Source organism: Callospermophilus lateralis, chromosome 18 (genome assembly GCF_048772815.1).
Source record: "Callospermophilus lateralis isolate mCalLat2 chromosome 18, mCalLat2.hap1, whole genome shotgun sequence".
In the NCBI taxonomy this organism is placed as follows: domain Eukaryota; kingdom Metazoa; phylum Chordata; class Mammalia; order Rodentia; family Sciuridae; genus Callospermophilus; species Callospermophilus lateralis.
Genome location: NC_135322.1, coordinates 51,269,933 through 51,391,828, shown reverse-complemented (window position 1 = coordinate 51,391,828; position 121,896 = coordinate 51,269,933). Strand labels below are relative to the sequence as shown.

General features: G+C 35.3%; 1 protein-coding gene and 1 pseudogene across 1 annotated transcript; one reads left to right on the top strand and one right to left on the bottom strand.

The window, feature by feature from the left end:
- Positions 1–1,940: 1,940 nt before the first annotated feature.
- Positions 1,941–108,567, bottom strand: Nfat5 (nuclear factor of activated T cells 5). Its single transcript, XM_076839601.1, has 14 exons — positions 108,437–108,567; positions 61,891–62,016; positions 47,238–47,796; positions 42,095–42,287; positions 39,030–39,220; positions 36,492–36,664; positions 32,915–33,049; positions 32,747–32,799; positions 25,093–25,225; positions 19,953–20,033; positions 15,010–15,158; positions 11,667–14,163; positions 10,543–10,786; positions 1,941–9,753 (listed from the first exon to the last, which is right to left on the bottom strand). Exons 1-13 carry the CDS (start codon positions 108,507–108,509, stop codon positions 10,551–10,553), a joined length of 4,599 nt encoding a protein of 1,532 aa, XP_076695716.1. The 5' UTR covers positions 108,510–108,567; the 3' UTR covers positions 1,941–9,753; positions 10,543–10,550.
- On the top strand, positions 78,523–79,246 carry LOC143383267 (large ribosomal subunit protein uL30 pseudogene; annotated as a pseudogene).
- Positions 108,568–121,896: the final 13,329 nt, after the last annotated feature.

Genomic DNA, 121,896 nt, shown 5'->3' with positions numbered 1-121,896 from the left:
GGCAGGTATTCTATATATACTAAGCTACATCGCCAGCTCCTTTATTTCAAATATTTTTTAGTTGTAGTTGGACACAATACCTCTATCTATCTATCTATCTATCTATCTATCTATCTATCTACGGTGCTGAGGATCAAACCCAGGGCCCTTGCATATGCTAGTCATGTATTCTACCGTTGAGCCACAACTCCAGCCCTCACCAGTCAGCTCCTTTTAAACAAAATTTTATTTTTAGAAAGGTCTTGTTAAGTTACCCAGGCTGACCTTGAATTTGCAATCCTGCCTCAGCCTCCTGAGGCAATTATAAGTATGCATCTAGCTTAAGCTTTTTTACATACTATGTTCATGATATACATGTATCCTCTATAGTACAATTTAATATTTTTCTTATAATCTGGTAGGTATTCTTTTCAGTGATAGGGATAGATTCCAGGGCCCCACACATGCTAAGTACTCTACCTCAGAGCTACATACTCAGCCCATTATTACACATAAATTCTTTTTTTTTTTTGTACTGGGAATGAACTCCGGGGCACTCGACTACTGAGCCAATCCCTAGCCCTATTTTGTACTTTATTTAGAGACAGGATCTCACTGAGTTGCTTAGCGCCTGCCTTTTCTTTTTAATATTTATTTGTTTAGTTTTTTAGGTGGACACAATATCTTTATTTTTATGTGGTGCTGAGGATCAAACCCAGTGCCTCACACATGCCAGGTGAGCGCGCTACCACTTGAGCCACACCTCCAGCCCCAGCGCCTGCCTTTTCTGAGACTTGCTTTGAACTTGGAAAAATCCTCCTGACTCAGCCTCAGGAGCCACTGGGATTACAGGCATGTGCCACCACGCCCAGCATTTTATTTTATTTTTATGTGGTGCTGAGGATCAAACCCAGTGCCTCATGCATGTTAGGTGGGCACTCTACTACTGAGCCACAACCCCAGCCAACATAAATGTTTTTTTTAAAAAAAATTAATTTTTTTTTTTTTTTTTAGTTGTAGATGGACACAATACCTTTATTTTTATGTGGTGCTGAGGATCAAACCCAGTGCCTCACACATGCTAGGTAAGCGCTGTACCACTGAGCTACATACAACTCCAGCCCCCAAAGCTCATTGACTTGTTTCTATTTTTTGGTACTAGGGATTGAACCCAGGGTTGTTCTATGACTGAACTACATCCCTACTTCTTTGTATTTTGAGATTGAGTCTTCAGGTGGGCATAAAATAACTATTCAAGAAAATTTCTATATTTCATATATCTTTCCACATGTATCAGCTTCAGCTTCCCAAGTCACTATGATTACAGGTGTGACACTGGGCCTGGCTGAAATCCTTGAGTACAACTAGTAACAATATGCATCACACTCTGATAAACAATAATTTATATATACGGAAATAACTACCAAAAGAATAAAAAGGGATTACCTCTGGGTATGGGACTGAAGAGTAGGGAAACTTGGTTTTCATCAAAAGTACCTCCATGTGTATGTACTGCTTTATTAAACATAAAACATTTAGCTGGGCATGTGGCTTATGCCTATAATCCCAGCTATTCAGGAGGCTGAGGCAAGAGGATCACAAGTCCAAGACCAGCCTAAACAATTTAGGGACACCCTGTCTACAAATTAAAAAAATACAAGGACTGGGGATATAGCTCAATGATAAAGGAACCCTTGGGTTCAATTTCCAGTACCAGACAAACTAAATATAAAACATTTAAACTAAGAAAAACAAACATAAAAATTCTGTCATACTGTCATTTGTACTCTGCCTAGCAAAATGTATGATAGGCACAAAATAACTACTCAAGAAGATTTTTATATCTCATATACCTTTCCTAATGATTTAATAATTTCAACCACATATTCATGTTCTCAAAATTGACATTCACGCGCACACACTTAACTATGAGGAAAAAAAGAATGTTACCCACTGCAAAATGAAAACTTTCATTTTTTTATTTTTGACTGCAGCTGTTTACAGAAATATAGTTGCGAGTATACAAATGTTCCAATAGAAGCAAAATATCTTTTTAATATTTAACAAGTTATCACAGATAGCTAAAAACGCAGATGCAAATGAAATTCCCCCAGAGAACAAACTGAAAATATCTGGTGTCAGTGCTCTGAAATCCCAACTATGAAAGCCATATACACAAAAATGTAACCTTTATATCATTGCAGGACAATGGAAGAAGGCAGTTCAGTGGTTGATCAGTGTGCTCAAGCAAATACAATTAAAAATTTTAATGGCAGAATGGTAGCTAAACCACTTCAGAACAAATTATTGAAATATTTGTAGTACATTTATTAAGAGACTAAGAAGTGAATGAAACTCAGTAAAAGTTGTGCAAAAAGTAGCAACCACTTGGAGCTTATCATTAGATATAAGGAAATGAGGTGAGCAGATACATTCATTAGATCAAAAGAAATTAGCTCAAGTTCATTTGAATTGGTTTATAACTAGTAAGGTCACAATAACTTCAGTGCAGGACAGTTCTTTATCGGACACAGAAATATGATTCCAAATCCACCTTCAAATATCTGAGATCTGTGTGTGTGCGTGTGTGCGTGTGTGCGTGCATGTGTTGTCCTGAGGTTCATTAGCTAAAGTAAGAAGCAGCAACAAGCAGTCCCTAAAACCAGGCAATGACTTATGCGTGGGTTGTGTGTGTGTGTGTGTGTATGTGTGTGAACTGATGTGAGTGAGCAAGTGGGATGATATGGTTAAATAGAATTTTTAAAGGACGTATCACAAATTGGAGTTGAACAGAATTGTGGTAGAATGCTTTGGGTATAGGAATACATTATGCAATAAGGTGAGGAATAATAAAGGAGGAATGTAACTAGAGCATCTCCCAACAGTTTGCCTATGTATTTGCCAGCACCATGTATAGAGTAAGCCACTTCATTTCCACTGCTACTGTTATGGAAAGATAGCAGTGGCGAATTTTAGAAGTGAATATACATTTAGTTTTATACTGAAAAGTGAATTTTTGTTTCAGGAATTAATTAATTTGGTGATTTGTAAACAGTGAGTTTAGAGTAATTATGGAGGTACTGAATTACACAAGGAAATAAAAATGAATAAATCTATTTATCTTGTGGTTAGTTTATATTTAACATGATTCATACAACTGGGAAGGGAGAAATGCCCAAATTATACAATGTGTTATCTTGTTTAATATTTATCTTAGTAAATAACTCTTACTGAAGCATAAGCTTCTAGAATAGCTGTATCTTTAATGTAATATTCTTATACCAAGCAAGCTACTTTTAAAGAAGTTTTACTTATTACAAGTTACATAAGGTGCTATGTTGATCTGGCCAGCCATCTTACTTACTATCTCAGATACAAATATAATAACAAGGAATGATAATTTTGTTCTGAGAGTTGGTTTAGCCAGAGCAAAATTGTGGTCTGCTGGTAAAAGTAAGAGGCAATGAAAATAAAGTTTGTATTACACTGCCCACAATGTACCCATTTTATGGATAAACAGAAGATTTTAGCACCCATCAATTATTTTAGCTACTTAAATGTCATAACAATTAAAAAGAAATATAGAACACCGCACCTATATATATTTAAATCAGTCATTTAATGTAAACTTTGTGGTAAGTGGTAGGAAAATGCGAAACTAAGTTAACCGAATTATCAATTACTACACTAATTGCATATGTACATAAAATGTGTATTTTATAGGCAACTAAGAATTATCATTGTCAATAAATGATTACAGGTAATCATGTTAGGCTGAATTTACATAAATAATAATAATGTATAACTTTATTAGTGGGAAAATAAACTTTCTTGCTCTCACTAGATATCGTTTTTTCCACTGATTCTCAAACTTTAGTGTGCATCAGAATCATTAGGCAAGCTTGTTACAGACTGCTGGGCTTCGTTCCAGAATTCCTGATTCAGAATGTCTGGGATAACTAGCTTCCAGCTGATACTGATGCTAGCTGGCGGGCTGAGGACTATATTTTGAGAACCACTGGTTTACATAAACTATACTTATAGAAAACTATACACTAAAATGTTCCTATATACATGACACACAGGAAGGGGGTTAGTTTTAGTTTTAATTAACTCTCAAATATATAGATTAAAATGATGTGCTAAAGTGTAGTAATTTCTCCTTATAGTTACATTTCAAAATCTTAAAACCTACTATAAAGTCAATTTAGAAAATATCCACAATACTTATACCAAGTCAGCTATCCAAAATAAAAAGGGACAGAGTATTCTAAATAGTTAAAGATGTATTCATAAAGAAGGAATCATTACTATGTAGCATTCTTGGCTTCTTTGGAATGATTAAAGTGCATTATGTCAGTAGGGCATTAAGAATACTACATAAAGGTTTGCAGTCTTCAGTGCCACTAACAGTCACAAAATTACCTGCATGGGGAAAGCAGCTCTACTCCAAAGGTACTTCTGTCCTGACCTGTTGCTTGTGGCCCTTTCTTCAAGCACCACCCCATGGTAAGGAGCTGAAACAGAAGTAAAATTAACAAAACCAGGACACTCCAAGTGTATCTTATAGGAAGGAAATTATCATCTTAGGTCTGAAGGAACTCAATATATAATTTCTTCTGACATTAGTTTACTTAAGCAAATTAACTGAGGTTCTAATGGGCAAGAAGTAAACTTCTTTGCTGCTTAGTTAAGAAAATTGACATTACTCAACCTCTGTTTTAGTGATTTTATTTCATCATCTAATTAAGATAGGAAAAGATGTTTAAATAGTTCCTTCTTGAAATTTAACTATATATAAAATTTCATTAGTTTTCTGATAAGAACTATCATCAGTTGATTGAGATGAAGAATGAAGATATATATATTTGTTGTTGTTACTGGGGATTGGACGGATCCAGGGGTGCTACAGTTAATTTATATAAGCCTAAAGAGTATAATTCTGTCATCTTTCATTTACTCTCCCTAAAAGATCGATTCTAGTAATGCCATCTTTTCTGCTATTCTTAAGCCAAAGGAATTTATGAAGTTGTTTTCTATGGTGGTCAAAAAATGGAGGAAAGAATGGCTAAATGGAAAAAGTGAAAGTTGGGACCTATTAAAGTCAGGTTTTTACATGGTTGTGGCAAAGCAAAAATACTATTATAAGAAGGGGGCACTCTTAAGGTAAAAAGGCACTTTTCCATAAACATTTAATCTAGATATAAAATATTAATGTAAAAATATCCTGTAATAGTAAGTAAAAACATAATTTTAATCAATAAATAAGGTTTAGAATGGCATGAAATGAAGAGATTCGAAAAAAAACTGGAGTACTGAGACAACTCATGAACGATACATATTATTTTGATAAATACTGTGTTATGAACATTATAATCAATTTAGCTCTAATGTCACAAACAAACAGAAGGGAAAACCTCTTCTGAATATGTTATGAGAGTCTACTATTCCTCTTACTAGGGTATATACTCTGAGTTCTTTTTCTTTTTTCTTTTTTTGGTGATACTGGGGATTAAATCCAGGGTCTCTTACCTGCTACCACTGGGTTACAACCTCAGCTCTGAGTTACTTTCTAATGTATCTGCTGAATTACACACACTTGCTTTTACTGAGTTCTTCCAAATAACCAAAAGCCTACAGATAAGATGGCCATTAGGATAAAACCTATGTTCAAGATACAAAATAAAGGTAACAGGTCTCATGTAATTTTCAACTAGGAAGTAGATATGAAAACAGAATTTTTCACCAGAAAAATACAAATTTCACAGATCACTCCTAGTAAATATTTATAACAATGCTGAATTTAAGAATTTAATTATTAAATCTTGTATTCTGAACTTATATGTTGATGCGTCTAACAGATTTCAGTTTTCCAAAACAAACAATTTATAATGGCTGAAAAAATAAAAAAGAATAATTATAGTAGTTCTGGAGGGACACAGATACAATTTCTTCCTCATTTCCTTTGACAGTATTTTTTCCAAGTTTGATTAGCCAAGGTTCTGATGGGTAAGAAATACACTGTAATGAAACTGTAGACTATATTACAAAAAAGAAAAGAAAGGAAGAAAGGATGGAAGGAGAGAAGGATGATCCCTCTATAATAAACAAAGCCCTTTAAAAACCTGTTCTATGGAGACAATAGACTTGCACTGACTAAATAACATGATACTCTAATCACAAAGGTAATAATGATAAAGCTCAGAAGCAAAGTATAACTATTAACTATTTTTTCCCATTGGTTTGGATATATAATGGAATGGTAATAAGGAATTAAATACACACACAAACACACACATCGAGAGAGAGAGAGAGAGAGAGAGAGAGATAAGCTCCAAGCATTTATGTGAATTGCTAAAAGCAAGAACAATTCAATGTACCAATACAAAGAAATAAAATGTGGTTCACAGTTTATTTAGGTCCTTCTGCCATAAATAAATTTAATAAATTGTTGTTTCCAAGGTCTTAGCTGGCTTACTGAGTCTCCCTCATGTGTAGCTCTAATTTGTAACAGTAATTTGGAAACAGTAATTAGCACACATATCAACCACTGAGCTAACTCTTCAATAAAGACAAATACTCTTTGTAACCAAATCATATATTCAGAATGTTGTACTTAACATTGACCTTTCGGGGTAAGGAACATTTAACAATGTAAAAAACAAAACAAAACAAAACTATCATTATTGATTAAGAATATGGTAGCATAGCACAGCCCTTGTATAAATAACCACAAGATTTATGAGAATAAAAATTGGGGTTTCTGCCTTCATCCAATCAAACCACTACAGTTCAGGTTTATGTTCTGTTCTAAACTTAGATATTACAAAACAGAAAATTGGTCCCAGTGACTTGGCATTGCCAATCAGCATAAGAATAAAACCCCTTGCTAAACCACAGAACAGACTGAAGTCACCACACAAGCCAGTCTTCTTGCCACTACTTTAGCCATGGTACAGTATTAACAACATTCTAATGGGAACTTGGTGAACAAATAGACTTCCAAGTCTCCTATATGATATCAGAAAAAAATTCACAATATTGAGAAGTAAACATTTTGAAAAAATTTCTACTACTACTATTTTTCTATTTATTCTTTTAATACCTCTGGGTTTGTTTTCTCTGACATTATTCTCTAGGGTTAGAGTTTTACATTTTAAAGCAAGCACTGGATTGTGTGGTTGATCCTTCTCACAACCTGAACTATATTTGGTGATTTACTCCTGATAGGGACCTGGGGAAAAGAGATATATTGAGGAAAATACTTTTGGTTCAGAATTTATAAAGTAGCTCTGGATATTACAAGATGGGGAAAATGTTATTAAAATTACAAACATGATTTTTTTAGTGTTTTTATAAATAAAAGGCATAGAATACAGAAAGCCAATTAATAATAACAATAACAACAATAATAAAATATTAAATATATAGTGAGCAAAGACTGAATGGCTCATTCTTATGAAACACCATTTGACACAACTGCCTCAATAGGTTTCCTTACTCTTTAACATTTTGCTGAGATCCAGCAAACACACAGTAAGCTAGCTGCCTTTAGCCCACTAATAACATCAAGGAACTGCCTGATGGAATGGCTACAGATGAACAGGTCATTTGTTTCAAAAGGTACTTAAATATCTCAATAAAGACATAACAAACCCACCCCCCCTCACTGTTATCAGACGCCACGTTGTGGTAGAACATCAGACAAACTCACAAATTTACCACAAAAATGTGTGGCAAAAAAAGAATAGTTTATATATATGTATATATATAAATTTCTATATTTATGCCAATGTACTCACTCAGTACAAATAGCAAAATAGTATACCATTTCCTAAATACAAAATATAGCTTTCCAAAAAAATGAAACACACATTAGATATAAACCATCCAAAACTTGAACGATTGAAAACTGTATTCAAAATTAAATGACCCAGAGTAGGTCTCTTTCTGAAAAGTTCCCTTCATATCGGCAAGAAGCCTGTACTACTGAAAACGTAATTCAATGCCTCTCAATCAGAGAGAAGAGAAAGAAAGAAAGGGTTTGGGGTGGAAGAAAGAATATATGACAATAACAGAAAAAAACAAATTAGAAGAGCACATTCAAAAAACAAAAGAAGACCATCATGAAAAGGGGTTATATTTGGCTGTATAAACAAAACCAAACACCATGATTCCACAGTTCAACTAAATATATAGGATAGAAAAATAACAGAAAAGTAGCCTTTAACAACGATTAACAGGCTATTTTTTTTTTAACACTTAAAAGAAAGGGACAAGGATATCAACACACAGAAGCCACACACACGTTGGCCTTACACTGCATTGACAGCTTTCCACAAGCCAAAAGGGAGACATAAGCACGTGTCCAGACACAGGTGGTAGAAGCAGGCATCCCATGGGTGGCAAGAACACCCAAAACTGTGTAACTAATGCTACAACTGCAAGTTCTGGAGTGTGGTATTTTGCTCTTTATAGATGTAACACAAGTTAATTCTTCATTTTAAGTCAATGATATGACCCTGTAAAGCCTAAGGCTTGTGGGAACCATCAGGTAAGTGACCATTTCAAACTATAAAGCACTGAGGTGACAACTGAATTATACTCACTGCAGCTCAGGGAGAAGTAACGTTTCAAGAAATTTTAGTTTGCCTTTTTTTTTTTTTGTAAATGAAAATTTATTCTGTTTTCTATTAGAAGGAAAATTTTAAAGACTTCAGAACAGCACCGTTCATGAAAAAAAAAAAAAAAATACATTGTTTTCTCAGGAATCAACTTCCAATAATTCCTAAAAGAGGACTCCTTGCCCTGTGCTGCAGGATTGCTAGGTCACCCTGAATCAAAATGGCCTTTTCCTTTAAATTGCTACAGGGTCACAAAGCCAGTAGTGATATTAACAGTTATCTAAAATAAAGTGAAAAATGAGGTGGAAAATAATACAGATGCATATAAAAAGGAAATACCCAGCCAAAGACTGGATTAAGAAGAAACAGACTCAGATGACTCTGTTAGTTTAAACTACTGTAGGAGGATATTAGAATATAATTTACCATGTATTACCCCCTTCATTTCTTACAGAGCAAAATAATGATTTTTCTATACAGTTATGGCTAAACCCCTTAGTGGAAACACAGAGAACTAACAACTCTTTGAAAAATAAAATCAATAGCATTCCAGCTGTCTCCATTTTTGTGTGTTATCTGCCTTTGCATTTAATCAAGTTTGTAGAATTTTTATTATAGCTCACTTGTCAGAATGTTACCCCTTCAGTTTCTCCATAAAAACTGAAAAAGATTTCTTCACTTTGGCCAACAGCTGTGCTTTTTATGGTGAAAAAAATCACAGCCTTTATTATTATTGAATTTTACTTTTTTATAAGCCATTACTTGACTAAAATAATGCAGGAAAGAAAATAATGAAGAATAAAAGTAAACATGACAATTATTATTTCCTAATAGCAATAATAACTGAGTGGTCCAGTCTTGAATTTAAATTGCACTCTTTTAAGAGAAATTACAACTAGGAAAATAACAATTCTGTCAGCTGGAAACTCAAATAGATTCTCAGTCATTATTGTTATCAGGAATAAAAAATAAGATGTTAACATTGATGGCTAATCACTGCAACAGGTAGCACAGGTGTGCTCTTTTGCAGTCAGAGTAAAATCTATCCATTTACTCAAGTACAATTTTTCATATTGTTTTGTTTTAGTAATATTCATAAAACTACAAGTTTGCAGGACATCTTGGAATCACGGTATTCTTCATGGAATTTCTAAAAAAGAAAAAAAAAAGTTTTATTACCTCACTAGCAAAGGAAACATTTATAAAGTGTCACTGGGAATGATTCCAAAGTGAATTACAGTATTATAAATGAATCTTTATCATATTTGTTCTTCAACAAACATCTGTAACTCAGTTTTTGGTTTTTTTTCAATGCTGCAGATTGAACCCAGGGCCTGTGCATGTGAGGAAAGCACTCTATCAACTGAGCTATATCCCCAGCTCTTAATATTTTTTGAAGAAAGGAGAAATGAGACATGACCATATTCAATATATAATAAAAGGGAAATACTATTTTCATTCATTAGATATTCTGTCATCCCAAGGTAAAGAAACTTAGAGATAAAAGGAATGCCTAATATTAACAATATAACCATAAACTACCATTCAAATTGCATGGGTTGCTGTTCTTGATTCACTGGGGCCATATAAAAAAAGTGCCATCAGCCAGGCACAGAAGGTGCACACCTGGAATCACAGCAGCTTGGAAGGCTGAAGCAGAAAGATCACGAGTTCAAAGTCAGCCTCAGCAACTTAGCAAGGTCCTAAGCAACTTGGTGAGACCCTATCTTAAAAAAAAGGGTGTGTGTGTGGGGTGTACTGAGGATTGTTGTTTAGTGCTGGGTTCAATATCTAATACAAAAAAAAAGTACTATCTTGGAAAAGTCATATTTAAAAAAAGATTTCAAGTCTAAGCAGTGCTATTACTTAAATCAAATCTGTTGAGAAAATAAGTTATTAATCAATATTTTTCAGTAAGAAGCCAACATACAATACTTACATATCCAGTTAAAAGGAGCCAGTCAAGTTGTTCCCTTGGTTTTGTAATGAAACAAGCAAATCAATCTTTTCGATGTTCTGGTTGGTGTTCATAGAAGATGCCAGTGGAGAACTCTCTGGCATTTGCTGAGAAAGAAGTGTTGTCACAGGTGACTGTCCCTCATTTTGTGGTTGGCCTGGCTGACTTATGGCCATCAACTGATCGGGCAATGTAGCTGGTCCAGAGGTTAAAAGCTGACTACAGTCTGCAGAAACATTAAAAACGGAAGCTACCTGATTAGTTAAGGTTCATGAGAAAATATTTATTAGTTAAGAGAAATTCATTACTGTGTTCACCCAGTATATTACTAAAAATAAGGCACCTAACAATCTAAAAAAAAGGTTTTTGCAGAATGGTACTGGAATTTTTCTTAGGTTTCCTCTCTGCAGTATAAAAGCTAGATTGCAGGTGGGTCCCACTCTATCTGGCTTGACTGAGATATTATCCATCATTCTTACTTTATTTTCCTTTCAAGGTTATAACTTGAAAAGTCAAACATACATTTTAATATGTTACCACATTTAATTCTCTCAATACCCTTGTCAAGCAAGTAATATGATCACTGTTTTGGATGTGGAAATTAAGGCCCATAAAATTTGTCCACAATCTCACTATCTTTAATTGGTAGAATTTTGTTTTTTACCCCAGTACTGAGGATAAAACCCAGGGGCATTTTTTTTTTTTAATATATATTTTTTTAGTTGTAGTCGGACACAATGCCTTTATTTTATTTATTGTTATGTGGTGCTGAGGATCGATCCCAGCGCTTCACATGTGCTAGGCGATTGCTCTACCGAGGAGCCACAACCCCTGGCGGGGCACTTTATCAGAGTTATATTTTTCTTCTTTTTATTATTTTGAGATACAGTCTTGCTAAGTTGCCAGGGCTGGCCTTGAACTTGCAATTCTCCTGCTTTAGCTTCTAGAGTTGTTGGGATTACAGGCATGCACCATTGTGCCAAGCTAATTGGTAGAATTCTAAGTAAAATCTGTGCTTTTAAAATGACTGCATTTTGCTTCCTTCTAATACTAATAATCATTTGACCATTTCAATTGAATAATAAAAAAGTAGAAAAGTTTCTTACTATTCTGAATGCCAAACAGGAACATTCCTGAAGTCTGCTGAGATGAGCCAGGAGAATTCTGTAGTTGGTTCATTGTACCTCCTGCAGTATTGTGAAATAAAGTAGCTTGTGACTGAGGTGAAGATGTGGCTCCCTGGATTCCAGGCATGTTGTTCTGAGGAGAATAAAGAGGAGACTGTTGCATTTCTTGTTGGTTTATACTGGTCTGTAGTGCAGACATGGATGCTGGAGAGAGGAAGAGTGTTACTTGCTGCTCTTGAGAACTAGGTGACCCTTGTACCAACTGAATCTGAGGAGAGCTATGGAATAAGGAAGTCTGTGATGACTCAGATTGGTTAGGACCTGGGTTCTGAAGTGAGGAAACTGTGGGCTGATTCTGAAATTGCATGGGTTGCTGTTCTTGATTCATTGGGGCCATATTACTTTGTTGGTGAAAAATTGACTGGCTCTGTTGCTCTTGACTAGCCATTGGATTTTGATTTGGGCTGAATATCATGTTTGGTGGTGGTTGCTTTTGAGATGCTATTGTAGCCATAGTATTCTGATTACTGAATAAAATGCTCTGCTGCTGTTGCTGCTGCTGTTGCTGTTGCTGCTGCTGCTGTTGCTGCTGCTGCTCCTGGGATGAAGAGTTATTCTGCATGGCAACTATTGAGTGTTGTGACTGGAAAATTGCTCCTTGTTGATTTTGAGGCATTGGATTAGGTGGAAGGGAGCCCAAGGACACCTGAGGCTGAAATAAACCTTGCTGGGAAGATTGTGCCTGTTCTTGGGATAGCATAGGGGTCTGGATATGTGATATTGAAGTCTGCTGTTGGAAAGCAGCTTGCTGTTCAGTGTTTGACGTTGACTGAAGTGGAGAAATTGAGTTCTGTGCTGCAAAAAATGAAATCTGCTCTTCTTGGGATACTGTGTTAGACTGAAGATTATTCATAGAACTTTGGGAAAGAAATATGTTGGGTGACTGCTGGTCTTGTGCAACTGAAGAACCCTGTAACACAGCGATGGTACTCTGAGAGTGAAACATTGGAGACTGCATTTGTTCAGAGGAAGTTGTAGAAGTTTGACTGTGGACAATAGGATTTGGACTATGAAAAATAGAACCTTGAGTTTCCTGGGAAAGGTTTTGAGCATCAGCAATAGGATTCTGAGGATGAAAAAGTTGAGCCTGTGAATGAGAAGACTGCTGCAGAAAATTCCCAGACTGAAGTGACATCATCTCATTCCCTTGCTGGAATAAACCATTACCTTGTTGCTGGGTACTACTATTCTGAACACTCATCATACTTTTTGTTGATGAAAAAAGGTTAACTTGAGGTTGATTGTCCCCGCTATGTTGCATTTGGACCATGGTCTGAAAGACACTGTTCTGAATCTGTTTTGTTTGTGCTCCAGTTTCTTCACCATCTCCTGAACTTGATGTCTGAAACATGGTAGTGCCAGGGGTTGCAACCTGCTGTGTGGTGGTTGTGGATGTTTCATTTCCAGAAACTGCAGGAGGCGAAGAAAACAATTCACATTGCATTTGCATGTCCTCATTGGTAGGTAGTGCACTCATTATATGAGAAGGCTGCTGGTAAACTGGTGACTGCTGAAGGTTTCCATTTGCTGAAGCTGTTGAAGGGAATAACTCTGACTGAATTTGGGCAGCTGCCTGGCAAATACTCTGCTGCATCTCCATAACCATTGCAGCTGATGATTCCATCACTTGTTGTTGCTGTTGTTGCTGTTGTTGATTTGACAATGTGTTTTCAGTCTGTGGATGAACACTTTCAGCTCTTCCAGGTATTAAATTATCTGGTCTGGTGTGGACTGCGGACTCGGTTGAGGAAAACATGCCAGGGCTTACACTATTTTGAATTTGACTGACTTGTTGAAAAATGTCTGCACTAAGTTGTTCTTGAACATTCTCATTACCATCTGGAGCTGAAAATAAAACTGAAGATAACTGTTGTTGTGCCTCTAAAACTTGTTGGACCAAGTCAACACTTCCACTGCTGCCACTAGTAGTACTTCCTGTAAAACTTCCTGCTTGCAACTGCTGAATAGTATTCTGTAGCTGACTCACACTATTTGGTGATGGAAAAATATTTGATGAAATCTGCTGCTGTAAAGTCTGTGCTTGTTCTTGCAGTGGTGACTGCTGCTGTTGCTGTGACCCCTCAGTAAGTTGTGACAAATTAACTACTGTACCATCTGACTGTAATACTTCTCTAGACTGAGTTTCTCTTGTTTGAAATTGCGTAGCCTGCTGTAGTAGCGCATCACTGCTGGGCAACTGACTAGTTGCAGAAACTGCTGGAAAGGTCCCAGGCTGTGAGATGTCCTGTGTTTGGATAGTTGTCAGGCTCTCTGGGTTGTATGCCTTGGGTTGAAGTTGCTGCTTTTCATTTTCAGAGGGTAAGTGAGAAGATGATGGTGATGAAAAGGACCCATTTCCTGCTATGTTAGAGATGTTTTCTAAAGTTTGCTGAGTTGATCCAACTGTCTTTGTAGTCTAAAAAATAAAAATCCCAAATAATGTTTATATATACATTAAACAAGCATATGATACTTAAAAATAATTACTATTCTAAAAATGTAAGTAGGACCAATTTTCTGAATTACCATTAATAAAACAGGTATAAGACAATGGACTCTCCATGATAACATGGGGTATGATTTTAAAGTACTATAAATAAAGACAGTCAAAGAAGTAGAATAATAATTAGCTGTTGATATGCTCAGACAAATAAAGGATAACAAGGGAACATTAATTCTACGGTTCATAAAGGGTAGACTTCAAAATGCCTCAATATTGTGGATCTTCAGTGACATTACAGTAGGAAAAAACAAGTGAAAAAGGAAAGGGGAGTGCTGGGGTTGTGGCTCAGCGGTAGAGCGCTTGCCCAGCACGTGCGAGGCCCAGGGTTCAATCCTCAGCACCACATAAAAATAAATAAAATAAAGGTATTGTGTCCAATTACAACTAAAAAATAAATATTAAGAAAAAAAAGGAGGGCTGGGGATGTGGCTCAAGCGGTAGCGCGCTCGCCTGGCTTGCGTGCGGCCCGGGTTCGATCCTCAGCACCATATACAAACACAAAGATGTTGTGTCCCCTGAAAAACTAAAAAAAAAAAAAAAATAAATATTAAAATTAAAAAAGAAAAAAAAGGAATGGAGAGTGATGAGAAAAGACTGGAAACAGATTAACATAAAATGTTCCTAATTGTGAAAATGCTTAAAATTAGTTATTTTTATTAATCATATGCAATGCAAAACAAATATGAAAGAAATAGAAAAAAAAGAAATACAGCAGTTTTTATAAGGTTCAGATTTGGAGCACTGGTCAATATAACTTACCTTAAAAATAGGGGAAGATCTTTTTTCTGCTGTTACTTCCATTGGAGTAACATCTTCACTCTTAATCATACTGCTCGATATGAGTGGAGTGATGAGGGCATTGGGAAGAATATTTACCTTATCTAAGTTACATCCAGTAGTTTTCATTGCTGCACCCAAGAGAAAAATGAGAGTTTACTTTTTTTTGCACAAGTGGGCGGGGGTGGAGGTGGGTACCAGGGATTGAACTCAGGGACACTTGGCCACTAAGCTACATCCCCAGACCTATTTTGTATTTTATTTAGAGACAGGGTCTCACTGAATTGCTTAGCACCTTTGCTGGGGCTGGCTTTGAACTTTGATCCTCCTGCCTCAGCCTCTGGAGCTGCTGGGATTACAGGTGTGCGCCACTGCGTCCAGCTATTTATTTGTTTATTTATTTTACATGGTGCTGAGGATTGAACCTAGTGCCTCACACATGCTAAGCAATTGCTTCTACTACTGAGCTACAACCCCAGTACTGAGTTCACTTTTTTGTTGTTGTTGTTGTCATATTGAAGACCGAACTCAAGGGAGCTTTACCACTAGGCTACACCCTTAGTTCCTTTCATTTTTTTTTTTTTTAAATTTTGAGACAGGGTTTCATTAAGTTGCTGTTGCTGGCCTCAAACTTGCAATCCTTCTGCCTCAGCTTCCCAAGTCATTGGGATTAAAGGTGTGTGCCACTGCTCCAGTCCAACATCTGATTTGTGATAGTATTGATATCAGTTGATTTTCTTTTTTCATTCAAGTTATAATTTTCCTGGTTCAGAGTATGACTTTAAATTTTTGTTTCCTGGCCATTTTGGACATTATGTTAGGAGACTCTTTCTTGGTTCTACTTAAGTCTATTTTAGTAGATAGTTACTTATTTAACCTGTGTAGGTTGTCTCTACTTAAGTGTACTGTAGTTTCAATGACAATTGTTTTCTAAGTCTTATTCTGGTCTGTTGTATTATTCTGGCTCTTCTTGACCTAACTAAAATTCTTTATATACAGAGATACAAAAAATGGTGCTCTATATGTGTAATAAGGATTATAATGCATTCCACTATTGTCTGTATTTAAAAAAAATAATAAAATCAATAAAAAAAGATATGTACTTAAAAAAAATAAAATTCTTTTTTTTTAACATGACAGTAGAGTGTATTTTGACATTGCACATACATAGAGTGTAACTTCCCATTCTTGTGGTTGTACATGATGTGGAGTTACACTGGTTGTGTTTTCATATGTGAATTTACAAGAGAGTTATGTCCAATCCATTCTATGTCTTTCCTATCCACCCTTGCCTCCCTCCAGCTGCATTCTTGCTGCTGGTATTGCCTAATGAATGAAAGGTGCTTCCCTGGGCTACCTGATGTCTTTGATGGGAGTGAGAGATGTGGGACTGTAATAACAGAAGGCATTTTTCCTGGATTTTCTCTGATCTTCTAGTGCCAATAGGCTTCCCAGGTTTCCCATTCTATCACTGCTTGTGCTTCTGGGAGTAGAGAAGCAGGCATATAGGCTGTCTTTTGCCATTTGGTAAAGGCTTGGGAGACTCCAGGCCTGGTTCACTTTTTGCCTCTGGGTTTCATTCTGTCACTGAATGGAAGTTTGAGAAATGCTTGGCCTAGATCTTTCTGCTATTTGGGTAAGGATAAGAAAACCCTGGGGGGTGGGGTTGTGGCTCAGACACAGAGTGCTCACCTAGCATGTGTTAGGCACTGGGTTCAATCCTCAGCACCACATAAAAATAAAATAATGATATTGTGTTCACCAATAACTAAAAGATAAATATTAAAAAAAGAAAAGAAAAGAAAACCCTGGGCTTGCTAGCACCCCAAGTGCAGACAGAGGGTCTTATTGTTGCCTGGTGGGAAAAGGGGATGCATTGGCTCCTGGGTTCTGTTGTTGCCATTCCTGCAGACGGACAGACTGATCACTGATGCTAGCATGTGATCTGTAAGTTAGAGGTTAATCTCTGAAATGTAGGAAGGCCCTATTTCAAAATAAAAAGGACTGGAGATATATCTCAGTGGCAAAGAGTCCCTGGATTTAATTGTAAGTACCACAAAAACAAACAAAAGAACCAAAAAAAAAAAGTTTTCTCTTCTACCCATGCCAAATAATTCAATCCCAAGCATCCAAAATAAATAAATAAAAAGAATTGAAATTTATAAGAGAGGAAATAAGAGAGAGACTTTTGAGGGGAAATTGACGTTTCTACCTCTGTCATTTACTAGCTGTGTGATCTTTTTTTTCCCCCCTGTGGTGCTGAGGATGGAACCCAGGGCCTTGTGCATGTGAGGCAAGCATTCTACCAAATAAACTATAACCCAGCCCTAGCTGGGTGATCTTGAACAAATCACTTAACCTCTCTAAGCTTTGGTTTACTGCCTATAAAGTGAGGCTGAACTAGATAATGGTTCCTCAAAACTTCCAAATCTTGCCATACTATTACATCCAGTTAGAGAAAAATAAATACTCTCAAATATTTTTCACATTCATCTAATTAACCACTCCCTACAAAGCTGAAACTCAAAGAATGCATAGAAATATTTTATCTCTAGGTCCTAAATAGGCATAAGAGTGTTTAAGCAATCTACTTGTTTATATTTAATATACCTGAACCCATATAGATATAGGAAACTTTCTAAAATATTCCCAAGAAACTGTTGACAACAGTATGCACTGCATACTTCATTTTACTGACTTAAATTACTTTTGTGATAAGGATATATACACAGGTGGGTAAAATTAACTTTAGAGAGAAAACTTTCAATATCTAGCTGTAATATAATCTTTGGGTATCAAGTTCTAAATCATATTGTAATTGATAGCTATTTATAAGAATGAATCTTCAGGGATTATTACCATAACACAAATTTAAAAGACATTTTCACTGCTCAGCCCTCATCATTAAAGTACAGCTAATTAAATTTTCACACAGCATCTTGACATAATACTAAAGCTCTGATTTCAAGGAATCACCAAAATAAGCTATCTGTGGAAAATAATTCCTTTCTGAAAATGATGGCTTTTTAAAAATCAGAAATCTCTATTTAATATCACTGCATTTAAGATGACAAATTTAAAGTTTAAACTGATTAGACAGTTTAATATTTAATTAAATTATATAAATCCTCATAAAATTATTTTTTATCCTACCTCAACTGATATGGTAATTTTCAAAATAAGAAAGTTTGAATTATTCTGCGTGCAGTGGTACATGCCTACAATTCCCAGCAACTCAGAGGCCGAAGCAGAAGGATCTTAAGTTCCAGGCCAGCTTCAGCAATTTAGTGAGGCTCCCAAGCAACTTCTCAGAATAAAAAAATAAAAAGGCTAGAGGATGGATGGAGCTCAGTGGTATTGCCACAAAGTTCAATCCCTCGTACTAAAAAACAAACAAAAAGTCTGAATTGTAAAAAATACTAATGGGTATAAGTCTGTTTTGTTTTGCTTGCAGTGCTGAGGATCTAAACCAGTGCCTCATGCATGCCAAGCAAACTTTCTACCACTGAGCCACATCCCCAGCCCTATGTCTGTTTCTTGTTCTTTTTTTGGCTAGTAAGATATTGATCAAAGGACTAATTCATTTATTACTAAAAATTAAACATACCTTTTTAACCTTCAATTCTTAATCTCTATTTATTTATTTTTAATGTAGTGCTGAGGATTGAACCCAGGGCATCACGCATGCTAGGTGAGCACTCTATCGTTGAGCCACAACCCCAGCCCTCAATTCTTAATCTTGTATAAGAAATTCTACATTGGATTAGTTATGTTCCATCCAGCCATGAAAGCATCACAAGGAATTTTTAGAGAAAAGACTGGATCTCAAAAATTTACAATGGATAGGCCATAAGTTCCCTGATATTCTTTCCTAATTAATTAATTTTATTATTCAAAATAAACACAATTTCAATGATTTTCGCTCAGATGTATTTACACACTGAAGCTCAATCAATATTTACTCCTAGCTAAGTGACCACGGGCAAGTTATTTAACCTCTCTAGAGCTTTGGATTCTTTACTTACGAAATAGAAACAATAAGTTACCAACCTCACAGAGTTTAGAAGGTTAAATAATACCTATAAAGAGCTTGGCATATTGCCTACCACTTAATATATGTTCAATAAATGTTAGCTAAAGATGTTTATAGATTTGTGAATTTTTCTTCAGCTGAATTTGATAATCCTGGTAGTTAATTTTGTAGGCAATAATTCCCCATTAAAATACTCTGGAAAATGTTTACCATCAATTAAATAATAATCAAATTAATTATAATTTATACTGAACCATTACATATATGAATACTAAACTTTACTACCGAGAATAAAAAAATTTACTGTATTTTATAAAATTGATTTGAGTAAATCATGCTCCTTGAGAATCAAAGACCATTTATTTATCTATCTATCTATTTATTGGTACAGGAGATTGAACCCAAGGGTACTTTACCATGAGCTACATCCCTAGTCCTTTTATATTCTTATTTATTTATTTTATTATTAATTAATTTATTTACATACTGGGGATTGAATGCAGGGACATTTTGTCACTGAGCTACATCCCCAGCCCTTTTTTATTTTTTATTTGAGACAGATTGCAGAGGACTTTGCTAAGTTGCTGAGGCTGGCTTTAAACTTGCAATCCTTCTATCTCAGCCTCCAGAGCCACTGTGATTACAGGCATGTACTACTGCATCCAGCTCCAACATCTATTTGATAAAAAGTTAGGTTTATATGCTGAAAAAAGGACAATATCAAGTTGATAAACAAGTCTCTGCATTTAATAAAATCAAACATTTATTTTATAATGTGGATGATACCCTGCTAAATTTTATAAATACATAAGAGAAAACAAATATTAAAGTTTTCTAGATAAAACAGGTAAGATCACCTAATTATAATTTTTGAAAAGAATCAACTTGGTACCTTTCATGGCCTCTTCAAAAGAGCAAGGTCTTGCTGGACTAGATATTTCTTTCTTCACATTTACATTCAAAGCACCAGCTGCTGCAATTAAAAAAAGAAGTTCATGTATTTAAAGTATATTCAGCTTAACAAATGTGTATCTTAGAATTCTTTAATTGGAATATTTTCTCACAGAGCATCCTAGTGAGGACAGCATATGATCACTTATCAAAACAAAACAGCAATTTTTAAGAACACTTCTTGGAGTGGAAGCAACTCAGGAAGTTGAGACAAAAGGACTGCTAGTTTAAGGCCAGTCTGAGCAATTTAGCAAGATCCTGTCTCAAAATAAAAAATAATAGACATTTAAAACTTACTAAATAATATTAAAATATTAACAAGGAAAAAAACCCAACCATTCACCTAAATAAATTATTTATTAAAAATACTTATTTTCCAGGGACTGGGATTGTGGCTCAGAGGGAGAGCGCTCACCTCGCATGTGTGAGGCACTGGGTTCGATACTCAGCACCATATAAAAATGAAATAAAGACATTGTGTCCATCTATAATTAAAAAAATAAATATTAAAAAGCAGAATGAGGGATGAGGATTGCAAGTTCAAAGCTAGCCTCAGCAACCTAGTGAGGCCTTAACAAACTTAGTAAGATCCTGTCACTAAAAAGGGGGCTGGGGCTGGCATTCAGTGGTAGAGTATTCCACCGCCACACATGAGGCACTGGGTTTGATCCTCAGCACCACATAAAATATAAAATAAAGGTATTGTGTCCATCTATAACTAAAAAAATACATACAAAAAAAACAAAAATAAAAAAGAGCTGGGGATGTGGTTTTGTGGTTAAGCACCCCTGGGTTCAATTGCTAGTAACAAATAGAATAAAAAAAAACTTATTTAAAAAACATTAGTCAATATTTAAGTTTGATTAAAACAACTGAACAAACTAAATTCACAATATTATGATTATTCTTTTTAGTAATATTTCTGACAAAAAAAATCGCTAGTATTAATGAAGAGCTGCTGGGTTACAATTCTTAGTCATATCAATTAATCTACTATCACAACTTTAAATTTAATAAGCCTGAGAATAGAAATCAGTTCTAAATGAGAAAACTAAATAAATACATTCTTCTTCTTTTTTTTTTTTTGTGGTGCTAGGGATTGAACCCAGGGGCCTTGTGCATGTGAGGCAAGCACTCTACCAACTAAGCCATATGCCCAGACCCTAATAAATAGGTTCTTGCTTCAAATAACCATATATTAATTTTATTCAAATATATTTTATTCACTAAATCCAAAATAAGATTTGAGTCAGTTAACTTTTTTTTTTTTTTTTTTTTTTGCTAATGGGGATTGAACTCAGGGGTGTTATACCACTGAGGTACATCCATAGCCCTTTTTATTTTGAGACAAAATCATTTAAGTTGCTTAAATTGCTTAGGGCCTCACTAAATTGCTGAGGCTAGTCTTAAACTTGTGATTCTCCTGCCTCAGCCTCCCAAGTTGCTGAGACTACAAATGTGTACCACCATGCCCAGCTAATGCATATCCTTTTTTAAAAAAAAAAAAAACATTTATTTTAAACATTTATTTATTTATTTTTATTTTTTGGCGGACACAACATCTTTGTTTGTATGTGGTGCTGAGGATCGAACCAGGGTTGCACGCATGCCAGGAGAGTGCACTACCCCCTTGAGCCACATCCCCAACCCCGCTAATGCATATTCTTGACACGACAATGTCAAATGACAGTTAATGAATAAGGAGACAAAATTGCACACATCTAAAAAATTGGAATTTAATAATTTATCTTAGTATGCTGCATAGTAAGTTTAACAAAGTGTAACTGAGCACTTTTAGGCACTCAAAAAGAAATACTACAATTTCTCTGTGTGACACTAATTTTAATAATTAAATTATTTTAATAATTAAAGATTTAAAAACTGGAAAAACTTAAAAAAATTTCTACTTTTAAATTAAGTTATTAGTAACTTAATTAGTATTGTTTTTAGGGCAGCAAAAAAATGAGCTGGGTACAGAGGCACACACCTCTAATCCCAGCAATTCGGCAGGGGCTGAGGCAAGAGGATTGAAAGTTTGAAGCCAGCCCTGGTAATTTAGAAAGGCTCTGTCTCAAAATAAACAATAAAAATAGAGGGTTGGGGATGTAGTTCAGTAATAAAGCACTCTGGATTCAATCCCAGTTTAAAAAAAAAATTATATATATATATATAAATGAGCTAGGCAAGTACTCTACCACTGAGCTAGGGTTAGTGAAATTATGAAAAATTTTAAAATTATATCATAAAGGTAGAAACGGAGGCATTAGATCTCATTACAATGTTTGTGTATCATGTATTGAATAATATTTTCTAAGAGTGACTGCTATCTGTGATGTATAAGATATCCAAAGGGTATAAATTTTTTTAAAAAATTTATTTTTAGTCGTAGATGAACACAACACCTTTATTTTATTTGTTTATTTTTATGTGGTGCCAGGGACTGAACCCAGTGCGTCAGGTATGCTAGGCAAGTGCTCTACCACTGAGCCACAACCCCTATCCCTCAAAGGGTATAAATTTTAAAGAACAAACATATGGTAATGATTACCTAAGTATGGCCAAATATAGGCCATTGGAGCATTTTTTAAAGCAGAAGACATAAAAGCTTATTTGGTAATCTATCAAAGAAAAATTCCTAATAGTCAGCACTCATCACTAAGAAATGAGGATTCTTTTTTTTTTTTTTTTGGTGGTGCTGGGGATTGAACCAAGGCATTGTACATGGGAGGCAAGCACTCTACCAACTGAGCTATATCCCCAGCACCAAAATCAGGATTCTTGAAGGTGATGCTCAATACTTCAAAGTCTTGAAGTTTTTTATAACTAATAAATATAAAAACAATAAATCGGGGCTGGGGATGTGGCTCAAGCGGTAGCAGGCTCACCTGGCATGCGTGGGGCGCTGGGTTCTATCCTCAGCACCACATAAAAATAAAATAAAGATGTTGTGTCCACGAAAAACTAAAAAATAAATTTTTTTTTTGAGAGAGAATTTTAATATTTATTTTTTAGTATTTGGCGGACACAACATCTTTGTCTGTTTGTGGTGCTGAGGATCGAACCCGGGCCACACGCATGCCAGGCAAGCGCGCTACCGCTTGAGCCACATCTCCAGCCCCCTAAAAAATAAATATTAAAAATTCTCTCTCTCTTAAAAAAAAAAAAACAATAAATGACAACAACCAGATTTCAGTGTTTTCAGGATAGCAAAAACCATTAATACTATATATTCTTTTGGCACACACAGCACTTTCTCTTCCCCCATAACTGATGTAGAAGCTCATCAGGAAACAGAACCTAATATGTTAATTATGTCATCTTTTCCCTCATATTTGTGCATTCTTCTGTAAAATATTACATATCAGTATTTCATAACTAGCAGTTACTGAAGTACCTTAACTATATTAATTTTAAATCACATGTTTTGGATTTTTAGGCCTTCTGAGAAAACAAAAACAAATATTTGGACTCTTACTATAAAGCAATCTTCTTTCTCCTCTTATTTTTGTTGAAGCCAAAATATTATTTCCAAACCATGCCTTTTTGGTTCAAAGTTTTTACTTATGACCTTTAGTTCTGAGAAAAATAGCAAGGGGAGTTTCATTAGTGCTATATACTGTGGCATGCCTTTGTAGCAAACCCACTGTAAATAACCAATACTGCAAAATTCAGACATAATTAAAAATAGGGAATTAGATGAATTAATTATATAATTATAACTAATTATAACTCTATTAGCTTCCATTTCCCTCATTTTTCTTTTTCTATTTATTTTTTGAGATGGGAATCTCACTGTGTTGCCCAGGCTGGCCTTGAATTCCTAGATTCAAGCAATCCTTCTGTCTTAGCTCCCAAGTAGGTATATGCACCCCTGCACCTAGATTTGTTTCCCTTATTTTTTGATGCCAGGGCTTTCTTTCCATATCACTTTTCTTCAACTTCTTCTATCTTACTGGGTCCTGAACTATTTTGGGGAAACATATTAATAAACTACCGATACGGAGGGCTGATAATTATTAAGTATGTCTGAGACTGGAATAAACTGAATCAATAGAAGCCATGGTAGAAACCAAGCCTCAGTCAATGGAACACAGGAAGAGTTTTCATTTCTAAAATATTTTCCTTACTTCTAGCAGAAGGCGTTTTGTCTTCTTCAGGCAACTAAATTAATGCAGGCAAACAACTTGTAATTTTTAGCAAAAAACCATCAAACTTTTAACATTTTAATTATTCTTGTCACTGATTTCTTTCTAAACCATCTTATTTTGCCTAAATACTTAAAATCATATTTAAAATATTCACCACCAGTCTCTGAAACTTTTTGACTTTATCACATATTACTTCAAGCATATTCCTCACCTCTCTCAAAAATGTACCTTAAGCTGGGCACAGTGGTGGACACCAGTATCTTGGGGATTTGGGAGGTTGAGACCAGAGGATCACAAGTTTGAGGCCAGCTTTAGCAACTTAGCAAGGCCCTAAGCAACTTAGTAAGATTCTGTCTCAAAAAAAAAAAAAAAAAGACTGGGAATGTAGCTCAGTGGTAAAGCATCAGGTTTAAACCCCAGTACCAAAACAAAACAAGAGAGACTAGGTAAGAGAAAAAAAAAACACACCATAAGAAGGTTGGAGTGTATACCTCAGTGGTAGAGCATGTGCTTAGTATGCAGAAGAATCTAAGATCAATCCTCAGCAAGACACAAACAAACAAACAGAAACCCTATAACTAGCCAACTTAAACTATTAAGTAATTTCCCAAAACTGTCACTTACCTTCCCGCATATAAGAAGTACCAATAAATGGTCATCCTTATTAAGGAGTGACCTGTAAAGTAGCTCAGGAGAATCTGATCTCAGAGCACTCCTGGCTTTTATTATTATAAAAGGTAAAAATGATCCTGCTAACATAGAAGTTGTATTCGATGGCTATCTTTTTAGGAAATAAAGCCATCTCCAAAATAAATTCACATTAATTTGTCACAGAGAACAACTTTTTCTCTTTTCTTGGGTGGTCTTCTTATCTTTTTAAAGAGCTAGAAATTAATTATTCATTTTTATTCGGAATTTTTCTTTTTGACATACCTGGATCTGGAGTGTAGGTGAATGGCTGAACATCATGGGATCTTCCAGCATTGGTCACTACATATATCCCCACCGATACAGGCAAAGTTATATTTTGGTCATGATATGGGGGAACCTTCACAATAAGATGGTTCTAATTTAAAGAAAAATATAATAGTCAGAAAAAAAAATATTTAAATTTAGAAGACTAAATATATTTCCTATTAGCTTTAAAGTTTTAAAAGTCTGATTAGGAAAAAAATGTATTTTTAACCTCAGTTTGATAGGTACTACTAGGTCATTAGTCGAAGATATCCTTAAGGTAGAAATCAAAATGTTTTACAATGGCTTTCAAGGTCTCTGCTCTGTCAACTTCATCTCACTCCCATTTCCCCACTGCCTTACTACAAATTGACTTTCTCAGTCCATTCTTTAACATACTAAACTCAGTTTTATCTTCCAATTGCTGTTCTCATCAACTGTAATATTCTTCCTTCACCTCCTCAAATGGCAAATTCTTCAAAGATTTTCAAATTTGATACAAATGTCACCTCTTAAGTGAAATCTTCCTTTGACTATCCTGTTTAAAGTAGAACCCCTTCCGAACCTGGTCAGATAATTGGCACCGGGCTGGGATTGTGGCTTAGTGGTAGAGCACTCGCCTAGCATGGGCGGGACCTGGGTTCGATCCTCAGCACCACATAAAAAAAAATAAAGGCATTGTTTTGTGTCCATCTACACTTAAAAAAAATAAATTAATTAAAAAAAAAGAATGGCACCATATTCAAAATAGACTCAAATATACTTGTTGAACATTAGAGCAAATTATGAGGAAAAAAGTATGTCCATGAAATGCAAAGTCAGTTATCATGTGTTCTGTACAATCTCAATGAGATGTACTTCATAATGCAGTTCATTCCTCCCTACCACCTACTCATTTAAAATTAAATGGTTCAGTTTATTCAAACTTCAGTAAATAAGATACTTTTAGTTAGAACATATACATCTTTATAAGAAAAGGGCAGGGCTGGGGCTGTAGCTCAGTGGCAGAACACTTGCCTAGCATGTGTGAGGCACTGGGTTCGATCCTCAGCATCACATAAAAATAAACAAATAAAATAAAGGCATGCTATCCATTTACAACCTCAAAAAGAAATTGAAAAAGAAAAAGAAAAGTTCATATGTGTTTCATCAGCATTTACTCAAGGGAGTTACACTTTCCTGGAAGATAATATGAACCACATTTGAATTTTTTCTCTTTTTCCCTAGTAAATTATAGTAATGGGAAGTAACACTAGGAAGGTAGTGATCATGCTTTTACTTATGATCTGACATGGAAGAGGCCAAAGCCAATAGCTGTGGGTGTGGTAAATTTGACATTTCTTTTTTTTGGGGGGGTGGGGAGGTAGCAGGGATTGAACTCAGGGGAACTCAACCACAGAGCCATATCCCTAGGCCTTTTTTTTGGTATTTTAGAGATAGGGTCTCACTGAGTTGCTTAGCACTTTGCTGTTGCTAAGGCTAGCTGCTGGGATTTAGAATATAGCTGATGTTCATTAGAATATGGGACAGCCAGGCACAGGGGCACACCTATAATCTCAGGGACTTGGGAGCCTGAGGCTGAAGGATCAAAAGTTCTAGGCGAGACTTGGTAACTTAGCCAGATCATGTCTCGAATCAAAATAAAAGAGGGCTGAAATGTAGTTCAGTGGTAAAGCATCCCTGGGTTCATTGCCCAGTACCTATTCCCTCCACACACATAAAAGAAAAAAGGACAAATGAGGTCAAGTTTCAATTTCTGAGCACTTAATTTGTATCTTAAAATACTCTCTAAAATAAACTAACATTAAAAGGAATCAGAGAGAACAAATGAAAGGAAGAACAAGCTCCCTTTCTAATAGAATACCTCATAATTTAGCCATCCTGAAAGAAACCACACGTTTTTTAAATCAGGTTGAAAAACATGTAGTGTAAATGTGTATGCATCCTCAACTATTTGGGGAGGAGGATCTGAATGAATGTTTGGTCATCAAAAATATTCCAGTAATGATTCGACTTATAAGAAACAGAAGTCTACTTAGATACTACAATCACATCAAAGAAGCAGCCTACCTACATTTACAAAAAAACTGAGTGGTTGACTTGCCAAGCACTCTTCCACATCTAAATTATATGGCAAACTATATTTCAAATTATCCTTCTGAATAAAAAAACTGTTTCTTAGTAATTAATAATGGGATTAGTATTTAAAATTCAGATGCATATTTTATCAAAATACTTCTACCCTACTTGTTTCAGAGAGCATGTTTAAGCAAACCTAATTTGAAACTTTTAAAACCAAATGAACTTTTTGCTCCCTCAAATGAACTTCTCAACACTAATTCTTCATACTTCCTCAATCTGAATCTAGAAACTCTACAATCCATTTGAAATTGTGAACAGTAATCAAAAGTTGTTTTTTAACACTGCTTTCTTAAATTAGGTTCAATTAACTACCACTGAGCTAAGAATACAATATACACAAAATATCCAAAGGTATGGGAGATTTTATAGCAAGTATAACATTCTCTGGGGAAAAAGAGGGAAATGTTTAAATTTCAGTATCTTAATAAAAATCTGCTTGGATTCAAAATAACTATTTTTCCCACTTACAGAAAATCTTTTTTGAGGTATACAAGCAATGGGGCTATATATTTTTCACTTTCCTGTGAAATAATTTATCATTGCCAAATTCATTTCACAGCTGGGGATATATGTAATTGGATTGGAAGAAAGACACTTTGCAAGATTTCTATTAGAGCCAATTTGAAATACCTATCTTCTAAACACTCAAGTCTTTGTTTAGACTAGTTTTCTTATAAATTCCCCTGAGAATCTTCTTCTAGCATTTCTTTCAAGAATTTCTTATTTATTTTAGTCTTTTGGGTACCTGGGATTGAACTCAGGGTCACTTGACCACTGAGCCACATCCCCAGCCCTATTTTGTATTTTTTTTTTTTAAATATGGGGGGGGGAGAGAGAGAGAGAGAGAGAGAGAGAGAGAGAGAGAGAGAGAGAGAGAGGGAGGGAGGGAGAGAGAATTTTCAATATTTATTTTTTTTTTAGTTATCGGCGTACACAACATCTTTGTTTGTATGTGGTGCTGAGGATCGAACCCGGGCCGCACACACGCCAGGCGAGCGCGCTACCGCTTGAGCCACATCCCCAGCCCCCCTATTTTGTATTTTACTTAGAGACAGACTCTTACTGAGTTGCTTAGTGCCTCGCTTTCGCTGAGGTTGGCTTTGAACTTGCCATCCTCCAGCCTCAGCATCTCCAGTCACTTGGATTACAGGTGAGTGCTGCTGCACCCATCTCTTACTTATTTACTTACTTACTTACTTATTTATTTATTGTCCCGGGCATTGAGCCCAACAGCTCAGGGGCTGAAACAGGAGGATATTTATCTATCTATCTATCTATCTATCTATCTATCTATCTATCTATTGTCCCGGGCATTGAGCCCAACAGCTCAGGGGCTGAAACAGGAGGATCTCGAGTTCAAAGCCAGCCTCAGCAACTTAGTGAGGCCCTAAGCAACTTAGCCAGATACTGTCTCTAAAAACATATAAAAACAAAAGGGCTGGGGATGTGGCTCCTGGTTAAACAATCCTGGGTTCAATCCCTGACACCAAAAAAGAAAATCTGATAATGACAGATCATATTATAGTTTGTTGTTTACATACTTGCTTGCAAAAATCTCAGACCTCCTACATTTAGCCACCAAATAAGTACATAATTCCTTTGCATTCTAGATCACATGTCTTACTTCTATGATTATTTTTCTTTAAATCTATTGTATCTGACCTAAATGCCCTGTTAAAAAAAAAGTATTTTAAAATAACTACCCATGCCCTCAAAGGGAAAGAAAGAAGAAAGGAAAGGAAGGAAAACCAAGGAAGGAAGGAAGGAAAGAAGAGAAAAGAGGGAGAAGGGGGGAAGGACCAGGAAGGAAAGGAAGGTAGAGAGAAATAATGACCTGTTAATATAAAGTTCTACATTAAATAGCAAATTAAGATTAAAATTTATTGGGGGAATGGGAAAGACAGTAGAATGACTGGACTTAATTTTCATATATTCATATATGAATACATGACCACTGTAACACCACATCACATACAACCACAAAAATGGAAAGTTATACTCCATGTATGTATGATATGTCAAAATACATTCTACTGTCATGTATAATTAAAAATAAAAAATAAAAAAAATTTTAAAATTTGTTGGAGCTTTTATCATATAATAATATTTTATCATATAATACCAATGTTTATTAATATTATGTAGCATTTATAAGTCTTTCATTCTCTAGAACTTGTATCTTATTTATAAATCTGTGTCATAGGAATAATTATAATAGAGCATTACAAATAAGGGGAGTTACATTTTTTTTAAATATCTATTTTTTAGTTGCAGTTGGACATAGTATTTTTATTTCACTTATTCATTTTTATGTGGTGCTGAGGATTGAACCCAGGGTCTTGCACGTGCAAGGCGAGTGCTATACCTCTAAGCCACAACCCAGCCCTGGGAATTTACATTTACCTAATCAATTTGTTAAAGCAAAGTGTCACAAGCCTATAATTCCAGCCATTCAGGAGGCTAAAAGCAGGGGGATTCTGAGTATGAACCCAGACTGGGCAATTCAGCAAGACTGTTTAAAAAAAAAAAAAAAAAACTAGCGGGGGAAGGAGGTAGAAATGTTGCTTAGGTAGATGGCCACTGGGTTCAATCCCCAGTATCACAAAAATAAAACAAATCAAAACAAGAACATAGTCACAGCATACAAAATATTCCAGGGATAAATTAATTTTCAGTTAGGATTAAAATTCTAGGTATATAAAAACATGACCGAAATTAGGATTTGAAGTGTCCTCAGAACAAAGAGACCTTAGACCAGAGTCCTCTTTTCATTCAACAGGAATAAAATGAATGGAGAAGTTTTTCAAGAGTATCTTCCCCTCTACCCCAGTCAGTACTGGGGACTGAATCCAGGGGTACTGGATTCAATTTGATATGAGTATCTTTAGGGCTTTGTCTGAGCTCTTTGAAACATGCCATATCAGTTCTGACCTCTGATGGAACTGGAAACTACAGGTCAGGGCACAGTGAGCTACATCCAAAGTCCTTTTTATTTTGACACAGGGTCTCACTAAGTTACCCAGGCTGATCTCCAACTTGAGAACCTCCTGCCTCAGCCTCCTAAGTAGCTGAGATTAAAAACAGATGTCACTGTCTTTGGCTCATGATTGTCCATTAATCGGCTAGTATTATGAGGATCATAGAAAAGCCACACAATATTGCCCCCTAATCTTCAGGAGTACTCTCAAGGAAGCTGCTGCTGGTTTACAGGGAATAGGGATGGTCTGATCAAGAAATATAAGAAATCATAAAAATGTCAGGGTTAGAGCTCAATCTTGTGCAAGAGTTTATCTTGTAGATTAGACAACTGAGGCACAAAAGTGACTTTTCTTTTTTTTTTTGAGAGAGAGAGAGAGAGAAAGAGAGAATTTTTTAATATTTATTTATTTTAGGTTTCGGTGGACACAATATCTTTATTTTATTTTTATGTGGTACTGAGGATTGAACCCAGTGCCCCGCACATGCCAGGCAAGCGCGCTACCACTTGAGCCACACCCCCAACCCTGACTTGTCTTTCTTAAATAACACAGATTGTTCATTACAAAACAGGTACTAGAACTTCAGTTAAGAGTGGTAAAGAACCCTAGGAGATACTGTTCAGTAGCATACGGGACAAAGGAATGACTTAAGTTCTACTTTTGCAAGTAGTATAAAGCTAAAGGAAAGCTTTCCACATGGCATTTGTCTGGTTATGTAGGAAGCTCCAGTTCTTGTAATACTCTGTAATAAAGAATTAACTTTACTCAAAGAAAGATCTGTTTTTTGTCATTGGTTATTGGGAGGTGATCTCTAGGACCCTACAATTTGATAGGAGTATCTTTAGGGCTTTGGCCACTGGACAAACTAACAATTGTGACTTATGATGGGCTCTCTGAAACATGCCGTATCAGTTCTGACCTCTGATGGAACTGGAAACTACAGGTCAGGGCACAGGCAATATATAATCAAGTCCAAATAAAAACTCTGGACACTAAAAGCTTGGGTGAGCCTCCCTGGTTTGGCAGTTCTCTGCAAGTTGTCACTCACCAATGAACTGAGAGGAATACTTCCATAAAGATGACAGAAGCTTGGCTTTTAGCTCCCTCTTGCCCTCTGTGTCTCCCTTCAGTTGGTTCTGATTAGTATCCCTTTGTTGTAACAAATTTATAATCACATGCAATTTCTAGAGTTCTCTGAATTTTAGCAAATTATTCAATCTGAGGAGAAAGTGGGAAAACCTAAATTTTAAGCTAGCTATCCAAAGGGACAGTGACCTGGAGACTTCTCAACTTTTGGCTGATGTGTGAAATGAGAGTAGCCTTGGCTATTCCCTTAGTCTTGAGTTTGGCAATATATTAAATTTAAAATGTTTTATATTTTTATTAGTTTTTTTAAAAAACACAAAGGAATAAAACAATATTTAAAAACCACAAAGAAATTACAAAGTTTTTGGATAAACTGGCTATAGTCTCCAATTCCTGAGTCTTCCACATCTCTGCTTGCTTCCATTTTCTCTTCTCTATTGATATCAGCTCTATACTAAATTCTAAGCTTTGGGTATTTTACACTAATTAGCTTGTCCCTTCCCCTCTGTCCCCAATCTGTACCTATACACACTATTCTTCTGCATGAGCCATCTAACTAACTTGCTCATAGATTTAACCATTTCTTCTGTTAGTTTCAATTTCTATGAATTTGATACTATTTGCTCTACATACTAATTCTTAGGTTTCTGTACTTGTTTTCTAGCTGTTTTTCCTCTAATGAGGAAATAAATAATAAATAATTTTAGAGAGCAATGCATGGAAAGGTCCTACATATATGAATTCTATCCCCCTCAAAGGCTTAAAAAAATTTTTTTTTTAGTTGTAGATTTATTCATTTTTACTTGGTGCTAAGGATTGATTGAACCCAGTGCCTCACAGGTGCTAGGCAAATGCTCTACCACTGAGCCACAACCTCAGCCCCCCAAAGATTGTGATGACTGTGTCCAAATTTAAGGAAATAACTTTAACAAATATAAAGCACCTGACACATAAACAGGTACTTAATAAATATTGGTTTTGGGGGCTGGGGATGTGGCTCAGGCGGTAGCGCGCTCGCCTGGCATGCATGCGGCCCGGGTTCGATCCTCAGCACCACATACAAACAAAGATGTTGTGTCTGACGAAAACTAAAAAAGAAATATTAAAAAAAAATATTGGTTTTCCTGTGATTAAACTATACTATAGGGTAAAATAATCCAAATCCTTAAAGAAAATACATTCCAGGAAAGAAATGCTTTATTTATTAACAATGGCAACCTTTGCTAATGCTCTTAAATTTTGAAAAGAGAGAACGAGTCATGTCTGGCATCAGAGGAATAATTCTATTTCAGTTAAGGAAACTCAAGAAAAAAAAATTTGAGTCACATCAATCCCATATAATGATGAAATTTAATCTGTTCAGAAATTATTTTCAGAACAAAACTGAACAGCTCAGAGTAAAACTTATAAAAAGGCTTAAATTATACCTGATGAAACAATTCCATGTCGATTTCAGCTTCTGATTTCCAAGAGTTTTCATCTGGTTGAAATAAAAACAGTGACTTACTAAATTTTTGAACAACCGTTTTACTCTGTGGCTAAGATTGTATCTTTATAACAAAGTGAAAAATTAACCATAGAATTTGCCTACTTACCAGAAACATTTTCTTGGAAAATAACTTTAGTTCCTTTCAGAAAGTTCTTGCCAATTAAAAACACTTCTTCCTCTCCTTTCACTGAACAGCTATGTAAGCTTTTTTTTAAGATCTCTGGCACTCCTGCTGGTTGAGCTGTGGGTATACATAAACATTCCATGAAAAGAACCATCAACATTTACTTCTTACCTAAAATCAACATGCAATTATATATTGAGTTCTACAAGTTTTCTTTGTTCACCCTGAATTTAATGTCCTTTACTCTACAACTTACAGAGGACAGAGGAAAAAAATTAGAAAATATATAAATTTCTAACAACTATTAGAAGATATTATAGAGCTAGATAAGTTCCTAAGATGAGGTTTTCATTTATTATATATCATCTTTCCTTTCTCATTTCATGAATGATGAACCTGATGATGTTTTTTGTCTTAATATTTTTTAAAAATTATAAGCTTGTCCCAGTCTTAACCTTTAAATGTCAGCTGTACTATACCATTACATTATAGAATCTCTGAGTAACAAGAGGTATGTGGGTGGTACTGAGAGTATATTAAAAGATCTAGGCACAGGACCCAGAGACCCCAAACCAAAAGAAAACCTAAAAACAGACTAAGCCCACTTTTGGATCAATCATTCTACCAGGATGGTTTTCCGAACCAGGAATCTTGAGATGAAAAAGAAAGATGCACTTGTTTTTCAACTACAAAGATGAAATAACCACTATTAAAATTAACAAAGACAAGTACTGAGGAGCTAGAGATAATAAGAAAATTGCAATTAGCCTAAAAAACTTCTTTAGGCCAGGATTTCCCTAAGAAAGCGTGAGAAGTTGAGAGGGGAAATATGGAGTTAAGCAGAGCTAAACAAAAGGATATCTCTAAGCTTTTCATACCGTGATATGCTCTATAAATATCCAAAGGTATCATTACTGACACCCATTAAGGACTAGCTATCCAACCAATAGATACAAATAAGTTTCAAGTACTCAAGAAACTTCAGGTTATCAGAACCTGATTGAAAAAAATCACACCTTCACAGATTACATTACTTGCTGTTTTAGCAAATCTTTACAACACATGTGTTGCAAAGTCAAACAAATATTGCTCGTCTAACTTGTTAATTTATAAATTAATGAGACTTTTCACTATCTTTGGAAAATTCAACTTCAGTTCTTTTAAGATATTTACATATTTTATTAATAGTTAATTTTATTTTTATACTAACATTATGCGCAAAGTTGTGTTATTGTACAAATGTTTACTGTTCCCCAGGCCCTTCTTTGTAGGAAGGTTATAATTCTTGTCCCACTCACATCAAGCTTAGTCATATGACTTGTGTGGATAATAAAATGTGAATTGAAGTAATGTGCCAAATCCAAGAGAAAACTGAAATGGGTTAATAGTGGTATCCTGGCAATTCTATATCCCATAAAATAAAAAATTAACTAATCAATTTACTTAAAAGTAATTTTTTACGGGGGGGACTAATGTGGATTAAACTCAGGGGCACTGGATCAATGAGCCACATCCTAGCCCTATCTTGTATTTTATTTAGAGACAGGGTCTGAGTTGCTTAGCGCCTTGCTGTTGCTGAGCCTGGCTTTGAACTCGCCATCATCCTGCCTCAGCTTCCCAAACCGCTGGGATTATAGGCATGTGCCACCATGCCCAGATTAAAATATATATATATATACATGACTATATTGTCTGCAGAATTCTTTTTTTTTTAATATTTATTTTTTAGTTTAGGTGGACACAATATGCTTATTTTATTTATTTATATGTGGTGCTGAGAATTGCACCCAGGGCCTCACATGTGCTAGGCGAGCGCTCTACCACTGAACCACAACCCCAGCCCTGTCTGCAGAATTCTAAAGATGTTATTAAGAAAACCTATGTACAAGAACCTAAGGGTAGGGCTGGGGATGTGGCTCAAGTGGTAGCGCGCTCGCCTGGCATGCACATGGCACTGGGTTCGATCCTCAACGCCACATACAAATAAAGATGTTGTGTCTGCCGAAAACTAAACAATAAATATTAAAAAAAAAAAAAAAAAAAAAAAAGAACCTAAGGGTAATTTTTATTTCCCTCCAAGTAGTAAGGATTTAACCCAGGACCTCTCACAACATGCTTGGTAAGCACTATACCATTGAGCTATATCCACAGCCCTCCATGGCCATCGTTAAACTAATTCAAAGCACGAAACTGGTTACCATAGAATATAGAAGGCATTTTGTATTGATTTATTATAACATAATAAGAAATATACTCTCAAATCATAATTTTATCAGTAGGATATTGGCATTTAGGCATTTAATTGGTTGTGTGTGAGGGGGTGTATTAGAGATTGGGTGTGGGGGGTGTACTAGAGATTGAACCCACTGGAGATTTTACCACTGACCACATCCCCAGTCCTTTTTTATTTTGAGATGGGGTCTCACTAAGTTGCTGAGAATCTTGCTAAATTTCTAAAGTTAGCTTCACAAATTGCAATCTTCCTAACCTTAGCCTCCCAAATGGACAGGATTATAGGAATATACGCCACCCAGCTTCAAAGCTGGATTTTTTTTTTTTTTTAAAGAGGTCCATTTTTTTTCAGTTGTTGATGAACCTTTATTTTATTTATTTATTTATATATGGTGCTGAGAATTGAACCCAGTGCCTCACATGTGCAAGGCATGCGCTCTACCACTGAGCTACAACTCCAGCCCCAAAGCTGGAATATTTTTTAAGGTCACAATGCATAGCATAAATCCCGGCATTTGTCCTTCTTTCCAATCAAAGTCTCTAAATATAACACCAAGTATGTTTCTCCTCTCCTCCCTTCTACCTTCATTACCTTGAGCCCCTCTTCCTTTTTTACTTTCATCTCCCTGATTCCTTCTATCTCTCATTCCAATTCCAATCTTGCTTAGTAGCCTATTTCCTTTTCACCTCCCCCTCTATTCCAACTGCTCAAACCTGCCCCCAAAGGTTATATTCATGCAAATAAATATAAGCCAGAAACATAATGGAACAAATATTTTTATTTTTTAAATATAAAGATCTTTTGAGTCTTTTGTACCACTGTATTAATTATTTATCCTTCCTCTTCCCTCATTTGCACCCTACCCACACTGCCTAATTTCAAACCTCAAGCTTCCTAAAGTGGTTAGGATAAAATTCAAATTCTTTAGCTCAACATTCAATTGTCTTTATGAAAGAGAGCTTGTTTAGCTCTCTAACCTTAAATCTTATGACTTTTTTATACATATCTTTTTGTTCCAATCTTAATAGTTTTTTTCAATCCCTCCAAAAAAAAAAAAAAAAAAAGAAAATCACATCCTTTTATGAAATATGTTTATATGAGGCTCTTTTTGGGCTCAAGTGATCATCCCGCCTTAGGCTCCCAAGTAGATGGAACTGCAGGTGCATGCCACTGTTCCAACCCTTGACTACAGCTTTTAAAATTTCAAATTTTACATGACCACAAGATGGAGTATATGAAACATCTAAAATTTAGAGATGTCTTAAAGATTAAAAGAAAATTTATAAACTCTCCATATATTTAACAGCTCCATATTTTCTTACTTACTACACAAAATCGGAGAAGAGGGTGTTTGCAATGTCAAAGTAGAGCCATCTTTCCTTGTGATATTAACTCGAAAAACCAATCTGGCACGAGTGCTTTTTTTCTTGGAACCAGCAATTCCTATTCTGGCTTCAACATCAGCATTCCTCAACTTCAAAATTCCTACACAGTCCACACTAACACAGAAAAAAATATATTAATTGACATTTTGTTATAACATAGTACAACATTCTTAATCAAACAAGTTTTCTTTTAAATATTTTTTAGTTGTAATTGGACACAATACCTTTGTTTTATTTATTTTTATGTGGTACAGAGGATCGAACCCAGGGTCTCGCATGCGTGAGACTGAGCCACAATCCCAGCCCCAAGTTTTTTAAAGAGTATTATTTATCTATAAATATTCTCTGAACATGTAATATAGTTCCAAACTCAAAAAACACAGAAGTATAAATTCTGAACATTCATAGTTCCTAATATTCAATATTTTGTTTATAATAATGGAAAAATAGTAGAGATGAAAATCACTATTTTAAAATCTAAACTGAAGTAATCAGTGGCTTATAAGAGCCTATTTCTTTTTCTTTTCCATTTTTTTTTCTCTTTTTTTAGCTTTTTATTATTCTGTGTTCCTATTTTCTTACAATGAATGTTTTCTTTTTTCTTTTTGGTGGTGCTAGGAATCAAAACCATGGCCTCACACTTGTTCAACATTTGCTCTACCACTAAGCAGCATCTCCAGTCCCTGTTTTTATAATCAGTACCTCTCTTACTTTCTTCCTTTACTAAATACATTCACTTTTATAACTTCTAAAAGCTACCAGTCAAAAAAGCAAATCTTAATATTTCTCAATAACTAACCTTTCATCAATCTATTCAAAGCAGCTTTCAAAAGGCAAGTGGTGGAGAGCTTGCCTAGCAAGTATGGGGCAGTAGGTTCAATCCTCACCACCACATAAAAATAAACAAAATAAAGGCATTTGTCCATCTACAACTAAAAAAAAAAAAAAAAAAAAAAGGAAACTGAAAAAAAAGTAGAGAAAAATCTGTAACAGCTATCTATTACAAATAATTACAACCCAGGTTTGCCCCAAATCAATATATTTGCTAGTGGCATGGTTCAATTTTAGGACTAAGGATCTTTTATAAAAAGCTTAAGAAAAAAATAAAAATGTAAATCTTTAATTCTTCAAATATTTTTCAGGCAGTGAAAATGCACAAGCATGACCTTAGGATTTAATTTTTTTTAAATAAAGGAAAATAAAAATAAAAGATGAATTTTAGACCAGCAAAATGCTTTTCATATCAAAATGGGTCAAGACAACGCATGGTTTATGTTGAACTGTTTCTAAAGCAAACATTAAGAGCAGAATTTAGAAAGGCAAATTGAATTGGTTATGATTTTTATTTTCAATTTTAATATTATAAGTCTTTTTTAAAATAACATTATTTATTTTTATGTGGTACTGAGGATTGAACCCAGGGCCTTGCACATGTAAGGCGAGTGCTCTACCGCTGAGCCACAACCTCAGCCCCAATATTATAAGTGTTAATAAGTAAATATGTGTAATTTTCTTAAACTCCAATATTTCACTTAGTTTTCATTTCCCTAGCTTTCACCATAGCAATTTCTCAGCAAATAGCAACAGAATTAAATTTAACTCATTACCATTCTGTAGTGATTTTTAAAATTTGTATTATGGTTTGAATATGAAGTGTCTCCTAAAAGCTCTTATTAATGCAACAACACTCAAAGATGACATGATTAGATCATAAGAACTATAACCTAATCAGTCCATCCTAGTTTGAAAGGGCTGGCTGCATGGTAACTGTAGGCCAATAGGGTGTGGCTGGAGGAAGTGGGTCATTCAGGAGGTACCCTGAAAGGGTGCATTCTTTTCCCTGTATTTCTTAGCTCATTCTTTCACAAGTGTGTGCACTCATGTGTACTCTCTCTTTTTCTGTTTCCTGATCCCACCATGAGTTAAGCAGCTTTCCTCTGCTGGGCTCTTCCCCCATGGTATGCTGCCTGAAAGCAATGCAACTGCTGTTAGTCCAGAGCAATAGAGTAAGCCATCTATAGACTGAAACCTCTGAAACTGTGAGCCCCAAAGAAACATTCTCTAAGTTGTTCTTATTGGATATTTTGGACACAGCAACATAAAAGTTAACTAAAGCAATTTATAATATTTAAAATACTTCAAGAAAATACTTGAAATCTTCATTTATACACTAGAAACTAAAACCTTGCCCTAAAATGAAAGTGTAACATACAATGAAAACTTTTTTTTTAAGTTGTTGATGGACCTTTATTTTACTTATTTATATGTGGTGCTGAGAATCGAATCCACTGCCTCATTCATGCTAGACAAGCACTCTACCACTGAGCTACAACCCCAGCCCTGAAAACATTCTTATTTTTTTTATTTTTATTTTTTTGTGGTGCCAGGGATTGAACCCAGAGCCTTGTGCATGCAAGGCAAGCACTCTACCAACTGAGCTATATCCCCAGTCCTGAAAACATTCTTATTAAGTACTTACGCAAGTGTCATGTTGTTGCTAGGATCAAGGCCAACTTCTATAACAGTGGTGCCTTCAATGTCCACTTCTTTGCAGGGAGTTGTATTTCGTCCAGTTACCCTGCAGGCCTGATAAAATCCATGTGGTTTCACTCGGCCAGAGTCATTGCCCACAAACACCTGCAACACTACTGGTTCATTATGGCCTTCCAGCTGAAACCAGATAACATGTAGCAGAAACACTAATTAACATTTCAAGTAAGGTAATTATAAAATATAATATTTAAGCCCAAATTCTGTATTTGTAACTGGATTAAAGAAATAATTTAAATCCTCAAGAAAAACAGAGGTAAAATATTTTTATAATGGAGAGTTGGCTAAGTTTCTGCAGAAAACTGTAGTTTTAATTCACAATAAGCACATTTTAATTAAAAAATTTAGATGGTAGAAGACCTAAATTATCATTTGAAACTTACTTGTACCAGCAGATTAAAATGAACACACACTCCTTTTGATAGCATATAGTTACTCAGGACATACCACCATCATTCATAGAAAACTGTATTATGGGGCTGGCTTTGTAGCTCAGTGGTATAGCACTTGCCTAGACCACGTGAGGTACTGGGTTTGATTCTCAGCACCACATAAAAATAAATAAAATAAGGTTTCTGAATCTATCTACAACTAAAAAATTAGAAAACTTTATTATGTTAGTGGCATCATTTTCATTATCAAATGAGTATATGTACTAATTTTTACTAAATCCGGAAAAAAAAAAAAAAGTGTTTCAAGTGCAGCTGAATAAATAATATGGAAATGAAGCCCATTTTCAAAGACGAGGTATACATATACACGCATGCATATGTGCATGCACACACACACATACACACACACACACCATCATGAAATTCTGGGACAAAACACATTCAGAAAAACTAGCTAGTTCAAACTAGAATTCATAGATCATTATAGGTCTCTAGAAAAAGCTTTAATAAATTATAATAAATATTTAAAATCAGAATATTTAAAATCATTTGAGAGCAAATATTTCCAATCTCAATTCTTGATAAGGCTTTTAGTTAAACACTAAAGCTGATGATACAGAACACAGAAAATCACAAAGTAATTTGTACTACATACACTAAAGTACTTTAAAAAACTTGTACATTTTTCTGTCCCAGTATAGTGGTATATTTGTGAAATTATGGTCATATGAGGCAAATAATCAATCAAATAATAAATTACTCAAATTGATAGTAAGTGCTAACATGTAAAAAGATGTAATATTTGTTGAATGAATAAATAAATAAACTTTTAAGGTCAGTCTATTCATTCTCTATCATAGACAACAGGACTAACATCTAACTAGCTAAGTACTTAGAAAAGCATAACTTAAAGGTCAAGGCAAACAGGTTTTTAAAACCATTGACCAAACTATTGAACTGCTGAACTGTCTAACCACACAAATATTTATCCAATGAATAACTCAAATTTATCATTTGCCTGTTACTTGTTCTTGGTTTGAGGACTGAGGGATGAGTTAGGGAGGAGCCAAGATTAAGTAAAGATGATATTGTACATGTGACTATTAATCAACCTTATAAAATGGTCACAGGCAAATTTCCTAATTCTGAGTATCGACCATAATTTCTTTCAAGCATAAAATGAAAGATAACCCAACTCTACTCTAATCTTGAAGTAGAGTTCACCTAACATGTTCATACAAATGGTGTTTAATAACACTTTTCATGTAACTAGCCAAATTTCCCCTCAGTACAGTATTTTGCAAGGGATAGGGACAATTGTTAAAACATCCCTCATCTCCCCCACCTATTTATTTTTTGCTTATTTTATGTTCAAAGAGACTTTCTTCTTTCTCTATTTTTTTTTTGTTGTTGTTGTTGCCAACATTGTAGGAGTTTTGAGCCTGGGTGAGCTATTTCCACTGCACCTTCTCTTTCTTCTTCTTCTTCTTTTTTTTTTTAATTTTGAGACGGTCTCACTCAAACTTGTCTCAGTCTCCCAAAGCATTGGGATTACAGGCAGGCACGACAGTGCTCAGCTAGAACTATTCTTTATATCAAGATATCCCAGTCAGGCCTGTAGTACACGCCTGTAATCCCAGTGGCTCTGGAGGCTGAGGCAGGAGGATGGCAAGTTCAAGGCCAGCCTCAGCAAAAGTGAAGTGCTAACCAACTCAGTGAGACCCTGACTCTGAATAAAATACAAAATAGGGCTGGGGATGTGGCTGAGTGGTTGAATGCTCCAATTCCCAGTACCAAAACAAAAACAAAAAACAACACACAACCCAGGTGCTGACTTTAAACCTTTTTTTTACTTTTAATCTGAGTTCTGAAAGAAAAAAAAAAAGAAAAAATATATAAATATATATATTTCTTTTTTTTTTTTTTCCTTTTTGGTACTAGGGATTTAACTCGGGGACACTCAACCATTAAGCCATATCCCCAGCCCTATTTTTGTATTTTATTTAGAGACAGGATCTCATTGAGTTGCTCAGCACCTCACTTTTTTGTTGAGGCTGGCTTTGAACTCACAATCCTCCCGCCAAGGACTCTGGAGCCACTGAGATTATGGGCTTGCGCCACCATGCCCAGCCGAAAAATTATCAATATTTAATTTACAACCTATTTTTTAAATTAAGACTTGTTACATATAACCAACTCTTCTAGGTTGAACAGTTCTGATTACTTTAGCCATCTCAAAAGTCTTATTTTCCAAGTCTTTAATAATACCCACTATATCTTTGCATTCACTTTAAAATTTCTGCTTTAATATAAAATTTGGGATGAATTTAAATCCAGTGTAAATTTTAAGAGAAAGATAATTCATGATTTATAGATATTTTACTTTTGAGAACACAGTCTCACCTTTCATTCAGACTAACACTCAAATGTTATCAATGTGATATTTGGTTTAAGGTCCAATTAGCCTTTTACTCTGTTTTCAATTATATATATAGATAATAATTCTAATCTTCTATTTTAGACAGCTTTTGCTGGGGTTAAAAACAAAAAAATTTGTAAAACTGGAGAAAATTCTTCATATATTACTAAATAAAATAAACACCTTTACTGTAGGAAAGCCTTGCTGGGTTCTATCTTTTACTGAGCCACGACTTCCCTCAGTCAGGTATCGAGCTCGGTGCTGGGTCTCAGGTTGTACAACTATCTTCAGCTCCTTTCCCTCACTTTTAACTGGATACTGTCCACACAACATAGGGCTCTTCTTCACTCCAGTTCCTTTTTGGTTGTCCAATGTTCTGAGAAATCGAAGCACAACATGAAGAACATATCAAAAACGGTTTTCTATAAAACTAAGATAAAGGAAGAAATAGAACAGGCAATAACACTTAAAACAACTGCTGAGCTTACTGACAAAGTACAGCCTAAAAGAAGGTACATTACATAACCAAAGTATCTTCAAAAAAGTTTCAACAAAATTTAACTGTGATGTAAAAAAGAAAGTTGGACAAGAAAAAGAAAGAATGCATGTGACCAGCTGGAAGAAGGAGGAAGATTGCATACAATAAACTATGATCTATACTTACACACTTCAGTCAAAATAAAAATTTTAAAAATTATACATATATGTGAGTTCCTACATATAGTTAAAAGTAACTATTACTCTCTTATCAGACTTCCAAAGGGGGGAAAAAAGAAAAATAAACAGGAGCAGCAAAAGACAAAACTAAACCAAACCTCCAACAAACATACACATACAGAGCCCAAAACAACAATGACAGTATATATAGCATATTCTTTTGACTCTCTTTCTCAGTAAGTCAAAATGATAAAATTATAATTTAAAAAATCAGTGATTAAATTTTTAATGGGAAATTACTTTGCTCTAAATAGCATTTCCTAGAAGTATGGTTTTTCAGAGTATTTTTATTTACTTAAAATGATTAAAGCTCTCAATAAAAATGTTATAATCTGGGCTTTATAGCATCAACAATATAACTTCATAAAATTGTGCTTTAAAAAATTTTTGTTAATAATGCATTTGTTATGTGTAACCATGTTAAAAAAAATAGCAAATAGTGGTTAGGCTAGCATATATAATCTGTAAAGTTGCTAAATCACTGCAAATATGTAATGAAAATAAGAAGAAAACAATACTGTTAGATATTTTTTTTCTTTTGAGCAACATAAAATGAATTTAAAATAATCCATGTATATTTTTAAATAGTCAGGGTGTAAAATACTTTTTGACTCGCATTGAAGGTTCAGAAACCAGAAGACAGAGGACAACATCTCCTCCAAAAGTAACCAGATCCCAGGAGGAATATTAGGACTTCAAACACAGAAGAACTAAACAGCCTTAAAACTCTTTTAATGTCTACCCAGAGGTCGTAACCAAGTTGTTGTCTCAATCATTGAGAACAAAGGAAAGAAAGGCAGTACCCTCAATAGAAATGAGGACAGGGTTGACAAGCCCCTTGGCTAGGAAATGGGCAGAAGAATGAAGAAAGCAGCAATGGAACTGATACAGAAATGCAGTAAAAGGAAGAGTTCTCAGGGCAAGTGCTGTGCTTAATTGTTAGGTTCAGGAACTGAACAAATGTTTGTTGATAAAGGCAAATAGGAAGAAGAAATGCACAAAGAAAGGAAAGCAGAGGATCCTAACTGGACAAGGAATGCCATTCATGTAAGTTTGACATAATGAACTTGAAGATTACCTGTGTAAGTCATTTTAAAAGGCCCTGGAAGAATACATTCTATGAACAAGAGGATCAAGTTGAAGCTGGAACAATGCGCAATAAACCCTGCTTTTCTTTTCATCATTCTGGATAGAAATTCAAACATTTGGTCTGAATAGTATAAAATTCCTTGCAAATGAAATTCTATAATAATACTGTTTTATATTCATCTTACTATTAAATAAAAAATTCATTTATTAAAATATGTAAAACATCCCCCACATATACACACAGAGGGACTAAAGAATAATAAAGCTGATTTACTAGATTATTGACTATTTTCTTGTATTTTCAAACATTTGTAATTTATATCTAGCAATTCTATAATAAAAAAGGGAAAATTTTAGTTGGAAATATAAAGAAAATGAGTATGATGTTAATTAATTTGTCCAGTATAGGATTTTATGTTTACTTAAGCTAGTCAAGTTTGAAACGTAAGGATAAATAAATGGAAATAAGTGTTACTAGTCTAGAAAAAGAAAATACCTTATTTGGGATGCAGACTGTTGAGTGAGTTAACAAAATATATATAATAAGGCTTGAAGACAAATAGCAGGCACTCATAGTGGTGCATGCTTGTAATCCCTGCTACTCTGGAGGCTGAGGCAAGAAGATCAAGTTTGAGGTCAGCTTCAAAAATTTAGCAAGACAATGTCTCAAATAAAAATAAAAAGTGCTAAGGTTGTAGCACAGTGCTTAGAGTGTCCTTGAGTTCAATCCCTAGTAGGTTGTTTGGGTGGTTAGTTGTATAGCCCTTGGCTAGCATGTGTGAGGCTCTAGGTTCCATCCCCAGTACCATAAAAGGGGAAAAAAATGTAAGCACATTGAATTAAGCAATTTCTGAAATGACAGTTTTTCTCAAAACTTTTTATATTCTCTTAAGTTTAAACAAAAAAAATGCATATTTAAACAAAAATAAGAAAGTAGCAATAGTTATATAAAATTTTACCTACTCCCCACCCCCACATTTGGTGATGCTGGGGATTGCATCTAGGGCCTCTCCCATACTAGAAGAGCACTATGATTCTTGGACTACACTCTAGATTGATATTTTACTTCAAAAAAACAACTAAAAAAAGAAAATCCACTGTTCTGACTATTGTTGCATATTCTATTCAGGAATTTTAAAATGACATTCTTTTTCCCTTGTGCCAGACAATCTTTTTTTGTTATCTTTGACACAAAAAATAATTTCCACTGTAAAATGCCTAAAATAGGTTTCATAATACACGGTATCATATCTTAAACTTCTCAGGAATAGTTAGAAGAGATACGGACTACTGATTCTCAAAACATTTAGTTGAATTTCAGCATGATATGGCTGGCAATATTTAAATACTGAAGAGCTTTTTAATAAGTTTGTTTTTACAAACTCTTTAACATTTTAGTTATAAAAAATGGTATTTCCATTTTTATCAAAATTTCTGTCTTGAAGATCAATAAGCTACAATGTAGTTCAAAGTACATTTTTTAAATACTTAGCATTATATAAATTGCAAATTATAGCACATTAATTCTAAGGCTATATAATTTACCTCTCAAAACATTTTAAAATTTCATGTTTTTAACATTTTTTTTGTTATTGAAGAATATGGGTTACCAGCTTGGGATGCTCTGAAAAATTGTTTTCAAGGCCCATTTTTCCATACATTTTATATATGGCTTCATCCTTTCCTCCTATAGTTCTTATAAATTCAAATTTTAAACTTCTTCATCATTTCCATATGCTAGTGTCAAATAATTTTCCATTACCTAAGAAGCTGGACATTTCTTCTTCTGCTTGATGGAGTTTCTGCTCCATGAATTATTTCATGAAAGATTTTGTCTTGACCAATGTCATTACACTTTCCCTGGGTAACCTCAAATCATTTCTAAGATATATCTATCATACAAAAGCAGAAGCAAAAAAGATGTAGGTCAAGTTCTCTTTAATTAGCAACTGCAAATCACTATGTTGACTATCCCTAAGTCAAATTTTTATTTTCTCTTAATGTGGAACTTTAACATCTCTTCTAGTATAAATATGAAAATCTCTCACTGGAACTTTATGAGACCTTCTCCATTGAAGCCCAAATAAATGTATGTCCATATATTTAATGATTTTCATGAACCTTTTAGATCTGTGCTACTACTCACTTAAATGACCTGTGATATTCATTGTTTTAGTGCCTTATTCTCTATGTAATATTTCTACAGTTATTATGTTCTGAAATTCTTGAATCTGTTAAACGGCAACATTTTAGGAAAGGATACACCTTGCTTCTTTTAGGAAATTCCCTAAACTATACTTTTTCTAAAATGGAAAAGCATTTTTATTAAACTATATCACTCCATAGGAATACTAAATTAAAAAAGTGTAAAAGAAATCAATATATTAATTCTTGCTTAAATGATGGATATTATTTTTTAAATGTACAAAGGGAATATTTAAGGAAAAGTCTAAACATATCAAGAATATTCTCTATAATAGTCAAATAGATTTTTAATATGAGATCAATGATATCATCATGTAGGAAACCAATCTAATGTTTCTGGGCAGCTATTTGTGACAAACTGAAATTGTAAGGGATTATAGGTCAATGAAAGGATCATAATCATGTCTCTGCCTCCCAAAAAATGTAATTCTTAAAATCCAATGAGTTAAATTTTACTAAACTATATTGAATAAATTGTAGGAAAATTTAATTTTAAAAATCTAGCAGCTAAATTTTATAAATTAAAGTACTAAAAAAAAATTTTAAAATAAGCCATACTAGTCTGTATTATAGCAGCGAGTACCCTGTAATGTAGCTATTGAAACATATTTATTTAGTGAGTAGTATGAACTGGCATGAATAAACAAAGACTCAGAATGTGTACCATGATCCTGTTACAGTATCTTCTAATAAGTTATCCAGAATCACAGAAAAAGTAGTAGTGATTTTCTTAAAAAAAAAATAAATAAATAATAATCCTGAATTGACATAACGTATCCAAGAAAAAAAGTTTAAAACATATGAACCTCAATGCCTAGAATCAAATCATCGATTTAGTTTTTTCTAATTTTCATCAAGTAAAAAAGGGGGAGAAAAAGATAAAATCTAAATCCTCTCAAAAATGTAATGGAGTGAACCATATGAAGATACAATCTCAAAGAGAACACAAATTATCTTTTGGAGAATGTTTTTGTGTTGGTTTAGTTAGAGTCATTACATTGCTACTTATGTCAGTAAGTAAAAATATTTTAAAATTCTTTTAAAATACAAATTCATTTGAAAGAAGTTATTTCAAAACAGATTATTGGTATTTTCTACTACCTATCCTCATACTAATATACCTAAGGCTATACTGTTATTTTATTTTTTCTCTAGTAAAACTTTATAAGTTTAAGTTAAAATTTTCATGTATTTCAATGATAAAATTAGCACCTCTGCTTTATATGCAAACTTGAGCTGAGCAATTAAGTTGGGAATGATTTATTTTTTTGTTTTGCATAATGGTGATAGAACTTTAAAAAATGTGAATACCAACCCATTTCCAGCTTTTGAGTTGCCTTTGTTGTCCGTGGTAAGCTGAGAAAGCACATAGTGAGGTGCTTTGGCACTGTCGGCATCAAATATATCCATATTAGATTCTTCACAATCTCGTCGTTTGACCCCCGGCCTCTGCTTTGGATTTCGTTTTCGTGATTTACGAGGTACCTCAGTGTTATCATTGTAGGAACTGGTGCTCATGTTACTGAAGTTGGAGGGGGAATCCTCCATCCACATACTGCAGCTCTGCTCAGATTCCAATCCACACCCCTCATCCTGGCAGGACATCCGACTGTTATCCAGCAAGTCCTCGGGTGGTGGTGAGATGTACAAAACTGTGTGCCTCTTCGGGGTTGATGGATGCTGCTGAACTGTGTTACTGGTTAACTGCTTTTCACTTACCCCTCTGTTACTTACCCCCACGGCTGAGGAGCAGCTCTCCACTTGCATAGCCTTGCTGTCGGTGACTGAGGTAGAATAAATGGTAGGGCTGGAAGAGGTGGTAAAGGAGCTGCAAGCACCGCCCATGGAGGAAGAGGAGGGAGCTGAAGAAGCATCTGCAGTGTATAATTCAAGAGTAAATACACTATACATGTTTTCACCTATGCTGGCTAGCAGTCCCATTGAATATGTGATTTGTGAACTGATTGTTTTTCCCCAAAATGAATGATTGGAATTTGGTAACATTTTAGAATATAAATGCTTCAAGCAATACAAAGCCTAAGAAATGAATTTTTTAAAATGTCCAAATAGCATTATTTTACTTGTGTTATAATTGATAAAATTTTTAAATCTAATTTAATGTTTTAAGCTGTAAAGCAAGAATAAATTTTTTTTTTTATTGCCTCAGCTGGTCGTTCTGTTGAATTTTAATCAGTTAAGGTAATAAGGAAAACCCCAACATGAAATATATGTTTGTGGTCCACATTCAATGCCAATTAAATAATTCATTATAGAATTTGAAAAGTGGGACTGTGCTTAGCCACAAAATATTAAAATAAGTTTCTAACCTATGAAGCAGAGAACTACAGGTCATTTTTAATGCAGACACTCCCTGCTTCAGAGGCAAATCCTGGAATAAAAATATGAGAAAATAAATGAGAAGAGCTGCTGATTATTCCAGATATCAATAATAAAATGAAAAATAAATAGAAAAAAATATATAATCAACTGAATTGGAGACAAAATGGAACTGGTACCATCACTATCATTGGATGTAAAAATCTAGAAAAATAAAGTGAAAAAGGTTTGATTTGGAACATGCCAGGTTGTATAAGAAAAATCAGTTAACCATTGAGAGTCTACAGAAGATGGAAGTGACAGTTCAAAACCATGAGCTCTAAAAGAGATCCATCACTTAAGATGCATGAAAAGCCTAGTAAGTAAGGGCTGATTAGTAGATGGATTTCTTGTACAAAGTACTTGATTATGTGCTCAAAAATTGGTTAACACTGTCCATTTCCTTACCCCTTCCCTTTAACGGTCCTGCTTAATTGGAACTATTAGAAAAATTCCTAATAAAAATGAACAATCGGCTGAAGTCTTAATAAAAAAGGGTAAAGTATAAAAATCTCTGGAGAGCATCAGAATTAATTCCTATAAAAAAGTTTTTTTAATTAAACTGTTTATCAATTCACCTAGCAAAAAAGGTGATTTAATAGATATTTTCAGACTGTGAGACAACTGGCAGTCATACTGAAAAGATACTACAACTGTAGCTTTTAAAAAGCATAACCTTAGAGTCACACTAATAATGTTAGGTTGGCAGGTGTTACTGGTAAAATTTTACAAATACCAATTTATCTTGTACAAGATATAGAAAGGTTTATAACTGTGCACCTCAAAAATAAAAACAGGTCATGTGATGGACAACTTAAAGATGTTTAAATCTAAAATTAATTTGTGTCCGTAGTCATCAATGTCACAGTTTTAAAGTATACTTTAAAATTCAAAACTGTGATGTATCATTAATGAAATTATAATATTCATATCAATTATAAAGAGTAAAATGTAAGAATGCCAATATTTGGATACTCAAAGATCCATTTTTTTTCACTTCAAAATCTCTTTTTTTATTGAAAACATGTTTCAAGCCAAGCATGGTAGTACACCCTTGCAATTCCAGCTACTTGAGAGGTAGGAGGATGGATGCCAGTGTGGGCAACTTAATGAGACCCTGTCTCAAAACAAAAAAAATAAAATAAAAAGGATAAGGATATAGCTCAGTGGTAGAGCACCCCTGGGTTCATTCCCCAGTAATACTTCCCCCACCAAAAAAAGAGAAAGAAAATATGTATCAAAAACACTTAAATTATTTAAAAGAAGTTCAACCACCCAGAATTTTTCATTGTTGTCAAGACTGAAGTGCACAGTAATTAATATTGGCCACAGAATGTGATCTATAATTCTACATTGAAATACTTTACCCAACTACAATTGCGCCAAAAAACCTAAGTAACTAGACGATACCAGTTCCATTTTCCTGTTTGTATCCTTGTCAAATGCAGTAGCTGAAATTAGAAAATTCAGTCACTTTTAAACTGCATTCCAATTTAAAGAAAAATTTGTCAATTTTGTATCATGCATTAATGCAATGTTTTCTTAGTAAATAAATATTTTAAGATTTGTAAAAACTACAAAATCTAGATGCTAATGTCAGTGACAGTTTAGGAGCTGATTTGTAGCCACTTTGGGTTTAAATATAAAGTTTTTCCATTGCTTTTTGAAAAATATTACAAAACTCGTTTTAGAAAAAAAATAGAAAAAATATGTCTAACATTGCTCCATCTGTTCCAACTATTGGCAAAAATTATTTTTTGTGTGTATGGCCTATATTCTTAATGCTCAGAAAAATACAAGTAGGCAGCATGCAGTATTTGCAGTAGAAGACACAAAGCATGCAGCATGAATGTGGTGAACCTGCATTTCTATAAAATGGCTTTACCCCACCCATTCTTTTTTAATATGTCATGCACATTAGAGGGCAGAATATGAACATCACAGGATCCCTGTCCACAAGTGGAAAGCCTTTGTGAAAAACAATGAATTCAAAAGCAAGTTATGTAGCTGTGATATTTTGTGTGTGTGTGTGTGTGTGTGTGTGTGTGTGTTTTCATCCATAGTTCCTGACTTATGGCTCCTATAATTCCTGTAATTTCCTAAGTGGTAGAATAATAAAAAGTACCTTAGGTTAAAGTTACAGTCTTTTGTTTGAGAGTGATAAAAATGAAAGGTAGTGCTATGTTATTTATACCAAGCTCCATTCTGCCACTCCTGAGTTTTTATTAATAAGGTGATTTTTTTCAAAGTTTCTAGATAAACACAGGATTGGGGCAGAGCGGACAGCTGCCTAGAGAACCCACCAAACGCTTATAGGGTGGCGGAAGAACTCAACAATTTCATTCTCCTGTCACCAGTGAGGAGAGGGGAGGGGACTGAAGTTTTCATGAATAGTCAATTACTTAATCACGTCTACATAATAAAACTTCCATAAAAATCTAAAAAGACTGCTCCAGGGGTTTCCAGGAAGGTGAAGAATACATCCTTGAACCAGGAGAGGCGCACCTAAACTCCACAAGAGCCAAAGCTTTTTTTTAGTTCAATACTCTGCCAAACATTACCCTATGTATTTCTTCATCTGCTACTCATTTATGTCCTTTAAAATATCCTTTATAATACACCAGAAACACAAGTGTATGCACAAGTTCTGTGAGCCACTATAGCAAATTAATTGAACTCAAGGAGGGAATCATTAGAATATTGATCTACAGTCAGAAGCCAAAATTTTATTTTTTTATATATAATTATTAAGTTAAATTGACAAATAAATGTAAATTAAAGAAAAAAAGATTTACTAGTCAAAGCCCTTCAAGCATATAATATTACAACAGCATTATCTGATATGGTAAAAAGACTAAGACTTTAAAGGCAATCGCTATTTCTACAGAGTGTTCCAACAATTTTCTTCTTTCAAACTACATATAAGCCAAATTACCTACTTGTATATTAACCCATAAATTTACCATGAATAAAAATATCTTTAATTTTATCCTATTTAAAATATATAGTAGGATGCAGTGGTGCCTGCCTTACTGTAACCCTGGCAGCTCTGGAGTCTGAGGCAGGAGGATCAGCAACTTATCGAGGCCCTGAGCAACTAAGCAAGATCCTGTCTCTAAATAAAACATAAAAAAGGACTGGGGAATGTGGCTCAGTGATTAAGCTCTCCAGAGTTCAATACCCAATACAAAAAAAAAAAAAAAAAAAAAGTTTTTCAAGGCCAATCTCAGCAATTTAGAGAGACCCTGTCTCAAAAATAAAAAAATAAAATAGTGTAAAGCACCCCTGGGTTCAATCCCAGTATTTACTAAATTAATATATAAATGAATAAATGGAAAAGTTACAGAATTATATCAAGAACATTTTAGATTTCTAAACAATAATTGTAAATTTACTTAAAATATTGCCAGCCTCAGCAACTTAGTGAGCCTTTGTCTCAAAATAAAAAGTAAAAAGGGCTAGGGATGTAGCTCAGTGGTAGAGTGTCACTGGCTTCAATCACCAATAGAAAAAAAAAAAAAAACCCACAATCAAAAGCTATCTATCTATAAAGAGCTTTCACTAATTATATTACTAAATAAAATAGCAAGAACCAGCTTACTGGCATTCTATGGAACTAAAAACTAATATAATCCTGCCCCATCTATATATTCTTTATTTGTAAGTTCCTATAAACAAAAATCTAATTACTTCTTCCCCTTTCATCTTTTTGGTGCTGGTCTTTATATCTGTTAAGAATGTGGAGTCTACATTTAATTGATGCATATTAAAAATATAATTCCAACATAAAAATGTTTTAATAATTGTTTTTATTTCCTCATTGAGCAGAATAATTACAGTTTATTTCTGCTTCATAACTTCATAATTTCATTTGTTTCATTTGCCAATCCTTTATAAACCTAAGAGTTTTTCTTGACGTTTTTCTTAAAATTATTTTCTCATTTAAGTAACATGTGAATGTTTACTTTTTTCTTTTGAAAAATAATTTCTTTTGAGAAATAATTATCTTTGAAATAATTTACATAGAATAATTTTATTTTTCCACAGCATTTTCTGCAACCCAGGAAGATACCATGAACCAAAAGGAATACTGACAGACCAATCTATAATTTACTAATAAAAAATTATAACCTCAGAAGAATAGATTAATGCTTAAATTTAAAAGGGAAGGGAAGCATTATACCTACAGTATCCTATATTTAAGTCTAACAATTTCAATATTAGCAGTAGCCAATTATCACACCAAATCCTAGTAATAATGGTGATCTTGAATTAAAAACATAGCTTCTTTTCAGAAGTTGTAGAGCTACACTATCCAGTGTAGCTCAATGGTAAAGTGCTTTCCCAGCATGTATGAGGCCCCAGGTTCTATTCCTAGCACCAAGGAAGGAAGGGTTCCAGGGATGGAGATAAACTGATGAAATCACTAAGGTTCACTTTGAATACTGAAAGTAGCTGGAGGGGGATATACAGATTATATCTACATGGACTACATGGATATCCCAGGATTTGCAAATATTATTAATTAATTTGATGAGAAAGATAAAATATTTTAAATGGTATCACATATAGGAACCTATACATATTTTATATATCCCTTGCTTAAACTATATTTAAAAATTAACAACTATTAGTTCTAGATGTGTCAACTATAAGTTACTTTACCACAATATTTTAGTGCTTAAAATGCAATGAGATTATATTTTATATAGAACTAACCATACTTTTTACAGAAAGTTCTGAAATTAGAAACATTTTTTTAAAGTTCTCAAAAGAAGTAAATACCTTTCATTCATTTAAAATATATGAAAAAAATGACATTTAACTAAGCTTCCAAAATCAAAGCTGTTCTCTAGCATTTAAAAATAATTATGCAGGCTGGGGATGTGGCTCAAGTGGTAGCGCGCTCGCCTGGCATGCGTGCGGCCCAGGTTCGATTCTCAGCACCAAGTACAAACAAAGATGTCGTGTCCGCCGATAACTAAAAAATAGATATTAAAAAAATTCTCTCTCTCTCTCTCTCTCTCTCTCTTTCCTCTCTCACTCTCTCTTTAAAAAAAATAATTATGCATGTATATTTTATAACTTTTCAACATCTGTGTAAAATCAACTGAGTGTTCTAAAAAAAAAAAAAAAAACCTTAAAATAAAAGCCATAAAATTTTTTAAGTGTGTTAGGTGAACCAATAGTGGAACGGAGAAGGAGTAAACTATTGACTATTCACAAAAACCCAATACAGAATATTTGGAAACAATTTCTGATATAAAACACATTGTTGAATCAGTTATTCTTCGTAAGGATTATATTTTTCTTACTGGTAACAACGACTTCAAATCTAAACATCTTGTCTGATAAAAGTCACCAGATATAAGGACATATTTCCAGATTAAAGAAGAAAGATATTCAGAGAAAAAATTATAAGGCCAACATTCATCTTTTCAAGAGATTAAAATATCTAGAACACACAAAGTGGCTGCAAACCTGCTTTGTCAACACCTTACATGCCAACCTTCATTTTCTACTTTTTTTCTTCTTATTATAATATTAATGTAAAGTTCAAAACTTTACAAAAAGGTTTAGTTTCAATCAGTATCAATCCACTATTTAGAAACAAACAAAAATAAATAAATGAAACAAAAACCAAAACAAAAAAAGGAAGGAAGAAAGAAAGAAGAAAAGACTTATGAAGAAGTCTGAAAACGAGACCGACCTATACCCTGGGTGAGATTGGATGGGTTAAGTGTCTCTGGCACTATTTGTCTTCACTATTGACAGACACTGTCACACAACCCACCACACGATGCCTGTCTCTGAATGGCGAAGCTAGAATGCAAGTTAAGTGTATTAATAGAAAAAACAACTAGCATCCCAGCATATAAAATAAGCAATCCAGATTAATTAACAAAAAAAACTGTAGGATTGATCATTTAATTTACATGTTTAAAGCAATTTCAATTTCCCATTTATACTGTTCCCACCCAACATAAGTTTACATGCTACAATAAGCAATGTTTTAAAATAAATTTTAAAAAACTAAATCATTAATATCCAAATAAATGCATATGGGAAAATTTCCTACCCAAATTTTTTGTTAACTCATATTCACCAATTTGTTCTTCTGTTTAAAAATGCAAACTAATCCATAAGTCAGAATGCTCTCTCTCTCTCTCTTTCATGTGTTTTTTAGGCTATGCTCGTACCCAAACTCTCTTAGAGAAAGAAGATATATTCTGAATAATATACTCAAGCTGTAAGAGATACTGTATTTTAGCAGCAAAAGAATCTTTTCCTTTCTTAGGCGTACTGATTCCCACATAATTCCTTTTCCTTCCATCAAAAAAGATACCAATTTGTAATTTTAAATTAGATATGCTACTATGCATAAAACGTGTGATTCAAAAGCTCTAGTTTAAAGAACAATTACATTACTATTGAAGCTGAATAGTTTGCTAATGATTTACTGGAGACCATCTTTTTATTTCCCAGTCCATCAAACTGTAATTCAAGGTTCTAATGCTCTAAAATAATTATTTTTCTGGTTTTTAGTATAAACTCTCCTAATGTAGTCATGTACCGTGAAACATGAATTTTCAATTACCAAAAGACTGAATAGTCAATAGTGGTCCAAATACATTACATCATCCAATGACATAGCTGTCTTAGTATGTGTTAAATACATGCTAATGTTTGCACAATGATGAAACTGCCTTATGATGCATTTCCCAAAACTTATCCCCACTGTTAAGTGACCCATGACTGTAAGGTTTTTTTTTGTTGTTGTTGTTGTTTTGATTTTTGGGTTTTTTTCTTAGTGCTAAGAATAGAACCCAGGGCTTCACACATGCTAGGCAAGCATTCTACATATAAGCCATATTCCCAGTCCATGACTGTAATTGCCAGAATGCAATATATACATAGATATTAATTAAAGAATGATTCCTGGAAAATAAAATTGTTTTTTTTCTGACATTTAGGGAAATGTTTTAAATGAACCTGTTGTGCCACCACACAAAAGAATTTAAGCACAGTATAAAACATATACTAGGTATACATTAAATTACATGTTATTTGTTTTTTTGTAGCACTGGAGATGGAACCCAGAGCCTCACACATACTAGGCAAGTGCTCTAGCTGCAGCTACATTCCCAGCCCAATAATTTGATTTTCAGTACTTTTCAAGCTCTTTCCTATTGAAACAGAAAGATGTTTTCTATTATCCAGTGACTAAAGTACTACTGGGAGCACTGCTGGTCAAAAGTTGGTCAAGAGACTAAATACCAGAAGTAACTCTCTACCTCAAATAACTTCAAAAAAAGAAGAAGAAGAAGAAAGAAATTACACTAATTGGCAAATACATTTATTATACTGCCAATGACCCAGGTGTAAGTAAAAAATTAGACAGCCAACTTTAGAATTATCTTCCTTCAGAAACTGTCTGTCCTTCCTATGACTTATCATCCTTTATCAATGTTCTTTTTATATACAAGGGTTTCTATTGACTCTGTACAAAAAAAAAAAAAAACTTACATAGTAAAAATAATGGCATTTATAAATCTAGTTTTTGCTTTTTTAAGTATTAGAGATTAAATTCAGGGTCTGGCATATGCTAGGCAAGTGCTCTACCGCTGAGCTACTTTCCCAGGATTTTTTTCCCCCTTAGTGGTACTAAGGCACGAACCCAGGGTTACTTATCAATGAGCTACATCCCCAGCCCTTTCTATTTAATTTTGAGGTAGGGTCTCACTAAGTTGCTGAGGCTGGCCTCAAACTTGATATCCTCCTGCCTCAGCCTCCCAAGAAGCTGAGATTACAGCCATGTACCACCATGCCCAGCTTAATGGTATCATTTGTTAAAAAGAAAACATATCAAACAAGTAAAGCTCTTTTGTTATATGAGTTATGTCAATGTTATGTTATTGGTGAGATAAAAAAATTAGCTCACTTCTGTGCATTAATTTTTTCTTCTTTTCCAGTACTGGGCATCGAGTACCCTGGGCCTTGCACATTCTAGGCAAGTCCTCTACCACTGACACTGAACTACAACCCCACCCTAGTGTGTTAACTTCTTAAGTGCAATTGTACAGAGCACATAAAAAGCGTCTATTTTATGTAAATATTTGTCTTTTAAATGGTTAAGAATCTGACCAGTTTTCAAATGCAGTTCTAAGTGTTGGGATATAGCTCAGTGACAGAATTCTTGCAAGCATGTGTAAGGCCCTGGGTTCAATCCCAGGCAAAAAAAAAAAAAAAAAAGTGTGTGTGTGTGTGTGTGTGTGTGCGCGCACACACACACACACACATTAACTAATTAAAATAAAACACTGTTCTACAAACTCAGGTAACATATAAATGTGTATTCTTTAATCAGAAACTGAATAAATAACAAGTATTTATAAAAATTACTGCTAAACAGTCAGGCATGGTGGCACACACCTATAATCCCAGCTACTTGGGAAACTTGAGTTAAAAGGATCACAAGCTTGAGGCCAGCCCAGAAAACTTAGTGAGTCCCTATCTCAAAACAAAATAAGAAGGACTAGGAATGTAACTTATCAGTAGAAGACCTGAAATTGCATAGCAAGTACAAGGCCATGGGTTCCACCTCCAACACAGAGAGGAGAAAAAAAAAGTTGATGCTAAAAATTAAAAGGACAATAAAAGGGAAATATTTAGAGAACACAGCAATAACAATCAAGATTACTTTCTAATAATTATAATGTGGATAGCCACCTGAATAAGCAGCTGTTTCTAAACTAACGGTTATGGCTCCAAGTTTGCTTATACTTTTCATTCTAATAAATCTGTATATACACACAAGCTATTTTTACATGTAAGTATGTATATTTACATTTACTATGGAATTTCAGAATATTAAGATCAAGGCAGAGTAGAGATTTTTGAATCTACTTGTGAAACGTATCTGTAACTAGGATCTCATTTCCTTCTTAAGTGGTCCAATTTTCTAAGCAAAGTAAGAGTGTCCATATGACATCAACTCACAACATTTTAGCTTACAACATCAATAATTAATTATCTTTCTTATTAATGTCTTTATTTACAAATAACATAATAAGTGGTGAAAATTCTGAAATATATTAACCCAGCAGGCAAATTTACTCTTCAAATATAGTCAATTCAAGAATGAAATTCAAAACACACAGCATCAAGTACTTTCTAGTACAAGGAAATAAGTTATAATAAATTCAACAGGATATATAATTCTGTTGCTATTAATTAGTTTTTTAAAAACAATATTCTTCAAAAAATCATATTTCCAATTTTCAAGTCCTAACACTTCTAAGAAAAGGGCATGGCTTTTTCAACTTAATCCTACAGACTTCTTCATCTAGGATATTTATGTTCCCCTAAACCAAATGATAGCACACAATGTTAAATTCCCTCAAGAAAATGGCATGGAGTAAAGAACTAAGACCTCAGCAATAAAGAAGAGGTATACCTTTGGCTAGAATGACTGAGATATGATTATATACAATGATATGCAAATTATCTAGCACAATTCCAATAACAAAATGGAAACTCGAAAAAAATAACATTTTCTTTACCCCAATTTTTGTATGTTTTTGTTGTTATGGATGATTTAGAAACTCCTTTGAGGTTAATTTAAATGATTGAGAGGTCTAAAATGAAAAATGGCTGTTCTTTGGATACCAGACATTAATTTAATTGTCAAGTATTCTCTTTTACAGTGTAAACGGTACTCAATTAGGTTCTTTCAACATAGAAAACACAGATTATACACTTGAGATTTAATAATTGCTACGGCACAGAATTCAAAGCTCTTTAATAGAAGTTTATTATATGGATCACTTTGTGTAAAGTTATAAACTTAAATTTTAGCCTTAAAAACCTACAGTGATCCAATTATTAGAGATATTCAACAAAGATTTCTATTATACATGCTTTGACTGGGTACACCATACATCTTAAAAACTGGAAGTATACTTCTAAAAAGAGCAATAATATATAATTTTGGAAATAAAACACCAAATTTATGAAAATAAAAAATTATAAGCTAGTTATGAATATTCTCTGAATCATAAAACTATAGTTTATTTAATTCATTACTTAGCTCAAAAATTTGAATAAAAAAATTTTTAAAGATGTGAAAGTCACCTTAGCACAATATCATATTTTGTTATAAATCTGTACATATAGTATGATATACCCAAATGAAGACAGTCTGGGATAGAAATAATTTGATTTTTTAAAATTTCTTAAAATGAACTAACAGTTACTGTTGACTTCTGTGAAAGAATTCCTATTACAAATAAATTAAGTAAACCCAAGGATAAAAACTTGAAAGACAATACATTAAAAGTAATACTTAATTGTATGGCATGTGAATTGTATCTTAATAAAGCTGTTTTATTTTGTTAACAAAAACCTGCCACACCTCATTTCAAAACCACAAATTCTGGTACATAACTGTTTCAATTCTCCTAAATATTACCTCAATTTTAGTTCTTCTTAATCTATATCACAATAGGATTCTCAAAAAAAAATAACAATAATGTCTTTTTCTCTTGGTCAGCTCCTTATATTGCCCACCCCCCCAAAAAACCCCAAAATACATCAATTCATTTGGATATGCTTTTTATTTAAGAAAAATGGCCCCAGTTTTAACTACCAAGAATCTACAATAGTGTTCAAAAAAAAGTTTTAGTTCTAAAGTTTTTATTCACTAATATACTGAACCTTAAACTCTCTACTACTTTTACATGAGATAAAGGGGGGGGCAAACAAATTTTGGACTGATGGCTACATCATCCCTATTCTGAAACTTAGCTCCACTGAAAGGAAAGAAATTTCCCCTGGGATTCATAGGATCAAAAAGATGTTATTGTTGAGAGCATGTAAAGGTGTAAATAGTATAGAAGCAAAAAAAAAGTTGAGAGACACTCCATTACTCAGTATTCTGGATTGTGGATTAGCAGCATATTTATTCATGCACTCAGTAATATGTGCAAGGGGGAAAAAAATCTACATTGGTGAATCTGAGAAACATGTTTGCAATAATTAAATAACAAAGAATGTCCATGAACACCCATATGCCCAGCCTCCATATTTTAAAATTTAAATTGATTTAAAACTCGTGAAACACAAACCTTTATGGCAGAACTAGAAGTCTGTTCCCACCAGGCCCTCATACCTGATAGCAGCCAATCCGGCTCCTTCAAAATTCTGAAGAATTAACTATATAAGAGTCATCATTTTTATGCATTTCATATTTAAACAGCAAAAGCTACATTGTTTTTAAATTCACAGAAATTTAAATTAATGTGCATTTCCCTAGACATCTAGTCTTTTGGCCAGGAAAACATTGAATAACTTGGTAATATACTCCAAATCTCTCTTTTTTATATCACCAAGGGCATTAATATGTCAAATAAAAATGTGACTCTAATGATTTATATAACAGGTTTCCCTATAATAATTATTTTGTAATTTAAACCCCTTTAATCTCTAACAGTATAAAATACAGAAATCATTCTACCAATATGACATTAGAATACCAGAATGAACTATATTGGTTACTAAAATTAAATTATATTTAATAAAAGATTACAAATGATAGTTTTATAGATCACCAAAGCTTTGTATGAATAAAATAAAACTACCAAGGTGACCTCTATACTCTCTTCACCATCTTTATTATGTCAATAATTTCAAGATGATAAGAATTTATTACTTCGGAATACTTCCTTTGGTCAAATCTCTTATTTTCATGATTTCTCAACTCAAAATTTCAATCTAACTTTATCTGAAGATAATTTTCTCAACTATATTGGGAGTGAGGGTAACATTTCATTAGTGACTTAAAATTTAAGAACTTGTAATATTTACATATAGGAATTTTTGAAATTTAGTTTGGTATTATTTAAAAAGAAGAGTTGTTCTTTTCCCAAACCTAGCTAACATTTTTTCAGTTTTTAAAAGGAACTGGATCTACTATAAACAGATGTTAAAAAGCACAGAAGAAACAGACTTTTAGTTCTATACAGATTCAACATGTCTTTAAAAAACAATCTCAAAAAATACAAAAGAAATCAGTTAGTCAATTTCTACATGTGGATTTAAAGTGAAATACTTTATAGAAATATTTTATTTCACATTTTATAATTTGATGTAAGTTTTAAAACTAGATTTAAACTCATCAAAAATATTTAGAGCCATTTTATAACCCAGTGGATATAATGTGAACCAGGTCATTTTCTCAATTTGATTACTAAAAAGTTAACAAATTCACAATTAAATCCACAGAAACTGTTAGAAAAAGTCTGGCAACACATGAACAGTGAGCAGGGCTGATAAGTTTGTTTATCATATTTAAAGTTTTCCTGCCCTCAATCAGGAAGGTGTCATACTGCACTATACAGTTTGGGAAACATTTAAACCACTACCTTCCACTTCACTGTTCTATTTTTGAAACAAAAAGAATTAACTGAAAACAATGGTCTGATGGACTTAAGATAAGAGGTATCCTATTAGGTAAGAAACCTCTAATTAGAAGGACAGATAAAACTTCAGATTATATAATTTTTTTTTTAGAACTTCAGATTATATAATTTTTTTTCATTTTTCATATATACTTAGCAATGTATAAAATCCCAACTTAAAATTAGTTGGGCAAGCTAATATTATGGAAAGCATTCATACTAATTTATCATTAATTAAGACTTTTTTTCTAGTAGCTTATCTGTCAATCTTTTATTGCAATTCAAAATAAAATTTGGAACCAATCTTACATAGTTATAAAGTGTATGATTTGAGAGCTGAGTAAAAATAAAACTTGAACAATTTCAAACATTACTTTCTATAAGCTTTCATTGATAGAAGAAATGTCTTTACATAAATATTATATTTATATTCAAATCTTTGATAATTTTAGATGAATTAAAATAGAAAAACCACATATATTTTTTAATGTAGAGAAAGATTAAAGTAAAGTGAACAAAAAAGAGACTTGAGAGACTTGAGTCCGTTTTCAGAATCTATAAAATATTTTTCTCTTTAAGCAGGTGTTTAAAAATAATAACAGCTGAGTGAGGTGGCCCAAACCTATTTTCTCAGTGACTTGGGAAGCTGAGTTATGAGGACCACAAGTTTAAGATCAGACTCAGCAACTTAGCAAGATCCTCAACAATTTAGTGAGACACCGTCTCAAAATAAAAAGTAAAAAGGGCTGGGAACACTAGCACAGTGGTAGAGCAACTCTGGGTTCAATCCCCAGTATCACACACACAAAAAAAGGTTAAATAGAAATTCAAATATAATTTTCTATCCATAGCTTAGTATTTGATCTATTTATGTGAAGCCAACAAAAATTTTAAACTAGTTCTCATATTTGAAAATAAGATCCATTTTAAAAGATGGTACTTATTATTTTCTGAAGTAATAATTATATTAAGAAAATTATATTGAAAAAATTTAAGTTTAAAGGTATACACTTTAAAACCTCCTAAAACAAACCCTCAAATCACACTCTTTTTGATATGAACTTTGCCAGCACTGTTCATGTTGGCCAGATAGTATCCTAGATTTCTTTTAAGAAAGTAAAATGAAATGCATACCAGCAGCAACTACAGCTGGAGGAGGCGAGCCTGCCTCACCACCACTTGTCTGACTCATTGATGCTACAGATGTTTCGCTAGATGGAGGTAACTGTAACTCCTTTGGGAGAAGATCATAGACAGATTCTGTGGAGAGAAATGAAAGGAGAAAAACAGTTTTAAAGAGTCATTTAACAACCTAATTATATTTGAATGAAATGAATATCATTTCTCTCACAACAATGTTATTCACAAAAAAACAATACCATATCATGAATACTATAAAGAATTATTAGCATTTTTTTTCTTTTAGTATAATTTTCCTTTCATTCTGCTTCCTGACTTTTTGGCTTTATTCCTTGGGTTCAAGAGAATCTCTAGAAAGTTATTAAATTTTTAAAGTAATTAAAACTAGACAGAGAAAATATGTTAAACAAACTAAGATTGTCCAATTATTCCTTTGTAATAGTACAAGTGTAACTTGCTATTCTTTACATATAAGATGGAATATAGCATATATCAGTTTTAAATTGGCTTTTCTAATTAGTCCATTAGTCTGGATCTTTTACTGAATACCCATTAGCAAACAGTATTTTAATCCAACACCATCATAATTCATTTTTCATGTCTGAAAAAAAAATAAAAAAGGAATGTCATGCCCAAGGAAATACTTCCTATTTTCTGAGGCGTCTCTGACTCTGGAAAGGCACAGGTATGCAATGCTTTTAAATCAGGGAGCTTATAAATACCTATTTAAGATTATGATTATTTTTGTATCCCTGATCAGAGTACTCTATAGAAAGTATTTGATAATAATTTAATTGTCCATAAAATTAAATTTGTATCTGCTACTTTAAAATTGTTTTCTTGGGGCTGGGGATGTGGCTCAAGTGGTAGCGTGCTCGCCTGGCATGCATGGGGCACTGGATTCAATCCTCGGCACCACATAAAAAAAAATAAAAAATAAAGATGTTGTGTCCACCGAAACCTAAAAAATAAATATTAAAAAATTCTCTCTCTCTCTCTCTCAAAAAATTTGTTTTCTGATTATCATTATATATTTTTCAGCTTGTTATATGTTGTTATGTGGAAATAATTTTTAAGATATTGTCTAAAGGTACTAAAATCAAAGTTGGAAGGAACTTTTGAAAAAGCAGTTAGAAGCATATGGCTATTTTCAAAAGAACTAAGGCACAAAGGCCCAATATTCCAAGAAACCCAACACTCCAATAATTAAAGATTATTATCTGCATGAGTGACAAAAAAAAGTTAGCACTACTAGACAGCTTATCCTTGATAACACTTTTAGTTAAATTCATAAATACTTTGGTCATCACAGATAAACACTAAAGGATGTACCCTAACATTGATATGGATAGGGATAAGGAAAAAAGTCAAGAAGGGAAGCTAAAATCAGAAGTTGCATAGTTAAATGATCTACATTTACAATAGAGAATAAACTTTAAAAACCCTATTACCTAACATTTGAAATGTTCATCTTCACAGCATTTGGATATTCAGCATCTGTCTGACTGAATATAACATGCCTGGTTGCAACTTTTCAGCTTATTATATGTTGCTAAACACCTTAAGGAAATTACTTCTAGCTTTCAAATAATACAGGAGAAGGGGAGATAGAATCTCATTAAATGACATTATCAACAAATATTCATTTTAATATAGTTGTCTTTCTTACTCCTTGAAAACAAAAAGTTCTTTAGATATGCCAGGCATGGTATAGTATAGATATAATCCCAAATACTAGGGAGGTTGAGGTAGGAGGATTACAAATTTAAAGCCAGCCTGGGCTATTTAGAGAGACTCTGTCTCAAAGTAAAAAAGGCAGAAGATATAGCTCAGTGCTATCACATCTGGCTATGGAATTTCCTCAGAGTACCACTGGGTTTATCCCCATGTCTCTGGGGACTGAACCCAGGGACACTTACTCACTTAACCACATCCGCAGCCCTTTTTATTTTTATCTTGAGACAAGGTCTTCTTAAATTGCTGAGGTTAGCCTTGAATTTGTAATCCTCCTGCCTCAGCCTTCAAAGTAGCTGGGATAACAGGCATGTGCCATCACACCTGTCTATGGAAATTTCTTTTAAATCTGCTTCCATCGATACCAAAATATTAAAGAAATATAAATTATGCTGTAAACACTATTGTCTTGTGGTCCTAAATTCAAATAATCTTTACTAGTTAATGAAAAGAACTCCTGAACAAAAGAACACAGGTTCTTTAATTCTATGAAAATGACAGTCTTAAGTAAGCACTAGTCATTTCATGTTACATCACAATATCTATTTTTGCTATGTTATCTTTTAAATTAGCTTAGAAAGATAAGGGAACAATGAAGGTTTATAAAAAACAAAATATTTAGAAACAGAATGGGAAATCCATAATGAAAAGACAGCTTCTGAGAAAAGATTTCTTTTACAAAAGTCAGTAGTAAAATCAGTTGGGGGACATGGAGGGCGAAAAAATAAGATTTCTTTCTGGAGTGATAAAAATGTTCCAAATTAGATTACTCTGCAAATATACTAACAACTACTAAGTGTATTCCTTTAAATGGATAAATTTTTTAAAAAATTTTTTTTAGTTATAGATGGACACAATACCTTTATTTTATTTATAAGTTTTTATGTGGTACTGAGGATCAAACCCAGTGCCTCACAGGTGCTAGGCAAGCCCTCTACTACTGAGCCATAACCCCAGCCCTATATGGGTAAACTTTTATATGTAAAGCATGAATCAATAAAGCTGGCTGTTTTAACAAAAAAAGGAGAGAAAGCACAAATGAGAATTACCTAAGAGCAAGCAGTATCTGATAAACTTCATGGACATTTGTAAAAAGCAAAATTGTGAAGAAGGCCAGATTACAAACCAATATGTCCTTTAAGGCTATTCTACTGAGGGCAAAGAAAATGCTATATGCAGAGCTATACTAAATTCACTAAATTAAGTGATGAAAATCTCAAAAAGTTTTTAAACAAGATGAAGAAGTGTCAACTTAATAAAATAGATGAGTTTTAACAAACAGCACTCAAAAAGTAAAAGTTCAACCTGAGGGAGGTTGGTTATTATACTAACAACTTGAACAAAGATTTCAAACCTGGAAATGACAGAGGTTTAAGAAGGATATATTGTATATTTCATAATTCATCACAAATAATGATTAACTAAAATACATACCCCTAAAAAAATAAGGTAAAATTTAATGAAGATTATATAGCTGATCAATGGGGCTGAGGTTGTGGCTCAGTGGTACAGTACTCGCCTAGCATGTGCAAGGCCCATGAAAATAAATAAATAAAATAAAGGTATATTTAAAAAATTATATATATATATATACATATATATATATATATATGTATATATATATATATATATATATATAATGGCTGATCAAAAAGTTCACAGCAGGGCACACAGTGGTGCATGTCTGTAATCCCAGTAACTCGGGAAGCTGAGACAGAAGAATCGAATATTCAAGTCCAGCCTGGGCAATTTATCAAGACCCTATCTCAAAATTAAAAATAAAAAGGACCCTATCTCAAAATTAAAAATAAAAAGGACCGAGGTTGTAGCTCAGTGATAGAGCACTTATTTAGCATGTGTGAGGCACTGGATTTGATTCTCAGCACTGCATATAAATAAATAAAATAAAGGTCCATCAACAACTTAAAAAAAAAAAAAAGAAGACTGAGGATATAGCTCAATGGTGAAGCACCCCTGAGATCCCTAGTACAAAAAAAAAAAAAAAAAAAAAGTTGCACAGCACTTATATGTGTTCATTTTCCCCTGCCGTTTGTTAAATCTAGAAGTTCTTTTAATTTTGTTTTTTATTGGAAGTCTTTCTTTAGCCTAACAATTGAGCTGGTTGTTCTCTTACATGTTTTTTTCTATTAATGTTGGTCATAATTTGTGTAATAATGTTTAAACTACTCATCTATGGTTCACTATGAATTTAAGTTGACCAAAATTCCAATGTAAGTACATTACTTAAGTATTAACATGGAAGAAATACATTTAATGCAATATAGTAACTCCATTAACATAAATTATTAATATAGGGTTTGAGAAAAGAAATTAAGCAGAAAGGGGTACAGATTCAGAATATCAAGAATTTGTCTTAGGGCTGGGGTCAAGGTTCAGTGCCTAGCATGTGTGAGGCACTGGGTTCGATTCTCAGCACCACATTTAAATAAATGAATAAAATAAAGGTCCATCAACAACTTTAAAAAAAAAAGAATTTGTCTTATATTGGTGCAACAGTGCTGAGCATAGGGCAACTGGAAGGAGAAATGAAGGAAATGAAACCACCATTCTCAAATATTAAGAACAAATTAATTCTTCCCAAGTGGAAAGGGTGGAAAGGCAACAATATAAAAATGGGTTGACATGGCTGGCTTGTTTGTTTGGTCATTCTGTAAACTCTAATTGATTCATTTATGTCACCAATTATTTCTGGATCAATTCAGTCTTTATTCTTCAACACCAGCAATGAGGGAGTGGACGAATTTCACTATAATACATCATGTTCAAAGAATACAGAAATTCTATCCTGAGGGCACAGGATAGTAAGAGAGAAAGAAAAAATTGATAACTTAATAGTTAAGCTTTTTTTTCAGTTGGGCATACTGTGACCACCTACATGCTATTCTCTGCTGCTTTTTTCTGTTATTTCTTGTTCCAGGAAAATGTGAACCCCTGAAACACCCACACTTCCTCTCACTTTTTACTAAAATATATACTTTTTTAAAAATACAATAGAAATAGAACTATTCATGGACAGGGCACAGCCTCAGAGAGCTGCTACAAAGCTTAAATAGGACAATTTTTGTTAAATTGTATACCACATCTATACAGTGTTTTTTTTTTAAGTCACAGTTGGACACAATACCTTTATTTTATTTATTTATTTTTATGGGGTGCTGAGAATTGAACCCAGGACCTCACTGTGCTAGGTGAGCCCTCTACCACTGAGCTACAACCTCAGCCCTATACAGAGGGCTTATATATATTTTTATATATATATATATATATATATATATATATATATATATATATTTATATATATATATATATTTTTTTTTTTTTTTTTTAAATATATATAAGGAAAAAAGCAGTATATAAGATGTTTGGCTAGGCCCGATGGTTCATGCCTGTAATCCCAGCAACTTGAGAAGCTGAGGCAGAAAGATGACAGTTTAAGGCCAGTGAGACCCAGTCTCAAAAATAAAAAAGTCTAGGAATGTAGCTCAACGGTTAAGCAACACTGGGTTCAATCCCCAGAACCACAAAAAAAAGCAGGGGGAGATTTCTGTTCACTTATTCCAGGAAGAAGGAACCCCAAGATAACTGAGTTGCACCTGGGGTGTTAGTGTGAACTCATGATAGTATACAGGTATGTATATGTAGGCTGAGCATCACTAATCAAAAAATTCAAAATGCTCTGAAACTTGAAACTTTCCAAGTGCAAACATGAAGTTCAAAAAAGTTTTGGATTTGAAATATTTTGAATTTTGGTTAAGGAATCCCAATCAGTAAAGTCAATGTAAATATTCCAAAATCTGGGGGGAGAAAAAATTTTAAAATACTTCTGGTCCTAAGCATTTCAAATAAGGGATAGTCAACCCATATAGACAGAAAAATGTAGACACAGATGTACATGTAATTTATGTAAACATATATTCCATAGCTCTGTTCTCTGAAAGGGAGCAGCAACAACCCAAAAGTATATTCATACAAAATTTTTATTTCTAAGTACTATTCTCCACTAAAAGAAATAAGAGGTTCTTGGAAAAATAGATATAAGGACTAAGACAGGGAAAGTCCAAGGATCCTACAGAATTTGTTTTACAAAAGGTAAGTTAGTACTCAAAGAATCATGGGGTCATGTCATAGGACACTTCTGCTTGAAGGGGCTCAAACTGAACACACAGGACAAAATAAGCGTGTAAATAAGTAATAATAGTAACATTTAATCTACTGAAAATATAGACGTTCATGTTGAAATAAATCAATAAGTCAAAAAGTTCAATGAGAAACAAGATATTTATATAGTTTCACACTGTAACTCCACAAAATATTTAATTGTGGAGAAAAAGGGATTCTTTAAAGTAGTGAAGACTAATCAAAGTAGGTATCATCAGTAATGACAAATCAAAATCATACACCACTTGATACAATAACATAAAAATACAACATCTCTGTGATTTTCTGCCAAAGATGCATAATTTGAATGTAATCAGGAGGAAGTCTGTCCAACTCAGACTTTCTATAAAAACAAAAGGTTTATAATCTTAAAAAGTATCAAAATCATTGTTTTAGTTCATTTTCTGTTGACTTAATAGAATACATCAGTGAGATAAAAAGAGAAGAAATTTATTTCTTACTCTTCAAAATGCTACGAAATTCAAAGTCAAGGGGCCATATCTTGTAAAGGGCTTCCTCTTGGTAGAACTCCTTGAAGAATCCCAAAGATGGATAAGCAAACCAGAGCAAGACTCCCAGGGACAGCTGCTTTTGTAACAAAATCATTCCCACCAAAATACATTAATCTATTTAAGAGAAGAGAACCCTCATGACCCAATCACCTCTAAAGGTTCTGTTAAAGTTTAGATATGAGGTGTCCCCCAAAAGCTCATGTGAGACAACACAACAAAGTTTACAGGTGAAATGATTGAGCTAGGAGAGACTTAACCAAATCAGTGCATTAATCCATTCTGAATGGATTAACTGGGTGATAACTATAGATAAATACAATGTGGGTAGAGGAGTAGGTCATTGGTGGCTTCCCTTTGGAGTATATATTTTATCCCTGGTGAGTGGGCACTCTCTGCTTATTGATTGTCATGTCCTGAACTGCTTTCCTTTACCCCACCCTTTTGCTATAATGTTCTATCTTACCTTGAACCCAGTGCTAATGGAGTCAGCCATCTATGGACTGAGACTTCTGAAACCATGAGCCCCAAATAAACTTTTCCTCATCTAAAATTGTTTTTATCAGGCCTTTTGGTTAATGTGACCGAAAAGATATCTAAAACATGTCCCATCTACAAATATCATCAATAAATGACATGGGGATTCAGAACTCATGAATTCTGGGAGAACAAAAATTCAAACCACTGCCGACACACCATCCACTCAGGAGGCTGAAGCAGGAGGATTACAAGTTTGAAGTAATTCTGGGCAACTCAGGAAGACACTGTCTCCTGGGGTTGTGGCTCAGGGGTAGAGCTCTTGCCTAGCATGTATGAGGCACTGGGTTTGATTCTCAGCACCGCATATAAATAAATAAAATAAAGGTCCATCAACAATAATGAAAATATTTTAAAAAATTTAGCTGGGCATGGTGACTCATACATGAAATCTCAGCAATAGACTGAGATCACAAGCTTGAGGCCAGCTTCAATAACTTATCAAGACCCTCAGCAACTAAGCAAGACCTTGCTCAAAACAAAAAATAAAAATGGCTAGGAACATAGTTCAGTGGTAGAGTTCTTCTGTGTTGAGAGCCACAGCCGAAGGGGCTCCAGCAAACTTTCAGACTGCCAACTGATGATTGGCTCACAGCGGCCCCAGCAACACCTAGCTGATTGGCTCCTCTGTGGAGATGCTCATTGAGCTATTTCCCTGCCCTTTCAGACTACCAGCTGATGATTGGCTCACAGCAGCCCCAGCAACATCTAGCAACATCTAGCTGATTGGCTCCTCTGCGGTGATGCTCATTGGGCTGTTTCCCTGCCCTTTCAGACCAGGGAGCTGCTCATTGGGGGACTTTTTTGGCTCCGCCCATGCGACCCAGCCAATCGGCCTCAAGAGCAGGAGGATTGTGGGAAGAAGAGGTTGTTGGGGTGTGTGGCTTGTGGGAAGCCGGTGGTGGCAGTTGGGCTCTGAGGGTTTTTTCCTGAGGAGCTGTTTTGTTTATCTTGTGTGGTTCTAAAAATAAAGTTAGCTTCTTTTGACAAGTGGCTCCTGAATTGTGCCCAGCCAGACTGCGGCATTTGGTGGCCCGTACGGGGATTTGTCTTGGCAGTTACTATCACACGGGAAGCAATTGATGAATTTCGGCGTTTTCAGCGAGATAAAGAAGTAAATTCACAACTATATAGCAAGCTTACAGTAAGAGAATCAAAGAATTCCATCAGACATGGTATTTCTTAGAACTTCAGAGAAAGCAGGTTCATGTTTCATTCGAACGGACCAGCTGGATGGCGAGACAGACTGGAAGCTGAAGGTGGCTGTGAGCCAATCATCAGTTGGCAGTCTGAAAGTTTGCTGGAGCCCCTTCGGCTGTGGCTCTCAACATCCAGCACTTCTGGGTTAAATTCCCAGTAACAAAAAATTAAAAAAGAAAAAAGAATCCATACTGTTCCTTCTCTTTCTTTTGCCATAACCACATGTTTTGATAGGGGAAAGGTAGCAGAATATTAGTTACAAAATATACCATGAGTTATCACTTGGTCATATTTATTTATTTGACATCTTATTTGCCACATTCATAGGCTCAATATTTCAGGCCATGCCATTTCATTTTCACTATTCCTTTCAACCTGACAAAACAGCAATTAAACACTGAACTGGGGACATAAATTTAAAATAAAATCACTCTTAAGAAGACCACAAAATAAAAAATAAGCTGAACATGGTGGCACATGCCTGTAATTCCAGCAACTCCGGAGGCTGAGGCAGGAGAATCACAAGTTCAGTGCCAGTCTTAGCAACTTATTGAGACCAAAACTAAACAATAAAAAAAAAAAAAAAAAAAAAAAGAGAGAGAGAGAGAGAGAGACCCTGTCTCAAAATAAAAAGGGGGTAATGTGGCTCAGTGTTTAAGCATCCTGGGTTCAATCCCAGGCACAAAAAAAAAAGACGACAACAGTGACAACCACAGACTAGAGAAAATAAAATCAAGCAAGTTTTAAATAATGCATAATGAGTTTCAAGTACAAGATGGGACCTCTAAAGCTCAGGAAATAATGCCAAAAGTTAAGAAAGGGAATGGCATCAAATTAAAAAAACTTTGCACAGCAAAAGAAACATTTAGAAATGTGAAGAGAGAACCTACAGAATGGGAGAGAATCTCTGCTAGCTACTCTTTGGACAGAGGATTAATATCTAGAATATATAAATAACTTAAAAAACTTAACACCAAAAAACCAAATAACCCAATTAATAAATGGGCAAATTAATTAAACAGACATTTCTCAAAAGAGGAAATACAAATGGCCAAAAATATATAAAAAATGTTCAACACCATTAGCAATTAGGGAAATGCAAATCAAAACTACAGTGAAATTTCATCTCACACCAGTCAGAATGGCAGTCATCAAGAATAAAAACAACAGGGTTGGAGATATAACTCAGTTGGTTGAGTGTTGTCTAGCAGGCATAAGGTCCTGGGTTCAATTCCCAACACCATCAATAAATAAATAAATAATATAAACAACAATAAATCTGGAGGGGATGTGGAAAAAAAAAAACACTACTGTTGGTGGAACTGTAAATTATACAACTACTATGGAAATCAGTGTGAAAGTTCTTCAAAAGACTAGGAATGAAATCACCATATGACTCAGCTACACCATTCCTCAGTATTTATCCTAAATAATTAAAGTCATGGGGCTGGGGCTGAAGCTCAACGGTAGCGCACTTGCCTGGCATGTATGAGGCACTGGGCTCGATTCGCAGCATCATGTATAAATAAATAAAATAAAGGTCTAGCAACAACTAAAAAACATATTTAAAAAAATTTAGAGTCATCATACTAATACTTGTGTATACCCATGTTTACAGCAGCATAATTCACAATAGCCAAACTATGGAACCTAGGTGTTCAACAACGGATGAATGGATAAAAGAAAATGTGGTTTATATACACAATGGAGACATTTGTTTGTTTTAGTTGTAGATAGACACACTACCTTTGTTTATTTAGGTTTTTGTTTTTGTTTTGTTTTTTTAATGTGGTGCTGGGGATCAAACCCATTGCCTCACGCATGCTAGGCAAGCACTCTACCACTGAGCCACAACCCCAGTCCCCACAATGGAGTCTTATTCAGCCATGAAAATAAACCAAATTGTATCATTTGTAGGAAAATGGATGGAACTTGAGACCATCATGTTAAGCAAAATAAACCAGACTCAGAAGGTCAGGAATCATGTTGTATATGTGGAAGGTAGAGAGGCAAAAGGAAAAAAAAGATGTGGTGGGATCTAGTAAAAATCAAAGGGAGATCAGTATAGGAAGTGGGGCGGGGGCAAGTGTTGGAGAGTGATATTGGCCGAATTATATTGTTGAGTGTGTGCATGTAGGAATATGTAATGAAAAAATTCCATCATGTACAACTATAATGCATCAATAAAAAATGTGGAACTAATTAGAATAAATGTTTTAAAACATGGAAAGGGGGAAAGGGGGGGAAGTACAGGATATTAAATAAATACAGAAGAGGGAACATTTAAAATTATCTGTAGAGAATCAAACAGAACTCCACATATGATGTGATACCTTAGGTCAATTATGAACACCAAAATAGTTATTTAGCAGAAAGATTTCAGAAAAGAGAGAAGTTATAAAAACAAACCTAAACAAGAAGAGTATTTGTATTTCAGCTATTTCAGTTTTTCAAGTAATTCAGTTAACTCCCTATAACATGGGAATTATGAGGAGGAAAAAGAGATTAACCTACTAAAAGCAGGGAGAGGCCATGTTATGAAACACCTTGAGTATGATGCTAAGAATATAAAAATTTTATTCCACAATGCATATGGAGCCTGATGTTAAGCAAAGAACTAATAAGCTCAGATTTATATACTAGGGATATGCACAATAGTCATAGAGATGCAAATCAGTAAAGTTTTTATAATAACAAAATAAAAAATTTCTGAACCAAGGTAGTGGTAATAAAAACAGTGACAGAATATAAAGATGTTTAGGAAATAGGCAAATTGAACTGGATGACTGGTTGGAGAGCAAAACGAAAGAAAAAACGAATTCTAAGTAAGTCATAAGAATTCCACCTCAGAAAAATTGATAGAAGGTGAAGCCATTTCCCACGATAGAGAATACAAGAGGAAGAGTACATCAGGAAAGATGGTGAATTCAGTATTTTTTTTAAAATATTTATTTTTTAGTTGTATTTGGACACAATACAATACCTTTATTTTATTTATTTATTTTTATGTGGTGCTGAGGATTGAACCCAGGACCTTGAACGTGCTAGGCCACAACTCAAGCCGGGTGAATTCAGTTTTAAATGATGAATTTGAGATGTCTATGGGGCATCCCAGTGATACATGAATAGGAGAAAGATCAAGTAATAAATAGGAGAAAGTTCTAGCGATTGATGCTGCTCATTATATACCCTGTTTTTACTTTGTTTGGGGTTTGTTGTGTTTTGTTTTTTACCTTTACTTTTGTTTTTATACTAAATCTGTCTTGGAACTAGATTCATTTCTTTATAAAGTTACTGATTGTTATTTGGTTTTTTGTTTGCTTGTTTGTTTGTTTTGTTTTAATGTGTTCTTGGGAATTGAACTCAGGGATGGTCTACCACAGAGCTACGTCCCTCAGCCCTTTTTATATTTTGAAAGGGTCTCGCTAAATTGCGGCACAACTTTCCTGCCTCAGCTTCCAGAGTGGCTGGGATTACAGGTGTGTGCCACCACGCCCAGCTGTCTATATTATGTATACACACACACACAAAAAAAAAAACTTATCTAAAACAACTTAATTCTTAAATCTCATTCAGATAATAAAGAAACTACTAATTCTTAACATAGGGGCTGGGGTTGTAGATCAGTGGTAGAGCACTTGCCTAACACATCTGAGGCACTGGGTTCAATCCTTAGCACCACATAAAAACAAACAAACAAACAAATAAATCAAATAAAGGTGTTGTGTCCAACTACCAAAAAAAATTCTTAATGTACTCAGTTGTGAAACAGACTTCAGGAAAATTATACTTTTCATAGTATTTCAGAAATACTGCCAATAAAAGTGAGGTAAAACAAGATTATATCAGAAGTGAAGAAATACTACCTACTATAGAATGAAGTACATTCATTAAATATTCTCATTTATTAATTCATGTACTCATTCATTCAACAAATATTTAACTGATGTACACAAAGCAGTGTCCTAGGTTCTGGGAATACATCAAAATAGACCAAAAAAATCTGGTTCAGTGAACATTTCATTCTAATGGGTTTAAATTATTATGATTGCTTGTTTGCCTGCAGCTGTGGTCTGAATGCTAATGTACTTCCAAAATTCATGCTGGAACTTAAAACCCAACGTGTCAGCATTAAGATGGGAGGACATTTAGGAAATAACTCATGAGGGATATGCTACCATGAATGAGTTAATGTCCTTATTAAAAAAAGAGACTGAATGATCTGGGCGCAGTGTCACATGGCTGTAATCCCAGCAACTCAGGCGGTTAAGACAGGAGGATCAAGGCCAGCTTCAGTAACTTCATAAGACCCTGGCTCAAAACAAAAAACTTAAATGTAGCTCAGTGGTAAACATCTCTGGTTTACCAGTATCCCCCCAAAAAACAATAACAACAACAAGAAGATTGAAGGAAGCTGCCCTGCTTCTTCCAGAATGTAAGGAAAAAACATTTACCCCTACCAGCATGTGAGGATACAAGAAGGTTCCATCTTAGAAGAGAACAAGCCCTTACCAGACACCAAATTTGCTGGTTTCATGATCTTGGACTCCCTAGCACCCAGAACTATTTGCAATAAATGTGTATTATTTACAAATTACCCAGTCGAAGGTTTATTTGTTATAGCAGCCAGATGGTCTAAAAAACATGCTAAAGAGAGAGGGAGACTCCAGTTTCTTTTCTAACTTTACTAAATTCACATTTAAATGCATTATTAATCAAATGAGCATTTCTGAAATATAAGCAGCAGAAAAATATCTACATTTTTCTTAAAAACTTTACAGTACACACTTAAAATACAATTTCACTAAACGTTTACAACATCAATACTGAATAGAGATCTGTTTAATAACTATCTTAAATAAATCCTTTTTTAAACTAATCACATATGTATGAGCATACATAATACTGCAAATGAAAAGAAAAAAGTAGAATTAACATTTTAATTATTTTATGTATATTATTGGTTTTGTCTTAAAAAAGCAGTCTAATTGTCGTGTATGATGGCTCATGCCTGTAATCCCAGACACTTAGGATGATTTACAGGAAACAGGACCATAGAACGAGTATTTTTATAAAGCTCTACAGGTGATTCTGGCTGAGTCATTAGTTTAAATTATGAAATTCAACCTCAGAATGAAAATAGACTGACCTTAGTTTATTACCTCTTTAATAAAGAACTGATATTGAGGCTGAAATAGGAGGATCACAATTTCAAAGCCAGCCTAATCAATGTAGTGAGGCCCTGTCTCATTTAAAAAAAAAAAAAGGCTGGGGATGTGGCTCAGTGGTTAAGTTCAATCCCTGGTACCAAAAAAAAAAAAAAAAAAAAAAACTACTGATACTGATTTTTTTCTGAAGACTAGAAGAGAATAGCAACAGGGATAAACCACCTTATTCCACAGATTATCTCAATTTTTAAAACCTTGAGGAAAAAACAATTACAATAACATATCAAAAAAAAAAAAGAAAAAAGAAAATCAACGTTATGCATCTTTCCTGACCAAAATGACAACTATATCACATGGTGGTAGATGATTTTAGACTGATATTTAAGATTTCATACATGTTTACTAAATACCTAAAGAAACTAGATCTTGTTATCTTGAGTCTGAGAGAAATTGTCTATTAATTACTTCTGTTGGGCAAAGACCAAAGATTCTTAATGAGTAAAACTAACTCACTGACAACATGTTATTCCTTTGCATCCCCTCCTGGTCATTCTCTGGTACAATTAGTCCTGGTCATTCTCTGATACAATTAGTATTTGTTCTATGAAAGCGTAACACTTTCTTACCAAAAAAAAAAAAAATTGTTAGTGCTATATTAACTAGATGTTACTATATTGATGAACAAGACTTTTTAGGATTCTTACAAATATTTTTTAAATGTCATTTTACTATAGCAAATGAGAGGTTAACTTCTTTAATCCTCTGTGTTACAATGCAATCTGTAAATAGAAAAATAGTTCTAAAAAATATAAAATTATTTTAAAAATAAATGACAGTACTTATAAAGTACTTTCATATGAATAATATTGACATATGAAAAGTGTTTTGATTATAAAGTATACAGGAATATACATAATTATTACTAATTTTATGTCAATTTTAGAATCAACTTTTAAAAGTTTTAATTTTTTACTAAAATATAACATATACAATAGTAAAGTATAAAAATCTTAAGTCTTGAACAAAATTTTTTCAAAGTGAATACACACATAATAATCAGCTGGCTGATTAAGAATTCTCACTCATGCTTCTTAAAAGACCATCACTCCCTGGAAGGGGTAACCAATCTTCTGACTTCTATCACCATACAATTTTGTTTTTAGAGTTTTACATAAAAGGAATCATGCAGGATATTGGTGCAGACCAAAAAAAAAAAGCCACAAATCCTTTCTGTATCTGCCTCAATTTAATGATTTTTCTCCAAGTGCTACAATTTTATGCCTCTTTCTATGACTAGTGATTTGGGATTTGATAGCAGATATTGAGAATTTTATCTTATTCTATGCTGATTATTTTAATACTGCTATAAATATTCTTAAGCTTTGTGTGATATTGTTAAGTTATAGGGAAAACAGTTTGATCCTTTCAGGTTTTGCCTTTGTTATAGTTTAGATTATGAGGTGTCTCCCAAAAGCTCATATATGAGACAATGAAAGAAAGTTCAAAAGTGAAGTTATCACTTCACGGTTATTAGAGCCTTAACCTGACCAGTGCATTAATTCACTAGTAGGGATTAACTGGGTGGTAACCACAGGAAGGTAGGGTGTGGTTGGAGGAGGTGGGTCATGGGGGCATTCCCATGGGGTTTATATTTTGTTGGTGGTTTGGGGAGCAGGCTCTTTCTGCTTCCTTATTGTCATGTTCTGAGCTGCTTTCCTCCATCATACCCTTCTTCCATGATGCTCTGCCTTACCTTTGGCCCAGAGCAATAGAGTTGGCCATCTATGGACTGACATCTCTAAAACACTAAGCCCCCAAATAAACTTTTCTTCCTCCAGTTGTTCTTGTCAGGTATTTTGGTCACAATGCTGACAAGGCTGACTAAAACAGCCTTTATGCCTTCTTAGGCAAGACCAGAGTGTTTTGAGTCTAATGTTAATCCCCACTCCCCATCTCATATTTAATTTTTTTGGGGGGGTGCTTTTTTCAATGTTTGACATTTCAGGCAGGAGGGCAAAATCTAGTCTCTAATCTTAGTTTACAGCAGAAATCATTCTGTTGTAATTTTAACCCATATCAATATGTTCTTTTCTTTGTTCAGAGAAAATAAGAGTATTCATATTAACATGTTCCACTTGACAGCCTTTAATAAATTTGAAGAATTATTAGGTTATTTAACTTAATATTCAAGAATATTTTATGTGCCCTATGTAAAAAATACTGGCTTAACCCAGCCACAAAACAGTACCATCCTGGCAAGCTACAAAATTACCCTGTGCACATATCCTTTATACTCCAGGCAAAAGGATTTAAAGCAAATTAAAGACATTAATGGGGTGGAGATGTACTCAGTAATACAGCACTTGCTGAGCATACATAAGGCCCTGGGTTCAATCCCCAACACCACAAGAAAAAAATACAGTCATTTCTATCCTCAAAGACCTGAAAATGTAGTTGAAATAAGTATATACACACACCATTGACAATAATTATAATTAAAGACCAAAGACAGGAGGGAAAGGTCTTGAGTAATCAATAAAAGATTCTTCGAAAAGGTAACTTCTGGGTAAGATATAATAAAGTCAGCACAACCTATCATACAGCAATCAATAGCAATAAACAAATACAGACTCAGAAACTTTCTAAAGCCTAGTTTGATAGTTCATAGCAGCAACAGTGAAGACTAGGCTATTAAACTTTATAGTTATGTTAGCATGATATAAAATAACATAAAAATACTAATTAAACACTTATTGAATGGATATCTGAGTGCCTATTTTATGACTCTGCAGACTTATCTCTCCGTCTTCATTCTCATCTTTCCTACACATTGTCATTGAGAGTCAATGATTTTCATTTCTTCACCTGTATTTCTCTATAAATGTCATTGTTTTTGCCTGAAACACTGACCTTCCTTCAGCCCCTTTCAACTGATATCTTTCTAACTAGTTTTTCCTGATCACTTCAAACTTAGATATTCCTCCTATGTATTTATCTTACCAGAATATTTATCACATATTCTTCAGTAACTGCCTGTTAGATTATACACATCACAAGGACAATGGATAAGTCAGTCTCATTCACAGTTTCCTCAGCAAACAGCACAGTGCTTGACACAAACAGGCACTCAATTGATGAGTGTATGAATGAGCAAATAGATACTATGGAGCAGGATGCAGTGGTGCATGCTGATAATTCCAGCTACTCAGCAGGATTACAAAATTTAAGGTCGCCAGGGGCAATTTGGTGAGACCTTGTCCCAAAAAGGCAGAGGGGGGTCTTTTTTTCTGGCTGGAACCATGGAGGATGCCAAAGAGAAGAAAAAGAAGGTTCCTGCTGTGCCAGAAACCTTAAGAAAAAGTGAAGGAATTACACAGAGCTAAAGGTAAAGCCCCTGAAGAAAAGTCTGCCCAAAAGATGCTTTGAAAGGCAGAGGAAGCATATCTATGAAAAAGACAAGAATTACCACAAACAATATAGGAAGATGTACAAAACAAAGATTCAAATGGGCTGGAATGGCAAGGAAATCTGGCAACTTCTATGTACCTGCAGAAACTAAATTGGCATTTGTCATCAGTATCAGAGGGATTAATGGTGTGAGCCCAAAGGTTCAAAAGGTGTTAAAACTTTTTCGCCTTTGCCAGATCTTCAATTGCAACTTCATTAACCTCAACAAGGTTTCAATTAACATTCTAAGGATCATGGAACCATATACTGTACGGGGGTACCCAGACCTAAAGTCAATGAATGAACTACAAGCATGGATATGGAAAAATCAATAAGAAATGAATTGCCTTGACAGACAACGCTTTGATTGCTCAATCTTTTAGTAAATATGACATCATCTGCATAGAGGATCTACACTGTTGGGAAATACTTCAAAGTGGCAAATAATTCCTGTGGTCCTTCAAATTATCTTCTCTAACAGGTGGAATGAAGAAAAAGACCACCCATTTTGTAGAAAGTGTAGATGCTGGCAACAGGGAAGACCAGATTAACAGGCTTATTAAAAGGATGAACTAACGTATCTATCATGGTATTTTGTAATCTGGTCAGTTAATAAAAGGTGGGGGGCAGCTAGGAATACAACTCAGAGGTAAACACTTAACTAGCACATGTGAGACCCTGGGTTTTTAAGTAAAGGAGAAAAGATAAGAGGGAGGGGGGGAGGAAGAAGAAAGAAAACAGACACTGTGGGAGGACATAAGGTTGCTGAGAGACCATATAAAGAAAAGGAAAAAAAAAAAAGGCAAAATGGGAAAAGAAGCTGTGGGAGACCAACCTCACAAGTTAACTCCCCTGCTGGGCAGCACCCTGCTGCTAGACTGCCTGGCTCTTCAAGGGTGACTTGTGTCTTCCTGCCTGGGCGTGTCTTCCTACAGCCCCATGGGTGGAGCTTTGTTTACCTGTTCCCTGTTACCCCTTTTCCTGTTTAGGATAGAATCTTCCATGGAAGTGCCTTGTGTGTGTCCCCTTCTCTTACTGTGCCCTTGGTGTGGCCTACCTAGATGTCAGTCAACCTGCTGACAGTGGACATCATGAAGATAGACTCAGCCCCCTGAAACCTGATCCCTTGCCTCATCTGAATAGCTTCTCCCAATAAAAGGGGTCAGCAAGTGCTCTCTCTCTTCCTGCAGACCCTTAAGGTCAGAGAAGCCCTCACAGCAACCCCAAAGAGCCACACTGAGTCACATCCCCAGCCCTTTTTTTTATATTTTATTTTGAGACAAGGTCATGCTAAGTTGCTTAGAGCCTCACTAAATTGCTGAGGCTAGCCCTGAACTTGTGATCCTCCTGCTTTAGCCTCCCAAACTACTGAGATTACAGGCATGCACCACCACACCTGGCTGGAATCTGTCTTGAAGGCAGACTATCCTTGTGACTTGTATTTTGAGCAGCCCAGAGAACAGAAATCCAGCAAGAAGCCTGAGGAAATAAGCTAGGGGAAAATTAGAAGAGCTTTAAGAGTACAGAGTCAAGCTGAGCAAGCTGGTGCATGCCTGTAATCCCAATGTCTCAGGAGGCTGAGACAGGAGGATCATGAGTTCAAAGCCAGACTCAGCAATGGTAAGGCGCTTAGCAACTCAATGAGACCCTGTCTCAAAATAAAATACAAAATATAACTGGGGATGTGGCTCTGTAGTTGAGTACCCCTAAATTCAATCCCTGGTAGCAAAAAAAAAAAAAAAAAAAAAAAAAGTGAAAATGCCTTATTTAACTCAAAAAAGGAAGAACTTGAAAGAATACATGTACTTGATATGGCAAAAATGTACTTCTTGATATTTTTGTCAAAGAAGTAGCAAAGGAGTGATGAAGGCAAATGGTTTAAGTCCAAATGGAAGCAAGTGGACTTCAACTTGATAATCATAGCTTGGCTTCTCTTGAAAAATCACAGTCATACAAACTTGTAATTCCAGCTACTCAGGAGCTTGAAGCAGCAAGCAGGATTGCAAGTTCAAGGTCAGCCTGGGCAATTTAGTGAGACCTTGTTCCAAATTTTTTTAAAAATGTTAGACCTCTCAGGTTTTGGTCAGAAATGGCCAACCATGGCCCAAAAATATTAAATGTCAAGTTCCAGAAATAAATAATTCCTATGTTTTAAATTGTGTATCATACTGAGTAGTATGAAGAAATCTCACCCTGTCCATCTCCAGGAATGTAAATCATCCCCTTGTCCAGCAAATCTACTAATCACAGTCTTTTATTCAAGTAATCCTCATTTTACTTAATAATGGGCCCAAAGGGCAAGACTAGAGATAACAGTGATTTTATTACAGCATATTTCTAATTTGTAAATAAAACTTTTTCCCCCAGTACTAGGGACAAAACCCAGCAGCACTCTACCACTGAGCTATATCCCCAGCCCTTTATTTTTCAAGATGGAGTCTCACTAAGTTACCTAAACTGGCCTCAAAGTTGTTATCCTTCCTATTTAGCTTCCTGAGTAGCCAGGATTATAAGCATGCATCACCACACCCAAACTTTATCATTGGTAGGTACATGTAGGAAAAAACATATGTATTGACATTATTCATGGTTTCAGGCATCCAATGTGAATCTTAGAATTTAACCTCTCCTGATAAGTGGAACACTACTATATACCAATACTGCTCATAATAAATAAGAGGTACGTAGCATGTCATAAGGAAAGAGCAAAGGTAGTCAGAACTGGGCTTTCAATCATAATCACAATAGCTCAATCACATTTTTTCTGTGATCTTGGGCAAATTACTTAATATAGGAAGACTTTGTTGTCTCATTTATTATTTTTAATATTTTTAGACACTGATGGACCTTTATTTTATTCATTTATTTATATGTGGTGCTGAGAATCAAACCCAGAGCCTCACACATGTTAAGCAAGCATTCTACCACTGAGCCACAACCCCAGCCCTGTCTCATTTATTTAAAAAAAAAAGAGATAACACCGATCTTGTAGAGTTGTGAGCATACCAATAACGTGTACAACACATCTAAAACTATTATATTAACTGGAGCTCTAATAACATAAATGAAAGCTATAATGGATTCCCTGAAAAGGGTATGCAATGAGGAGGTGATATGGAGATACAGCATGGGCATTATTTCGTGTTATTCCAAGGGCAGCTAACTAGCTCATGTCCATTTCAAGATGACTTTAATATTAATTCAAAATACACAGCTTTCCTTTCTACTCATCTTATACTTCCTTCAGGACCTATCTTGACTATAGGTGGGTTCAGTCTGGCCTTCAGAATGTTTTAAAACATTTTAATTAATTCCAAACATTGAATTAACATATTTTACATAAAAATCCAGACTTTGGCTTCTCTTGACAAATCATAAGATCTGGCAATATTAACCCTATATTCCCACAAGAAAAGCTGGAGCTGTTCCCTTATAGTGTATTCTTCAGTTATAGAAAGTACCTTTCAGATCACTGCAATGATTGACCTTACACTATCTGTAGTAGAGACACTGGAGTTTTCAATCTCGACACTAGGGTTGCACAGTTGTAATCTGTTTATGAAATGGGAAGAAAGGAAGACAAAAGATGAATCTTTCCCGAAGAAACTTAGTAATAAGTTAAAAGACTAGAATAGCAAGTAGTTTCAACTTTCTTGAATTCTCCCCAGAAGCAAATTTAATGAAAAAGAAACTGCCTACGGGGGTGGGGTTGTGGCTCAGTGGTAGAGCTTGCCTAGCATGTGGGAGGCACTGGGTTCGATCCTCAGCACCAGATAAAAATGAATAAATAAAGTAAGGGTATTGTGTCTATCTACAAATGAAAAAAAAAAAAGAAAGAAATTGCCTACAATATCTTCTAAATGATAAAATAAGGATGCTGTACATCCAATTTAAAAAAATAAAAGAACAAACTTTCATAGAACTTATCAGATTCATAAAGAACATTATCAGTAAAAGATAATTTCTTTTTAAAAAAGAAAACACTTGGCATACTTAAAAGAATTAAAATTTGGGACTCAAATACATGTACATGCATATTCAAAGCATGTGAACAGTGGTGCTATTCACAATAGCCAAAAGGCAGAAACAACCCAAAAGTCCATCAATGGATGACTGGATAAATAAATCAGGGTAACCAAACAAAATGGAATAGTATTCACCCTGTTGTGAGCTAATACAGACCAGCCATGTTTGTGTCTTTCATCAATGCCCGAATTTATTGGGTAAAAATAAATACACAAGCTACAATTTCATTGTCTTTAAAATTCATTAAGTACTCATGGCTCACTTGGTATCCTGACCACGGCAATCCCACATTATTTTATTCCACACCAATCTTTTTTTTTTTTTCTTAGTAGCAGGGATTGAACTCAGCAGCTTAACCTCTGAGCCATACATATCTCCAGCCTTTATTTATTTATTTATTTATTTTATTTTGAGACAGGGTCTTGCTAAGTTGCTTAGGGCCTTGCTAAATTGTTGAGGCTGGATTTGAACTTGCAATCTTCCTGCCTCAATGTCCAGAGCTACTGGAATTACAGGCATGCACCACTAAGCCTGGCCAAAGGTGGCAATTTTTATTAGCACAATGAATTTATTTATCAGTTTGTATTTTATGATTGTGCTGTGCAGCTGGGATTTTTGTTTGACTTTTGTTTTCTGTGAGTTCTATTTGAACATTTGATTTATTTGCTAAGACGCGTTATGAAGCCATTCTTCCTAAGCACTTATACTCAAAATGGAATGACTTCATGGTAAACTGCTGCTTTATAAAATGGAATAACTCAGGGCTAGGCACAGGCTGCTCTCCACACACCCATAAAAAGGAATAAAAGGTGGATAAACCTCAAAACCTTATCATAGCATGAAGCATAGCTCAGTCATAAGAGTATCTGCCTAGCATGTGTGAAACCTGGATTTGATCTCCAGCACCACCAAAAAAAATAAATAAATAGAACATAAAAAATTTTAATTTTCTGAATAAAAGAAGCCAGACACAAAAGTCACATATTGTATAATTTCATTTTTATGAAATATAATAAACCCAAAATAGGTAAATACACAGACAAAGAAGACAGACTGGTGGATTCCCCAGAGCCAGGAACAGGAGAAAGAGGGGATGAGGAGGAGCTGTTCAATGGGTATAGGGTTTTTCTTTTTGGCTACACACCAATGTACATTTTAAGATATTTCGGTTATGAGAATTTATGTGAATTTGAATGCAATTTTAAAAAGTTTTGTTAATTCCTTATGTGACCACCAGGTAAAATATGCCAACAAATTCAATGGGATCTCTTCCACAAGGAAAGAAAATCTCTGACTACCTCCTGAGTACCAAATGCAATGCTAGATTCTTTAAATTCACATTATCTCAGCAAAGTTATTAATTTATCATAATAGGGGGCAGGGAGGTACGGGTGTAAATACCAACTGTCCATTTGAATCCCAGCTCCACAGGATTAAATACAATAATAAAATTGGACAAGCTGGACTAAATGCAACAATTCAAGAATCCACTGACTCTCATAAAGAATTAAATAAATATTCATTATTAATTGAATAAACGTTCATTATTAATATACTATAATTAAGTTTATTATAGCTAATATAATAAATATCAATGTTGTAAGACATTACCAATATAACATTTTAGTCTTGGGGGGGCTGGGGTGGTTGCTCAGCGGTAGAGCACTCGCCTTGCACGTGCGAGATCCTGGATTCAATCCTAAGCACCACATAAAAATAAATAAGTGAAATAAAGGTATTGTGTCCAACTACAACTAAAAAATAAATATTTTTTTAAATAACATCTAAGTCTATTTCCTATTGCTTTTTTAAAATAATAATAATTAACTAGCATCATAGTTTTGTTTTGGTGCTAAGGATGAAACTCAGAGCCTCTCTTGCTCATTCTAAGAACAAACTCTACCACTGAGCTACATTCTCTCTCATCACACTTTCATATCTTCCTTTTAAAAAAATATAACATTCAATCACAAGACATTTTCTTCTATCATTATTCTCTAAATACATGATTTATAATATAGTGTCATTTATGAAGATTAAACTAAAGATAATAACCAAGCTTCCTCTATTTTCCCTAACTGAACCTTGAAGGATTTTAATAAGCTAAGAAAAAAATTTTAAATAATAGTTATAAAAATTCTCTTGATGGAAAAATAAGTATCTTATGTTTTAAATGTTGTTTATTTAATAAACTGAAAAGTTGAAGTTGAGATTCATACTACCAAAGAAAGCAGCAGAGCAAAGATTTGAATCCAGATCTGCTGATTCCAAAACTTATATACTTAATCACAATAAAATGATATAAAATGATTTGGGTATGGTTTTATCTAATAAAAAACAAGAAGATAAAGCATGTCAAGTTTGAAGTATTCACTGGAATATGTAAGAGCTGAAGAGACTTAGAAATAGAAGACAAGCTGAGAGTGATGATACACTGGGAGTGGTAGTACATGCCTGTAACCCAGCAACTAAGAAAGCTGAGGCAGAGGATTTCAAGTTCGCCACTAACCTCTGCAACATAGGGGCAATCTTGTCTCAAATTTAAAAAATAAAAGTAAAAAGAGTAGGGGATATAGTTCAGGAATAAGCACTCCATGTTCCTAGTTCTAGGTTTTAAAGGAGAAAACCAAAACATGCAGACTAATAGTCCCATGGATTCATGATCTTCCTCCAATCACCTCAGGAGTGTTTTATTGTTGTAGTTGTTGATACTAGGGATTAAATCCAGGGGTACTTCACCCTGGATCTATAACCCCAGTTTTTTTTCTTTTCTTTTTTTTTTTTTTTATTTTAAGGCAGGGTCTTACTAAATTGCCAAGGGACTTGCTAAATTGCTGAGGCTGGCCTTGAACTTGTGATCTTCCAGCTTAGGCCTCCAAAGTCACTGGGATTACAAAAAAAGTATTCCTTGTCACTGTACCTAGCAATAAGTCTCTCCAAGCCACTCCCCCACATTGATCATTCTTGGCAAGTGACAGTTTATTTCTTAACAGAGAAAACAACCTAGAGGTCATGAATTTACCATACTTCCTTTCCTTACCTTGGTGCCTTTGGATCCAAGGAAAGAAGAAACTCTGGATATTAGATTCCCTTTTCCTTGGGCTCCAAAACTATTCCTGACCTTTATCTTCAACTTCACACCACAAGATTCATATTTTCGGTCTGGGGTTGTGGCTCAGCGGTAGAGCACTTGCCTTGCATGTGTGAGACCTTGGGTTTGATCCTCAGCACCACATAAAAATAAGTAAGTGAAATAAAGGTATTGTGTCCAACTACAACTAAAAAAAAAAAAAAATTCATATTTTCATTATTTACTAGCTTCTACCCTTTGGTTCTCTTCACAACCACCCTCCACTTTCTCTATTCATTTACTAATCAATTACTACTTGACTTCTGTACATAAACTCCATTCAAATTGTGGTGTTAGCAAGAAATTCCTAATTGACTTATTTCCACCTTCTGACACACCTTACTAGAACAACTTTCAGGAAATTCCTCTTCCACTATCTTCTGTTTCTTTTCTTCCTTCATTAGCTTCTCTTTAATCTACCCTTCTCTCAATGCCCCTGAAGTTATTTTGGTGGTTTTCTTTTCTCTTTTCTCTCAGTGTGATGTTAGGATCAAACACAGAGACTTGAATACAAAGCACTCTAACACTGAACTACACCTTCATCTTTCCTCTTTCAATTTAGTTGGCTTGCTTTTCATCTCCACATTCTAGACACCAACCAAATTTAGGATCATGATACTCTTACTTGAATTCTCAAAATTATTTTGTTAAAAATGTAGCTGTGCTGCAATATCAGAGATTTGAATTAAAGTTCTTCATTTGGTAAATGTCATGTTATTTCAGCTTCCTCCTTAGATTTTTTTTTTTTTTTTTTTTTTGGTACCAGGGATTGAACCTATGGAAGCTTAACTACTAAGCCACATCCCCAGCCCTTTTCTGTATTTTATTTAGAAACAGGGTCTCACTGAGTTGCTAAGTGCCTTGCTAATCTGTTGAGGCTGGCTTTGAACTCATGAGCCTCCTGCTCCAGCCTCCCAATTGCTAGGATTACAGACATGTGCCACCCATGCCCAGTATATCCTAACGTTTGAATGCAGTATATACCAAAAAATAAGAGAACTCAGTCCTATTTTTAAAAGGTGACAAGTTGAAATAAAAATTCTGATTAAGATTTTTTTATTAATTCATGTATTCATATTTACCAAGGATTTGTACATATATGATATGTTCAAAACACATCAGAATAGCCAGGCACAGTGGTGCATACCAGTAATCCCAGCAACTCAGGAGACTGAGACAGAAGGATCACAAGTTCAAGTCCAGTCTCGGCAACTCAGGGAGACCCTAAGCAGCTGAGTAAGGGCCTGTCTCAAAATACAAAGGGTTGGGGATGCTATAGCTCAATGTTAAATAAAGTGTCCCTGGGTTCAATTCCCTATATTTAAAAAAAAAAAAAAAAATCAGATACATAAAGCTAATTTATTCATATTTGCCACTAATGTAACTAGAAAGAAATATGTACTTAAACCTGAAATTTGCTTGTTTCTTCACAAAATAAACAGCTATTAATGTTGAATTTTAAAATGATTAAAGCCAGGGGCTGGGGTTGTGGTTCAACGGTAGATCACTCACCTAGCGTATGTGAGGCCCTGGGTTTGATCCCCAGCACCATATATAAATAAATAAAATAAAGATATTGTGTCTACCTACAACTAATATAATTTTTTAATTTTTATAATATATTATTTTTTATTTTTATTTTATATATATATATATATTTTTTTTTTTTTTTTTTTTTAAATAATTAAAGTCAGCCACATTGGAACACACCTGTATTCCCAGCAGCTCAGGACGCTTAGGCAGGAGGATCTTAAGTTCAAAACCAGCCTCAGAAATTTAACAAGGCCCTAAGCAACTTAGTGGGATTCTGTCCAAACAACAAAAAGGTCTGGGGATGTAGTTCAGTGGCAAAGCATCACTGGGTTCAATTGTCAACACAAAAAAATAAATAAATAGGATTAAATTCTTAAATTGCTCAGACAGGGACAGGTATGAATCCATTCTTATATACACATCTTTTTGCATAATATCAAGTTCCCAAGCATAAACCTTATTATATTCCAAAAGTAAATTATTCCATTCCATAGAGAAAGTACTCTAAAAAAATTTTTTTAAAGAAATCAAAGGGCTGAGGTTGTGGCTCAGAGGTAGAATGCTCACCTAGCATGCATAAAGCTGATACTCAGTACCACATAAAAATAAAATGAAGATATTGTGTCCACCTAAAACTAAAAATTAAATATTTTGATTCAAATGTATGATATGTCAAGGTCATTGTACTGTCATGTGTAACTAATTAAAACAAATTAAAAAAATACAAAAAAAAATGAAAAAAAAAAAAGAAAAGAAAAAAGAAATCAAGCACAGTGCAATGGTACACGCATGTAATCCCAGCAACTCGGGAGGCTAAAGGATGATCAAAAGATCAAAGCCAGCCTCAGCAACTTAGTGAGATCCTATCTCAAAATAAAAAACTAAAAATAAAAAAAAGGGCTGGGATGTATGTGGTTCAGTGGTTAAGTGTCCCTGGGTTCAATTCCTGATACCAAAAAAAAAAAATCAATCAATCAAAAACTGAATAATACAATACTTAAAATTAGCACAATTACTTAGCTTTAGGTGAATCTTCACTAACAACTCACCCACTATATTGGAATTATGACACATCACTACTGAAGAGACAAAACAAAACAGCAAGTTCATAACAATGAGACTCACAAAGGTAGTTTACCACTATCAATGAAACCAACAACCACTTCATTTCTGTTAAGGATGCATACCCTAGAAAAGACACAAGCAAAATTCCAATAGATTTATATTTTAAAAGCCAAAGATTTCCAGATGTTATAATACATTAATTAAATGTTATTTGCCTGCAAAAAACATACCCTTACCTCTTAAGAGTTCTACACTGAAATATCAACATATATTATAATAGTAATAATATTCATCTTTTAACTAGACTATATTTTAAAGAAGAGACTGAGGGGGGTGTGTTAAAACATGAAAACCAGCCAGGCACCATGGCGCATGCCTGTAATCCCAGTGGCTCCGAAGGCTGAGGCAGAAGGATTGTGAGTTTGAAGTCAGCCTCAGCAAAGGCAAGATGCTAAGCAACTCAGTGAGACCCTGTCTCTAAATAAAATACAAAATAGGGCTGAGGGTGTGGCTCAGTGGTCGAGCATCCCTGAGTTCAATCCCCAGTACACTCCCCCCAAAATTAAAAAAGATGAAAACCATAAATTTCACAAAAATTTAAATTTTAAAGTTACCTATGCCTGTAGTCCCAGCTATTTGGGAGGCAGAGTGAAGAGGGCCCCAAGTTCAAGGTCAGTCTCAGTATTTAGGGAGGCCCTAAACAATTTAGTGAAAGCCCATCTCAAAATAAAATATAAAAGAACTAGGGATGTAGCTGAGCAGTAAAGTGTCCCTGAATTCAATCCCCAGTACCAAAAATTAATTAATTAATTTAATAAGGTACTACTTTTACCCCATCAAATCCAAAAAAGTTTTAACAAATCATTAGAGGGAAAATGAATACTTAAATAGAAAATTGGCTATAAGATAAAAATAGACACATTTTAATAGATAAACAGTTCAATCTCTACCTGAAAAAATAGTCAATCTTAATAGCTTATTAAAAGAATAAGCAAAATATGAAATTGTTATTTTTTTTTTAAAGATAATACTTGAGGGGTTACTCAGTGGTAGAGCGCTTGCCTAGCATGTTCGAGGTATTGGGTTGGATCCTTAGCACCACATAAAAAGAAATAAAATAAAGGTATTGTGTCCAACTACAACTAAAAATATATATATTTAAAAATAAATAAACAAATATATATAAATGTCTTTAAATATAGATTAAAAAATGTTGAGCTGGGATTATGGCTCAGTGGTAGAGCACTCCTCTAACACATACGAGGCCCTAGGTTCAATCCTTAGCACCACAGAAAAATAAATAAATAAAATAAAGGTATTGTGTCCAACTACAACTAAAAAATAAATATTTTGAAAAAATGTTTACGGGCTGGGAATGTGGCTCAAGCGGTAGCCCGCTCGCCTGGCAAGCGTGCTGCCGGGGTTGGATCCTCAGCACCACATACAAACAAAGATGTTGTGTCCGCTGAAAACTAAAAAATAAATATTGAAAAATAATTCTCTCTCTCTTTAAAAAAATAAATAAAAATAAAAAATGTTTATTAGCATAAGTAGTATTTTGCTATTATTAAGTATATAAAAATAGTGTTCTAACCAATAAATGAAGTAGTCAAACCCCACTAATATTCTGTTTACAGCCAGTCACCTAAATGCTTCCTCATATAACTGACATTTTTATTTTAAAGGGATCAATTGCTGGGCTAACCTATATGAGGGCATGGGTTCAACCTCAGCACCACAGAAAAATTAAAATTAAAAAATAGAAAAGGGGGCTGGGGCTGTAGCTCAGTGGCAGAGTGCTTGCCTAGCATGATTGAGGCACTGGCTTGCCTAGCATGATTGAGCCTTAGTGTCACATAAAAATAAACAAAATAAAGGCAAGCTGTTCATCTACAACTACAAAAATTTGTTGTTTTTTTTTTTTAATAGAAAAGGATTAATTCAAATGCTCATGAATATTAATCACAAGACTGAAATAACTAAAAAAATTTTTTTTCTTCTGGACTTAAGAATCTTATGACTAAAAGACTAATTTCTAGCAGAAAAAATAAGTCTTAAAAATATTCGCTGACCACAGCTGCACATGCCTGTAATCCCAGCAGCTCAAGAAGCTGAGGCTGGAGGATCGAGAGTTCAAAGTCAGCCTCTGCAAAGGTGAGGTGCTAAGCAACCCAGTGAAACCTTGCCTCTAAATAAAAAATTACAAAGTAGGGCTGGGGATGTGGCTCAGTGGTTGAGTGCCCCTGAGTTCAATCCCTGGTATCAAAAAAATAAAACTGAGCTGAGGTTGTAGCACAGTGGTAGAGCGCTTGCTCAGCATGTGTGAGGTACTAGATTCGATCCTTAGCACCACATAAAAATAAATAAAGGTCTACTGACAACTAAAAAAAAAAAAACAAAAAAAAATATTCTTCACTTTTAATATAATTATTCCAAAAGTATTAGTATTATACTAATGAAATCAATAATACAAATAGGTTGTCTCAAATCAGTGTTTTAGATGCTACTTTGCTCCCGAAACCCTGCAGAAAATGAAGGGCAAAATAATTTATATGCAGTATTTTTTGCACATGAAAGATATATACATTTTTTAAAACCAATCTATAAATAACATTATTAAATCTTATTTCTCATTGGCATATTTTTAAAGGTGACATTTGCTCCTGGAAATATGATAGTTAAAAAGTTACAAGATTCAGGTCTAGAGTTGTAGCTCAGTGGTAGGTCACATGCCTTGCACACAAGAGGCACTGGTTTGAATCTCAACACCACATAAAAATAAATAAAGATATTATGTTTATCTACAACTAAAAAAAATATTTTTAAAAAAAAGGTTACAAGATTTGCTGAGCATGGTGGCACACGCCTGTAATCCTAAGGGTTCAGGACCCTGAGGCAGAAAGATCATGAGTCTAAAGCCAGACTCAGCAATGGTGAGGCACTAAGCAACTCAGTGAAAACGAAACAAAACAGGGCGGGGGATATGGCTCAGTGGTTGAGTGTCCAAGTTCAATCCCCAATACCAAAAAAAAAAAAAAAAAAAAAAAAGAAAAGAAAAAGAAAGTTACAAGATTCAGCCAGGAGTAGTGGAACAAGTCTACTTGGGAGGCTGAGGCAGGAGAATCACTTGAGCTCACAAGTTCAAAATCAGACTAGGCACCAAACACAGCAAGACCCCATCTCAAAATAAATAAAAATAAATAATTTTTTTTAATTATAAGATTCACTTAATAGTTGTTGTGGGGTAGGTTCATAGGAGTGATCCTCACACACCCACATCACTTCACTCTACTGAAATCCCAGAAAAAGCACACCAGGTAAAAGATTTCAAAAAAGCCAGATTATATAGAGCTAAAGTTGGAATTAAAAAAAAAAAAACCAACACTATCTCCAGTTCTAACATCACATTATATAAGCTGGTTACATTCTGTTGTGTGGAGCACAGACTTTCCAAAACCCTTATTAATGAGACTTGTTCCAAAAATTAATTCTCCCAAACACAAAGGGAAAAATACAAATCCTTAAATATAATTTTAAAAAAATATATATTTTTTGATAAAAGCAAGAGAAAGGTCACATTTCTAGCTTTGTCAACTATCCCTGATGGTTCCATTAATTTAATCATTCTAGATTTTATTTTTTCACTCTTGAATGGAGATATAATATTGCCTAAGAGAACTTTTTCTCATTAAATTACATAGTTACACATTTTGCCCTAAAGCTACCTCTTTTCAAGCTTCAAGACAACTTTCTGATTTTAGTATTCTGAGTTTAGTAAACAAATCCTCAATTTTCATCTTACTTTTATATAAACTATCTTTACAGATTAAATAGTTTCAATTCTTTAAAGGCCTAATTCTTCATCTGTAGTCAATTTAATGCAGTTAGCCCAACTGAAGATTGGCTACATGGTTGTGTGCAACTACCATACAATCCACTCAGACTTCCAATACCCTCCATTCCTTCTCTAAGAACAATGAGGATCCCAGAGGCTCCCAGAGGCTCAGGAGGCTCAGACAGGAGGACTGCAATTTCAAAGCCAGCCTCAGCAAAAAGTGAGGCGCTAAGCAACTCAGTGAGATCCTGCCTCTAAATAAAATACAAAGTAGGGCTAGGGATATGGCTCAGTGGCCAAGTGCCCCCTGAGTTCAATCCCTGGTGCCAAATAAATAAATAAATAGGGTACATTCCCTGCTTTGAGAATCTTAACATCTGTTTCAGTTTAGATATGTGGTGTCCCTCAAAAGCTCATGTGTGAGACCATGAAAGAATGTTTGGAGGTGAAATAATTAGATTATGAGAACACTGGCCTAATCATTGGATTAATCCACTGACATGGATTAACTATGTGGTAAATGAAAGCAGGTAGGGTGTGGCTGGAGAAAGTAGGTGGGGGGGGGGGGGGCGTGACCTGGGGGTTTATATTTTGTCCCTAAAGAGCAGAGTTGTCTCTGCTCTCTGGTTGCCATGTGCTGAACTGCTTTCTTCTGCCACAGCCTTTCCACCCATGATGTTCTACCCAGAGTTGGTCAACCATGGGCTCAACCTCTGAAACTGTGATCTAAAATTTAAAAAAAAAAAGAAAGAAAAGTTTTCCTCCCTTTAAGTTGTTTTTGAGAGATGTTTTAGTCACAGTGATAAATAGTTGACTAAAACCATGTCCATTATATTTTCAATATAAAAACTGGACTACACTAGGTATTTTTTATGGTTTAATTACACCTATGGCTGATTCTAATACTTTACAATTATCTTATGATTTGGACTTCTTTTCCTGAACAGATGTATACACTGCTAACCCTTATCCATGTGGGATATGTTCTGAGACCCCCAGAGGATAGACCCCCCACACATAATACAAAACTCTGATTTGGGGCTGGGGTTGTGGCTCAGTGGTAAACTTGCTTAGCATGTGTGAGGCCCTGGGTTCGAGTCTCAGCACCACATACAAATAAATAAAAAACAAAGGTCTATTTATAACTAAAATAAATATATATTTTTTAAAAACTCTGATTTTACTACATCTTTTCCTATACATAAGTATATAATAAAGTGTAATTTACAATAGATATTAATAATTAATAAAATAATAATTATGACAATATGCTAAGATAAAAGTTATATGAAGCCAGGCATAGTGGCACAAGCCTTTAATCCCAGCGGCTCAGGAAGCTGAGACAGGAGGATCTCAAGTTCAAAGCCAGCCTCAGCAAGTTGAGGCACTGAGCAACTCAGTGAGAACCTGTCTCTAAATAAAATACAAAATAGGGATGTGGCTCAGTGGTCAAGTGGCCCTGAGTTCAATGCCCGGTACCAAAAAAAAAAAGTTATATGAATATGATCTCCCTGTGTTGACAGAGTAAAGACAAATGTAATATTTTCTAGCTGAGTACAGTGGTGCAGGCCTATAATCTCAGCAATTCAAGGTGGCAACTTTGAGGTTAGCCTGGGCAGCTTAGTGAGACCCTGTATCAAAATAAAAAATTAAAAGGGCTGGGGATATGACACAGTGGTTAAGCACGCCGGGTTCAATTCCCAGAACCAAGAGAAAAAGAAAAGAAAAAGTTAAAAGGGCTAGGATAAGACTCAGTGATATAATTCCCTGGAATTCAATCCTCAGTACCATAAAAAAATAATAATAAAAATAAATAAAATTTAAATTTGGGGGGTTCTAGAGTTGAACAGGGCACTTTACCATTGAGCTATATCCCCAGCCTGTTTTTCTGTTTTTTGTTTTTGTTTTTTGAAACATACTCTAACTTTCTCAGAGTTTACCCAGTGGCTGAGGCTGGCCTCAAATTTGCAATCCTTCTGCTTCAGCTTCCCAATTATCTGGAATCACAAGGGTCAACCACTGTGCCAGATAAAATGTAAATTTTTTTTAATATTTATTTTTTAGTTTTAGGTGGACACAATATCTTTATTTTACATTTATGTGGTACTGAGGATTGAACCCAGTGCTTCATGCATGCTAGGCAAGGCCTCTACCACTGAGCCACAACCCCAGCCCGAATGTAAAACTTTTTAAAAAAAGAAATTTTAACCAGGCATAGTGGCAACACACCTATAATCCCAGCTACTTGGTAGATGAGGCAGGATTTCAAGTTTGAGGTTGACCTGGGCACTTAGCAAAACCCTATCTCAAAATAAAAATTTCTGGAAAGGGCTAGGAATATAGGTCAGTGGTACAGTGCTTGCCTAGTAAGCATGAGGTCCTGGATTCAATCCCAAGCATGACAATCAATCAATCAATCAATCAATCAATAAATCCCTGATAAATCTATACTTTGCTACTTATAGAGTAACATAAGAATGATATGAGTTGAACCAGGCACAGGATAGTAAGCCTATAATCCCAGCAACAAGAAACTGAGGCAGGAGGATCCCAAGTTCAAGACCAGCATCAGCAACTTAACAAGGGCCTAAGGAACTAAGTGAGACTCTACCTCAAAAACAACTAAAAACAGGGGGCTGGAGGTGTAGCTCAGCAGTAAAGTAATCCTGGGTTTAATCCCCAAAAAAGTACCAAAATTAATAATAATAAAAAAATATCTGGGGCTGGGATTGAGGGTCAGCAGTAGAGTACTTGCCTCGCATGTGTGAGGCACTGGGTTCGATCCTCAGCACCACATAAAAATAAATAAACAAAATAAAGATATTGTGTCCATGTATAACTAAAACATGTTTAAAAAAATTTTTTTGAGATGGTTGAGGTGGTGCATACCTGAAATCCCAGCCCACTCAGGAGGTTGAGGCAGGAGGACCACAAATTTGAGAGCAGATATGCAATCTAACAAGATTTTGTCTCAAAATAAATTTTTAAAAAATGGGCTAGGGATGTAGGTCCAGTGGTAGAGTTATGTTCAGTTCAATCCACAGTACTGGGGATAAAAAAGAAAAAAAGAGCTGGGCAGGGTTGTGCATGACTGTAATTCCAGTAACTCAGTCAGGCTCAGGCAGGACAATCCTGAGTTCAAGATCAGACTCAAAATTAGTGAGGCCCTAAGCAACTTAATGAGATCCTGTCTCAAAATTAAAAAGGGCTGGGGATGTAGCTTAGTGGTAAAGCACCCCCAGGGTTAAATCCCTGGCACCAAAAAAAGAAAAAATATATGAAAGAACAAAAAATATATTACCTTTATGCCCATTTTTAAAATACAATGTTACCTTTTAGAAGGCTATGGTGGTAAAACAACAAAACTTAAAATTCATCTTTGTAATTCTAAAAAAAAGGCAAAATTAATCTATGATAAAGAAAAGCCCATCGGTAGTTCTCTGGGGCTGGAGTGAGCAGGATTAACTACAAAAGAATAAGAAGTAGTTTTACTGTTCTATACCTTGATTATGTTGATTGTACAAACACACACTTGTTAAAAACTCACAGAAGCAACCCCTATGGAAAACAGTATGGAGATACTTCAGAAAACTTTTAATAGATCCTCCATTTGAACCAGCTATTCCACTACTTAGTTTATACCCAAAGGACTTAAAATCAGCATGCTAAGTGACACAGCCACATTAATGTTTATAGCAGTTCAATTCACAATAGCTAAACTATGGAACCAACCTAGATGCCCTTCAATAGAGAAATGCATCAAGAAAATGTGATACATATACACAATGGAATATTAAAGAATGAAATTACGGCATTTACAGATAAATGGATGGAACTAAAGAATATGATCCTGAGTGAAATAAGCCAGTCCCAAAAAACTAAAAGCCGATAGTTTTCGCCGATAAGCGGATGCTGATCCATAGTGGGGTAGGAGGACAAGGAAGAATGAAAGAACTTTGTTTGTGTAGAGGGGAGTCAGGGGAGGGGAAGGATTGTGGGGTTGGGAAGGCCAGTAGAAAGAGACAGACGTTACTACCCTATATACATGTGTGATTACACTAGTGGAGTGACTCTGAACCATGTACAGCCAGAATAATGAAAGTTGTGCTCCATTTGTGTACTATATGTCAAAATGCATTCTACTGTAAAATTTATTTATTTATTAAAAAAAAAAAAAAAAAAAACCTCACAGAACACCAGGCATGGTGGCACACTCCTGAATTCCAGCAACTGGGAAGCTGAAGAAGGATAACAAGTTCTCAGCCAGCGTCAGCAACTCAGCAAGGCCCTAAGCAACTCAGTGAGACCCTGTCTCCAAATAAAAAATAGGTAGGGATGTGTGTCAATGGTTAAGCATCCCTGGGTTCAATTCCTAGTTCCAAAATAAAAATTAAAACTCAAGGAACATTTAAAATGAATGTACTTCTGTACATTGAAGAAGAAGAAGAAGAAGACACAAGAATACTATTGAGTAGAACCAACAAAATGTATAGTGTCATGCAAAAACAAACCAAAAGACGGAAAGGGTAGATTTAAAGAAAAAGGGAAAGGAGAACCAAAGTAAATTAATAAAACTCCATGGGAAATAAAACTATTCATATTGTATTTTATAGTTTTATAGTTTTCAAACCCCTTCAACATTATTTCAATTGTATTCCCCTTAAGTCTTAATTAAGTAAGCACTGATAACATCTCTAAAGGACTGCTTTTGTGATTTCCCGTAGGGTCACAGGGTAAAACTAGAATTAGAACCCAAAACTCCAAATTCCTAACACAGAACTTTCAGAAAGTTCCAGAAATGAAAATCAACCATAGCAAGAAACAGAACTCCTAATGCTCCTATTAGTAGTTTCTCCTATTGATCATCTCTTCTCAAATTAATCTCTGAAATAGCCAGCAGAAATAAGAATTAATAACTTCCATAAAAGTACTGCCAAAGAAATCTATAGAGTCCCAACCACCTCCATTTCTAAATTCTCCTTAAGTGGTGGCTTCCACTTAACCCTGCTTCTATGTTTTACCTGAATCCCACTATCAGCCAAGAATGAATTTCAACCAGCCATCTGCTTCAGCTAAATCTTAAAAACTATCAAAGAAAAAAATGATTTGTTGATTGTGAATGTTAAAATTTTCCTCCAAAGGGGTCATCATCATATTTTTACTGATTTCTATTGTGTGACTTTTCATTACTTTAAGGAAACTGCTTATCTGAAGAATCCTATACAAAATATTCTTTTTATACCATCTAAACAGTAGTGTAATCTTTAGGGTCCAAAGTACAAACACCCATTATCAAATGTTTGTGCTACACAAATCCATACAAGATCATAACTCTAGGGTAAAACTGTTGAGGTTCAAACTGGGCACAGTGGCACACAACTGTAATTCCAGTGGATTGGGAGGCTGAGCCAAGAGGATCAAAAGTTCAAAGCCAATCTCAACAACTTAGTGAGGCCCTAAACAACTCAGGTGAAACTATCTATTAAAAAAAAAAAAAAAAAAAGTGGTTAAGAACCCCAGGTTATGGGCTGGGGATGTGGCTCAAGCGGTATCGCGCTTGCCTGGCATGCGTGCGGCCCGGGTTCGATCCTCAGTACCACATACAAACAAAGATGTTGTGTCCGCCAAAAACTAAAAAATAAATAAATAAATATTTAAAAATTCTCTCTCTAAAAAAAAAAAGAACCCCAGGTTCAATCCCCTGGTACAAAAAAGTAAAAGTTGAGGTTCAAATTCCATCCTGGTCCACTAGCTTTGTAATCTTGGAAAATTAATGAAAACTCAATCAAATCCTTCTGTACCTCAGTTTGCCTTAGCAGGGCACGGTGACACACACTTGTAATCTCAGCTTCTCACAGGCTGAGGCAGGAGGATAACAAGTTCGAGACAGCCTGAGAAATCTAGCAAGAACCAGTATCAAAATAAAAAATTTAATAAGTACTTCAGTGGGAGAGCACGTGCCTCGCATGTGCAATAGCCCTGGCTTCCATCCCCAGTACTATAAAAAATGAAAAAGAATTTAAAAAATATTGCTTAACTAGATTTTTTAAGTTAAAACTAATTTTATAAATGTAATCAACTACTTATTTCACTGTTAAAAACTTGTCATATTTTCAAAACTAATTACCAAATTTAGTAAAGTACTAATCACAATGTTTTTTGAAAAGGAAATAAATGTTAGACATTTATGGCTGGAAAGCAATAATAACCATCAACCTATTTATCTTATAGACTGGGAATGTAACTCAATGGTACAGTGCACATAGAGTGTGTTGTCTAGCATCCATAAGACCCTGGGTTAATCCCCAGTACTACAGAAAAAAAGAAGGAAAAAAGGCTGTGGGTATAACTCAGTGGTACAGTGGTTGCCTAGCATATGGGAGGTCCTGGGCTTGATCTGCAGCACCACAAAAAATAAACAGAAGAGGAAAGTATCCATTTTTTAAAAAGTTAGTAAGGGTCAGGCACAGTGGTGCATGCCTGTGATCCCAGTGGCTCGGGAGGCTGAGGCAGGAGGACGGCAAGTTCAAAGCCAGCCTCAGTAATTTAGCAAAGCCGTATGCAACTTAGCAAAACCCTGTCTCAAAATAAAAATAAAAAATAAAAAAGGACAGGGGATATGACTCAGTGGTTAAGCTGCTGGGTTCGATCCCCAGGACTAAAAATAAAATAAAACAAAAAGTTAGTAAGAATCAACCAGGTGCAGCAGTGCACACCTGTAATCCCAGTAACTGCAGAGATTGAGTCAGAAAGATAGCAGGTTCCAAGTCTCAAAATAACAAATAAAAATGGATGGGGAGGCTGGGGTTATACCTCAGTGGTAGAGCACTTACATAGCATGTGTGAAGCACTAGGTCCAATCCTCATTACCACATTTAAATAAAATAAAGGTATTGTGTCCCTCTACAACTTAAATATATATATATATATATATATATATATATTTTTTTTTTTTTTTTTTTTTTAATTGAATGGGGTAGAGTGCCCATGGGAGCAATCCCAAGTACCATAAAAAATAAAATAGTTATTAAGATTAAAAATAACTAAATAAAACAAAACTGGAATCTCACTCATGTAACATATTTTCAGTTCAAATCATTAGAAATATATTTTTATCACAGCATCAGGATTTATTTATATTTCAAAGCTAAACCTATTATCTATGGATAATTCATAAAGAAAATTTCTACCTTTTCATTCAACAATATTTATAATTAGCATCTTATACACCTTGTTATTTTTTAAAACTTAATTTCCATTAACACAACAGCAAATAAAAAACACATGAATCTCTTTAATGTAACTTGGAATAAATTGGTAGCCAATAACAAGAAAATAATATAGTAAACAACATTTCTATTGAAGAATGTCTTTTACCTCATTAATATTAACAGAACTATCCTGTGTCCACTAAATAATCAGGTCTAACTGATCTCTTATATAATTTAAATCTTTTTATTTTATTTAATTTACTTATTTGAAGGGTATTGAACTCAGGGGCACTTAATCTCTGAGCCACATCCCCAGCCCTTTTCTTTGTATTTTATTTAGAGACAAATTCTCACTGAGTTACTTAGGGCCTCACTAAATTGCTACGGCTGGCTTAGAACTCCAGAGCCTCCTGCCTCAGCCTCCCCAGCCTTTGGGATTACAGATATGCACCATTGTACCCACATGATCCTTTTTTTTTTTTTTAATAAATACCTGCTATTTCCAATAGAAAATATAACCTAATGAATCTACTTTTCTAATAAAAAAATGGCCATTTTTATATGTAATACTGATCACAATAGGAAATGTTTTTCTGCATTACCACTTTCAAGTTAGGGGACTACTACAATTACACAAAAGAGTCAAGAGTGAATCAGCTACTCAGAAGGCTGAAGCAAGAGGACTAAAAATTCAAGGAGCCTGGGCAACTGAGACCCTGTCTTAAAATTAAAAAGACTGAAGAAGTAACTCAATAGTAGAGCACTCCTTGGGCTGGGATTGTGGCTCAGGGGTAGAGTACTCACCTGGCACAGGCAAGAAGCTGGGTTCAATCCTCAGCACTACATAAAAAATAAATAGGAATGGGGATGTGGCTCAAGTGGTAGCATGCTCCTCTAGCATGCATGAGACACTGGGTTTGATTCTCAGCACCACATAAAAATAAAGATATTGTGTCCACCTAAAACTAAAAAACAAATTTTAAAAAATATTAATTAATTAATTAAAGGTATGTGTCCAACTACAACTAAAAAAAAATAATAAAGAAAAATAGTAGAGCACCTCTGGATTCAATCCCCAGAAGCAGGGGGAAAAAAAAAAAAAGAATGACTCAAGCCTGGCATGGTAGAACACCCCTGTAATCCTAGAGATTTAAGAGGCTGAGGCAGAAGGACTGCAAATTCAAGGTCAACCTCAGCAATGAGGCCCTAAGGACTTAACAAGACACTGTCTCAAAATAAAAAATAAAAAAGGGGCTGGGGATGTAGCTAAGTGGTTAAACAACTCTGGGTTCAAACCCCAATACCAAAAAATAATAAATTAAGATCAGACCATGAATCACATAATTAGAACACAGATTTACATCCATTTATTTTAATAAGCAATCAAATTCTGGTATTAAATGAAAATAAAGAAATCAAGTGCTGGGTATATGGCTCAAGAGCAGAGCATTTGCCTAGCATGTACAAAGCCCAGGGTTCAACCCCTAGTACTTAAAAAAAAAAAAAAAAAGAAGCAGAATTTAGGCAGATACAAAAACAGATGATAGGGCTGGGGTTGTAGCTCAGTGGTAGAGCGCTTGCCTAGCATGTGAGAGGCCACTGGGTTCAATTTTCAGCACCACATATAAATTTAAAAAAGGTACATTGACAACTGAAAATTAAAATTTTTTAAATACAGATGATAGGGAGCTGGGGTTGTGGTTCAGTGGTAGAGTGCTCACCTATTACATGTGAGGCACTGGGGTGATAAGAAAGAAAACAGAGAGAGAAAGAAAGAGAGAGAAAGAGAAAAAGAAAAAGAAAGAGAGAAAGAGAAAAAGAAAGAGAAAGAGAGAGAAAGAAAGAGAAAGAAAGAAAAAGAAAGAGAAAGAAAGAAAGAAAGAAAAAGAAAGAAAGAGAAAGAGAAAAGAGAAAGAAAGAAAGAAAAGAAAAGAAAGTCATTAAAAAAAAACAGATGACAGGAAATCAGAGATGTGGATTTTATTGGCAAAAAGCTGGGGTGAACTAGGAATGATTTTTCATGTTATGAACTTAATTGTTTCTATAATTATATTCTTAGTTTACAAGTATGGATCCATTCAGATAATAAATACTAAACAAGAAAATAATTGAACATATATTTTTTTGGGGGGGAGGCGGGTACCAGGGATTGAACTCAGGCACTCAACCACTAATCCCCAGCCCTATTTTTCTTTTTTTAAAGAGAGAGAGAGGGAGAGAGAGAAAATTTTTTAATATTTATTTTTTAGTTTTCAGTGGACACAACATCCTTCTTTCTTTCTTTCTTTCTTTCTTTCTTTATTTTATGTGGTGTTGAGGATCGAACCCAGCGCCCCGCGCATGCCAGGCGAGCGCGCTATCTTGAGCCACATCCCTAGCCCTATTTTTGTATTTTATTTAGAAACAGGGTTTCACTGAGTTGCTTAGTGCCTCACCATTGCTGAGGCTGGCTTTGAATTCACAATCCTCCTGCCTCAGTCTCCCAAGCTGCTGGGATTACAGGCGTGCACCACATGGCCAGCTTAATGTTAAGTATTTTTGATAAATCTAGCTCTCATAAGATATCTTCACATATATCATCATGTAGGTGTTTTATGGTCTAACTACTTTAACATGGGTCCTTGCAAGATAAATAAAACATGTCTGATGGCAAGTTAAGAAATACTCCATGAAGTCATGACTGGGGATATAACTCAGTGGTACAGCACTTGCCTAGCATGCAGGAGGCCCTGGGTCCTACTCACAATAGGGGAGTGAGGGAGGTGGAATTCCATAAAGCCAACAAAACATTGCTATATTTCTAGGGTTTTCAGTTGTCTATAATTCTACCTACATGATAATCAAACAAATTGGCAATAGTTGGAAAAAAATAGTTGTTTTCTCCTAAGTCATTATATCATCTCTTAAAAATCTCAGTCTTAAACATTTAAATCATGCCAAGATTATATCAGACTGCCACTGAACTTTTACTTACCAATTCTTAATCCATAATGTTAACCAATTCTTTAATCCCTTCTTGAATCCATAATGTTATCCCTTAGGCTTTCTTTTCAAATATTTTTTTAGTTGTCAATGAGCCTTTATTTTTATTTATGTATTTACTTATATGTGGTGCTGAGAATTGAACCCAATGCCCCATGCGTAGAGCAAGTGCTCTACGACTGAGCCACAACCCCAGCCCTATCCCTTAGACTTATAAAAGCATTTAAAGGGGTTTAGGGCATAGTTCAGTGGTAGAGTGCTTGCCTAGCATGCCCAAAGCCTTGGGTTCCATCCACAGTACTGCAAAAGAGAAGAAAAAAAAGCATTTAAATTTTTTATTCTATTGTTTTTCTCTATTTTCTTCAATTTGCTGAGTTATTTTTCTTGTTCTTTGATTTTCTATCTTATTATCTTACACCTCTGTATTTCTTGAATAACCTCTTAATCTATTTGTTTGTTTTCGTTTAGTTTCATTTCATTTCCTAGTTGTTTTTTTGTTTGTTTGTTTGTTTGTTTTTTGGTATGGCAAACAAAGTAAAGCAAAATGGGTATTTTGCGGTACAGAATAAGAAATGATAACTTCTCTGTAGCTAAATTTTTTTCTAGGCACTTCAAAGAAGATCCCTAGATTCAGAGGTTCAACTCTGAATCTAAGTGCAAACCATTTTATTTAAAGCTATGTTCTTTTAAGATAAGGAAAATAGCTGGGCTCAGTAGCACACACCTGTAATCCCAGCAGCTCAGGAGGCTCAAGCCAGGAGAATCACCAGTTCAAAGCCAGCCTCAGAACCAGCGAAGCACTAAGTAACTAAGTAAGACCCTGTCTCTAAATAAAATGCAAAATAGGGCTGGGGATGTAGCTCAGTGACTGACTGCCCCTGAGTTCAATCCCTGGTACCTCCCTCCCCCGCAAAAAATAAAATATATAGCGTGTACTTTTGTCCAGGATATTCTGCATTAAAAATACAAATTGTTTTTAATATAATTGTAACAGCACTATTTTTATTTTATTAAGAGGGTTACATGTTAATTCTGAGATCATTAGTAACATTGTTTTAATGGCCATATATTATTATTGCATTAATTAACTAGACCCCTTTTGCCAGTTAGGTAGTCACCATATTAAATAAAAAGATGGTAGCAAGAAGGACCAGCTCTTAAAAACACATGTTAGTTATATTATATGAGATATATGCTATTGTTGGTATTTTTTTTCTCCAAATGGTAGATATTATATCTATTTCTAAAGCTTAATAATACTCAATTATAGATTTTCTAACTTGTTTTCCTAAAAGAAAAAATTTGGAAAATGTGTGTTCTATAAAGAAAATGAACATATTTTATATCAATTACTTAAATTCCTCACTCTGAGCGTGTTTTTAATTACTAGAAAGAAATCTACACTACTGATGTAAAGTTTGCATAAATATTACTGGACAATACTTGATATTACATAACACAAGGAATCTGTACAGTACAGTAGTTAAGAACACAGACTGTAAAGGGAAAAGACAAGTCAGAAACATGGCTTTTTAACTTATTAACTATGCGACTCCAGGTAAATTACTGAACTTCTCTATGCCTTCATTTCCTCATCTCTATGGTAGGATAGTTTCTAATAATCATTTGAAACTTTTATAAAAATTCAATTAGTTAATATATGTAAAGTTCTTGGCACATGGTAAGCACTCTATTGATGTTTGTTGTTTAATGATTTTTTAAGTTAGCTAACATTTACTGAGCATCTACTATATACCAAATTAAATATTTTACATGAACTCCCCTAGTATAATTCTTCATAACAACCTAGGATGATGATACTATGATTGCCCCAATTTAAAGATGAGAAAATTAAAGTATAAAGATTAAATGAAGTCCCACATAGTGGCAGCTGCCTGCAATTCAAGCAACTCAGGAAGCTGAGGCAGGAGGATCACAAGTTCAAAGCCAGCCTCAGCAACTTAGTGAGATCCTAAGCAATTTAGGGAGACTCTGTCTCAAAACAAAAATGAAAAGGGCCGGGGATGTGGCTCAGTGGGTAAGCGCCCCTGGGTTCAATTCCCAGTGTGGGAGAAAAATAAAAAATATCAGCAATGAGTATGTGGGAGTTCATATCTATTTTCTTTACTTTTATGTATTTTTTAAGCCCAAATTAAAGGTTAAAAAATAGCAATGAGGTAGTACAGATTAAATACTTCATTAAACAAGCAAACAACTTTCTTATATCATCTCAGGTAAAAATTCAAATAGGACATAATATACCTGATACTTGCATGTTTTGCATTTTATATATAATCTGTAAAAGGGTGGTCTTAAATTGTTGACTAGTCACTAAACCAAAACAAAAAATCAACAAAGAGGCAAAAACATGTAAACACATATTAAGCTTCTATGTATTTCCATCAACTCATTAAAAATGTTTTAATAATTAACACTTTTTTTAATAATTTTGTTTATTTATTTTATGTGGTACTGAGGATTGAACCCAATGCCTCAAACGTGCTAGGCAAGCACTCTACCACTGAGCCACAATCCCAGTCTCAAATAGTTAACACTTTTTCTTCCATATATCTCTCTGCTGCCTAATAACCTCTATGATTATAACACTGATTTGTTGCCCAGGAAATAAATGAGATGTTACACACAAATATGACTCCACAACATAGAAATCTGCTTCTTTAAGAGACACTTCTAAAAATTTCTTTCTTCAGATTAGAGTTTCAAAAATATTTGATACAAGGCACTTTTTTAAAAATATTTTTTATTTTATTTTTTTAGTTGGACACAATACCTTTTCTTTATTTTTATGTGGTGTTGAGGATCGAACCCAGGGTCTTGCACATGCTAAGCGAGCGCTCTACCACAGAGCCACAACCCCAGCCCCACAAGGCACTTTAATACACACTAGCTCACTAAACTAAAGAGGTAGCTATCTTAATAGAAAAAATATTAAAAGTTTAAACAGGTAAAATCACTTATCCCAGGTCACAGAGCTAACAAATTGCTAAACTGGTATTCAAAGTTAAACTCAATTACAATATCCACTTTCCCCTCACTATATCAGACTACTCTTAAGCAAGGGGAAAACCTACCCTCAAATCAGACTTAAATACTGAGGGCCTTCTTCAAGTGGGCCCTAAAGTCACTAGTTGTATATGTATTTGTGTATATTTATGTATAGTGTGTTTGTGTGTGTATACATACTTATATTTCCTAGTGGCACCTTGGCATGGGTAACAAGCACTAAATAAAACACAGAGAGCATTGTTTCGGCTACTGTGGGATTCCCCACCCCCCCAAGTTATCTTAATTTCAGCCTGTTTCTCTCTCTCTCTCTCTCTTTTTTTTTTTTTTTTGTAGTTGTAGAAGGCCTTTATCTTGTTTATTTATTTATTTTTTTAATGTGGTGCTGAGGATCAAACCCAGTGCCTCATGCATGCTAGGCAAGCACTCTATCATGAGCTACAGCCCCCAGACCCTGTTTCTCATTTCCATAATAGGAAAATTAACATCCTTGCTGTCCAAATCCAGGATTACAAGATTCAAAGATGATAAATGGGAAATCTATAAAATCTATTTAAAAACACAAAGAATATTTGATGTCTTAAAATGCTAAAAACAAAATGAAATTTTCTAAATTGTCACTGTTTATCCTACAGATTCCATAAACATTTCCAGGACTTTCTAAAGCCTTTTTTCTAAGCATAACTTAATCATCATCTCTATTACACAGCTTTTCTTATCCTTAAATATAATGTAAAATTACAAAAACATCAATGTTTTAGTAAATAAATGTTTGAAATATTCAGCATACAAAAGTTCTAAGTTTGGAATTTCCAAACTAAGTATGTGTTTTGTGTCACTCTTCTAGTTATTAACTCACCTTAATGTTTCAGCCTTTTCACATTTGGTTTGTATGTAAAAAAAGAATAAAGATCTGGAAATCTATAGTAGCACCCAACACATAATTTAAAATGATTTTTGTGGGTTTGTTTTTTTTTTTCAAGTCTTCTCAAAACAAACGCAACAGCCAAAAAGCATTTCAACATAACAACAAAATACACTGAAACACTTAGCTGCTCTAAAGAAGGATCAGGCTATTTAGGAGAAAACTACATTGTGTGAGTTTGCAAAGTTTCACACTTTCCCATTTAAATTCCATTTGAGAGAAAGTCTTTGCATACTAACACAATAGGCTGTAAAATGGCACTTTGCTGACCTTCCAATAGTCCAACTCTATGAAAATTCTGTGATGGGTGTAACTTCAGAGAATCTGAAAAACACAAAAAGCATTAAGTACTTTTTATGCTGGATGAGAAAAAAATGCCAAGGATAACATACATCTCTTATATAACTATCATATATTTTTGAGATCTAAGGCCCATACTTGTATATATATTCCCTACAAGAGGAATGCTTAATTGCCTCTACATTGATCTCTAAACTAAACTTAGGTTTTAATAAAGTATTTGTTTCATGGAAAATTATCTGACGATTACTGCCCAAATGGTGTTAGTGTCTTGACTATTTTTAGCATCCAAGTGTACCACATTAGTCCTTCTCTAAGATTCATCTCTTGATATTGTCTTCCTCCTGGCACTCAAAACTACTATATTTCTTGACTACTTCAAGTAACATTGTCCGAAAAATATCCACAGGATGGTTGGTGACCGCCAACTAAAGTCATCGAAGCAATGGTTACAGTAACTAAGTAGGATTCTGTACACAACTCAATAGCCAGTCCATAAAGTCCAGTATCTTCCAGAGTAAACCACCTTACTGTCATTCACTTAAACAAATATATTAATGTGAAGTTGAAGCCCCTGTTTTGTTCGTTTGTTTTGGAGGGGATGGAATCAGTGGATGGATGCATAAGACCAAAAACAAGCGAAACGCTGAATTTCTCAGGAAAAGGGTTCACCTGGCATATTTTTTTAACATAATGAAATGAACAGTTAACAATTCAGTTATGTCCTTCGCCTCGTCCCAGTGGTTTAAAGAGTGATGAGTGCAGTGGGAGTATTTTGGTTTGATGCCCCTTGCATAGGGAACCTGTTCTGACACATTCTTGTGGTGTCCAGTATAGGAATTTAATGCCAATAGAAATCAGCTCAAGTATTAATATTTAAGATGCTGGGAATCCCCTGCAGGCCTTAGCCAAAAAGAGTTTTTAAGTGGGAATGTCTGTCCACTGTCCCCTCCCTGCAAGAAGCCCTTGAACAGCAAAGAAGAGAAAATTCTCAAAGGGCAGCGTCCGTGCCTCAGCCTGTTACTCCAGAGAGAGGAGAGGAATAAAACTAACCCAGAGAGAGCACCCCTATCTTTGAAAAGAGAGGGAGAAGTAAGTAATTAGAATGCCACGGAGGTGGGAAAAGAAAATTCGGGTCCTTTCCAGCGAAGATGACGAGGAAAGGAAGAACGCCTGGCCGAGGGGGGCCGTCCCGACAAGGGGAGGGAGTGGACTAGGCCAGAGGGAGAGGGGGGCAGAAAAACGGCGCACAAACAAGCCGAAGGGGGGTAAAATGGTGACCCTGCCCCCAGAACCGGCCTCCGGCCACGCCGCCCGCTGGGGGGCAACTTTGCCCGGGAGGAGGGTCCCGGTAAGAAGAGCCGTGGCGCGCGGATCGCCGCGGCCCCAGCGTGGGGCCCAGTCCGGGGTGATCCCCGAGCGGGGGAGGCCGGCGCGAGCTCCTCGCAGAGGGTGGCCGAGCCCGACCTGCCGCCGGACGCTCAGAGCCAACGGTGCCGCAGACACCGGGGGCCGACGGAATCGGGCCCCGGGCGGCCCGCGGCTCCGCGGGGGAGGGGCCGCCGCTCCTCCGCCTGCCCCTCCACCACCAGCCATCCCCCGCACCGCTCCCCCACAGCAGCCCGACAGGCTCGCGAGGTCCCGGCTTCGCCGCCCCCGCCCCGACGGGGACCCCCTGGGCTCCCGGGCGCCGGCTCTCCCCGCCCCCACGCCCCACCCCCCCAGCCTGACTCACCTCGCGAGTAAAGGGACTTGGGCGATTCCAGGTCTAGGTCCGCGCTGAGCAATGAGATGAAGTCCGAGGGCATCGCAGCTCGACCCAGCCCGGCCCGAGGGCAGCGGGAGGGGGGGAGCGGCGGTGGCGGCGGCACCTCCTCTCCGAGACCGCGGGCACCGAACCGGGGGCGGCGAGGCGAGGGCGGCTGCTGCTGCCTCCTCCTCGAGGGCAGTGACTTCCACCGAGCCAAGGACCAACGAAACGGCGACGGGGTGGAGGGAAACTCCACAGGGACTGATTCCCGGCGAGCCAGGAGAGAGTTCAGGGCGGGGAAGGGGAGTGGGGGAGAGCCAACGGGTCCGTTTCGTGCTTCTCCTCAGCGAAAACTGACGGTCGCCGCCACCGCCGCCGCCGCTGACAGGAATCTGAGCCCCGCCCCCCGTGGGGCACTGCGCAGGCGCGGAGGGGGGCTCCCGAGAGCCAGGAACAGCCGGGCAGCAGCCGGAGGGCGGGGAGGCTCCTCACGGAACAGCATCAACAAGGGCTTCGCTTCCTGCCGCAGCTGCCCGGGCGGCTGATCCCGAGCCGGGGAAAGGGCCCCGCCGGCAGGGAGGGAGGGAGGGAGGGAGGGAGGTGGGGAGGCGTCACACGCTGGGGCCCCGAGGAGGGAAAAGGTATTTGCACCGACCTGGTGGCGGCGAGCCTGAGGCGGCCTGCTCCGCGCCGCGGTGTGCGCAGGAGGACACGGACCCGGAGCAGCCGAGGTGCCTGCAAGGGAAGGGAAGAACCCAGCGACTCGCGGCGGCCGAGGCCAGAGTTTCGCAGGCAAATGGAGTTTCGTCGTTTGGACAGCGACCAGCTCTTTGGGGTTTTCATAGCAGTGTCTACAATAAGCTGGCCAAACGACTGTCAAACTCATTTCTTAATTAGGAAATGGTAGACCGTATCCTAAAAACACCAGGTTATTGATTGTTTTTAATTAAAGTGTCTTCTTCCCTCCCTCCCCACACACACACCGACTTTGGAGACTGTAATTTATTACTTTAAAAAATCTGATCGCGCTAGAGTATCTGAAATTTACTCAGAGTGGGAAATAAGACAATTTAAAAATTGGATCTTGTGAATCCACCTGGTTGTTTTAGAGGGGGAAAAAAAAAGCGAACCTAAAACGCTACTCTTCTATACAGGTTTTCATTTTTGAGTTTTGGACTAGACTAGGATGGAGGAAGAACACACGCACACGTAAATGAGTTTTTGCTATTCTGTTCATGGGGGCCAAAAGTTTCCATTGCAAAAACAAAAATCCTCACCTACACCGCAGACCGTTTCCTGACTCTTAATAGACTTCTGGGAGATTTTTAATCAAGTTATTAAAATATCAATTGGAGCTCAGGGTGTGCATCTTGAGAAAGAAATTTAATCTTTGTGGAATATTGATGGCAACAACCGCATGGGTAAGGATTTTGAGCTATTTGAGTTGGTTTTGTTTCTGTCATTTTTTTTTCTTTTCTTTTTAAATTAATTTTTATTGTAGGTTGTTCAAAACATTACATAGTTCTTGATATATCATATTTCACACTTTGATTCAAGTGGGATATGAACTCCCATTTTTACCCCGTATACAGATTGCAGAATCACATCAGTTGCACAACCATTGATTTACATATTGCCATTCTGGTGTCTGTTGTATTCTGCTGCCTTTCCTATCCTCTACTATCCCCCCTCCCCCCTCCCCTCCCCTCTTCTCTCTCTACCCCCTCTACTGTAATTCATTTCTCCCCCTTATATCATTTTATCTTAACAAAGATCTTATAAATCTTAAAAATCAGTCTGTTGTATTATGTACATGTATGTAATTTACAGCCTCTCTCACCCATGAATTTGGGCACTTCATCTGAACTTAGAGTGCTGGGGCTGGGGGAAGAAAGTCTCAGCAAAGGACGCCCCAGTTCAGTTGCCTCTGGGGTGGGCCCTTTACTAAGCTCTACCTGCACATCTAGAATTTAAACTTGTTCATCAGAGCCTACCTATCTTTCCATCTGAAAATCTGATTCAGGTTGCCAAATTATCTTTGCAGAATTCTGTATAGCAGAGAAATCAACCTGTGAACATTTTCCTCCTGTCAAAAGGTAAGAAAGCTTTTCAGAGCCACCCGAAGATGGCAAAGCAGAACAGGCCACTGTAGGCTGCTATAACAAGTCCCAAGGGAAGTCCCTTCATAGCTGGGAAGAGCCATTTGAGAGGGGAAGACCCAAATCTCACATTGCCTAACAAGCCAAGGCCTATTGAAATCCCGTATCTTTTGAGTTTGAGTAAACACCTGTTAGAGACCTCCAGGCTCCATTAGTCACTACATGATTTGACAAGAGGAAATTGCAATGCACCAGGCAGAGCCTCAGTACTAAGAAAGCTTGGTGAATCACTAAGCGTATTTCTGTGTAATTCCTCAACAAACTCAGAGTATAAAAAATCCCACATTGTTCTGACCCTAATTAACAGGTCAAGAATTATCGAGGACTCTTCCCTTCTGTACTTTGCCCTCTTGTGACTTCTTTTTTTTTTCCTCTTCTGCTTTGTTTTTATGTTAATCAGATTTCCCCTGATTAGGTAAAAGCGGAATGAAGAAGGATCCCTGATCAAAAAACAGTGTGACCTGCATGATGATCAAGGTTATCAAAAATAACTATCTGATCACTATTTCTCTAGTAAACTATATTTCCTTCTAGTTCTAATGACATTTCCCTTTGTGGTCATTTGTATCTTAGTTGTGTTCCCTGTTAGTTGGTATTTGAAATAGTGTGAAAATATTTTAAAAACCACCCCATCATCCACAATTCTTCATAAAATACTGACGTGACTTTATGTAAAATTTGGAAATTTCCTCATTGAAAATTACAATAGGATCATAGAACAAAACATACAGCAGATTTAGTAGTTTGTAGAATTCCTTTATATTACTTCCGAATCAGGTATCGAATTCCCTAGTCACTTGATTACAATTTCACAAGAACCCGGATTCAGCTACAAGATTGTGTAGATTATGCAATAAAGTCTCACTTTTTGTATTTGTAGTGTGTTTGTATTGGTAGTGTTAACCCCTCCTGGATCTGTTTAGGTACTTTGAGAATTGTGTAGCTGGATCTACTCTAAATGAAAGAGGTTCAAATATCAACCACTTGAAAAGGAATTAAATAACTCATACAGAACAAAGTAATGTGTTGTCACAAGATCTACAGAATCTTTGTCATTATAATACAATGAAGGCTGTTAAAATAATTTTAGTCACACATATGTTGTAAGGAACCTGCTAAACAAACACAATCTGGAAGGAAAATTTCCAGTGTGATTCAAGTAATAGACTAAAAAAAGTTTATACTGCAAATTATCTTGCCCCACCTTGGGAGCACTCCTTTAATAGAGAATTGATAGGGGTGGGAAGCGGCAGTGACTTCATTTGTGCTAAAATTTTTATCCGATTCTTATTTGGTTATGTTTATGTGATACTTTTTACCCTGAGAGCATGCTCTGGAAAAGGTGTCTGAAGGTAAAATTAATTTCTATTCTATTTGCCATTAAATTTAGTATATCCTCACTCTTTTCATCTTCCAAAGTGCCTAAATCTTATAATCAAGCATCTAATTCACTTTGATGAAGTACTTCTGTATTTTATGAATTGATTTGAGTCAGAGTTTGCTTCTGAAGTCATTAGAGATCAGTTTAAGTCTCTCAAGATCTTGAGTGATTACAAATCCTAAGGTGCAGTAAAATCAACTTGAATCTGAAAGACTTAGTGAGGAGTGAGAAAGGAGGTAAATGCTGGAGAAATGCAAAGGATGGATTAGGGAGGAGAAATTTTAATAAGAAAATAGAAACCCCTGAGTCCATTAAGCCAAGAAAGGAAAGAAGGTAATGTCTCCAAATCACCCCAATACCAGGCAAGTTAAACATACGCAGGCTTGGGCTGGGGATGTGGCTCAAGCAGTAGCGCGCTTGCCTGGCCTGCATGCGGCCCGGGTTTGATCCTCAGCACCACATACAAACAAAAGATGCGTCTGCTGAAAACTAAAAAATAAATATTAAAAAATTGTCTCTCTCTCTCTCTCTCTCTCTCTCTCTCTCTCTCTAAAAAAATAAATAAATAAATTCTCTCTCTTTAAAAAGAAAAACATAGGCAAACTGCAAGCAAGTCCTTATTCATACTGGCCCTGAACCACCACATTACATTTACTAAAATGCTTTTGCACTTCTAATCTTAGTATTATGGAATTCTAGCTAGTAGCTTCACTTCAACTGTGTTATTATTTTAAACCAGAATATGAACTAGTAGCCTGGCACACAGGCATAAACTTGTAATCCTAGTGACTCAGAAGTCTGAGGCAGGAGAATTACCAATTCAAAGCCAGCCTGGGCATCTCAGGGAGACCCTGTTTCAAAATAAAAAGGACTAGCTCAGTGGTACAGCACCCCTGGATTCAATCCTAGTACCATCGGGTGGGGAGGGTTGATGGGAGCATGAATTACTAAAGCTTTTTTAAATTTATTATTATACTCTCTCTTAATTCAGGGAGAGTTTTTGTTTGTTTGTTTGTTTGTTTGTTGTTTGTTTGTTTGCAGTGCTGGGGACTTTACATGTGGTAGGCAAGCACTCTTTCACTGAGCTACATCTGCATCCCAATTCAGGGAGTTTAAAACCCAGAGATCCAGGGATTTGCTTCAAGGTATTTGTGATCTTCCTAAACTGGTATGCAAATTTTTGCAAGCTTGTATACATGCATCTCTTTCTTTGGGAAACAAAGGAAACAAACAAAGGTTAAAAGTTTAGCCATCAAAAGCTTTCCATAAGAAAGAAAAATCCATAACCCAGAAAAAGATGAAAAACCATTTCTCTATATGAAGCAAATTTATTCTGCTCTCATTCCATAAACAAATGTCTGTGGAAATTTTAAAATACGAAGATTTTACAAAGACCATGTAAGAAGTAAACAGTGGCCTGGGCAAGGGCAGAGAAGTTGCCCTATAAAAAAGCAAATGCACTATGATAGGTGCTAGGCTAGAAATCTGTATAGGTATCTACAGATAAATTATTCATTTGCTTTCTTAATAGGAGATGAAGAAGGAATGCCATCTCACAGACCACATTCATTCTTTTCCTCCTACTATCCCCTACAGCTGCTATGTCTGTTCCAACAGAAATTTCCTACAGGGGTTGAAAGAAGCAAGACAGTTGCTGGGCAAAGTCCTGACACACTCTTGTTTACAATGTGATGTATCGCAGCTAAGATGTGTTGATGCAAATATTCTAAGAAATACCTGGGCTTCATTGAACTTCAGTGGATAGTCAAAGAAATCAAGTGTCTTTGTTTCAGATTTGCAGAAGATAGTGGCTAAACACTCAGGTTAAAGATGTAATGATAAAATAGTTGAATTGGTCATCCACAATTAAGCCCCAAAAATCTAAATTAAAGTTATTGAATAAACTAGATTGGCTTTAGATATACCATACTCTACCTGCTATGTATTTGTTTCAGCTGAATGTGGGTGTGGGGGGTGGGGGGGAATGTGGACTGCCCTAAACATGAGAAGAGACATACCAGAGATTTGCCAACAGGTATTAGAATCTAATTATAAAATATGAATGAGACTTAGAATATTCATTTACTCATTTATTCAGTTTCTCCACCTGCAAAAATTCTACTTTACCTTCGGAGTTCAGCTCAGATATCACTTCCTCTATGAATTCATCCTGAACTCTTCTACGCCATATTGTTTTCTCTGTTGGATTCACACATCATTTTGTTCAAGCTGGTGGCATAGTAATCATCATAGGGAATTAACAGTCAATGGGTCTCTCTTTGATACATCATGGGCACTTGGTTGTGCAGTACCTAGAAAGGTAAAATAAATAAAACAGAGGGCTGGGGTATAGCTCAGCAGTAAAACACTTGCCTAGCATTCATGAGGCCCTGGGTTAATCCCCAACACTACAAGTAAAAATATAAATGAAGTCCAATTCTTGCCTTAAATAGCTTATAATTGTGCACACATAACTTTAGCACCCACACAGAATGAAATAAACTCTCTAATTGATGTTTTAATAGGAATTTGACAGTGGGTACACAGATTACTAGAATGGAAGAAGAGAAGAAAGGTAAAAATAGAACAGAGAGGGGCTGGGGATGTAATTCCTGGTAGAGTTTTTGCCTAGCATGGATGAGACCCTAGGTTTTATCCCCAGTATTAAAAAAAAAAGAAAAGAAATGGGCAGGGGGGAAAGAATTTGGTTCTTTATCCTATAGGCATTGGGGAGTGGTTGAAATTTTTTGAAGAAGGCAATGACCCGACCAAAAAGCACCAGAAAGTTCCAGTGCAGCAGTGTGAGGCATAACATGGCAGCTTTGAACCTGGATATAGAGAACTGCCTAAAGCCAATTATGACCTAAAGAGAAAAGAGGAAAAAAATGAAAAGAAGGAATTATATAGGTAAGACATTATATATGTGTGTATGAATATATATATATAAATATAAATATATAAAAATATAAAATATACGTATATATATATATTATGAGACTTAGAATATTTATTTACTCATTTATTCAGTTTCTCCACTGCAAAAATCCTACTACCTTCAGAGTCCAGCTCAGATATCACTTCCTCTGTGAATTCATCCTAAACTCTTCTAAGCAATATTGTTTTCTCTGTTGTATTTCCACAGCATTTCCATATATATGTGTATACACATATATACACATATATATGGAAGTAGAATTAAAAAAAAAAAAACAACAGTAACTGCTCATATGTTGAGAGTAAGGGATAGAGAGATGACTGAGACAGGAATGGCAGATGGTTTTGAAACATCCACCAACAGGCCCTTCATTGTTGGAGTCAAATAGCTTAACCCACCAAAAAATTACTTAACAGAGAAGCAAACACCACTACACGTGAGTCACCCAAGAGACTTTAGCCTTTATAGTTGTTATCTAGAGTGGCGGACTCTAACCAGAAAAGCAGTGATCTTAGACTTATTCTTTACCTGCAGGTAATCCAAGTAAATTTAACCTGCTGACACTCAGTGAAAGAGTAATTGATAAGAAACAAGCCTGCATGAGCGTGAATTCCTAGTTTTCACTCTAAACATACTTAAGCATTAATATTTAAACCACTACCTGCTGACTTTCTTCTCTCTCTGTTTTTTGTTATTGTTGTTTGGTACTGAGGATTGACCCAGGGGCTCTTAACCACTGAACCACAACCCCAGCCCTTTTTTATGTTTTATTTTGAGATAAGGTCTTGCTAAATCTTTAGGGCCTTGCTAAATTGCTGAAGTTGGTCTTGTGCTGTAATCCTCCTGCCTCAGCCTTCCGAGTGGCTGGGATTACAGTTGTGCACCACTGCACCTAGCTAATGCTGACTTTCATAATAACTAAATGTGGAAGAAGTTCACAAATCCTAATAGTCAAAAATTCTCCTAAATAAGAAAGAAAAAAAAAAGTTAGTTGAAATAAAAAGCATCTATCATGTCTTTAAAGAGGATCAATTTGCAAACCTTCCACTCATGGAAAACTTGGGTAATAATGAGTCTAAAGTTTACTCTGCAAGGCCTGGACCAAGGACCAACGCATTTAAAAATCAGGTATAGAACAAGCTTAAGGTACTCTGAGCTCATAAGGAACCAAAGTCATAAGGAACAAATAGATCATCTGCTCTTTATGCTTTTTAGGGCTTTTGGGGTGCAAGATAAATATAAAAAAGAGGAAAATTCAAAAAGAAACATTCAAAAAATCATTCAGCCTTAGTGCCTGAGGACCTGAGTTCAATTCCCTGCACCAAAAGAAAAAAGAATCAACAAATAAGAGAAAAACATGAGAGAAAAATTCTATGGTTGATCTAATAGGTTTCCTTCTAGGAGCAAAAGGGAAGATGTAGCCTGTATCACTGAGTATATCCAGTCTACCCTGAACCCCCAGTCAGACTTGATCTTCAGTGTTGGGGGCCGTCTTTTGTCATGGCTGTCCAGTGAATTCTAATTTCTTCTGGATAGATTTGTTTTTTCTATGCTGTACTCACATGCCTCAATGATTAAAAGCTTCCAAAGGAATATATGATCCAAAGAAATATCTGATGTTTATCGTGGATGCCACATATACCTATTTAAGTTTATTGGAGGCAATTTGATAAAAAGAAAGTGAACCACCTTGGATCCCAGGGTGCTGAGTTTTTATTTTTAACACTACTGAGCACTTTCACAATGCCCAGCAGACATTCTCCAGAGTCGTGTGACTTTCCACCAGGGAGTTTTTGCTTTCCCTCTGGACTTAATCCCGGGTAGAGTAAGACTGGAGCTACTGGCACCACCTTGCCACAAAGAGTAAAGAGCTTGTGTGCAGTGGACTAATCCCCACAAAGCAGAACAAAGAAAAGGGAAGAGAGAAAGGCCAGAATCTGAAAAAGGAAAGAAAAGTCACTGGAGTTTCCAGAGGTAGCCACACCTGACTTCAGGTAATCAATTGATAAATTCCTCATTTCTGCTTAAGAGGTTTAGGATTCTGTTTTCTGTCATTTGGGGGTAAGAAACTCTTGATAGGATTTGTCCAACTTTATGTAACTTTCTTGGGCCTCTGTCTCTTCTCTGTGAAATTAGTAGGTTAGATTATTTATCAGGCAGGGATGGTGTTTGGCTGCTAGTGACAAACACAGGTGGCTTGGAGGTTTTATTTTTCTCACTCAAGAACTCTGGAGTGAGGCCATCCGAGGCTGGCCTCACAGCCCATGATGCCATCAGGTACACAAGCTTTCTCTTCTTCCAACTTTTAAAAGTAGCCATGTGCTCATACTTAGGTGACTGTCACCTCTGGGCATCATGTTGGCATTTTAGGGAAGAGAAAGGAAAGGCAAAGGGCAAAAGAAACAATTCCATTCCCTGGAAGACACACACAGTGGCTTTGATTTACATTTCATTGGACAGGACTGTGTCACATGTTTACTTTATCTAAAAAGGAAGGCTAGAAAATGTGTTTTATTTTACTTATTTATTTATTTTTTATTTTTTGGTACTGCAGGTTGAACTGAAGAGTGCTGTAGCACTGAGCTATATATTTTTTGTTTTGTTTTTGAGACAAGGTCCACTAAGTTGCCTTCGTGAGACTGGCCTGGAACTTATGATCCTCCTGCCTCAGCTTCCTGAGTCACTGTATCCAGCATATGTAGGATTTTATATGTAGGCACATTGAAACTCTCAACAAAAATGGAAATCAATCAGTTGGTAAGGAAGTGGAGAGAATGGATGCGGTAAACAATTATATTTTCTACCAAAATACTATATAATAGCAAAGGTAAAGGTAAACTCCTTCTTTGGAATTCTACAATTCTAGGTTCTGGTCTTCTTTTGTTTTGTTGTACCTACTTTTTTTTTTTTTTTTTTTTTTTTTTGGTATTGGGGATTGAACCCAGGTCCTCAGGCATGCTAGGCAAGTATTTTATCACTGAGCCATATCCCCAGTTCTCCTGATCATTCCTTTATGGAAAAGAGCTAAAGATTTTGTAGAAAGGAGGGCATGTTTTTAAAAGTAGAGGTATATCTCATACATGAAATGACCATAGTTACATGTGAGATATGCTACTATAATTAGAAACTCTTCACATTTATTATCTTTTCCCTGAAACTTTAAAATTCCTGTCTTTAGGAAACTTATTTTTATAAATCACAGATATTGATTGATTCCTTCATTCTCTTTTGTTGTTGTTGTTCTGGAGATTGAACCCAGGGGTACTTAACCACTGAGCCACATCCCCAGCCCTTTTTATTTTTTGAGACAAGGGCTCAATAAATTGCCAAGGCTGGTTTTGAACTTACGATCCTCCTGCCTCAGCCTCCCAAATCACTGGGATTACAGGAGTGCACACCATACGGGGCTGTTGATTCCTTCTTTAAGTGAACTAATTTACCTGGCTTTTCCTTGTAATTTCAACTCTTTCTCAAATAATTTCTTTCTTTTTTTTTTTTTGGCTGTGATTGAACTCAGGGCCTTGTGCATGCTAAGCAAGTGCTTTATCACTGAGCCATATCCCTAGCCCTCTCAAAGGATTTCATATCTTTGTGTTTTAGCTCTCCAACTAAATTGTAAACTTCTCAAGAGCAATGCCCAACACTTAGCATAATGCTGAATTTGTAGTGAGCAATCAATAATGTTTGAGAAATGAATGAATGAATGAATAATTAAAATCTGAGTTTCTATTTCTTTTTTCTCCTTAGAACTCTGTCCTCAATGCATGCTTGTTAACTGACTGCCTCTCAGAGTCATTACCAAGGCAATTTGTATCCTAGGCAGCCAGCTTTAAAAGCCTTTTATTTTCTACCTACAAATCCTCTCCACCCTGATATATTCAGGCCTTCCAGGAGGCCAAGAGTCGGCTCTGACCACCTCCCTTCTCATAATTGTTTCACCTGGGCCCCTTCCCATGTTTGCAGATTAAAGTTTTACCTTCAGTAAATTCTTCTTTCTAAATTAAATTATGGACATAGCCATTTCTTCTTCCTTTACTAAGGTGACAGAAAGCAGCAGGTAACATGTTTAGCAGGGTTTCTTTCTTTTTTTAAATAAAAAATAAGTTATGGGGCTGGGGTTGTGGCACAGCAGTAGAGCACTTGCCTTGCACGTGCAAGGCCCTGGGTTCAATCCTAGCACCACATAAAAATAAATAAACAAAATAAGGGTATTGTGTCCATCTACAAATATACAAATATATATATATATATGTATATATATATAAATAATAAGTTATGTCAGTTATGTATAAACACTGAAAAAACAATAAGCATTCATTGTAAAAACTAAAAAATATAGCTGTGAAAATATATATTAAAAAGTTAGGCTGGGAACCCAGAGTGGTAACACACATCTGTAATCCCAACATGAGCGGCTGAGGCAGGAGGATTGCAAGTTCAAGGCCACACTCAGCAACTTAGTGAGACCCTGTCTCAATATAAAAAATAATTTTTGACACAACCAGGTGAAACTCCACAACATATACAACTGCAAAAATGGTATCCTAATTAGAATAAGCTATACTCCATGTTTGTATAAGATGTCAAAATACACTGTACTGTCATATATATCTAGAAAGAACAATTAAAAAAATAATTTTTAAAAGGGGGAGCTATAGATCTAGCTCAGTGATAAAACACCCCTGGGTTCATCCCCAGGACAAAAAAAAAAAAAAAAAAAAAAACTTTTGTAAATATCATTGAGATGAAATCCTTGTAGCTTAGGGCCTTGCAAAAATTATTCCTTTTGGATACATTCCTCAGTAAGATTTACTCTGATGACCACTAAGGAGAAATGATACACATTTCGCATAAAATAGAAAAGAGTAGAACAAGCCCACAGTAGCCTTCATCGTTATTTGGGGACTTAAAATGTGTTTGGCTTGCAGGTTCCAGGGCTTACTCAGCATAACCTAATGCAGTGGTTTAATATATATTCTGTAGCATAACACCTGGAAATCTGAGCTCTCTGCACAACACTGCAGAAATGCTGATAGAAAACTTAAAATTACAGAACATATAACTTCATGCTAACTCAGATAACATCCTATTGCAGCTGCAGTACAGACCAGTACAAGGCATCTGTTTAAGAAAAACACATCAGAGAAAAGTTCATCATTGAGGAAGTTTGACATTCTAAACTGGAATAAGGCTGGCAAGATCCAATTTGATAGAGCTCAAAAACCAACAGTGTCGGGGAAAAAATATTTTGATTTGAGTCTCTACTCTGACACTTATTAATTGCATAAATTTCTTTGCCACTCTGAAACTTTAGTCTCCCCCTTTACGAAATGGGTTTAATAACAGTATTTTTTTTCCTTATGAAAAAATGAGCTGAATTGTGGGAAAATGCTTTGTAGAGTCAAATACTATCTATATCACAGATGTTGCCAGTAGTTGTTATTATAATTAATGAAGTGTTGAAAATTCAGCCTTTACTTTCATCAAAAAGTTTGACGGCATGAATACAATCCTAAACTTAAGAGAAAAAAAATTTTTTTAATTTTTTTTTTTTTTTTTTTAGTTTTCGGTGGAAACAACATCTTTGTTTGTATGTGGTGCTGAGGATCGAACCCAGGCTGCACTGGAGCCTGCTACCGCTTGAGCCACATCCCCAGCCCCTAAGAGAAAATTTTAAAGGTACAAAGCAACACATAAAAAATGTTAAAAGAAAACTAAGTATCTATATGACATTAGAATAAGGACAGTTCTTTGGTTTTGGTGCTGGGCATTGAACCCAACAGTTCTTTTCGTTTTTCATTTTTGAAACAGGGTCTCACTAAGTTGCTGAGGCTGACCTTGAACTTGCTATTCTCCTGCCTCAGCCTCTTGAGGCACTGTGATTATGGAGTATCATAGCACCTAGCTGATTGATGTTTTTTCTTGTATTTAGAATGGGAAAACAGATTTGGGGGAGGAAGCCGAGGGAGGTGAAGTCCCATTTTTATTATACATACTAGCAATGTGATTTATGACTTGATGTTGACCTTGGTCACACTGGCTGAAGAGTAGGAAAAAAATAGGGTCTTGAAGTTTTAAGAATGATCCCGGCATGGTGGCACATGCCTGTAATTCCAGTGGCTTGGGAGGCTGAGGCAGGAGGATCATGAGTTCAAAGCCAGCCTCAGCAATGGCAAGGTGCTAAGCAGCTCAGTGAGAAGACCCTATCTCGAAATAAAGTACAAAATAGGGCTGGGGATGTGACTCAGTGACCAAGTACCCCTGAGTTCAATCCCCAGTACCAAAAAAAAAAAAAAAAAAAAAAAAGTTCTAAGTATGAAAGAACAAAGAAAGAGAAAATGAGAACTTCCATACATTGCTGGTGCTATTAGAAGTTTTTTTTTTTTTCTAGTGGAAGTATTAATTAGAAATAATAAAACAATGCTTCGGTTAGAAATTTGATTTTTTTTTTTTTTGTACTAGGGATTAAACCCAGTGGCATTCTACCCTAAGCTATGTCCCCAACCCTTTTTATTTTTGAGACAGTGTCTTGATAAGTCACCCAGGTTGGCCTTGAACTTGTAAACTTGCGAATCTCCTATCTCTGCCACCTTAGTTGCTAAAATTACAGGCATGGGTCACTGTACCCACAGAAATGTCTATGTTTTTGACCTGGCAATTCCATTTCTTGGCTTGAGAAATTCTCATTTGTAAAAGAGGATATGTTTATTGCAACATTATTTGTAATATTGAAAAACTGGAAAGTGGGACGAGATATCATTTGAAACCCTGGACACTTTGGTATCTGAAACTTGATCTTTTCTTTTCTTTTCTTTTTGGCAATCCATAACTCTTTGGTAACATGTCCAAATAAAATCCCATCTTAAGCCTGCTGGAGATGATTTTTCTGTTACTTGCAACTTTATTGAGTCATGCCTGATATCTGTAGAGACTCATCAAGTTAATCTAAATTGATACTCAGTTTTTTATT

Bases quoted from the DNA above. Each gene is read 5' to 3' on its own strand.
- Nfat5 (XM_076839601.1), bottom strand. From the start codon at position 108,509: ATGCCCTCGGACTTCATCTCATTGCTCAGCGCGGACCTAGACCTGGAA. The intron at 15,159-19,952 runs GTACCAAGTTGA...TCTTGGGTGCAG, and splicing joins TTTTGAAGAGGCCATGAAAG to CAATGAAAACTACTGGATGT. The intron at 10,787-11,666 runs GTAAGAAACTTT...ATGTTTCTGCAG, and splicing joins CCTGTTTGGCATTCAGAATA to ACTGTAGTCAGCTTTTAACC.